Here is a 124,315-nt window from a genome sequence, read left to right as displayed (position 1 = left end):
ATCATGAAGCTCTGAATGCAATTTTTTTCACCTTTAAGCTGATGACACAGTGATATATTGCTCTGCGTCTACACCAAATCAGGCTCTTTGTCGGCTCCAAACTGCTTTGTATGTGCCATTTTTTGAGCCTTTTTATTAGATAGGACAGACAAGAAAGGGCCGCAGGTCGGAATCGAACCCGCGGCCGCTGCCTCGAGGACCTTCAGTCTCTTTACATGGGGCGACGGCTTAACAATGTGCAACGTAACCTGTGTGATTTAAAACTTGTTTTAAATGCTGAAAAGACAAAGCTCATGCTGTTCACTAAAGCTAAATCAAAGCCTTCGGACCTCCCTCCTATAACCCCTCTCCACGGCTCAGTGATTGAATCTGTGTCTCAATATAAATATCTGGGAATTATAATTAACGATTCTCTTTCTTTTAAGCCTCAGATCCAGCAACTTGTTTAAAAACTAAAGATACAATTAGGTTTTTACTTTAGAAACAAATCTTGTCTTTCCTTTGAAGCCAAAAAGAGACGTGTGGCTGCAACGTCTATGTCTGTGTCAGACTACGGTGATGTTTTATATATGAATGCATCTTCAAAGTGCCTACAGTCTTTGGACACGGTCGACCACGGAGCACTGAGGTTTGTCACTAATTTAAAGACTCCCACACAGCACTGCTCCTTGTATGCTCGAGTTGGAGGGTTTGCCCTGCTCAGACTCCATCATTGGCACGTCCTTATTCATAAGACTATCCTCATCAAATATGTCATTGGAACAAGCACAGGAACCTGTCAGCTCCGCTCTGAGGATCTGATCTTCCTAACTGGGCCTAGAGTCCGTACTGAACTGGGGGAAAAGACTTTTAGCTCTGCTGTGCCCTCTGCATGGAACCAGCTGCAGAATGAAGTGAAACTGAAGGAGCTGGTTTCTCTAAACAGCTTTATAATGTTGAAGCAGACTCTTCTGTCTGTACATGCTTCATTTAAGGATGTTCTGATTGGGACTCTATTTATATGTTCTCTGTTGTTTCTAAACTTTTGTCTGTAATTGTGGAACTGTGTTGGACAGGACTCTCTTGTCAAAATAATTATCAATTATTAAAAATCTCAATGAGACTTTTTCCTTGTTAAATAAAGGTTAAATAAAATAAAACTGAAAATAAGTGAATGGTGTGTATAAACTCCCAATGTGAAGCATCAAGTGGGGGACAGCCTTCATCTCGTACAGCGATTGTTTTCCACAGATCTATGTTTAAAGGGGGGTTGTGGTTGTCAGCAGTAACAAATGCACTGGCAATAACACATATGCATGCTCAAAAGGAACTTTTTTGTCATTTGATCGTTTTATTATATTTAATTGTTATTTCATCCTTGTAGTAATTTTTCATGCAAAAATGTTGTTTCATCCTCAGGTGAGGATATTCCCTGACTTCTTCTGTTTTGTATCATATTAAACTGAATATCTTTGGACAAAACAAATTGATGCATGTTCAAGGATCTTCATCATTGTTCTTCTTTTGCAAGCACCTTAAATCAAATAACTAATAAGTAAATATGGAACTAGGATTTTTTGTAATGTTTTTTTTATTGTTTAAATGTGCATATTTTGATTTGTATACAGTCCCTATAGAAATTAATTTTAAAATGTAGTGATTTTGAGATAGACCCTTTTTTTTGTTTTAAAGCCTGAAATGATAATACATAAAAAGATGTTTTTTTTGTTCCACCAGCTTTTGCACCTAGATTCTTCCTGCAGAACTGTTGGAGTTCAGTCAAATTCTGTTTTTCATTTTTTTTTTATTAATTATTAATCATTGTTCATTTTTAGAAATTTTGAACAAAACTTTCACTTGAATGTTGTAAGGCAAAATGTGTAAATCGTGTTGGAAAATATATATGTATAATCATTTCAGACTGTAAAAGGGACTATTTCAAAAGGGCATCATGACTTTCTATAGGGACTGTATGTCAAAGCACTTGGTAAACTGCTGTTTTTGGTGCTATGCAAATAAAGATATTATCATTATTAATATTATTATGATTATTTATGAACATGCATCAGGCCCTTGACAGCATCAGTCAGAGGAATAAGAAAGTCGTGAATATTCGGATCTGTTCTCATTCTATAATGTTAAAAGAGAACAACAGGTGTTGCAGCGCCTCTTGTGACCAATCAGTGCTGCTTTCAAAGAGCCGGAAAAGGAGCAGCTGATGAGGTCAATCACTTCCACCTGGGTGGAGACGCTGCTGCGCCCCCCTGTGGAAAAACACGACACCCACACATGCTTTTATTTCAACATCAAAATAGATATTAAGAAGAAAGAAGAAGAAAATACAACACTGTTTTCACTCTCTAGAATATTATTATAACAGATAATAAATGATAATAATATTGTCTTTTGAGTTATTTGGAAACAGTCTCTGGGATGTGATTTTCTGGAGTTTGAGTGTTTTATTCTTGTGTTAAATATCCGAGTATCTTAGATGGGACCTGCTCCTCCTGTCACTGTTGTAGTTAGTGATGGAGCAGGCCTGATCCTGATCCTGCAGCTCGGTGCTCCACACTCACTGCGGCGGGCTGACAATGACTTGAATGCTGATTATTGTGAAGATCGACAAAGGACACGAAGGAAAAGGAGGAGATGAACCGTTTCCTGAGAGCTGCTGGGGAGAATGGAGGGCTGCTGACGGACTGCAGGGAACTGTCACCCAACCACCACACCGCCTCCTCCTACTCCCCCTCTTCCTCCTCCTCCTCCTCTTCCATCTCCATCTCCATCACCTCCTCCTCCTCCTCCTCCAGCGCGGCTGGCTCAGCCGACAGACACGCGGCCCTGCCCTCGCTCCAGACCCGGGGACCTGTCAGCGGCGGGTCGGAGCCGAGGAGATCCGCGCTTAAACGCAGCCGAGCCGGCCGGGAGGGACGAGAGGAACCGGAGGCGGCGGCGGATCGGTCGGCTGCTGTTGTCGCGGTGCACGGCGGCAGCGGGGTGTGCGTCGGGGTTGGTAAGCAGCAGCAGCATCCGCATCAGCAACAGCAGCGTCGGGAGGCTCAAGGACGCAGCGTCGGTGCAGGTGGAGAAGGTGTGGAGATGATTTCAGCGGTGAGCAGAGACGCGGAAGGCGGCGGCGGCAGCTGCGGGAGCGGCAACAACAACAACGGTGTCTCCGAGGTGACCACGGCCTCTCCTGCGCCATGCGCCAAAGGCAAGGAGGAGAGGAAGGGAAAGAACGTGATCCGGGGCTGGAAGAGGGACAGGGACAGAGACCGGGACAGCAGGGACGCCGCCGCTCCTCCTCCTCCTCCTGTTGCCCGGACGAGAAAGGAGAAGCCCGGCGATGGCTCGTCTCCTCCTCCCTCCGTCTTCCTCCCGTCGTCCGCCCTGCCCGAGCATCATCATCACCCGTGCCGCGACGGCCCCGGACACTTCCACTGCGCCGCGCCACCGGACTCCAGCAGGATCACGGGAGACAACGGCTGCATTAACAACGTAAACAATAACAATAATAACGGGAGTAACGCTGCCAATAAAAGCGCGCTGGACTGTGGGGTTAAAGGCGGCGGCGGCGGCGCTATTGTTGTCAGGCGGCAGCATGACGACACGCCGGCGGCCAAGAAGAACAGAGGACCGGAGAAGGTAAGAAGCTTTTATTGTCTGGAGGCCAATAATGAAAGAGCTACACAGACACAAACAGCACATCCACACCTTCACACCTGCGGCGGGGTCCGTTTGTTTGTATGAAACACGTTTAAAAAGGTGGAAAACATTCAAACAAAAGGAGAATATCTTTGATATTCAGAGCACACAGGCAGATGCAGGTGTGAAGGCCACAAAGGAGCCCGCACAGCAGCACACACACAGCAGGAATGTTTAAACGGATGGAGATGGAGATGGAGATGGAGATGGAGATGGAGGGATGAGCGCCTGCCTGCCACATTATATTTATTTCCTATTGTTGTTGACCAGCTGGTGTCATTGTTCCCAGGCTCCCCTGTCTGCCTGCTCATATTTACCATGCTGATGTACAGAGATGAGATTTTTTTTTCCTTTTGGAGGGGGAGATGAAGAGAGGAGGGAGGCATCAGCAATGTCCTCCATTCCCATCCTCCTCCTTCTCCTCTTCCTCCTCCTCCTCCTTTCAGTACCATTTAATCCGGTCCTCCTTGTTTCTGATGGAGATTAAAGAGACTGTTCACATGTGCAGCAGCAACACAGCAAAGGGGATGAATCTGCTTCTTTTTGTTGCATCTACACCAGAGAATCAATTTGGGTAAAACACAGAGGATGTCAAAAAGAATCATGTGTGTGTGTGTGTGTGTGTGTGTGTGAACGTGCAGTCAAAAAGTGTTAAATTAGACGTAAATACTGCGGGTCGACAGGTCTCTGCAGCACCATTTTCTGCTCATTTTGTCACCTAGGAAAATCCTTTATTTTTTTAGGTTTAACTAAGTCATCCGCATGACAGACAAAGATGGAGGAAGATGGTTGGAGAGGTGAAGTGGAGGAAAGAGATGTTTGATAGAGAGGGAGGGATGGGACGTGACAGCAGAGGACACAGACAGAGGAAAGAAAAAAGACACTGATGGAGGACGTCCAGAAGGAGTTTTTTCAGGGTTTTTCTTTGTGGATGATTCAAGGATTAGACCGAAGCGCTCTCCTCCCTGCTGCTGCCGGCAGATGCTGCTGACAGGAGGAACGCTGGCCTGGCCCGGCTGCTTTGTTTATTTGTTGATCTGAAGGATTCCCATTCAGCTATGAAACACACACACACACACACACACACACACACACACACACACACACACACACACACACACACACACACACACACACACACACACACACACACACACACACACACACCCCTAGCTCTGTAGTGACTGTAATTCATTCCCTGTCAACAGTCATCTTGGCTGCATTGTTTTAGTGTCCTGTGATGGTTGCAGTGGAGCTACACATGCGTTTCTGCTTTAAAACACTAAAAACTGAGGCCTTAGGATAAGTCAAATGCTAAGTCGGGCGAGTGAATCAACTCAAAAAAGACCTAAACACTCGTTTGATGATAAACCGTGGTCAAATTTCCAGACGGTTAGTATGAGCATTCCATATTTAAGACATTGAAACCCTGTCTGTTCCACCTTCCTGCCTGTTTTCGTTGATGTGGGCAAAATATTGCTATATGTAGTATATATATATTGTATATGGTTGCTGCTCATGGGGGAATTGTTTGTTCTCTGTAAATCATAAATAAGTCATACAGTGTGCTCTAGACCTTCCCTATATGTGTGTATAAAGTGTCTTGAGATTACTTTTGTTAGGATTTGGCACTTTAAATAAAAATTGAATTGAATGCAGAATAGTTTTGTAGGAGTGCAAAGTGTGGTCGTATTTTGGGTTTTTACGAGGAAACGAAGACGGTCACCCCCAACACGCAGAAAGAAAATTGCAGTGAACATTATTATTTTAATGTTTATGCAAACCAAAAAGCGCTGCTAATTTTATTTGTGGTTTTCTATACATAACTTCTATATGTAAGCGATACAATCTCTCCAGACACCGTGACTGGAGAGATTTGAATTTGATGAATTTAGTTGAAGCACTTTGAAAACGTTTCAAGGCGGATGTCCTTCCACCGTAGCTAGGTCTGTTTCACCTCCCTGTCTGTTTTTGTTGCCCATGTGCGCAAAAATATTGCTGGATATATATTTATAGATTATTATATTGCTGCTGCTCATGGGGGAATTGTTGGGTCTCTGTAAATCATCAGTAAGTAAGTGTCTTGAGATAACTTTTGTTATGATCTGACACTGTAAATAAAATTGAATTGAAGAAAACAAACTCAAAAGAAAGTACTTCAGAATCAACTTAAGTTAGCAACAGTTTTGAAGAAGTGTGAAGTGTAAGGTGTGGTCGTGTTTTGGGTTTTACGAGGAAATGACGAAGGTTAATGTTCATGCAAACAAAATTATTTTTATTTGTGTTTTTTAAAGATGATGTTTCTGCAGTTCTTCAAGCCTTTTTATTAGATCGGACAGACAGGAAATGTGGTGAGAGAGAGAGGGGGAGACAAGCAGCAAAGGGCCACAGGTCGGAGTCAAACATGCAGCTGCTGCCCCGAGGACCTTCAGCCTCTTTACATGGGGCGACTGCTCTAACTACTCAGCCACCTGCCGCCCCTATTTGTTTTTTTTAAATATAACTTCTATATATAAACGATGATATCTCTCCAGACACCGTGACTGGAGAGATTTTAATCTGATGATTTTAGTTGCAGCCCTACTTATAGACATTTTAAACTAATGATGGACCATAACATAATGCATTAATAATGTTATTGGTTACACCTGCGTTTAACAAGTTGAAATGTCAGTGTTTAAATGCTTGGGAAAGGTCAACTGTCTGATCAGTGATTGGCAGTTCTCTCCGTCACCCAGACATCAACATGAACACTTCCTACAGCTGATTGCTTGAACGCACCGCTCACTCTGCTGCATCATCACGCTCTTTTGCTTCTGATTATAAAACAGCAGAAGTGTTTGACAGCTGAAATGTCAACTTTGTTTTTTCACTTGAACTCAATCCAGACTGCCGTCCTTTAGCTCTGACACGCTCATCTTCCCTCCACATGCAGACTTGCAGAGTCAATTGAAGCTGAAGTTCGGCTCTCAATAATCTCTGTAAACGCCACTCCTCACCTTGCATCTTTTGTGCGCGTGTGGGGCTGGATGTGTGTAATTAATCCTGAATCGCACACTTCAATTTCCATTCGTACAGTGTGAGAGCCGTTACGCCACTTTGGAAGATTGAATTGAATCAACTCAAAAACCACGAGCACGGATGTGAGATTATTTGATGTGTTTCATTTAAATGGAATCAGAATTGGATTAAATAGTTACACCCCTGCTGACAGGAACACACGTGAATGCACTGAATAAAGTTGTACAAGGCCTGGATATGACACAAAGCTTCAAAATGACCTTTGAATTAAAGAGAATCCTGCATTAAAGGTTGAACATGGAGAATGAGCAGAACACCGCCATCTAGTGTCTCAAGATCGTAGTCGCAACAACAAAAAGTAATTCCGGCAGTCGGGTTGCCAGGTTCGTTGCCGAGTGTGTCAGTGAGGAGACAGGAGACCGGAGTCTGATTGAGTCTGTTTGAACCCACCCCCTCCTGCAAATCACACCACAAAAACAAGGATTAGAGGAGTTTGACTGACAGTTAGCGTTAGCTGTAAGCATTAAGTAAAGATGAAAGTGATGTTAGCGATCAAGGAGAAACGTAGCCATTTGGGCCTGCGTTTCAATGGCGTTTCTCTCCTTTCTCTCAGTCCATGGAGTGAATGCTTGGCCTATATTGAATGTGTTTTTTTGTAAAATAAAAAAAGTAAAATATTAATTCAGACTAAATATATTTTTTTATGGAAAAGCAATACTTTCTTTCTGTACCCCTCAAAATGCCCCGTGGGTGCAATATTTAAAAAAAAAAAAAGATTCTACATATTCAACCTGGAGTTCAAAATTGGAAAACAAATTATAAATACTCAAATATTTACTCTGAAATTATTGCTCAGAATTTGATAGAAATCAGCTGTGGCTATACCACTGCTGTACTAGCATGTTTTTTTTAATTAAAAAAAACAGAATTAGAGAACACTTTCACATTGCAAGAGACTTGGGCGTTTCAAGTCTGTGATTTCAAGAAGATTGAAACTTTACAAGGACACAGATTCATTTAAGTCCCTCAAAAAGGCCGGGCGTCCACGTAAAACAAGTGCACGAGAGGACAGGATTATGAGAAGACTCTTAATGGGGAATCAGTTCAAAACTGCAGCTGGAGTTGCTTGCCAGTTCAGTGCTGAACAGGGCAAAGATCTGTCTCAGCACACAGTGTCTCATCATTTAAGACTTTTTGGACTGAAAGCCCACTCTGCAGTGACCAAACCTCTCATCAGCAGAAAGAATGAAAAGGCTTAACTTGCCTTTGCTGAGGAACATGTTGTTTGGACATAGGAGAACTTGTTCAGAGTGACTTCAGTGACGAGAGTATGTTCAATTTATGTTCAATTTACCATGACATGACATAGTTAAAGTTCAGTTTATTTGTGTCTGATGGAAACATTATGCTGGGCGTCAGACTGGGGAAAGACTGAACCCAAAGTGTGTAAAGAAGTCAGTTCCATTTGGAGGAGTCCAGATCTAAACCCCATAGAGAATCTCTTGAAAATCCTCAGCAACAAAGTAATGTGTAAGAAACCCACGCCAGTTAGTGAACTGTGGAAGAGAGTGAGTCATAATGGACCAAGATCAAACCAGATCAGTGTGGGAAACTAGTGATGTCCTGTGGGCGCAGATGTGCTGAAGTCATTCAAAGCTGTGGCCTCTGCACTTCCTGTTCATTTTTGAATCCTACAGAAGAAAACATTGTTGAAATCTTCTCTTCTGACACAATGGTTACTGTTCTTTAATTTTGATCACTGTTTTTTCTTCTTCACAAAATGGCGTTTCTGCCGCCCCTCTGTGTGAAGTGTTGAATTCTTTCCTGCAGACTTTGCAAAACACTTTGTTTGTATCTCGTACGGCAGCAGGGACACCCTCCACACTCCTTCGGTTAGCTGCATCATAACTTTTCTTGCTTTTTGGTTGGGTGTTCACCAGATGTTGGGACACTGGGCACCATATTAGTGATGGATGGTTAAATTTTCCATAATAAATGTTTTAATTCAGCATCGTCATGGCTTTGCTTTGTGTACTTGTTTTATCAATTCATGGCATTACAGTATACGGTTAAACAGCTATAACTCATGAAAGTTAATGTAAGAACCAAAATAATGGTTCACAACAATGCTTATTTAATTTTTTATCAGGCTATAATTATTCAAAATCTCTTGGTAGTCTGGACTGCTAATTTAAGGCGGTCACACATTTTTTGGTACATCTGGTCACCTTACACATGCACACGCATGCTAACGTGTTGATGTTTAGCAATGTTTATGATGTTCACCATCTTAGTTTAGCTTGTTAGCATGCTAACAAAATGCTTCAAAATTGTGTGAGGCTGATGAGAACGTCATCAGTTCTGCAGCTATTTGGTCAAAAACCAAGGTATTGGACACATTAAAATGTTGAGCTGATGATGGCGCTGGATGAAAAGTCAGAGGATCACTGAAGTTATTACAACGCTAGCACGCTGACTGCCGATGGTTAGCCACCATGCTAACAGCATTAATAACATAAACGAGTGCTGTGACTTGTTTAGAGGTTTAATAAACAAGGTAATCCATCCACTAGTTGTTGAGATATTTCAGATCAGACCAAAGTTGTGGACCAACTAAACAAAGAAAACATGTAAAGAACTCGAAAGTCATTAAGTGGCCAACCAATGGAGCTAACGTTAGCGTACTGCAGCTTAGTTGTAGTTGTTAGCGTCCTGATGCAGGAACACTCGACACAGTCAGACCCAGAATCAGATGAGGGGTCTGTTGGATTAGCAGACGTATCAGAATGGTAAAAGTGCACATAACAACAACAGTGCTGCTGCGTGAGAGGAGAGAGACGGACCCATAAACTGTTTACTGAACTTTTCTGAACGTTTCTGATCGTGTGGACGTACCCTCAGACAGTGATTGATTTATGGATTACTGATGTACCAACTAAAGCTGCCCGGGATACGTTTAAATGTTAAATGTTCAGAGAAGTGCACAGACATATCCTCCTTCAGGAGAGGAATGTGAAAACACCAAACTAGTGACAAACTGTGATAGATACAAGTCACTATAGTCAGTGTCAGACATTTGAGAGGACAGAAACAGAAGAAAAACACATTTCTGACTTTAATAACAGCTGAAATGATCAAGCTCCCATTTAAAATCTGATCCATCCTCGCTGACAGAAATAAAAAGCAGTTGTGCGGCTGCAGAAGCTCAGACTGTCATCTGCATGACAATACGATGCACTCGGGTTGCTCTGTGAATGACAGTGGCTGCTCCGCTATCACTTCCTGTCTGTCAGCCTGGATCCCTGCAGTCTGGGCCTAGATGAGTCAACAAACATAACTGCTTCTGTTGGATTTTATTCGTCTATCTTGAATTCTGATCCCCTCACAGAAGCGTTAACATGCACGTCAATATCCCCTTATTTCTTCTGTTTTTTTAACATTAACCCGTTATTGTAATCGCTGACGGCTGGCTGAGCTGAGATGTTGTGAAACCACCACCTTTGTGAGTGGACCCTTTTTTTTTAAAACCTTCTGGGGTTTTTAACAGGTTTGCACATGCAGCTTGGTTTCCACGGCAATGGTGACAGTGTTTAGTTTATTCAGGGAGAGCTGTGATCAGGGCTGGATGTCGCATGTAAACAGCTGATCCCAAGCGAGAATCAGGACGGAGGGTGAAAGAAAAAATATTTTACTTCAGCAGAAAGTATACCCAAGAGACCCAGAGAATCCATTTACATTAGCACATCTGGACCCAGAGAATCTGTTTACATTAGCACATCTGGACCCAGAGACCAGTTTACATTAGAACATCTGGACCCAGAGAACCCATTTACATTAGCAAATCTGGACCTAGAGAACCCATTTACATTAGCACATCTGGACCCAGAGAACCCATTCATATTCACACATCTGGACCCAGAGAACCTGTTTACATTCACACATCTGGATCCAGAGAAACCGTTTACATTCACACATCTGGACCCAGAGAACTTGTTCGCATTAGCACATCTGAACCCAGAGAACCTGTTTACATTCACACAACTGAGCCCAGAGAACCCGTTTACATTCACACACCTGGAGGTCAGAGGTCAATAGAGCCCTTTACAGGAGATTTACAGGACCGTTTTTCCCTTGCCAATATTTAGCCTCCTTCATAATTACAATGGCTGCTGTTCTCACAAGTATTTTTCTTTCCAAAATGGCAGACTGCAGAAAACTTTGTTTGTACACATCTGGACCCAGATATTTAGCCTCCTTCATGGAAAGCTAGCATGACGTGTTGGTACCAGTATTGTCACTCTAGCTTTAAAACCCAGCCTGCTACAGCCTCTTAGAGAGAGTGATGTGGGCAGGTCTGCAGTTAAACTGCACAGATATTGTAGCAGAGGTACAGACTCTGCTCCTTGTTAAACGGTGGATAAAACTCACAGTTCAACAGCTGTGAATAGAAGTCTTTGCACATGTCAGACCTGACGTCTCAGCAGACATGACTCAGGTCCCCGGCTGGTTTTGTCTCCATTAGAAGTCAGGCGAGTCAGACATTTTGTTCCTTCAGAAAATGTGTCGCTTGTTCCTGGAAACATGTCTTGTCTGTTAGACAAACCGTCTGTCTGATGTTTCGCTGCGGCCGAGATATTCTTTGAAAAATGAAACCGATAAACAAGTGCAGATGATTATCAGTTTCCATCTCCATCTCTGATGGAAACATTATGCTGGGCGTCAGACTGGGGAAAGACTGAACCCAAAGTGTGTAAAGACGTCAGTTACATTTGGAGGAGGGAGTGTCAGAGTCCAGAGTCCAGATCTTAACCCCATAGAGAATCCCTGTAAAATCCTTGGCAACAAAGTAATGTGTAAGAAACCCACTCTAGTTAGTGAACTGTGTTAGAGACTGAGTCAGAATGGACCAAGATCAAACCAGAGCAGAGTGAGAAACTAGTGATGTCCTGTGGGAGCAGATGTGCTGAAGTCATTCAAAGCTGTGGCCTCTACACTTCCTGTTCATTTTTGAATCCTAGAGAAGAAAACATTGTTGAAATCTTCTCTTCTGACACAATCAAACACATGTCTTTGCACATGTCAGACCTGACGTCTCAGCAGACATGACTCAGGTCCCCGGCTGGTTTTGTCTCCATTAGAAGTCAGGCGAGTCAGACATTTTGTTCCTTCAGAAAATGTGTCGCTTGTTCCTGGAAACATGTCTTGTCTGTTAGACAAACCGTCTGTCTGACGTTTCGCTGCGGCCGAGATATTCTTTGAAAAATGAAACCGATAAACAAGTGCAGATGATTATCAGCTGCAGACTGAACACGTGATGTGAGATTGAATCCTGCTGAGGATCTCTGACCTTTCCTTTGATGATAACACACTGGATAAAAAGGACAGTCCGCTATCAACTCCTGGAGATTTTATAATAATAATAAAAATTAATTTAGGAATAAAGAATGTTTTCTGTCTTTGTCACACTAATAATCCATGTTGACTTGGAGGCATCATTAACACGTTTTCTCGTCTTTTTTAGCATCATTAACATGTTGTCAGCGTAGAGTTGTGAATGAAACAGTTTCTTCAGTTACACACACTAATACTCAAACTGATGTTGAAAGCATCACCTGAAGGCTCTGGTGAGGCTCCACTTTAAGTGGGATGCACCGATCCAATATATTGGTCCCAATATTGACACATTAGCTGGATTGGGTATCGTATTATTATCATTATCATTATCATTATCATTTTTTTTTTTTTTATCCATGGACCGAACCATTAAATTTGTTTGCTACGTCACTCGCGAATGGCGCATGTGCAGCATGCTGGTTGTCTGTCAGCCAACACCAATTTTAAGAAGTTTAAACCGCTGCACAATTCTTTATTTTAATAACAAATGAATAAATAGATACAGTTCAATACATTTGTATCTATGTTTTACAAAGTTAGGGGTGGGAAGTGATAAGGTCTTATTGATACCAATTAGGGGTTGGGATCTCTAGGCACTTCACGATTCGATTACGATTCAGAGGGCTGTGATGGGATTAATAAATGATCATCGATGCATCTTTTTTTCTATACAGAACTGTGACCACTTAGTACATTTTTAGCAAAGTATTAGTAATGATCCAAAATGAATTCACTTCCAAATACATATATAAATATATATATATATATATATATTCACAGCTGTTGAACTGTGAGTCTTATCCACTGTGAGTTTTATCCACCGTTTAACAAGGAGCAGAGTCTGTACCTCTGCTACAATATCTGTGCAGTTTAACTGCAGACCTGCCCACATCACTCTTTCTAAGAGGCTGTAGCAGGCTGGGTTTTAAAGCTAGAGTGACAATACTGGTACCAACACGTCATGCTAGCTTTCCATGAAGGAGGCTAAATATCTGGGTCCAGATGTGTACAAACAAAGTTTTCTGCAGTCTGCAGGAAAGAATTCAACATTTCACACAGAGTGGAGGCAGAAATGCCATTTTGGAAAGAAAAATAGTTGTGAGAACAGCAGCCATTGTAATTATGAAGGAGGCTAAATATTGGCAAGGGAAAAACGGTCCTGTAAACCTCCTGTAAAGGGGTCTATTGACCTCTGACCTCCAGATGTGTGAATGTAAACAGGTTCTCTGGGTCCAGATGTGTGAATGTAAACAGGTTCTCTGGGTCCAGATGTGCGAATGTAAACGGGTTCTCTGGGTTCAGATGTGCGAATGTAAACGCGTTCTCTGTGTCCAGATGTGTGAATGTAAATGGGTTCTCTGGGTTCAAATGTGCTAATGCGAACAAGTTCTCTGGGTCCAGATGTGTGAATGTAAAGAATGTAAACATGTTCTCTGGGTCCAGATCTGTGAATATGAATGGGTTCTCTGGGTCCAGATGTGCTAATGTAAATGGGTTCTCTGGGTCCAGATGTTCTAATGTAAACTGGTCTCTGGGTCCAGATGTGCTAATGTAAACAGATTCTCTGGGTCCAGATGTGCTAATGTAAATGGATTCTGCCCACATCACTCTCTCTAAGAGGCTGCAGCAGGCTGGGTTTTAAAGCTAGAGTGACAATACTGGTACCAACATGTCATGCTAGCTTTCCATGAATATATATATATATTTATATGAAAAACTTTCCTGCATGTCTCACAGCGCTTCTCTCCAAAGTCCCACCCTCTTCCCCCTGCCTGACCTCGGACGCTCCCTCCTTACCCGACACGTGCGCTGAGAGAGAAATGCTGCGATCAGGTCCCATGGGAAGTCCAAGGTTTTCGGACCTCCAACAAGGCCAAGTGCACTGGGATGTCTGTCAACGTGAACCTCCTACTAGCGAATTCGAGGCAGAGCGACCTAGTCCGAATTCGCCGCTGATTATTCAAACTAATCAGCAACTATTTTGCCAACTGATTAATCCTTTAAGTCATTTGTGATGCAAACATGTCAGAAAAGATTTCTCTGTTTTACATGAATCAGCAATGTTTGGGGTTTGGAACAAAACACACAAGACATTTAAAAACATTTTCCACTATTTTTGTGTCATTTTATAAACCAAACAATTATATGATTAATCACAAAAATAATCAGCAGATCGAATGAAAATGAAAATAATTGCGCTTCAATTTGAATCGATTAAATTTAGACGTTAACAACTCATCGACTAATCTTTGCAGCTAAGGTGTTAAATGATTATTTCCGCGGTAAATATCCGATCATCATCTGCATTGTCAAAAATCCCCTCTTAAATCTTTCTGTTATATGAAAGCGTCGATGAATATTTACATGTTTGCTGGGTTTTATAATCCCTGCTCTGCCATTATATATATATATATATATATATATATATATATATTTTATATATATACATTTATTTTACTTTATTTAATCCTCTATGTTTACGTTTTTATATGAATTTGATGATTTATGTTTTTTTTGTTGTTGTTTGTCTTTCTGAAAAGTACCTTGTAACTTTAAGAAAAGCACTATAGAAATCAAGATAAAAAAATTGCTTTTTTGCATTGAAAAAAGATTTTCCATTTGACGTGGCAGTTACACAGAAGGTCAAATACAAGAGAAGAAGAAGAGCATGAGGTGTATGTGTCAGCACTGACGGTGTTGTTCACCACTCGAGGTGCACAAGTGTTTTCAGAGGCTTCTGCAGCTCATGTGGAGGCTGAGAGTCTATTAGATATCAAAGTATCAATGCCAGCCGGTGTGAAAGGGCTTCATGGTACGATGGCACGCCCACACGCTCGGCTCTGCATTCATACAGCACGTCCTCCACTGCAGAAGGAAACTGTCTCTGTCCTTCTAAGACTCACCTCGTACGCTCCTTTCATATTTAATTTAACTGCAGCTTTCCCTAACATCTCCTTCCTTTCTGCACACGGGGGGGGGGGGGGGGGGGGGGGTTCTGCTTCTCTCATCTCAAATCAGATTAAAGCCTCTTTCGACTCGAAAAAAAACAGGAAAATGTGCTCCAGTTGTGGTTGAAAAGCTGCAAGTGTGTGTTGTTAAATCTTCACAGCATAAAAGAGAGTTTAGTAGATAAAACCCTCTAATTGTTTTTCAGGTGTGATTTAAAGTCCCACTTCAGGCACGGTTAAAGGTACGATTCTGCTGTGAGTCATATTTGTTTTGTGAGGTATTTCCTCATAGAAAATAAAAAAAAGTGTCCGGAAGCACATCTGCTGCTCGCGTCCATGCAGGCGCTAGATTATTCGCTGACTGCATTCTATGTTTTAATTGTTTTTTATTGCAGTCTAACCCTTCATGAGCAGATCTGCTATCAACGCCTCCTTTCAGACATTTTTTCTACCTTCTCGGCTGTCTGACATTATCAAGCCTTCATGGATTTTTAATGGAAGGTCATCTGCTCCAGGAAAGCACGCCCACGAAGTACAGCGATGCACAGCTCCTTTAGAGTGTGCTGCTGTTTACTTCATGTAGCTACATGCTAACGGCAGACAAAGCTGGAATATTTGTTGCTTGTGTTGTTCCCTAACTTAGTGTCACAGTCCTACTGCAACATGTCCGGCTGTGTTGTGTTTGGTTTATAAAGCGTTACTTGCATCATTTTTGATGAAATACTGTTCATTTTTATTGTCCAGAATTGTATAGAATATCCTCTGTGTCTATACCACTGCTGTCCTAGCATGTTTTTTTAGATAACCAAGGCACTTCAACAAAAACCTTTATTTTGTGGAAAAAAAGCAGTAACCATTGTGTCAGAAGAGAATATTTCAACAATGCTTTCTTCAGGCTATAGGATTAAAAAATAAATAGGAAGTTAATGGTCTTGTACTTCTGTAGTGCCTTTCTAGTCTTCTGACTGCTCAAGGCGCTTTCACAGTGTTTGTCACATTCACCCATTCACACAGACATTCACACTGATGGCAGTGGACATCTACAGACCATCTAATCTAACCATTCACACCACATTTACACACCCTTGAGCAGCACGGGGAGCAATTTGGGGTTTGGGGTCTTGCCCAAGGACACTTTAACATGCGGACCAGAGGAGCTGGGGATCAAAACGCCAATCTCTCGAATGGAGGACGACCCACTCTCCCACTGAGCCACAGCCGCCCCGTGTTGAAGTGTTGGAAGTGTTTCTTAGACATTACTTTGTTGCCTAGGATTTTCCAGAGATTCTCTATGGGGTTTAGATCTGGACTCTGGGCTGGAGATTTCATTGTTTCAATATTCTGAGCTTCAGTGAACTGCTGTTCACCTGTTTCGCAGTGTGACAGGGGACATTGTCCTGCATTAAAATTGCAGCTGATTGGGAGACAGTTGCAGTGAAGGTATTGCATGTTGCTGAAGGAGGTTCACATAAACATTTGCATTCACTCTGCCATGGAGCTGTACAAGAGGCCCAACTCTTGCTGTAGAAAACATCCCCAAACCAGGACACTTCCGATATGGGATTTTTGAGGCCGATACCGATTTTAGACGGAAAAATTCAGTGATTGCCAGTATGGCGGCTGATATAGTACATTTTTGAACTGTAATGAAAGTAGACCTTTACTATTGGATTGTGCACCAATATAACTAGATAGATACTCAGATACTTATATGTTTCTGCTGCAGAAAACATCCCCAAACCATGACATGACATTAAAGTTAATCTATTTGGGTCTGATGGAAACATTATGCTGGGCGTCAGACTGGGGAATGACTGAACCCAAAGTGTGTAAAGACGTCAGTTACATTTGGAGGAGGGAGTGTCAGAGTCCAGAGTCCAGATCTTAACCCCATAGAGAATCCCTGTAAAATCCTTGGCAACAAAGTAATGTGTAAGAAACCCACTCTAGTTAGTGAACTGTGTTAGAGACTGAGTCAGAATGGACCAAGATCAAACCAGAGCAGAGTGAGAAACTAGTGATGTCCTGTGGGAGCAGATGTGCTGAAGTCATTCAAAGCTGTGGCCTCTACACTTCCTGTTCATTTTTGAATCCTAGAGAAGAAAACATTGTTGAAATCTTCTCTTCTGACACAATCAACACTGTTCTCTAAGTTTGATCACTGTTTTTTTTTCACAAAATAAAGTTTTTTGTTGACGTGCGAATAAAAAAATGACACTATTTCAGAATTAATCAAAAATTAATACTTGGATCTCCAGTGTTCACTCAGTTGCAGTCAGTCTTCTGCAGTAGTATGGAGACAGAATAGCGCAGCGGAGACCAGGAAGGGCTGACCAAAGAGACAGGCACTGCGGGAGTCATCCCAAAGGATCAATAAAGAGAAGTCTAAGTCTAAGTCTTAGTCTAAGTCTCAGACAGAGGGTGAATACAGGTGCAGCAGCCATGAGCAGTATGAGAAAAATAAAGTGTTATTTGAACATTAAAGCATTTAAACATGTTCTAGTAGAAACACAAAATACACAATTGAGCATGAAAAAGAGGACAATAGGTCACCTTTAACAGTGACATCTTGCATTCAGACTTTCTATTTAAAGTGAATAAAATAGCACAGGCCAAACAATCAACCAGCACTAGTATGATTAAATTATGATGTAGAAAAATTGTATGCCCTTTTGAAAGGAGGAAAGAAAGAGAAGCAAATGTTCACCTTTCAGTTTCATTATGTGCTCTGCCACTGAAAGTGCTATTTATATAAAAAAAAGAAAATCAAGGTTATCGTTACGGTTTGATCAAATAAAGCGTTTTTTTTTTCACAAGTGTCAATATCTCATCTGTTGCCATGGTAGTTATGTCTGCAGTCCCGACACATTTTCCTCGATATTACCTTTTTATATACTTGCCAAATATGTTCTGAGGTGAAATGTAATTGCTGTTCCCTCTGGCAACTGTTTTTTTTTCTGCTGCGGGAAGTACAACAGTTTCATACTGCTGATGGCGGCGTACAAAGAGGACACCGGGGTTTAGGTTTAAGGCTGTGTCCACACTTATAGGTTGTAGTTTCAAGACACAGCTTTTGCTAAATTTACACCTGGCGAAAACGGAAACATTTGGAGTTTTGTTGTACTTTAGTCTCGTCGAGCAGAAGCATTCGATGCGTTTACAGTCACAGCGGTAACCCACATAAGGTCTTTCCCCGGTTAAGGGAAAAATCAGATTATTGAAGTTCCCCCTGTTTACATGAGCGGGAAAGAATGGGAAAATGACGAGGGTAACTCTTCCTACAGCTGGTTGGAATATGGCTTTTTCTTCACGTTAACCTTTTGTCAAATCACAACAACTCTGAAAGCAACTTTTGGTCAGAATTACGACAGAAACGGGTCTTTTTGGTAGTGATGTTAGTCGCCATCATGAAGTCCTCCGTCGGTTTAAAGGTAAAGCTTGTATTGTTGTTTTTTTCACGTTTCGGCGTCGTTGCTTCCTGGATTATACTATTTCCAGGTCAAAAGCCACTGCTGTGGAGGGGACATAGACTGTAAAATAAATGGACGTAGCGTCTCCGTCGGGTCCGTTCTCTCAACTTGATCCAATCGTATTCACCTCTGGGAGCCGCCATCTTTTCAGACTTTGACTCTTCCTAATTTCCTCTTACCAAAAAAGGGCATTGTTGAGACGTTGGGGGGAGGGAGATACGGCCCGGGAGTGGGAGTCAGTGTTGAGATTTTTTTTCCGGGGCCGGGAGAGAATGGGAGTGATTTCCTTTTTTTATTTCCTGTGTCTGTAGCAGAGATCAAGTCAAGTGCAGACAGGCAGTGTTTATGATCTATGATTTAAATTGATATTCAACACAGTCCCGTGCTCATAGACTGTAAAACACCGACCCTCGCGGCCCGAATCCTCCCGCTGCTCCAGATTATTATCTAGTGTATGTGTCATAGATAGCAGGCTATATTGCAAGTCATGGTGCAAGTGTTGCTGTTTAATTAGCATAACGAAGCTAATCCTCACAAGGTGTGTTCCTAAACCATCTGTTGGTTCAGTTGATCGAAGAGCAAACCATTTTGTCGCTTATAGTAACATCACCACACGAATAACCGCAGTCCAGGTCGCGATAACGGAATTAGCATGCTAATGATGTTAATCCTGACAACTAGCCTCCGAGGAGAAGTGAGGGCTAGAGGCTAACTGTCACTCAAGAGACCACGCCCCTAATTATTAACCTCCAATAAAATAACAACTAGCCTGTGACAAAAAAAATTCACCCCCTCAGTGTTGTCATGGAGATATGACATAAACATACAGACAAGAATGTTTTTTTGTCCCAGGCCTTAAACAGGTTTAATGATGCTGTGAAAACGGCCTGTTTAACATGGGGTCAATGAGGAACTGCTCTATTGTGCAAACTACTCCTACTGGACACTCGGAGAGCTGCAGTTTTTTGCACTTCTGTATTGAATCAACCAGGAAGTTGCTGTGGTGGGGGCTTGGGAGGGGAGGGTGAGTTATAACCCACGGAGCATGTTCAGACGCGTTACTCTATCATAATCCGAGAATGCTGTTTATATGCATAAGAACTCAGATTACTGAAGGAGTTATCAAGGTCTGTTAACAGGGGTATGAAAACTCAAATTTACTTGGGCAACACAATTCAACATAATTAATAACCATTATTTAAAGTGTGCATAGCCGCATGCTATAAGTCTACCGCCTGTTAATGACACCAGCAAATTATCAGCAAGGAGAATGTTGGAACCATAGGTTGGAGCATATTCAGGTAGCTAGGCTAACGTCGTTTGTATGTATAAGGTCATGTTCATCGTGGATGAGTGGAATTTTGGTCTGCTAATGATTTTTTGGTCCACCAGTGCTTGGTTGGCTATTTTGGAGGAAGCCCTAGATTTTACCCTGGGTACGGTGTTTACATGGCGTTTGAGAAAATGGAATTATTGCCTTAATCCGAATATAATCAGGTTTTTAAACTGCATATAAACGCACTGAGTGATGCAAACACCCAGATTTGGCTCCTGCTCTGCTGCAGGGGTTTGCCTGTAGCCTAACCGCCTGGCACTTCTGCTGTGTTTACATTTACACATACACATCCTCTCACGTCTCACACGTCACGTCTCTGTTCAGGTGGCAGCATTACCCCTTTGACAGTCGTTGACACATTTATTATCAGTGTCTAAAAGAGTCGACGACAAACGCATAACAAATACTGATAGTTTAGCCTTCTGCTGACCTTAGCCATTTGCTCACGGCGGCAGGAAAACAGGACAGTTAATTTGAGCGTGTCCTCACGTTGATTGAAAACATAACCTGAGGGGCATTACTTTAGTTATATATAAATTAATTCAACATTTGTAGGAGGGGCACATCTGGGAACTAACTGTCACACTGGTTGCAGTGTTATTACAGATAAAAGGTCCCAAGCGTTGGCTCTTTCCGTGTCCTGTTGGTTGTGAGTAACATGTCAGCGGCTGTGACGGTTATTGGACTGTCTTCTCTATTGAAAGTGCCTCCAGTCTTACATCAGCTGCCAGATAGTGAGCCTGCGATGTCTGTCTCACTTCAGATGCTTTATAATGATGTCATTATGAAAACGCTGCTTGCAAACACTCACAACTCTGGGAGATGAATTTGCGTAGAAGGTAATTATTGTTAACGGTTGATTGTGCGGCGCTGGTGTTTGTTGACGGAGAGAAAGCGGTTGTTAGTTTTCAGATGTTTCCCAGCAGCAGGAGTTATTATGGCAGTGAGTAATGTCATGCCATTAGAGCTTGTCATGCAGTGTGTGTGTGTGTGTGTGTGTGTGTGTGTGTGTGTTTGCGTGCTCTCATAGTCATCCTGCAGGAGGGAAAAAGAGCAGAGAGATTCGAGAGGCTGGAGAGACAAAATAGGAAAAAAAGATGGCTACCATCTGCAAAGACACAAAAATCACCTGCAACGCAAACACACAGTCGCTCACATGCAAACACACACGCGCACGCACACACACACACACACACACACACACCCACACACACACACACACTGCATCCTCTTTCAGCCGCCTGACAATAAAACAGGGATGATTTCTGCCTGTGGAAAAAAGCGTCAGTGTGGCTGCTCACTGGGGGATTTAAGAAGAGAGGAGAGGAGGAGGACATGAGGACACGAAGAGGGACAAAAGAGGAGTGAAAAGGAAAAGGAGGCACGGGGAAAGGGAGATGGGAGAAAGGGGGGACAGGAACTAAGGACAAAGGGGAAGGGAGAGGAAGAAAATGAGAGGAAATAGGAAGAGAAGAGGATAAGAAGAAATAAAGAAATGAATAAGCACAAAGGAAGAGCGAAGGGAAGAAGAAGAGGAAAGGAAGGAAAAGATGGGGACAAGAATAAAAGAAAAGATGGATGATGGACGGATGGATAAATGAAAAGATGGATGGATGGATGGATAAATAAAAAGATGGATGGATGGATGGATGGATGGATAAATGAAAATATGGATGGATGGATAAATGAAAAGATGGATGAATGAAAAGATGGATAAATGAAAAGGTGGATGATGGATGGATGGATAAATGAAAAGATGGATGGAGGGATAGATAATTAAAAATATGAAAAGATGGATGGATAAATGAAAAGATGGATGGACGAATGGATAAATGAAAAGATGGATGGATAAATGAAAAGATGGATGGATAAATGAAAGATGAAAAGATAGATGGATGGATGGGTAATTGAAAAGATGAAAGGATGGATGAATAAATGAAAAGATGGATGGATAAATGAAAAGCTGGATGGATAAATGAAAAGCTGGATGGATGGATGGATAATCGAAAAGATGAAAGGATGGATGGATAAAGGAAAAGATGGATCGTTAATCAAAAGATGGATGGATAAATTTAAGATGAAAGGATGGATGATAAATTAAACGATGGATGGATACATGAAAGATGCGAGAATGGATGGATAAATGAAAGATGAAAGGATGGATGGATAAATGAAAGATGAAAGGATGGATGGATAAATGAAAGATGGATAAATGAAAGGATGGATAAATGAAAGATGAAAGTATGGATGGAGAAATGAAAGATGAAAGGATGGATGATAAATGAAAGATGAAAGGATGGATGATAAATGAAAAGATGGATAAATGAAAGATGAAACGATGGATGGATAAATGAACAGATGGATAAATGAAAGATGAAAGGATGGATGGATAAATGAACAGATGGAAAAATGAAAGATGAAAGGATGGATGATAAATAAAAGATGAAAGGAAGGATGGATACATGAACAGATGAAAGGATGGATGGATACATGAACAGATGAAAGGATGGATGGATAAATGAACAGATGGATAAATACACAGATGGATAAATGAAAGTTGAAAGGATGGATGGATAAATGAACAGATGAAAGGATGGATGGATAAATGAACAGATCGATAAATGAACAGATGGATAAATGAAAGATGAAAGGATGGATGGATAAATGAACAGATGGATAAATGAACAGATGATAAATGAAAGATGAAAGGATGGATCATAAATGAGAAGATGGATGGATAAATGAAAGATGAAAGAATGATGGATAAATGAACAGATGGATAAATAAAAGATGAAAGGAGGGATGAATAAATGAAAGATGAAAGGATGAATGAGAAATGACCAGATGGATGAATGAAAGATGATGGGAAAGATGGATAAATGAAAGATGAAAGGATGGATGGATAAATTAAAAGATGGATGGATGAAAGATGAAAGGATGGATGGATAAATGAACAGATGAAAGGAGGGATGGAAAAATGAAAGATGAAAGGATGGATGGATAAATGAACAGATGGATAAATGAAAGATGAAAGGATGGCTGGATAAATGAACAGATGGATAAATGAAAGATGAAAGGATTGGATGGATAAATGAACAGATGGATAAATGAAAGATGAAAGGATGGATGGATAAATGAACAGATGAAAGGATGGATGGATAAATGAAAGATGAAAGGATGGATGGATAAATGAAAGATGAAAGGATGGATGGATAATTGAACAGATGGATAAATGAAAGATGAAAGGATGATGGATAAATGAAAGATGAAAGGATGGATGGATAAATTAACAGATGGATAAATGAAAGATGAAAGGAAGGATGGATAAATGAACAGATGAAAGGATGGATGGATAAATGAAAGATGAAAGGATATATGGATAAATGAAAGATGAAAGGATGGATGGATAAATGAACAGATGGATAAATGAAAGATGAAAGGATGGATGGATAAATGAAAGATGAAAGGATGGATGGATAAATGAACAGATGGATAAATGAAATATGAAAGGATGGATGGATAAATGAACAGATGAAAGGATGGATGGATAAATGAACAGATGAAAGAATGGATGGATAAATGAAATATGAAAGGATGGATGGATAAATGAACAGATGGATAAATGAACAGATGAAAGGAAGGATGGATAAATGAACAGATGAAACGATGGATGGATAAATGAACAGATCGATAAATGAACAGAGGATAAATGAACAGATGAAAGGATGGATGGATAAATGAAAGATGAAAGATGTATGGATAAATGAAAGATGAAAGGAGGGATGGATAAATGAACAGAGGATAAATGAAAGATTAAAGGATGGATGGATAAATGAAAGATGAAAGGAGGGATGGATAAATGAACAGAGGATAAATGAAAGATGAAAGGATGGATGGATAAATGAAAAGATGGATGGAGGGATAGATAATTAAAAATATGAAAAGATGGATGGATAAATGAAAAGATGGATGGACGAATGGATAAATGAAAAGATGGATGGATAAATGAAAAGATGGATGGATAAATGAAAGATGAAAAGATAGATGGATGGATGGGTAATTGAAAAGATGAAAGGATGGATGAATAAATGAAAAGCTGGATGGATAAATGAAAAGCTGGATGGATAAATGAAAAGCTGGATGGATGGATGGATAATCGAAAAGATGAAAGGATGGATGGATAAAGGAAAAGATGGATCGTTAATCAAAAGATGGATGGATAAATTTAAGATGAAAGGATGGATGATAAATTAAACGATGGATGGATACATGAAAGATGCGAGAATGGATGGATAAATGAAAGATGAAAGGATGGATGGATAAATGAAAGATGAAAGGATGGATGGATAAATGAAAGATGGATAAATGAAAGGATGGATAAATGAAAGATGAAAGTATGGATGGAGAAATGAAAGATGAAAGGATGGATGATAAATGAAAGATGAAAGGATGGATGATAAATGAAAAGATGGATAAATGAAAGATGAAACGATGGATGGATAAATGAACAGATGGATAAATGAAAGATGAAAGGATGGATGGATAAATGAACAGATGGAAAAATGAAAGATGAAAGGATGGATGATAAATAAAAGATGAAAGGAAGGATGGATACATGAACAGATGAAAGGATGGATGGATACATGAACAGATGAAAGGATGGATGGATAAATGAACAGATGGATAAATACACAGATGGATAAATGAAAGTTGAAAGGATGGATGGATAAATGAACAGATGAAAGGATGGATGGATAAATGAACAGATCGATAAATGAACAGATGGATAAATGAAAGATGAAAGGATGGATGGATAAATGAACAGATGGATAAATGAACAGATGATAAATGAAAGATGAAAGGATGGATCATAAATGAGAAGATGGATGGATAAATGAAAGATGAAAGAATGATGGATAAATGAACAGATGGATAAATAAAAGATGAAAGGAGGGATGAATAAATGAAAGATGAAAGGATGAATGAGAAATGACCAGATGGATGAATGAAAGATGAAGGGAAAGATGGATAAATGAAAGATGAAAGGATGGATGGATAAATTAAAAGATGGATGGATGAAAGATGAAAGGATGGATGGATAAATGAAAAGATGGATGGAGGGATAGATAATTAAAAATATGAAAAGATGGATGGATAAATGAAAAGATGGATGGACGAATGGATAAATGAAAAGATGGATGGATAAATGAAAAGATGGATGGATAAATGAAAGATGAAAAGATAGATGGATGGATGGGTAATTGAAAAGATGAAAGGATGGATGAATAAATGAAAAGATGGATGGATAAATGAAAAGCTGGATGGATAAATGAAAAGCTGGATGGATGGATGGATAATCGAAAAGATGAAAGGATGGATGGATAAAGGAAAAGATGGATCGTTAATCAAAAGATGGATGGATAAATTTAAGATGAAAGGATGGATGATAAATTAAACGATGGATGGATACATGAAAGATGCGAGAATGGATGGATAAATGAAAGATGAAAGGATGGATGGATAAATGAAAGATGAAAGGATGGATGGATAAATGAAAGATGGATAAATGAAAGGATGGATAATTGAAAGATGAAAGTATGGATGGAGAAATGAAAGATGAAAGGATGGATGATAAATGAAAGATGAAAGGATGGATGATAAATGAAAAGATGGATAAATGAAAGATGAAACGATGGATGGATAAATGAACAGATGGATAAATGAAAGATGAAAGGATGGATGGATAAATGAACAGATGGAAAAATGAAAGATGAAAGGATGGATGATAAATAAAAGATGAAAGGAAGGATGGATACATGAACAGATGAAAGGATGGATGGATACATGAACAGATGAAAGGATGGATGGATAAATGAACAGATGGATAAATACACAGATGGATAAATGAAAGTTGAAAGGATGGATGGATAAATGAACAGATGAAAGGATGGATGGATAAATGAACAGATCGATAAATGAACAGATGGATAAATGAAAGATGAAAGGATGGATGGATAAATGAACAGATGGATAAATGAACAGATGATAAATGAAAGATGAAAGGATGGATCATAAATGAGAAGATGGATGGATAAATGAAAGATGAAAGAATGATGGATAAATGAACAGATGGATAAATAAAAGATGAAAGGAGGGATGAATAAATGAAAGATGAAAGGATGAATGAGAAATGACCAGATGGATGAATGAAAGATGAAGGGAAAGATGGATAAATGAAAGATGAAAGGATGGATGGATAAATTAAAAGATGGATGGATGAAAGATGAAAGGATGGATGGATAAATGAACAGATGAAAGGAGGGATGGAAAAATGAAAGATGAAAGGATGGATGGATAAATGAACAGATGGATAAATGAAAGATGAAAGGATGGCTGGATAAATGAACAGATGGATAAATGAAAGATGAAAGGATTGGATGGATAAATGAACAGATGGATAAATGAAAGATGAAAGGATGGATGGATAAATGAACAGATGAAAGGATGGATGGATAAATGAAAGATGAAAGGATGGATGGATAAATGAAAGATGAAAGGATGGATGGATAATTGAACAGATGGATAAATGAAAGATGAAAGGATGATGGATAAATGAAAGATGAAAGGATGGATGGATAAATTAACAGATGGATAAATGAAAGATGAAAGGAAGGATGGATAAATGAAAAGATGAAAGGATGGATGGATAAATGAAAGATGAAAGGATATATGGATAAATGAAAGATGAAAGGATGGATGGATAAATGAACAGATGGATAAATGAAAGATGAAAGGATGTATGGATAAATGAAAGATGAAAGGATGGATGGATAAATGAACAGATGGATAAATGAAAGATGAAAGGATGGATGGATAAATGAACAGATGGATAAATGAAATATGAAAGGATGGATGGATAAATGAACAGATGGATAAATGAAAGATGAAAGGATGGATGGATCAATGAAAGATGAAAGGACGGATGGATAAATGAAAGATGAAAGGATGGATGGATAAATGAACAGATGGATAAATGAACAGATGAAAGGAAGGATGGATAAATGAACAGATGAAACGATGGATGGATAAATGAACAGATCGATAAATGAACAAAGGATAAATGAACAGATGAAAGGATGGATGGATAAATGAAAGATGAAAGATGTATGGATAAATGAAAGATGAAAGGAGGGATGGATAAATGAACAGAGGATAAATAAAAGATGAAAGGATGGATGGATAAATGAAAGATGAAAGGATGGATGGATAAATGAAAGATGAAAGGATGGATGGATAAATGAACAGATGGATAAATGAAAGATGAAAGGATGGATGGATAAATGAAAGATGTAAGGGTGGATGGATAAATGAACTGATGGATAAATGAACAGATGAAAGGAAGGATGGATAAATGAACAGATGAAAGGATGGATGGATAAATGAACAGATGAAAGAATGGATGGATAAATGAAATATGAAAGGATGGATGGATAAATGAACAGATGGATAAATGAACAGATGAAAGGAAGGATGGATAAATGAACAGATGAAACGATGGATGGATAAATGAACAGATCGATAAATGAACAGAGGATAAATGAACAGATGAAAGGATGGATGGATAAATGAAAGACGAAAGATGTATGGATAAATGAAAGATGAAAGGAGGGATGGATAAATGAACAGAGGATAAATGAAAGATGAAAGGATGGATGGATAAATGAAAGATGAAAGGAGGGATGGATAAATGAACAGAGGATAAATGAAAGATGAAAGGATGGATGGATAAATGAAAGATGAAAGGAGGGATGGATAAATGAACATATGGATAAATGATTTCTCTGCAGTCAGACGCATTGAAGGGATTTTTATGAAGGGGATAAAAAGTCTCTTTGTTTCCTTTCTGATGTCAGAGGCAGAGTTAATAGAAGAGTCCGCCGCTCCCCTGGTCCACCACTCTCCTCCTCACTCGTTTGGGGAAACCCATCTCTGTATCTGCCTGAGGGGGATTTTAAACACACATCTTAGTTAGTGGTGTAACAGTCCATCCATCTGCATCAATATATCCACTCAATGATCAACCATCCAGTACCACCGATGCCTTCTAGAAGATGTGCCTTTGTTTTGAAATTCCCACTTTATATTTAACCTTTCTAATAAAAATGTGTCGTGTTTTACGAACTGCAGTGTTTTAAATCATCATTTGGATTAAAAAAGAGATTAATCTTTCAGCCCTCGTTAACTCTTGACCCTGGAAGAAGCACTGACGTCAGTTGGCTGCTGTCTGTAATACGCCAGGTTTGTGGCTAATTAACGGCTTCACATTGTGCCGAGATCATTTCCCTGATCTCTGGGTCACAGTGCGGGTTTCTCCTGGTTAATTATCTTCAGAAAGTATAAATATCTTGTTCTCACATAAAGACAAAAGGTAGATTTGTTAACGGATAACAATATTAGTGTTTTTCTGAGATAATTACCTTGCCATTGTGAGAAACTTGAGATCCCGTTATCACGACATATAATGACATAATGAACTATCTGTAATTACCTATTCTGTTATCTTTAGAAGACAGGGTAAAATAATTTGATCTTGTAGAGTGCTATTTTTTGGAAGGGACAAGTGGAAATAAGAACAATGTTTTTTGTGGAGTAACATGGTTTGGTAGTTGGTGGAGGATTGTGTCTGAAATAAAGTGAGGAAGACAGATTCTGTGTTTGCGCACCGCTCCGGGGTCTGTGTATATTTTCCTGTTCTTTGGCTCTTTGTGTATTTTGTGCTCTGTGTGCTTTAGTGAAAGCAGTAATATAGTTGTTCTGGTCTTTGTTGCCCAACCCCAGATACTAACAACACAATATACTGGAGACTCGGTGAAAGAAGACACAGCGGCTTAAATCGATGATTGCAGAAGCCTGAAGGCGAGAACGGTGATGCACAGTTTTAATCAGTTCCTGGGAGGAGAGAGAAAAACATGGAACAAAAAGTGAAAGAATGATGTTGTTAATAACTCTGAATTCACCAGATGAACTCATCATACCCAAATAACAAAATAAGCCAAATTCCCCACAAGCTTTTTTTCTGATCAATCCGAAGTTCAGGCAAGTGATTGTTCGAGAAGATCGTCTTTAAAATTCAAAGAAACCACCATTTTTGTCAACCTTGCTCCTAAAAATTATGTTCCCAACTCCCTATATGACTAAACCAGCTTCCCCTAAAATGTCCCCGAAAAAAAAAGTCGTGAAATATGAACTGCTGTGTACATTTCATTGACTCGATACGAGCTAGAAAGCCTTCATCTTTTGTTCAGAATCAGCTCCTTACCACAGGGAACCGGAGCAACTTCCTTCTCTTCTGAAGTTGTGGATCTCTTCTGGATAAATGCTGGGCTTTGTCCCGCCCATCGGACACTCAGCGTCTCTGGGGGTCTATGGGGCAGTGGGTTGGCCCGGACGCTCGGCTTCTGCATGATGATTGGATGAGCTGTCTGAGGCGGAATCCTTTTTTGATTGACAGCTAAATGAGCGAATCAGTGATCTTGAAAAATAAACATCCAGCGGAGCATTTTCCAAGTTTTTCATTCCGTTGTTCTGAACTGATCCGGAGACTTTACCGATCTCCAGCGACTTTGACTTTGTTAAAACCGACTAGCGTTATGTTTGGTAACTCTGTTATGTCACTCTTCGGTTTCTTTCCCCAACGAGCAGCAGCAGCTGCGGAGCTTCTCCCCCGTCACGATCACTCACACTCACAGGCGGTCACACTTCACAGTAGCCTGGCGCAGCAGCTCCAGCCAAGGCCGTTGAAGCAGCCTAGCTCTGCTGGCCATTGAGAGGACACTGGTTAAGTCCCTGGAAAAGACGCCCAGTTGGTATGACAAGGTCACAGATCATTTTCTTGAAAAGGAAAGAAGGGTAGAATTTACATATAAATAAACAAACACATTTATGATGTAGGCAGGAAAAACAAGCTTCCCGTCCTTGAATTCAATTCAATTCAATTAAATTTTATTTATAGTGTCAAATCATAACAAAAGTTATCTCAGGACACTTTACAGAGTAGGTAAAGACCACACTCAATGACTTATTTATGATTTACATAGACCCAACAATTCCTCTGTAGAGTACAGTGGCAACGAAAACCTTCCCTATAACAGGCAGGAACGTCAGACAGACCCAGCTCTGTGGAGGACGGACATCTGTCTTGACCGGTTGGGGAGGAAGAAAAGGAGAGAGAAAGAGAGAAAAGACACGCAGATGGACAGAGAGAGACAGACACACTTCCAGAGATGCAAGCAAAGCCTAACAGTAACTATAATATTTATAGTAATGTGAATATAACGTATATGTTAAGGCAGTTAATACAACAGAATAGTAGAAACAAGCACAGCTAAGGTGACAGAATATGAAAATGATAATAATTATGGTGGCAAACATGATCAATGATGAGTAGTGGCAATAGCAGCTACGATACAGCTACAAATTTTATAGTTTATTAAACTAGTGATAGTATATATGAGTAACAGTGACAATAGCAGCAGGAAGCGTCATGTAGGACCACGGCAGCAAGCACCACCACGATCAGCAGAGACCTGCGAGACGACAAAGCACAAACAGCTCCGGGGAAGAAGCTGAATCAGTAATATGCATTGATGGGACATGAATGATACAGACAGAGAGGAGAGAAGCTCAGAGTATCAGGAAAAGTATTATCCCCCGGCAGACTAGGCCTATAGCAGCAGAATTAAGCAGAATAAAGTCTCATCGTAAGCCCTAGCTGTAAGCTTTATCAAAAAGGAAAGTTTTAAGTTTACTTTTAAATAAGGGGAAAGTGTCTGCCTCCCGAATAACATTTGGGAGTTTGTTCCACAGGAGAGGAACTTGGTAGCTGAAGGCTCTGCCTCCCATTCTACTTTTGGAGACTCTAGGAACGACGAGTAGCCCTGCATTCTCAGAGCGCAGAGATCTAGTTGGGTGATACGGTACTATGAGCTCTTTAAGATACGACGGAGCCTGATCAATAAGAGCTTTGTACGTAAGGAGAAGGATTTTAAATTCTATTCTAGATTTTACAGGTAGCCAGTGCAGAGAAGCTAATACAGGAGAAATATGTTCTCTTCTATTTGTTTTAGTTAGTACACGAGCTGCAGCATTTTGGACCAACTGGAGACTCTTAACAGACTTATTGGAGCAGCCTGATAATAAGGAGTTGCAATAGTCCAGCCTAGAAGTAACAAATGCATGAACAAGTTTCTCTGCATCTTTCTGAGACACAATGTTCCTCATTTTTGCAATATTACGCAGGTGAAAATATGCAGTCCTTGTTGTTAGTTTTATGTGAGAATCGAAGGACATATCCTGATCAAAAATAACACCCAGATTCCTTACTGTGGTGCTGGAGGACAACACAACATCATCATGAATGACCAGCAGCTGCCACTGGACTAAACTGACTAAACCAACTTAACCCTTCGCTGAGGCTAACAGCAACTGTCCAATCCCACGTTAGCAACCGTAACTAGGTAGAAGAGGCCTGTCGAGTTTTCAGAGCGAATGATGGGTTGTTTCTCCCTCGTCCCGGTGATCGCCACATCAGGTGACAGTGTCGAATGTTATGTTAGCATGTTGGATGAAACGTCTCACCAGTCGGACACCGTTCGCTGTAGCTTCCTTATCCGGACACATCCCGTTTGACGCGGTTTCCGGTCACAAACAAAGCTCCTCATAATACCTTCAGTATAGATGCTGTTAGAGTAGGAAGTGCTGGTGACCAGAGGAGGGAATTGTGTTTGTTCTGCAAGTCACACACACACACACACACACACACACACACACACACACACACACTGTAGATGTAACTTTAAAGGGACACGGGGAAATACCACACCGAATCATTTCACACAAATCACTCGTCTTCCTAAATGAACTCTACCCACAATCACGTTTTACTTCATTAACATTTCCTTATTCGGACACATCCCATTTGACGCGGTTTCCGGTCTATTCGTGGTGCTTTTATTGAGTGATCGCCACCAAAGTGCAAGTAGAATTCATTTACACACTTCTAAGAATCAAGAAGTGAAATTTCATATTCGTACATCAACATTTATAGGTGACGATAAAGCTGTGTTTTCAGATGGGACTTCATGGTGCATTCAGGTGCAGCTTGTAAATACTCAAATTATTGTTTTATTGTCCTCTTTACTCTGAATTACCATGCAGGCCTTTTGTAAATATATTGGACATTGAAGGATTTCATCGAAAAGATCTAAATGTTATTCTGTGTATGGCACAGGTGCGTTGAGGGCGTAGGCATGTTAGACAGCGTATAGTCTGGGAGCAAAGTAAGGCGCACGGGGCAAAGGCTTTCTGTTTAGTCTCTTTTTTTTCCATCGTAAATTTTTTTAGAGTTTCCTTTTGAAACAGGGATGAATCAAATTATAATAACCAGCACTGTGTACATCTGATGTCATAACAAAATTCAATGGACGTAACAAGGGTCTGTGTATCTTTTGGTCATTGGATTTTATAGTCACTAACGAATACTAAAAAACAAAAGAGTTTGAGAGTGGTTATTCTATTTTCGTTTTAAAATACTAAAATCAAAATTGAATTGGCTTGAATTGATTAGATTTTCGTTTTCTAGTTATGATTATAAAAATTAAAATCCCTCGAAGACAAAAAACGAAAAAAATACTTTTTTTTCATATTCTCCCACTGGAAGTTTACATTTATTTGATGGTGTTAAACTAAAATCTAACTTCTTACTTTTGTAACCATACATTGTTTTAACGGCCCGATTTAGCTTTGTGTTTACAGCAGATGTTCAAAAGGACGCTAACACCGGGGAATTAACGTTAGCCGCGTGCTACCCTTGGCCCCCTTGGCTAAAAAATGCTGGATTTCATGGCTTATTGTTGTTTGGAAGATTAAAGCTAAGCTAATATAAGCTAACACAATGATACAGTTTCTGTGGCCTTATATCTAACGTTAATTATAGCTCTTAGTATATCAATAAAGTATTATGGGCTGTCATTCTGTATTATATCCATATAATAATAATGGTACTCTGTCACTAACCTAACCTGAACATTTACCGTAGCTATGGCAACAAGCTAGCGTTTCAACAACAATAAGTCATAAAGATAGATATGGCACTTTTGAAAGAACCAGTCCCAACTCCCAACAGTCAAAGCCCTCAGGACCTGAACCATGTGTAGTCACAAGTTCAAATATCAAAGAAGAAGCATGAATCCCTCTCTGACACAGCAGCATCCTCACAGCTGCTTTACTGGGGAAATGGAAACTTCCGGTCAGAGAATTTTTGAATTTTTTGATCATAATACACGGACCCAAAAGATACACGGGCCGTAAAGAAAAATCAAACACACTTTCTCTGACTTTGAATTGATTACATTGTTTACTTTTTTCTAGTCCTCACAGCTGCTTTACTGGGGAAATGGAAACTTCCAGTCAGAGAATATGAAAAAAAAACAGTTGTTTTCTAGTGATTTTAGTTTTTGTTATCATAACTACAAAACGAAAATCAATCAATTCAATTTTGATTTTGGTATAAAAAATAGATCAATGAATAAGAAATACACACATAAACATAAATATGCATACACACTAATCTACATGTATATAGAATACTCAAATGAATAAATGAAATAAAATAAAGATAAGTAAATGGATAGAGAAAAAAATATATTTAGTCTCTTCATTAATCACGGGTGTTTTTGGTGTAACATGAGAAGCGAAGCAGTTTTCTGCCTGAGCACAGCCCTCTCTCCCATTAACATTATTGTGAATTTATATAAATATATATTTTACTGTTTGCACACCTTTTTGTGTGTGCAGGACTCTGTCATACCGACACTGGAGAGTGGCACAGATTGCCTCATCTAATGCTCGGCAAGAAAACAAATAAGCGTGTTTCCCCTCAAACTGTCAAAGTATTCCCTTGAGCGTAAACATGAGCGTATTAAGACAGGCGCTCATCTCCCATGACGTTCACACGCCTGCGTCTTTAATGCCGGAGCTGTTGTGTTGCTGTGATTTCTTTGTGTGTGTTGTAGGATTTTTTTTTAATTAAGAAACAGTGTGAGAAAGATGATTTGTTTGAAGCATTTAACACACGAGGGAGCGGGGCTTGGGTTTTTATTCTTGTTTTGCTGTGTGACTATAGCTGCTGTGTGAATTGCGATGGAGTTTGTTATTCTGGGTGTCTGAGGGAGGAAAAGGCGTTAAAAGCAGAAACAGAAATCACCGGGGAATAAGGGTACTTCTTTTATAGCTAATTTGCTTTGTGATTTGGTAGAAGTCCTGGGTGGTCTTTGTCAGCAGCTGTGTGGGAGTTAACAGACGGTTTCAGGCAGCTCAGAGGATCCTCTGTCTTTTGTTTTATTGCTATTTTGCATAATAAATTTGCATTGTTTATCAGGGTTTTAACATAAATGCAGTGCAGCTGAAACAAAGCTCCTCATAATACCTTCAGCACAGATGCTGTTAGAGTAGGAAGTGCTGGTGACCAGAGGAGGGAATAGTGTTTGTTCTGCAAGTCACACACACACACACACACACACACACACACACACACACACACACACACACACACAAACACACACACACACACACACACACACACACACACACACACACACACACACACACACTGTAGGTGTAACTTTATAGGGACACGGGGAAATACCACACCGAATCATTTCACACAAATCAATCGTCTTCCTAAATGAACTCTACCCACAATCACGTTTTACTTCGTTTAACATTTCGACAGTCACACAGAAGATCAACAAGATAATAATGAAAGATATTACAGTTTTTCTCGATTGCTAAGACACATTTCTTGAAAGCTTCTCTCCTTTTCTCTAAACTTTGAACACAAACCCCAATTTTCAAGCTACATTCACAAAACCTCAGACTCTTCTTGCAAAACCAAACTTTCACCTCAAAACAGTTCAATCTGTGCCCAAAACTGAACTTTGTTGTCAAATCGTGCCCCAAGTCAATCAAAATTAAAAACACTACTGAGCCACCACTAAACACTACATAGAAAAATAGGAAACACAACGCTCAGGACATGAAGGTGAATGCATTTTGCAAAACAAAACACCTGTGCATTTAGCACTTTACACAAAGACAAAAAACAGAAATTTTGTTCATTTACACGCAGCACTTGTACAAAACAAACAGAAATTGTATGCATTTGCCACTTGTGTACATGTGCCACCTGTCCTTCCGGCCCCATGTGGCAGTCTTTCAATTCTACAAAAAGAGAACATGCAGATACAAAACATATACATGGAATACTAGGCCTACAGACAGTTAGACTAACCCTCCATTACAATACTACAGTACATTGGCACAGTGATGTACTGAAACATATATTTACTTACAGTATACTGTGGTACAGTATATACTGTAATATGTCAAACAGTAATTTGCTCTCAACATTTACATACTGTACTATAATGTCAAAAAAGATAATTACCTGTTCTCTTCTCTAAATCTTCGGATTATGGTGGACACAGTGAATCTACCCATGTTTGGTTGTACCCTTTGTCTGGCCTCCCGCATGCTCATACCATGGACAAGAACATGGTCAATCACAGTAGCTCTGATGTCATCAGATATTACTGTTCTTTGTCTTCACGTACCACCTTGACCACCTCGACCACCTCGACCTCCTTTCACACGAACTCTTCCTCTCAGATTTCTATCCATTGTAGTGCCTCACAAATCAGTGCTCTCTGAACTGACTTTATATATTCCCTCACATCATTAGCCACAAGTGTGATCAATTTTGAGGTGTTGTGTTCAAGTAGTGACAACTGTGCTTTAATTATGTTTGACTTTTGCTACCTGTGCTTACCATTATGCAGCACAGGTGCATCACAATGAAAATGTGTTGGGAAGTTGTGTCTAAACAGGTGAAAAGTGCTCATGGTTTTGCCAAAAGAGTGATTGATTCAATCAGTGGGTTAAGGCAACAGAGAAATTGGTTCAGACAACAGGGTTTAGTGTTTTAGCTATCGAGAAAAACTGTAAATTCCCCTTGCACTCATAAAAGTGTTTTTCTTCTGTTTTTGTCCTCTTAAATGTCTCTCACTGACTGTAGTGACTTGTATCTGATCAAAGTTTGTCACTAGAGAGGTGTTTCCGTGTTGCACTTCTCTGAAATCTTTAAACATATCCCGAGCAAGCTATCTGGTCTGTAGGTCTGACGTAACACCCTTTTAAGACACTATTTCTGTTTCCAAATGCTCACTTTTTTCTTCAGTGAGACCAGTGGCGTGTCTAGCCCGTTTTTAGGGTGCTCATCCCTAAAGCATCCCTAAATTGAGTCTCAGCACCCCTCAAAAGTAAGAGTTATATTTATTTATTTTAAACGCAAGCCCCTGTTCGACCTGCTTAAAAATGGTCAAAACCATAGACAGCATGTGGCTGAAACTCAATATTTTAACCACCAAAATACAACAGACAACCCCACCCTGTCATGGTACGATCCACTTTCTCTTACCCAGATCTGTTCAAACAACGTGGAATTGTAGTGATACGAGAACTGGACCAGCAATAGTACTTTAAAAGGGCGTTACGTCACGACTTAAAGACTGGAGAGTCACAACTTCGAAAGCCAATCAAAAGCCGTCAAAGAAACCCAAAGCTCCGGAGCACGTGAGCAGTGAAAATTTCCGCTTCACGCTCATCTAGCTGTTCATTCTCTCCTCTCCCCCACTCAATATTGCTTGATGCTCGCTCCAGAAATAAAGCTATCAGATAAAAGGCGCCCACCAGTGCACAGACCACCACAGGCAAAATGTCCATCTGCGCTGCAGAAAAACTAGCCTGATACAAGAAACTGTGCCCCCTCAGTGTTGTCATGGAGATATGACCTCAACATATAGACTTGAATGTTTTTTTGTCCCAGGCCTTAAACGGTTTAATTATGCTGTGAAAACGGCCTGTAGAGAAACTGCTCTATTATGAATCCTGCTCCTAGTGGACACTCAGAGAACTGCAGTTTTTGACACTTCCTTATCGGATCAACCTGGAAGTCGCTGTGGTGGGGGCTTGGTAATTAAGCAGCTACGGGTTTACGTAGGCAATCTGAGTATGGGCTGAATCCAGGAAATGTATATATTATTTCCAGTATATTTACCATCATTTCCAGGTGTTCCTATCTGAGATACTAGTTTGTGAGAGCGTCGCCAGAGCGAAACCGGAGTGGGAGGCTTTTAGAAAAGCTCTACCCAAATGCTCACGTGGTAGAGAAACACTCTGTGACATCGTAACAGACGTTATTTCATGGATGTGGATGTTTTTACAAATGTCAATTACAAGCTAACAAGCTAAAACGTTGCTACCTGAACTCACCGATACGTGTGCTACTGGCTGCTTTTGGTGGAGTGAGAGTGGGAGAGTGATCCTCTCATCTTGAGTCCGGAGGCTCAAACATGTGCGGCTTAATCTCTCAGATGTTTTTCTTTCTGTCATGGCGAGGCCAGAGCCAGAATTCCTCAACGAGGGAGAAAGAGTAGATTTGCTTCCAGTCTGTTTTCAGAGTTAGAAAAAAACAACAAAATCGTTTCATGTTGGAAAACGGTGTTAAACAAAATATTAATCACAGCAGAATAGTTTTACATACTGGTGAAACGTGTCTGGAGGGGGACTTCAAGCATCGGTGCAGCATCACAGTTAATTAGGGAGGTTCAGACTGAATATGTGCTGATATCCAGTCCACAGAGCTGCAGCTGTAACTGTAACCTTGGCAGTAACCTCTGCCGCCCAAGCTGCTGTAGAAGAAAAAACAGCAGAGCACAGCTGAGTCTTTTGTTTTTTTTTCTGACATTTTCTTGTCAGATTTGAGAGAAACCTTTTGTGAGTAACTGATTGATCTTCATAATAACACAACAGAAGCTCGACTTCTTTATCTGGGACACCAAAACGCCACAGAAGAGCTCTGTGGTCGGACCTGACAAATCGCTGCTGTTGTCTCAAGTATTTACAGACCTTAACTGAGAAATCACTCAAGTATATCGTGCGGCGAGATATCTGTCAAGTCTTTATTGAGTCACAATGACGAGAAAAAATCCCTCATGGCTGATTGAGGCTGATTTCTCTCTCTGCAGAATTATTTCCCAGCGTCGTTGTAATTTGGAGCATAATAATAAGAATAAGTGGTGGAGATAAGAGCGAGGCTCTTATGGGCGACTTAGTATTTCATTACGTGTAACCATGGTGACCACAGTGGTTAAGATCACTTGCACGCTTTGAAAAAACTGAGAAGGGAGCTTTTATGAACCACTGCTGCAGACTCGACACAGAGTAGAAATGTGATAGGAGTCTTTTTACCCGTCTGCAGTGAGCGTCACTTCGATATCAGCAGGAGTTTGTCACAATATGTTAATATTCAGCCCCATTGCTCTGATAGTGTAACTAGTTGCCACAGTGTTCAATAAATGTTGCAAGTTCTCACTCTAAAGGGCATTCCTGGTGTTTGTCAAAGTAGACTACTTTCTGTTTTCTAACTTTTGTTATGACTAACAAGAAACAAGATTGTGATAAGGAGCACAAGCTTCCAACTAGGGTTGTCCTGATACTAGAATTTCAAAGTCGATTCCAATACCAAGGAAAATACTCAATACCATTTTCAATACCACAAAATGAAGACAGGATTTTTAAAATAAAGATTAGAACAACACAACAACATCAATAAGAACACTTTTAAAAAGTTGCCTGATGTACCAAGCCTGTGAATGTTCTCATTTGTCCAGGTCATCGTTATCCCCAAAGCAATTTCAGTCAAAAGCAACTGAACTTGGTCAGGTAGTTGTACCAGTCCCAGTCTGGTCAGATGCGTACATGAACTGATGAAGCCTCTTGGATGAGAGGTGAAACGTCTTCCTAGACAAATAACCAAGTCCAGTTGCTTTTGACTGAAATTGCTTTGGGGGTCTGATGTAGTGAAAATAGGAAAGGAAACATAACTGGAGGGTGAATATAGATGTGACAAATGTTTGTTGTATTGTGTTGTATAGCTCATTTCTGTGGACATTAACTGATTCCATGAAGGAGGTTAAACCTTGGGTTCAGTTGGTGAATCAGTGGTTGTTGTTAGTCAGGTTTCTCCACAGTGTAAACAGGGATCTGCTCCATGCTAATGTATTCAGCTACAGTCCTGTTTATCTGCTGTGTTTCTGCTGACTCTGCTCCATATTATCTCTGCTCATTCAATATAGTCGGTAAAGCAGCTGACACTGTTTCTGTCTCGCTGCTGGTTGACTTTTCAGACACTTTATTGTGTCGTCCTGATAAATCAACGTCTCTTAACGTTAGACGGACAAGACTGTTGACATGAGCTGCTTAGCTACGCTGCTAACGTTACTTTTGATTATTAGATGCTAGCTTAATTGAGCAATAAGCTCTGAAAGGTCGTGATTTGTTGTCATTTAATGGTAAATAGGTAAATAGATTCCTCCTCCAGACTTCAGTTAGCATAATGATAACAATGTTTGGTGGACCACCCGTTTGTAATGAAAACTTAACAGACATAACTTTTTAATACTTCAATGTTGTCAAAACAGGAACTTCACTGACTCCAAATCCACTTTATTTAAGACACTTTGACAGCTTGTCTACATCGTTAGCCTTTCCCTGGTCGTTAGCCTCATATGCTAAGTACTTCCCAATGACACTTTTGCTTTCTTCAACTGGTGTGAAGGTCCTCTAGCAGCAGCAGCTGTTCAGTCAGCTCAGTGTTGTTAACGTGATGAACCAGCGTTCATGTGCTCAGATACGAGCTGGAGCTGCTGGGGGACGTTACACTTCAACTGGAGGAGACAGGGGCTGCACGGTTGACGGCAAATGTATTGATACTTTTGCAAGTTAGTATCTAAATCTGATACAAATTTTTCTATTGATTATTTTTTGAGTATCGATTTTTTTGACAACCGTCCTTCCTCCAGCTTCAAAACTTCAGTGGAACAGAAATGATCTTGAACTCTTTTAGTCCAAACATAAACACTGGAAATACTTGTAGCTGTTGTACGAGATGATTTCTGTCGCATTAAAGTTTTATAAAAAGAAAATCTGCATGAGGCTTCCCTCCAAACAGAGGTGGCGAGCACAATGTTTGATAATTAACACAAACACAAAGGACACAAATATGAGAATAACACCCAGGTTTCCCTTTAATGTCTTGTTAAATCTTTAGACCACAAGAATCTAGAAATAATCTGCATATCCCGACAGAAGAGTTCAACAGCATGCTAATTTAATTAGCCGTGTCAACAGAGAAAGCATTTTTGTGTTAGAGCCCTATTATACTGCTGCAGAGTCACTGTGTGCAGAAGGGGTGGCTCATTATAATGTGCAGCTTCTGTGTGTATGTGTTGGCTGGAAAACGGCTCGTCCCAACAGGGTGAAATCTTTCCAGATGAAGGGAAATAGATGGGGTGAAAAAAAAATATATTTTCTGAGTCTGGATATAGTTAAGAGATGATTAGCTGCCACTCAGTATTAGGAAGTTGGTGACTGCAGACTGCAGATAGAATAATGAATGTTGTGACATTTGGAGAAAATGTCTCCTTTTAAAACGTCCTTCCATTATAAAGTGGGATCCAACATTAAAATGATCATGTGCCACAGTTGGATTCACGTCAGTAATACAAGAATAATAATGTTTTTAAGTTTTCACAATCCCTCACTTTTTTTTCTGGAGTAATATTCAGAACAACCCTGAATGAACCTTTCCTTAATGTTATCTTCATTGTTATTATCATATCCTCGTTGTACTTTTTGTTGTTATTATCATATCTACGTTATCTTTTCATGGTTGGTATCAGACTGTTGTTTCTCACTTGTTTCCATTTCATTATTTTTAGTTTGTGTGTCTGAAACTGTGTTATTTCCCTGTACTTGCTGCTGCCTGTCTTGGCCAGGACACTCTTGGAAATTTGTATTATTTTTTTCTTAAATCTCAATGAGTCTTTTTTTTTCTTTTTTAAAAATCTTGTCTTAATTGTTATTACCTTATCTTTGTTTTACTCTTATCTTCATAATTTTTTTGGCCTTTTCATGCCTTTATTTGATAGTGACAGCTTTTGACAGGAAACAGGAGAGAGAGAGGGGGTGACATGCAGCAAAGGGCCACAGGTTTTTAGCCTCTGTATATGGGGCGCCCGCTCTAACGACTGAGCCACCAGGCGCCCCGTTATTCCCTTAGCTTTGTCGTCATTACCTATTACCTATTACCTATTCTTTGTCGTTATTACCTTATCTTTGATGGTATTACCCTAACTTTGTCGTTTTTGCCTTATCTTTGTCATTATTACCTTATCTTTGTTGTTATTACCTATTACCTATTTTTTGTCATCATAGTGTCTGCGTGGGTTTTCTCCGGGTACTCCGGTTTCCTCCCGCAATCCAAAGACATGCACGTGTTAGGTTAATAGATGACTCTAAAAATTGCCCTTAGGTGTGAATGGTTGTCCGTCTCTGTTCCTCCTATGTGCCCTGTGATAGACTGGCGTCCTGTCCAGGGTGTACCCCGCCTCACGCTTGATGTCAGCTGGGATCGGCTCCAGCCCCCCGCGACCCCGACCCCGGGATAAGCGGTTGAAGATGAATGAATGAATGATTTACCTTATCTTTGTTGTTTTTACCTATTCATTGTCGTCATTACCTTATCTTTCTCATTATTACCTTACCTTTGTCGTGATTACCTTATCTTTGTCGTTTTTACCTATTCTTTGTCGTCATTACCTTATCTTTGTCGTTATTACCTTATCTTTGTTGTGATTACCTTATCTTTGTCGTTATTACCTTATCTTTGTTGTTATTACCTTATCTTCGTCGTTATTAACTATTTTTTGTCGTTATTGCCTATTCTTTGTCGTTATCACCCTAATTTTGTTGTTTTTACCTTATCTTTGTTGTTATTACCTTATCTTTGTCGTTTTTACCTTATCTTTGTTGTTATTACCTTATCTTTGTCGTTATTACCTTATCTTTTACGTTTTTACCTTGTCTTTGTCGTCATTACCCTATCTTTTTCGTTTTTACCTTATCTTTGTCATTATTACCTTATCTTTGTCGTTATTACCTTATCTTCATCATTGTTATAACCTTATCTTTTTTGTTATTACCTTATCTTTGTCGTTATTACCTTATCTTTGTCGTTATTACCTTATCTTTGTTGTTATTACCTTATCTTTGTCGTTATTACCTTATCTTTGTCATTATTACCTTATCTTTGTCGTTATTACCCTATTTTTTGTCGTTATTACTTTTTTATTTTAAGCACAGAGTGGTATCCGAGAATTTCACTGCACAGTGTAGAGCTGTAAGCTTTGTTTAGTATGTGACAAATAAAGCTTGAAACAAAAATTAATCCCAAAGCTACTAAATTGAATTGAAGTAAAAATGTCCATGATTTTAAATGAATCTACTCCGTTCCCCTCCAGGTGGACCCCATGTTCACGGTGCCAGCTCCCCCTGCTGCGGGCAACCCCGGGGCCCCTGGATCCTCTCTGCCATTGGCCCCTTCATTCTCCCCTCCGGTCCTGCCCACCTCCAACCCCAAGCAGCTGTTGGTGAGGACGAGGTCTGTAGGCACCAACACCCAGGATGGAGGCGTCTCAGGAGCACTGGAGGGTGACTCTGCTTGTCTGGGACCCTGCCAGCCCGGGACCAGCGTCAACCTGGAGGGCATCGTCTGGCACGAGACTGAGGAGGGTAAGGAGTGTTTCTCTCTCATTAGTGAATGCTATGGTAGCACTTTTACAGGGCTGGTTCCCCCAAATGACAAAGAAGAGGTCTGGTTTCTGTGTCTAGTCTGAGTTATTATTCACCAATCATGTCTGAGCAGAGTTCTGTTAAACAGTCTGTGGGGAGAATTGGTGGAATGAAGGTGAAGGTGGAATTGTCGACCATCATGCAATAACGGAAACTATCCGCTTTCATCAGAAGATGATTTAACTTTTGTTATTATTTATCTGCATTCATATGCAGATGTCTCTACACGACATCTCCCACTTCCAACTTCTTTGTCTCAAGTTGCTCATCAAGATGTAAAATCACTGAACTCTGCAAGAACTCATAAAGAGGAAGTCTTGATCCTGATATGTGCTGAAATGTTAGCCGTTACCCCCTATAGGTTTATCTGTGTTTAGACGGGAAGTCGATGGGTTCTAAGACGGTTTCTGCGTAAACACCTGGCAGCAAGCCAAATGATGTCCGAGTGACGTTCCGGACTAGGCCAAGTTAGCGATGTTTTAGACATCATTTCCAGGACGTCCTCATCAAGACATCACCTCGACGGCTTTTTAATGACCCTGACCGATCACATACCGGCCAATTTATGTTGTCAAGAGGACGTCCTGGTGACCACGTCCTGGAAATGACGTCCAAATGACCCCCTATTCAGCTGTGATCCGGCCCATGAATTAGTTACTAAGCGTTTAACGTTGGCATCATATTAAAACATCCAGAGCGAGAGAAAAGTGCCAAATTTTTCCTTTTGTAAAGACTATCATTATCCAATTTAAGGCAATATGCAATAGGCTACGTGATCACAAATGGACAATAGACATTGTCTCTTACAAAATGTAGCATTTCATTAATTTCAGTACCACACTATTGAAGACACAAATGATACACAAAACTTTAATTGAAATTAGACTGATCTATTTATTTTTAAACAAATGAACAAAATTCAACTAAGAATACTAAAAATTATTTTAAAAACACTTCTTTCACTGCAGCATGGGGAGAGGAGAGGGTTGAAAATAACACCATTTTAGGGGTATCAAACGCCATCTTGTTTACAGGGTTTTGTTTATTGTACCCCCCTCCACCAGACCTTCCTTGGGCTTGTTTCAAATAGTCTGCCACAAAAGTATTTATGCTGCTGTCATCAGCTGATTTGTCCCAGCGTTTGGTGGCATCTGTAATACACAATCACTGCAGACACTGCAGAGTCGGAAAACTTTTCTTAACTTTCCTGAAAAACCTTAACGTTGAACTGCAGCAAACGCTGAAATGCTGTTAGCATCTAGCAGCAAGCCAACGCGACCTAGTCGACGAGCTAGTTTCCAAGCAGCAAGAAAATAATGAAATTGTTTGTTATTATGGTGTGTACCTTCTTAGCTGCTATTTGGCTTAATTCAACATAAAAATAAGTATAATTTAAGAATTTTCTCAGCCTCCCTGTGTTGGACTGAGTGCGGTCACATGTAGCTAGCAGCAGACCTTTGTGGCCTGGTTTTTTGGTATGTGTGTGGGGCCTGGTTGACGAGTTACTCTGATTAATTCAGCTACCACTTTCGACAGTATTATTTTATTTCAATCTAACGGTTTACTCTCCCTGAGTTGCTGAGTTGCTGAGTTGCTGTTGAACGACGTGAACGTGCAGCACTGCAGGTGCGCGTTGGGGCATGCAATGGGTGGAAAACCTTCCCTGTTACAGGCTGGAACGTCGGAGAGACCCAGCTCTGTGGATAGGGAGGAAGAAAAGGAGAGAGAAAGATAGAAAAGATGCACAGATGGACAGAGAGAGACAGACAGACACACTTCCTGAGATGCAAGCAACCAAAGCCTAACAGTAACTATAATAATATCTATAGTAATGTGAATATGACTTATATGTTATGGCAGTTAATATAGCAGAACAGCAAGAAACAAGCACAGCTAAGGGGATAGATTATGAAAATGATAACAATTATGTCAAACATGATCAATGATGAGTAGTGGCAATAGCAGCTACAATACAGCGAGACATACCACTGATGGTGTTTTTTTAGCTACAAATGTTATAAATGATAAACTAATGATAGTTTATATGAGTAACAGCGATAATAGCAGCAAGAAGCGTCATGCAGGACCACAGCAGCAGGCACCACTACGTTCAGCAAAGACCGGCGAGACGACAAAGCACAAACAACTCCGGGGAAGAAGTTGAATTAGTAACATGCATTGATGAGACATAAATGATACAGACAGAGAGGAGAGAAGCTCAGAGTATCAGGAAAAGTATTGTCCCCCGGCAGACTAGGCCTATAGCAGCATCATTAAGCAGAACAAACTCAGTTTTAGAAATAACACCATACCTAAGGGCCTCATAAGCCCTAGCTGTAAGCTTTATCAAAAGGGAAAGTTTTAAGTTTACTCTCAAATATGGGGACAGTGTCTGCCCCCGAATAACACTTGGGAGTTTGTTCCACAGGAGAGAAGCTTGCTAGCTGAAGGCTCTGCCTCCCATTCTATTTTTGGAGACTCTAGGAACGACGAGTAGCCCTGCATTCTCAGAGAGCAGCGATCTAGTCGGGTGATACGGTACTATGAGCTCTTTAAGATACGACGGAGCCTGACCAATAAGAGCTTTATAGGTAAGGAGAAGGATTTTAAATTCTATTCTAGATTTTACAGGTAGCCAATGCAAAGAGGCTAATACAGGAGAAATATGTTCTCTTCGGTTTGTTTTAGTTAGTACACGAGCTTCAGCATTTTGGACCAACCTGAGACTCTTAACAGACGGAGGACAACATAACATCATCCAGAGTAACAATATCTTTAGCTGTTGAGTTTTGAAGGTTTTTGGGGCCAAGTACAATGACTTCAGTTTTATCTGAGTTTAATATCTGAAAATTGCAGGTCATCCAGCTTTTTATTTCCTTAATGCACATTTTATCTAACTGATCGGTTTCTTCTGGTTTGATCAACAAATATAATTGTGTATCATCAGCATAACAATGAAAGTTTAAGGAGTGCTTCCTCATAATATTTCCTAAGGGAAGCATTTATAAGGTGAAAAGAATTGGTCCAAGGACAGAACCCTGTGGAACTCCGTGACTAGCTTTAGTGTGCATGGAGGATTTGTCATTAACATGTAAAAACTGAGATCTATCTGATAAATATGACTTAAACCAGCTTAATGCGGTTCCTTTAATGCCAATTAGATGCTCCAGTCTCTGTAGCAGGATGTGATGGTCAATAGTGTCGAAGGCAGCACTAAGATCTAGAAAAACAAGTACAAAGACAAGTCCTTTGTCTGAAGCTATTAGAAGGTCGTTAGTCATTTTTACCAGTGCTGTCTCAGTGCTATGATTCATTCTAAATCCTGACTGGAAGTCCTCAAATAACTCATTATTATGTAAAAAGTCACACAGCTAATTGGCGTCTAATTTCTCAACAGAGAAAAGGAAGGTTAGATATAGGTCTATAGTTGGCTAGAACCTCTGGACCAAGACTGGGCTTTTTGAGAAGAGGTTTAATTACAGCTACTTTAAAAGCCTGTGGTACATAACCTGCTGATAAAGACATGTTAATCATATCTAATACAGGAGTGCTAACTAAAGGTAACACTTCTTTAAGTAACCTAGTTGGAATAGAGTCTTGGAGACAAGTAGAAGGCTTTGATGCTGAAATAGTAGAGGTTAATTTGTGGGTTGATTCCTGGGTTTGAAGAAAAATTGGTGCAAAGCGAGTTGATTTTGTCTCTTATAGTTATAATTTTATCAGAAGGTCATGGTCTCGTTACTACTGAGGGTTATAGGAATACATGGCTCAATAGAGCTGTGGCTCTCTGTCAGCCTGGCTACAGTGCTGAAAAGAAATCTAGGATTGTTCTTATTCTCCTCTATTAAAGATGAGTAATAGGCTGCTCTGGCATTACGGAGGGCCTTCCTATAAGTTTTTAGACTTTCTTGCAAAACTAAGCGAGATTCCCCCAATTTAGTAGAACGCCACTTACTTTCCAATTTTCGCGATATTTGTTTTAGTTCACGGGTTTGATAGTTATACTACGGAGCTAACTTCCTCTGTTTCATTATCTTCTTTTTTAAAAGAGCAACAGAGTCGAGTGTTGTTCGTAGTGAGCCTGCAACACTGTCAATAAGATGATCAATTTCAGAGAAACTAACATTAGTACAGGAATCTGGAATATTAGGATAAGGCATTCAATTAAATGCAGATGGAATCGATTCCTTAAATTTAGTTACAGCACTATCAGATAAACATCTAGTTTAGAAACTTTTGCCCAGAGGTGAGTAGTCCTGTAATACGAATTCAAATGTTATTAAATAATGGTTTGATAAAATAGGATTCTGTGGAAAGACTATTAAGTCATTGATTTCCACACCATAAGCCAAAACAAGGTGGAGGGTGTGATTAAAACAGTGAGTAGGTTTATGTACACTCTGACTAAAACCAATCAAATCTAATAGAGAGATAAACGCAGTACTAAGGCTATTATTATCAATGTCCACGTGAATATTAAAATCACCTACAATGATTACTTTGTCAGATTTAAGGACTAAATTTGACAGAAGAGTACGGACCAGGAGCACAATACACTATAACAAGTATAATTGGCTGCACAGTTTTCCAGGTGAAATGTGAAAGACAAAGAACAAGACTTTCAAATGAATTATAATTTAGTTTAGGGTTGATTAATAGGCCTGAGTCATAAATAGCTGCAACGCCTCCTCCTCGACCACTGCCTCAAGGAATATGAGTATTAATATGACTGGGAGGAGTGGATTCATTTAGGCTAACATATTCTTCAGGACACAGCCATGTTTCAGTCAGACAGAGTAAATCAATATGGTTATCTGATATCAAATCATTTACTAATACAGCTTTAGATGACATGATCATGTCATGTTTGTTTATGTTAATAAAGTTTGATTGAAAAAAACAGGTTGCGATCATAAACTGTACGTCGCAATCTAAAAGTTTTTCACCACATCACATGAATAAATAAATACATTCAGCTAATATATAATAGAGATAGTCTCTGATGTGACTGCTCATTATATGACTCAGGACCCCACTCTCTCAGATTTAGCCCATCCGTGCTTAAGTAATTGGTTGTGATAGGGTCATACACTGGGCCTGATCGAACTAGTTGTGATTTGACGTGATAACGACCCAATCAGGCTTTCTTGAACAGGTCCAGGGGTGTCCGTGTTTGCTGGGCTGGCAGTTATTTTACATTGTGGTGAAACTGCATGTCAAATCTGCAAACTTGTTCATTTCTTTTGTAATTTTCTGACAAACAGTCGAACTAACCGCTAGTTTTGGTTGGTGTCATTATCTTCAGTCTGTGATCCAACAGGTAATCGCGGTCTCCAACATCACGCTAGTAAGTGTTGCTATGACACGTGAAAGCATTGAGCCTGCGCATTGTTCGGTCTTGGCCCGATTTCAATCCGACAATTTTTTAAATGAATGGGCTGAAATATCTGAATTCACAAATAAAATTCGGAGTTGTTTGAACTACAGAATGGAAGTGATCAAAAAAGGATCTGAATGAAGAAACGTGTACTTTAATGCACTAGACAAAGCCAACACATACGTTGTCACTGCTCACGACGTGTTTGAAATGCTTCCAGACCTCAGACTTTCCTCCAGACTTGATCAAAGTTCATTCTCCTGTTTTTATCTGTTCCTTTACATCTCCAAGCTCCGTGTTGCTCTTTAGCTGCACAGCACCGCAGCAGGCCCGTGGGCAACATATGGCGTTTTTTTAGTTTGTTTTTTTTAGTTTTTTTGAGTTTGTGCAACTTTGTACACATTTGTTACTTAGGCCTATAGCTAAATATATATAGGCCTATAATATTACTGTTTATGGTATAGCTTTCTCTTCAGATTAGGCCAATAAAGCAATGATTTAAAAAAACAACAACAAAAAAAACACAAGCGCTGATCAAAGGCCCGGCTGGAGGATGGTGGTGGGAAATACAGGCCCAGGCTCGGGATCGGGCAGAGAATCTAAACTCTAGTCCAGTTATGGTTGACGACACGCGCCCACGTCCTAATCATCCTAAATCCACAACGCAAATGTCTTGGCTGACTACCTTCAATGTCTTTCTTTTTTATATATATTTTTTGTCAGTTTTCAAGCCTTTTATTATAAAGGACAGACAGGAAATGGGGTGAGAAAGAGAGGGGGAGACATGCAGCAAAGGGTCGCAGGTGTGAGTCGAGCCTGTGGCCGCCGCCTCGAGGACCTTCAGCCTCTCTACAAGGGGGGCTGCTCTAACCACTGTGCCATCGGCCGCCCCTACCTTCAATGTCTTTAAAACCAAATAATAATGATAAAAACTGACAGGATGCACTTTGATGAATTTCACCTCCTTAAAAAAATTTTTTTCTAAGAGTGGATTTTCATTCTGAAAGTCTGTTTTATTTTATTATGTTTTTGTGTAAGGTGCCATATAGATAAAGTTATAAAAATCAGTGGAGCAGTGTTTGCCTCGAAGGTCATAAAACATTACGGTGACAGTGGCTGACATTTATTTGTAATTTATGGCTGCCTATGGGCTGAAATACGCAAGAACACTGTCAATCTCCTTGTTTCAACCTTTTCACTTTACAAAATAAATGAGCAGAGATGCGAACAAAGTATAAATCCTGCAGCAGAAAGTAAGTGAACATGAGCGTCTGAGTGCTCCCAGTGTGTGCTGGTGACATTGTGGAGTCTTCTGTGTGGAACATGAGTAAATGAAACACTTTTGTCGAGCCTCAGTGGAAGCTGAGATGGTGGTGCATCAGCAGCTTTTCTGATCCGCAGGCTTTGACCAAACACTGTTTTTTGCCTCAGTGTGTGGGAAAGCCCAGATCTACCGTTCACTGTACTCCTCCTGTTGTTTTCACATCGGAGGATTGGTGGTTGTCATTTAATCTGTGACTCTAAGAAGACTGATGATCGCAAACTATTCCTACTGAAGTGGAAACGAGGTATGAAAATTCAGGTGCAAGTTCCCAGCAAATGCTTTGTTTTGCTCCTCATTAAAACTGAGGAATGCGTTGTGTTGCAGGATCAATTCAACGAGGGAGGCTGTATTTTGAGACTCTTCATTTTTAGAAGCTGTAGAATGACGGCGTCCAAATTTGTGATAGCTCCAAGGGAACAAATAAATGTTTCTGTTTTCATACAGAAGGGTTTTTAAGCTTTACTGCACTGACTCACCAGAAAAATAACAGCAGTAAATAAATACTAAAGAAGTTAGGTTTAGTTAGTCAACTAAAGGTGACAGTTAAGTTTAGACGACAAAAGGTGACGGTTAAGTTAAGACGGCCAAAAGGTGATGGTTAAGTTTAGACGACAAAAGACAACAGTTAAGTTTAGACAACAAAAGGTGACTGTTAAGTTTAGTCACTAAAGGTAACGGTTAAGTTTAGTAACTAAAGGTGACGGTTAAGTTTAGTAACTAAAGGTGACGGTTAAGTTTAGTCTCTAAAGGACTTGGTTCAGATCAGATAAAGGTGGTGATTTGTCTTGGTTCTTCCACCCCCCCCCCCCCCCCCCACCCTCCTCCCTACCGTGGTGTTGCCGTTTTTATTCTACGTCAGCTGATTCCCTTCTTTGCTCTGGATGTAATTTCTACAGTAATAAATATGTGGATTAAATATGAATTACAGTGCGTTACTTTTTGTACTTACGTAGTAAAAGCAAATGAGGACAGCCTGAGTTGGTTCAGTTATCATAGGACTTAATGGGGAAGCTGGAGGCGGTTGTGATCTTCCTCTGTCCATCCAAAGACTCCTTTTCAATTTTGACTCTTTCCCAGTTAATATTTTTGTGCCTGATGTTTGCAGGTTGCACTGTTTGCTCGCCGAGAATCCTCTTGTATGCAAATTATGTCTCTTTTGTGTCAGAAGCAACAGAGGAGGAAGTGAGATGTTTGACGTGCCTCAAGAAAACCTTGAACCCTGTCAAAACATCGGTTCTCTGCTCTCTGTCCTATTTCTGCTGTTGGAGATGAGCCAAGCAGTAAAAGTGGTGCGCAGCTGTGGTACAGATGGTGGCTCTATAGTAAAATACTTTTAATAGTCAGCACTTTTAAAAAATATCTGGATATTCCATCGGTCTAAAAAGATCATGCATTCAGCTGGTTTGGCCAAATGAACCGGTGTGGGTTTGAAAAACATATGCTACAAGAACAATTCAAATTATTTTATCTTTTTTGTTCCAGACACATTTTACAAACTAAAAATAAACTCTGATACGTTCAGTATTTTAAACTTGACTGGATATCCTCAGAAGATCAGGTTTGGCGTTGAGCTGCACATAATCACGAGTCCAAAAGAAGAACAAAAGTAGAACCAGAAATCTGTCCAACACTACAGAATGATAATGTGGGAGCACTGGGCAGCGGATGAATCGGCCTCACGATTCACCCTCCATTTTCGTACTTTGATAAGCTGTTAACGAGGACAGCGCTCAGCACTGCGGCCTCTCAGCGGAGGTGTAATACCTTACTGTAGGCAGCCAATGAATAATCCCATCTCTTGGTGCCCATCTCACTCTGCCAGCCGCGGGGCTCTGAAGTGGAGTGTTGAGTTTGGCGGAGAGGCGTTTCTATCAGGGCCCAGTATTAATTAACTGCTCACTACGCCCAGGCCAAAATAAAGAGAGGAGAAAAAGAATAAAAAAACAGACAGCTCAGGGGAGTTTATCCTGAGTGGAGAGTCCTCCTACACAGGCCAGAGAGATGGAGAGAGGAGAGAGGAAAGAAGCAAAGTCAGGCAGTGAATAATACATCTCTCTCCTGGTGCAGACTGTGTTTGTACAGAGAAAAACCAGACGCCTGATAAAACTTCAGTCTGCGGACTGAAAAAACTGAAATCAAATGGAATTAAAATGGTTCCTTGCAGACCTTGACAAGCTTAAATGGGTAAAAAGAAAAAAAAGATATACAAAAAACAACAAAATGGAGATAACAACACCGAAATTATTAAAAAGAAGCCTTAATATTCAAGAAAAAAACATTTAAACTAAGAAACCGAAGCACAAACATCCTCCAAGGCTGCACTACTCTCTGAATTTAATCATCTTAGAAATAGTTGCAAAACCACCACAAAAAGATGCAAAATTATTAAAAAATAGATGCAAAACTACCTCAGAAAGATGCAAAATGACTAAAAATAGATGCAAAGCAACCACAAAAAGATGCAAAATGACTAAAAATAGATGCAAAATCACCACAAAAAGATGCAAAATGACTAAAAATAGATGCAAAACCACCACAAAAAGATGCAAAATTATTAAAAAATAGATGCAAAACTACCTCAGAAAGATGCAAAATGACTAAAAATAGATGCAAAGCCACCACAAAAAGATGCAAAATGACTAAAAATAGATGCAAAATCACCACAAAAAGATGCAAAATGAAAAAAAATAGATGCAAAACCACCACAAAAAGATGCAAAATGACTAAAAATAGACGCAAAACCACCCCAAAAAGATGCAAAATGACTAAAAATAGATGCAAAATCACCACAAAAAGATGCAAAAGGACTAAAAATAGATGCAAAACCACCACAAAAAGATGCAAAATTACTAAAAATAGATGCAAAACCACCTCAGAAAGATGCAAAATGACTAAAAATAGATGCAAAGCCACCACAAAAAGATGCAAAATTACTAAAAATAAATGCAAAACCACCACAAAAAGATGCAAAATGACTAAAAATAGATGCAAAACCACTTAAAGCGAAAAATGTCATGCAAAACAATCACAGAGATACAAACCAATGGAAAAACAAACAAAACAACTTCCATTCATTTAAATGTTTAAATGTATGTATATTGATTGTGAATTGAATTTATCATTGTGTGTACAATGTAATGAACAGGCATTTTCATGAAAGGAACAAATAAATACAAAAAAAACTTAAAACGGATATGAATAAAATGTAAGAATTTTGAAAACAGGCTTAGTTCTCCTTTAAGAACAGCAGTTAATGAGAATATAGTTGCTGAACTTTCCTACACATTTCACTCAAATCTGTGATCGTGTTTGAAAATGTCCTCCTGTGGAACAGACGGACACGTTGGTGGAGGAAACACACGCAAACATCAAAGCTTCCTGTTTGAGGGTTGTGAGCGTTAACAAGCTGCAGCAGCATCAGTGAAGCGAAGCAGAGGAACACCACACATAAATAATGTGACGATACGTCTGTAATATGCAGATATACAGTTGATTTTGTATACAGGGAGGGTGGGGAAGGACAAGAACGAAGATGGAGGGACAGAAGAGGGATGAAGGAGCGAGAGAAAAAATGGATTCAGTGCTCTGTCTGACAGGACGGATGGATAGATGAGGAGAGAGAGAGAGAAGTGAGGAGATGGACAGAATGGCAACACAGGTTTCTGTCTGTATTTTTAAACCACTGGAGGGATGGAGAGACGGGGAGGAATGCAAAGAAGGAGACAGAAAAAACAGAAGGATCATTTTTCGATGGACAGTGTCAGAGTCAAAGAGAGGCAGAGAGAGAGAGAGAGAGAGAGTTAGAGAAAGAGAGAGAGAGAGAGAGACAGAGAGAGAGAGAGACAGAGAGAGAGAGACGTGAGAGTATTTTTTTCTGGCTCAGGGACTACGGTTCAGCCCCGTCCTCATGACGGCAGAGGGATACGAGGGGGCGATGCCGGATGCATGTTAATTAAGCAGAATACTAATTGGAAAGACAGAAAGGAGGAGAAGGAGACCAGACCACCATTCAGACCCCCTCCTCCTCTCCTCCTCCTCTCTGCAGGAGACCGGAGTCTGATGAGCGCTAATCAGATTGTGATTGGCTCAAGTCTTAGCTGAGCTCTACTGTCTGTCTGTCTGTCTGTCTGTCTGTCTGTCTGTCTGTCTGGATGCCAGAAATACGAGAATTATAAATAATGACATCTTGTAAACACACGTTAAAGTGAAATTCTGGTGTAAAATCATCTCATGGTCTTTTTCAGCACTCACGTTCATCAAATAAGCCATCGGGACAGTTCTTTTCATTTAACAACTATTAACGGAGAAATCCGGTAGAGTTGCTAACAGCCGGACGTAGCTAACACTGATTAGCTCAGGGCAGTACAGTGAAGGCATTCAAAGGTCTTTTTTAACCACTAACACTGCTGAAAATAACAGCAAACCTCTGCAGCAGCATGAGAAGAGTCCCTACACAGAAAACAAAGCAGCAACAATGTAGTTAGTGAACCCAGAGTTTATTAAAAGAGTGTTTTAAAGACTTACTTACTGGCCCCTGTACCAGCTCCTCTCATAGTTAAGTCCATTCAAGTGGATTACCAAAGTCAATCCAAAAGGAAGGAGCCCATTGGTGCTTTGTTTTCTGTTTAGGGACTCTTCTCATGCTGCTGCAGATGTCTCTAGACTACATCTCTCAATTCCACCTCCATTGTCGCCTCTCATCCAGGCCCCCACCACAGCGACTTCCTGGTTGATCCAATCAGGAAGCTCCAAAAACTGCAGTTCTCTGAGTGTGCACCAGGGGCAGGTTTCATAACAGAGCAGTTTCTCATTGACCTCCATGTTAAACAGGCCGTTTACACAGCATCATTAAACCTGTTTAAGGCCTGGGACAAAAAACATTCTAGTCTGTATGTTAAGGTCTTATCTCCATGACAACATTGAGGGGGAGTTTTTTATTTTATTGGAGATTAAAGTTTATGAATAATTAGGGGCGTGGTCTCTTGAGTGACAGTTAGCCTCTGGCCCTCACTTCTCCTCGGAGGTAAATGTCAACCAGATGGAAGTATGCCCTTCCCCCAACGTCACATACATGCCCTTTGTTGGTAAGAGGAGGCGGAGTCAAAGATGGTGACTCCCGTAGGCGAGAACGATTGGATCAAGTTGAGAGAACGGACCTCGAGAGATAGGCTTTGTCCATTTTTTATACAGTCTATGGTCACACCTCATATTTAATGCAGTGATAACAGCTGATGACGCAATCGAATCAGCTAAGTTTACCTACATGCACACTGGTTATACTGGTTTTGATTGGTGATATGAAGTTTAAACATGGTCATGCATCTTTTTTTATATGATTCTAAGATGATCTAGGTTTTTGATAAATTGGAGTCAGCGCAGAAACAATCTGACATACAGTTTCTTTGGCGGTGTTCATCAGGAAATGTTGTCTGGTTTAGAACCAGTAACTCTACCACCTGAATCTGCAGAATATATCGATAGATAGATAGACAGATAGATAGATATAAAGATAGATAGATAGATAGATAGATAGATAGATAGATAGATAGATAGATAGATAGATAGATAGATAGATAGATAGATAGATAGATAGATAGATAGATAGATAGATAGATAGATAGATATTTATTCGGTAATAACTTCTTAGTATCATTGTTCCATTGATGTAAACAGTGTTATTAATGCTGCTGTCTGTCTCAGCCAGGACACGTCTTTCACTGCTGGTTAAATAAAGGTTAAATAAACACAGTGTGTCCTCTGTAGGGGACATTCAGTCAGTCATGGTGGGAGGCCAACTCACTTACTCACAGTACCGTGCAGATGGCAGACATTAAGCAAAAACCTGGGTGTTTACATGCTGCAGTTTTTTTTTTTTTTTTTTTTAATCAAGCATATTTATCCAGGATGTGATGTTGCAGCCATAAAAACATGTCACCTTGGGTTTAGATATTGTTGTACATATTACTGCAAAAAGTACAACTTATATGTAATCCACTTATTTATTACTGGAGAAATCATGTCCAGAGCAAAGAAGGAATTCAGGTGACGTAGTATAACAGGGTCCGAACAGGTGCTTGAAATCCTGGAAAAGGCTAGAATTTTAATGTTGTGTTTTCAAGGTTTTAAAAGTGCTTGAATTTTGGATGAAATGCTTGAAATTGTATCCGCATTTCTTTCACAATAAACAGCTATAGAACAGAAAAATAATTACATTTTTATTCCCTCTGGTATAATGAAACAATTTTAGCTGTTTATAGTATAATACTGTCTCTTTTAACGTGATTTTAATGAAAAAACAACAACTAAGTGAAGTACTAATTGACATTATTTATGTATTCCTAGGAATATGTAATTTACCACATTTGTAAGGTGCTGGAAAAGCTTGAAAATGGACCTTGAAAGGGCTTGAATTTGACCTCAGAAAAGGTGTAAAAGAGCGCCAAAATCCACGTAGAGAGGTCGTTTTGATGCCTGTCCCTAACAACAACAAAACTTTGTCATATTTCCTCAGATATCGCAGAAACCTGTTGATGACAGTACGTTCAATCAGGCTCATTAATTATAGATTTCAGAGCCTGGCGCTGAAACAAAAACCTGCCTGATCACATCCACCTTCTGTGAGCTTCTGCTCTCATTTATCTGTGATGGCGGCGGCAGCCTTCAGGCTTAATTAAAGAGCGAGGAGTCGTGTGTCGCAGTCGAAGCTCGTTTTTAAAGCTGTAATGCGTCCAGGATTTGATTTGCTCTGTGTTGCCGCTGGCACATCACAAAACGGAGGTTAATGGTTTTTCAAATGTCAGTGTGAGAGTGTGAGAAAGAGGAACAGGATGAAGGGAGAGACATTCATTTCTCGTGGCTGAAGGGTCGTCACTTCTCTGATTTGAGTTTAAACATTTTAGACAGAATGTTTCCTTCCAACCAGAAGCCCGACAGGAAGGGGAGACTGTATCTTCCTCCTGCGATGCTGCTGACTGACATCAGCTCTTCACAGAGGCTGTAACCAACGCTTTGGAAAACCATTTGAGCCTCCTAAAAACTGTGAACTTAGTCCTCGGCTGTGCCAGCTGCTGCTCTCAGACGTCTGCTCCTCACATTGATTTTCTTCTTCTGAGGCGCAGTGTGCTCTCTTTTTATTTCTGCACATTTGTCTTTTATCAGAGAGTCATTATTTTTCCTCATTAGATACGAGAGAGAGAACAAAGGAGTGAGTGTTTCTGCAGAGCTACAAAGGGGCACGATTAATGCAGCAAAAGCAGAGAGTCTGAGGAAAGGTGAACAGGAGGTGAAACGCTGCTTTCAGACAGTTTGATTTGTTGTCTTTTGTTTCTGCAAACCAATCATACCTTTGAGCAAACCGTTTGATTGTGTGGGAGTCACTTCTGCTTTTTATTGTTACGAAAACATTTTGAGACCTGATTTCCTTTAAAAAAAACACATTGAATTCTTCTGACCTGTTTTATTTCTGACACATTCATCTCATGTGACATCTGTTCCCGAAGGATATACATGTTGAAATACTTTCAATGTCACAAAAGATCATTTTTAGCGGTGTGCATATCTCCCTCATAGACGATTATTATTACATTTGAATGTATAAGGATTCAGCAGCGCTGGAAGGAGTACTCAAAGCTTTTACTTAAGTAGTAAAACCACACTGTAAGTGAAGGTCCTGCATTCAAATGTTACTGAAGGAAAAGGACAAAAGTGTTTAAAATGTTAAAATAAATAAATTTTATAATTCAATTTAAAAAAAAAAATTTTTTACCTTTCTGGCATGTCTCACAGCACTTAGTAAAAATATGAACATGACCAACTCCGCCTCCCTCCAAAGTCCTACCCTCTCTCACTGCTTGACCTCTGACACTCCCTCCTCCCCCGACTTGTGCGCTGAGAAAGTGAACAGCTCAAGTGAAACGGCTGGTTTGTTTACACTACCGCTGAAGTTAGCACTGACGCTAATGCTAAAATATATAATACCACAGTATTACAGAACTATAGTAAGTGATAACTGATAGCATCTGGATAGCATCCGTTCCGGTCGGCGGCCCGTCGACACCCGTTCCAGTCGGCGGCCCGGTCGACACCTTTAACCAGTCCTTCCGTGTTCCAGGAGGCGCTCGTTGGGGGGGGTAATGATTAAATCAGGACAGTCCTCCTCTCCTTTTTAGTCTTTGTTTTTGTCTTCCTCTGTCTGTGTTTTTCTGTATGTGCTCCCCTTTCTGTTTCCCTGTTGTGAGCTCGTTTTCTTGGCAGGTGTTTCTCGTTGGCACTGATCACCTGCCACTCTGTATATTAAGCCGTTAAGGTACATTCTGACATCCATGTTTCTGATTTGTATCTGTTGATCATTGTACCCTTAATAACTGTGTCATTGTTGGCTCTTTATAATCTAAATCAAAGTGCCCACTTTTTCTTTAAGTCCTGAATACTGTGCTGCTCTAGGACCTCTTCACCCTGATGCCCAGTTGATCTGGTACTAACCTTTTTTGCCTCTGTCCCGTGTGATTGACAGGTGTGCTGGTGGTGAACGTGACGTGGAGGAAGAGAACCTACGTGGGAACTCTGTTAGACTGCACCAAACACGACTGGGCTCCTCCAAGGTGACACTGCACTCTGCTGAACTCTTAATGCCTCCATGTTTCTTTGTAGAGAACTGAAAGCACACAACATGCTCTACTAAGATTTATGGCATTCCCAAAAAAGTTCCCTGGTGCAAGAGATCCAGTTATGTGCCATTATGTGTGTTACTACGTGACTTGTGAGTAGTTCGTTTCAGTTGACTTTGCTGCCGGATTTCTACAGCAAAGGATAGAAATGGGCAGCTATGACTCAGTGTTAGCGTGGGTCGTCCTCCATTCGAGAGATCGGTGGTTCGATCCCAGGCTCCTCCAGTCCACATGTTGAAGTGTCCTTGCGCAAGACTCTGAACCCGGAACTGCTCCCCTTGCTGTAAATGTGTTGTGAATGGTTAGATTAGATTAGATGGTAAGTAGATCCACTGCCATCAGTGTGAATGTCTGTGTGAATGGGTGAATTTGACAAGTAGTGTGAAAGAGCCTTGAGTAGTCAGAAGACTAGAAAGGCGCTATAGAAGTATAAAAGTACAAGTCCATTACCATTTACCAAATGCCCTCTCGTGGTTGTATGCAACTCCGAAACTTTAAATTAATGTGAACATGTTTCATATGGGTGTGTACTGAATCACGGTATTAAACAAGTCCCGGAGATTAATGATTAAAGTTTTTAACGTGAAAGATAAATGCAGACGTGACGCTCCAGAATCTCCCCTGCTTTCTCTGTGTCGATATCTTCAAACTCTACACTCGTTCATCATACGCCTGTTCAACATGCACAGACATGTAAACACATAGAAAAGCTCTATTTCTGAACTGTTACAAGCTGAAACCAGAGCTGTCTGTATGCAGTCATAACTGTGGATATTATTCTAACACAGATCTTGATATGAAACTAATCAAACTGGTCGTAGAATGGTATCGGGTTACCATGGTTACTGTTCGCTGCACGACTGCAATTCTCATTTACGCATCGTCGAGCCAGCCTTGTCATGGGTCGATGCAACTTTTCCAAGGGCTGGCTTCATGAAGAAAAATATAAAAGATGATTGATAAACGATACCAAGTGAGAAAATAAAGATGCAAACAATGTTTGAAATCTTTCGACATCTCCAATTTTAAGCCATATGGAGCGGCAAAAGCAGAAACATATATATTATATGTTGTTGGAGAAGTTCGGAGAAGTCATGGAAAAGGACTTTCGGGCAGCACCAAGGTGCTTCTGGTAAGCCATTCGGTACCTCAGGAGGGGGAAACGGGGAACCGTCCAAGCTGTTTATAGTAAGGACGAGACACTGGTGACCTCAGCTGATGAGGTAATCTGGCGGTGGAAGGAGCACTTTAAGAAACTCCTTAATCCAACTAACAAGCTTCTGCAGAAGCGGAGCTGGAGGCTGATAGGGGATCATCGTCAATATCTCTGGCTGAAGTCACTGAGGTAGTCAAATAACTCCACAGTGGCAAAGCCCCAGGGATTGATGCGATTCATCCTGAAATGCTGAAAGCTTTGCATAGGGAGGGGCTGTCTTGGTTGACACGTCTCTCCAAAATTGCATGGAAGTCTGGGAGAGAGGGACCAGAGAGTGTGTGCCAATTACAAGGGTATCACACTGCTCAGCCTCCCTGGTAAAGTCTACTCCAAGGGGCTGGAAAGGAGGGTTCGTCCTATAGTCGAACCTCAGATTGAAGAGAAACAATGCGGATTCCGTCCTGGACGTGGAACAACTGACCAGCTCTTCACTCTCACAAGGATCCTGGAGGGGGCCTGGGAGTATGCCCATCCAGTCTACATGTGATTTGTGGATCTGTAGAAGGCATATGATCAGGTCCCCCGGAATATACTATGGGAGGTGCTGCGTGAGTATGGGGTGAGGGGGTCACTTCTGTGGGCCATCCAATCTCTGTACACTCAAAGCGAGAGCTCTGTCCGGATCCTCAGCAATAAGTCGGATTCGTTCCCGGTGGGGGTTGGCCTCCACCAGGGGTGCACTTTGTCACCAATCCTGTTTGTGATTTTCGTGGACAGGATATCGAGGCGTAGTCGTGGTGGGGAGGGGTTGCAGTTCGGTGGGCTGAGGATCTCATCCCTGCTTTTTGCAGATGATGTGGTCCTGATGGCATCGTCAATCAGAGGATCAGCACCTCTAAATCTGCGGACATGGCTGGCAGCAGGAAACTGGTGGATTGCTTAATCCGGGTAGGGAATGAGTCCTTACCCCAAGTGAAGGAGTTCAAGTACCTCGGGATCTTGTTCATGAGTGAGGGGACGATGGAGCGTGAGTTTGGCCGGAGAATCGGAGCAGCGGGAGCGGTGTTGCAGTTGCTGACAGCTGAGCCGGAAGGCAAAGCTCTCGACCTACCGGTCAATCTTCGTTCCTACCCTCACCTCCCTCACCTATGGTCATGAAAGCTGGGTCATGACCGAAAGAACGAGGTCGCAGGTACAAGCGGCTGAAATGGGTTTTCTCAGGAGGGTGGAAGAGTTACTTTCAAAGAAAGGTCTTATTTTTTCAATAATTGCATGTAGTTTTTTATTGAATTTGGCTGAAGAAAACAGCTGTAAGCCTAACACAAGTGACCAAAAGGCAACAACAAAGATGTTAAATGATATTTTAAATTAGTTGTTATTCTAATTGTAAACACAGACCTCATGTTGTTGGTGCATTCCCCCGTTTGATGTGTTTTATTGTTGCTCTTATTGGCTTTATTTACTGCTGATTGTTTATTTGATGAAGTGAATAGAGCACTTATTTTTGTGAAAGTGCTTTGATGTTGCTGAAATGATAAAAAAAGAAAAACTAACCTGTCAGCTGCTGTTCCATGATGAGCTTTAACAGAAGCACTCTACACCCTGACTGGCTCACAAATGGAGAGTGTTTTTTGTAATTGCTGAGTGGAAAATGTGACAGTACCTCCTCGAAGGGCTCAGACCTCACAATTATTGCTCCTGTATGTAAATGATTGTTGTCATGGCAATTACAGCTTAATCTCAGAAACCGGGGGACTACATATCTTTTTTTCATTTGGATTCTGAGTATACTGTTATTCAATGGAATAAAACGCATCCTCTTTGTTTGATTTTATTATCGGTCTGTGAATGAAACTTCAGCCAGAAAATATCATAATGAAATGATCGAATTAAAAGCTCAAAATATGACAAAAAGCTTGATGTTATAAACTACTGTTGAATGGCGCTTAGAGAGCTCAGACCTCCGCCGAAGACAACGGTGCGTTCATGTGCTCCATGTGGTTAAATTTCCACGGTTATAGTAACTTAAAATTAAAGCAAAGTTACTGAATAAACAGGAGTAGGAGGCCTGGGTCTCTGGCAGAGATTACACCGGCTCCAGGAGTGACGTGCAGGCAGCATTTATGATTTATGATTTAAAATGGTTTTCAACACAGTACCATGCTCAAGGACTGTAAAACACCGACCCTCACAGCCTGAATCCTCCCACTGCTCTAGATTAGCATTTAGTGTATGTGTCATAGATAGCAGGCTGAATTGAAAGGCATGGTGCAAGTGCGGCTATTTAATTAGCATAACAGAGCTAATGTTAACACGGTGTGTTCCTAAACCATCTGTTAGTACAGTTGATCGAGAGCAAACCATCTTGTCACTTATAGTAACATCACCACACGAATGACCAGAGCCCAGGTCGAGATGATGGAGTTAGCATGCTAATGATGCTAATCCTGACAACTAGCCTCCGAGGAGAAGTGAGGCCTAGAGGCTAACTGTCACTCAAAAGACCACGCCCCTAATTGTTCATGAACTTTAACCTCCAATAAAATCAAAACTAGCCTGGTACAAAAAAAATTCACCCCCCTCAGTGTTGTCATGGAGATATGACTTAAACATACAAACTAGAATGTTTTTTGTACCAGGCCTTAAACAGGTTTAATGATGCTGTGAAATGGCCTGTTTAACATGGGGGTCAATGAGAAACTGCTCTACTGTGCAAACTTCTCCTACTGGACACACTGGTCACTTCCGTATTGGATCAACCAGGAAGTCGCTGTGGTGGGGGCATGGCTATTTCGTCTCCATCTAAACAGAACGTAAGGTTTATAAAACGATACAATCTCCATTGAATTATACATTCGATATTATCGAAAGTATAAAAAGTATTGAGGCTATAAAAAAATAATACAGACGACACAGCGTAGCATAGCTTACTTGTGGTAGCATGTGGCTAACGTTAGCTTGGCACTAGCCTGCAGTCATCATCAGCGTTCTAAGCTGTATGGATGCTGTTCAACTGGACCACCATTTTATACTTAGTGCTGCAGTGGGAAATTGACTAACTATGCTGAAAATAGGTGGGACTACAAATGCATACACTCTGTGGCCAAAAGTAGACTCTAATATCCACACACGTTTGTGTACTCAGGCCGTCAATTACTTTCACTGCCACGTAAAACAACTCATTAATAGCTGTTTAACAGTTATTTGTGTGACAAACAAGAGCAATTGATTCTTCATTGGTTCATGCAACACCAAGTTTTATACAAGTCCAACCAGAAGTTTTACTGTAAATCTGCTGCTGACAAACAAACAAACAAACAGACAAACTGAACCGAAAACATGACCATCCTTGGCGGAAGGTAAAAACAAACAGCCATGGATGAGCTTCAGCTTTTCCGTTTTTTTGGGAAGTCATCTGGACAAGATCACTCAATCGATCCAAATTTTTAAATTGAGGCATGACAGCAACAAATGACCTTGAAATGTCAAAAGAATTTCAGTCGGACGTTCTGGCAGCTTCAGTGAAATTCAGGGACACACTGATGTAAAAAAGCAATTACGAACATCATAAGAAATGTGAGATATGATCGCTTTGGAATCACAGAGGGGGACCAGAAAGTCTCGTCCCAACGTGCTTTGCAGTCTCTTCCGTTAATAACACCAAAAACAGTCTCTCCAAGGTCAGAATATATTCAAGCAGTGTCATAATTAATGCACTAAAAGGTTTAGGGTCCGGCTTGGAAGATTGACTCTGTCCATAAATATAAAGTGATGCATTTTCCTTGTCCCAGCAGACAGGTTTTTGATATAAATAACAATGTGTGAGTGTAGAGAAGCATCTTCCTTGTTAAGATGTGAGGCGCTCTGGTAAACAACATCAAAAGACTTCAAAGTAGAAGAAGACGGCGTGTGAATACAAAATGCCTCCATCTCAAATCAAGACAGAACTGTGGATTGTACACAGTTATGTTATGTTATCAGAAGAGGAGCTGGCTTTTATAGGAAACAAAAAGTCAATTTCTATCCTTGACATCTGGATAAAGCGGTCCACATGAGCCTTGAATGATGAACCTTTATCTTCTGTGTTTTATTGTCGAAAGGAACAAGAGTTCAAACCTTCTCAGGTTCAAACCTTTCAAGAACAACAGCGTCAACAAGAAGAATAGTTTTAAGATAATGATTTTGGATTCAGACACTGGTGGAACAAGGGAATCACAGCAGTATGTACATTCCTTCATAGGCCCTTTTTAAAGTTTTTAAGAAATACAAAAGGAATTTGATCCAGAAAATAAAGACTTTTTAGGTACCTACAAATAAGGAATTACTATGATAAAAGAATAATGCCAAGGCCCCCAGGTCCTTCATAAACAGAATGGGAATAACGGGTATAACACGTATTGCTGTTCTATGTGGAAGGCACAGCATTTATCCACAAGCTCCAAGAAGCCGAGGAATTTGATTTGTTTCTTTATAACATCACATATCAAAAGGAAACAGTGGAGGAGGCAGTGCAGAGGCATACACGCCAATCACGCTCATACCCAAAAATTCTAATATTTTGGTAAAAAATATGTCTTACTCCGTGATTCGGTTCTGCCCCAAATTATAATGGGTTCTTCTCTGGCAACTCTGCAACACTCTCCCACCAAGTTTCATGAAATTTGGGCCAGGACTTTTTCTAAAATACTGCTGACAAACCAACCAACAAACCCAACCGAAAAAAATGACCTCCTTGGTGGAGCTAAGTGATAAGAATATGGAGTGATATGATGCAATGCCAGTGACCTCTACTGTTCTGTCACATTCGTCGCCTGCTGAGAGTCTGTACAGGACTGCTGTGTAGAGGAGGGCAGTGTGCATGGGAATGAATTAGGCCGGCCATAAATTTCTCCCTTTTCCCTAATGGTCTGACTAAGTCGCAAATTTGTCGCCAGTTGCTTTTTATAAATAAAGTTGCTAAGAAGGTGTGAAAAGTGTGACAGTAACTGCAGAGTGATACATTCTTTAACATCATAGTCATCAAAATACCACAAAAGTCTCCAATAACACCAGAAACAAAAAAAAAATGTCGTCAGGAGGATTTGGAAAGTCGCCAGATTTAGCAAGAAAGCCGCCGGTGTTGGTATACAGCGTCTCTCAGTTTCTTCTTCTCCGTTGGTGGATTTGGCAGAAATACAGCGCGCCATACAGGCCTGGCAGATGAACTACAGTGTTTTGAGTCAGTTTCACTGGTTTGGTGTGGACACAGATATTTCTTGAGCCGAGGCTATGGGGAGAGAAAACTTTTTAAGAACAAAAAGATTGTTTTCTATCGTGTGGACGTACCCTAAGTTGGAATTAAAACGACAACAATGTGTTTGTTATTAAGAGGAATTGTCTTCTAAATCCATTGTTTTTGTCTCCTTCTTCTTCTTCTTTTTCTTCTTCTTCTTCTTCTTCTTCTTCTTCTTCTTCTTCTTCTGTCCAGGTTTTGCGAGTCTCCCTCCAGTGACCCTGAGTTGCCCGGTGGGCGCGGTCGGGGGAAACGGATGCGAATGGCCATGGCCGAGCGGCCCTGCGTTGAGCCGGCCCCTGCCGCCAAAGTCAGGGGTCTGTCACAGCACAGGAGTCGTGGAGGTGGTGTGGCTGGTACCGCTTCACCCATCCACAGCAAGGGGCGGAGAGGGAGCCTGAACCTCATTAACAGCAACTGCCGAACACCTGCTTCTTTCTTCACTGTGGAAGAGGTGAAACCTGCCAACAGCACCTCCTCTCTCTCCTCCGGGAAGCGAAAGAACAAACCACCGGCTGACCTGGACCTCAGCATGGTCTCCTCTGAGGACATTAAAAATGGGAATGGGAAGAGGATCCGAGCCAAATCCCGCAGCGCCCCATCCACGCCGCAGGGCAAATCAGACCCCTCGTTTATGGACCCTGGGGGAGGTTGTGCCTCCTCACCGCCTCCCCCACCCATCCTTATTGACTGCCCCCACCCAAACTGCACAAAACGCTACAAGCACATCAACGGCCTGCGCTACCACCAGACACATGCACACCTGGAGGCTGAGGAGCAGAGGAAGCCGGAGCTGGAGCCCATGAAGGACGGGGAGAGTGAGGAACGACTGTCAGACTGTGAGGATGCCATCAGCAACATGACCTATGACCTCTCAGAGACAAACAGCACTAATTCCAACAGCTCCTCTAAGAAACCAGCTCCTCTGTACAAGGTGACCACGGTGGGGTCTCCTAAGAACAGACGGCTACTCCTCAGTACTGACCACAGTCCCTCAGCCAACCCCAAGAGCAGAAGAACCTCACTGCTGAAAGATGGGCTGATTGATGACCTTAGCAATCTGCCCATCATCTCCAACATGACCGTGGTTCTGGAGAACTGCATGGTCCCAGACAGGAACTCCACGGTCGAGATGCCCAAGCTGGAGGCCGAAGGTTTGATCGACAAAAAGGGCGGTGGATGTGACAAGGGCAAGAAGGCCAATGGGAAGGTAGACAAGCTGTCCAAGTCACGGACCAATCGGCCGATCGCTCCGGCTCCTGCTCCCCCCAAGCTGATCGCCATACCCAACACAGGGTATCCGACTGGCACAGCAGATACTGCAACCTCACAGCAGCCCTCGCCCCTGGCAGCCATAGGCCTCACCAGTAAAAACCTCCCCCTGAAACCCATCAAACCAAAGCTGAGCATCGTTGTGGAGCCGAGCCTTGTCAAAGCCACCTTGGTTACCTGCAGCAAAGAGACCAGAAAGAAAGAGAAACGGAGGCTGAAGGACAAACATAGCAAAGATGCACAAGCCAGAACGCCAAATGGCGATAGCAGTGCAATCAAAATGGAAGATGGTGGTGGCTCCAAAGTGGGTGTCAAGGAAATAGCTGGAAGTCTTCTGAAGGAACACCTCAGTAAGCAGGATGTCATGAACGGGCTCACAGAGAGCCAGGAGAGCAGGATGGCCAGTATCCGAGCCGAGGCTGACAAGGTGTACACCTTCACCGACAATGCCCCCAGTCCCTCCATCGGCAGCTCATCGCGGCTTGACTCCAGCGGCATGGCAACAGACAGCAAGAACAACAGCCCCGCCTACTCTGACATCTCAGACGCCGGGGACGACGGGGGATCTTCCGAATGTCGCTCGGATGGTATCAGATCAAAGTCTGCCTGCTCAGCCTCTTCAGAGGTGAGCTCTAACAGCAACCACGGTAACTCCGGTAAAACCCCACCCACGGCTTCTGCCCCACCATCAAAAGACCCCCAATCCCCATACTACCACAGCTACGAGCCCTACTACCTGCAGGGGTACATGCAGTCGGACAGACAGAACAGCAGCAGCGCAGCTTTTCACAAAAGCTCCGGCCTCGACGGAAAAGGTAAAGACAGAAAGGAAGAAGTGAAAGAGGATGACAAAAGCTCCTCCCATGAGTTCTCAGACTCAAAGAAAGGGGACGGTCCCCCTCAGTCTCAGCTCCAGCTGGCTATGAGTCAGACCCAGACTGCCTTGGCCCAGTCGCTGTACTACGGCCAGTACTCCAGAGGACTTTACATGGACCAGAAACTGTTACTGGCCTCCAAATGCTGTGACCAGACGCACAGTGCCAAGCAGCGGGGCGAAAGGGGACAGGGGGTGAGAGACAGTGATGACGATAAACATATGGTTGTGGGTTCAGCTGGTGGACCCATGCTGATTAAAGGTCCAGATGGCGCTAAAGGTTGCTGTCCCAAACCTGTCCTGTCCTACGTGGAGATGAGTGAGAGAGGAGAAAGGGGACAGAGTCTGGGCATAAAGACGGTACACGGTGGCATGGTTGATCAGCACCAGGTCTCGATGAAAGACTGCGATGACATCAAGTCACCTTCCTCTTCCTCTTCTTCATCACTCCACAACCCAAACAGTCAGACAGATCTGGACTCAAATGTTTCCTATTCCAGTGTAAGTTTCTCCCTCTGTCTATAACCGCCGCCGCCGCTGATGGTGTTGTTGGTGTGCTTTAATGACTGCTGTTGAGTGTCACAAAGAGATTAATCACAGTGTACAGCTAAACCAATAGGTGCTAATAACAAAGACCGTGTGGCTTATGTGGTGCTGTAGCTGTACTCTGACATTTGTCTGAAATCAAATGGTTTGATTTGATGGATGCAAATGTTTTTAATGTTTAGATAACGGGGGAAACGTGTAATTTCAACTTTAGCTGTAAATGTAAACATGCACACATAAAGGAACAAAAAAAAGCATTTCTAATACACAAATGTTTTTTTTTTTTACATGAGCTGCTTTTTCAGAAAGCTTGTACAGATTTTTAACCATCAAGCTGCATTTAACCGCCAACTCTAGCCATACTGGGTCATGTCAAAAAAAGGTTGTTTGAAGTGAATGAAAGCCGTGTCTGGGAGGTTGTTTTTTCCTTCAGTTTAGCCTAAATTCTGCAGTTGATCATGAGTGAGAGATGTCTTGATTCGTGTCATTGAGAGGGACGCCACACTCGCCACATCCCACGTCTGAATGGCCGCCTGCTGTCGAAACGTCATCATCCTTCATCAACATCACACCCAGAGCCAGTGATAGATGGTCTGTCTATGGTTCTGTTCACTCCACTGCACAGTGTTTCCTCTATAGTCATTCAGCAGCGGTGGGCCACCGCAGCAAGAAATTCTCCACCCCTAAAAAAGAAAACGTACCAATGAAAGTTATAAATTGCCTCCCCCCAATAAAAGCACACACAAAAGAGACAAAAGGCTAAAGGGCTAACATTTAGACTTTTAGTTTTAGCTCTGCAACTGGCCATATAAACAAAAACTGGGACAGAGACGTGGACTGAAGTTGAACTGACCCCAAAATGACTCCCACCCACCACTGTTAACAAAGCATTATAGGGGAAACACTGCAACTAGCACCAACTCTTGTCCCCATCGATCTAGCCCTCAGACGGCCCGGCCTGGGCTCACTGCCTCGCTCACAGCAAATACTCAGATCTACAACATGGGGAGGAGGCCGAGGAGGGTGAAGCAGACAGGGGTAAAGAATGGGGATCCACTGTGGAGCCTACCGGGGCCAAGATGACTTCAGGAGGAGGAGGAGGAGGTGTGGGTGGAGATGCTAAAAAAGCCAGGGTCCACGATCTCCCACCCGCCATCGACCTGGAGGATTCAGACAGGCTGGACAGGCTGGACGATCAAAGCCAGGAGCCAATGGGAGGTTTGGCTGAGGAGTCCCAGAGTGCCCGGGCGGCGGTGTCTCCTCCCATGACCCCCCAGCAGCCCTACATCCAGTACCAGCACTCCTCCTACCCTCCCTACCTGGCAATGTGTGAGAGCGGCGGGGGCTCCTACAGAGGGGTGTCCCCAACCCTGGTTCACAATTACCCAGGTAAGAGTCTGAGTAAAGGTTTGGGTCAAAGAGCGCCAAAATCCCTGTAAGGAGGAGGGTGGGGGTGATGGATGGGCCCCAAAACACAGGACGTTCCCCTGGAGGACCGGCGTTCATGTCCTGGGATAACTAAGACAAACCACCACATTTTTATGATCTGAATCAAGTCCTTTAGTGACTAAACTTTACCGTCACCTTTAGTGACTTAACTTAACCGACACCTTTAGTTACTAAACTTAACCGTCACCTTTTGTCGCCTAAACTAAACAGTTACCTTTTGTCGCCTAAACTACACGGTGACCTTTGTTCGTCTTAACTTAACAGTCGCCTTTTATCGTCTAAACTTAACCGTTGCTATTTGTTGTCTAAACTTAACCATCATCTTTTTTGTCTAAACTAAACCGTTACCTTTGGCATCTAAACTTAAACGTCACCTTTTGTTGTGTAAACTTAACATTGCATTTTGTCGTCTAAACTTAAATGTCATCTATTGTCGTCTAAACTTAACCGCCACCTTTTGTAGTGTAAACTTAACCGTCACCTTTTGTTGTGTAAACTTAACCGTCATCTTTCGTCGTCTAAACGTAACCATCGCCTTTTGTCGTCTAAACTTACCGCCATCTTTTGTTGTGTAAACTTAACCGTCATCCTCAGCTCTGGAGAGTTTTTTATGTTGTTTTAGCTCCTTGTGTGACCCTCGTTTCAGCCAAAAAAGCTGTGAATAGAAAAGTAGACTAAAAAAACCATCCAGGTCTGGATGTTTGTTATGCTTTATGGTATTTCAAAATCAGCTGTCAGAGAGAGAGCAGCCTCGATTGGTGATAAGAAGAACATGTTCTCTAGTGTAGGGCATGAGGAGAAAAAAACATTTCTCTGTAACATTATAAGACGGGCTTTTTCAGGAGGAGGTCTTAAAGAGACAGGCGCTAAAACAGAACCTTTCAGACAGGGGGTGAATTCAGGCATATTCAGACAGACAGTATGAGAAAAATAATTTGGTTTTTGAACATTATAGCATGTATACATGTAAGTATGAACCTCAAAATTAGCAAAATTCGGGACCTTTAAGATTTGTACTATATTAAGGTATTTGTAATGGGGAAGCTGCTTTGTTTAAGTGCAGGTGTAATAGTTATTTTAAATGTACCAAATAGCATTAAAGTCATCATTCATTTAGTGTATACTCTAGTACAAATGTAGGAGTTTTCACCCCTTTAAACCCCTTTAATTCATTCACAAACCTTTTTTTTAAAAACTCCTTAATATATTGCATGAATCTATGAGGAAATTAAATTAACCCTAAATGTGGGATGGACCTCATAATAAAGCTTATCAGGTATCTTTAGCTGTCCCTGAATTTGTACCTGTAATGAAATTAACCCCTTTAAGGGTCAAGTCCAGGGATTTTATTGCAACAATTTTCAAGCATAAAAGGTACAGAGAACAAGTGGCATGTAGCACTTATTGTACCTTAAAAGTCACTTTATTTATGTATAAAGTACATGTATCTTTAAATATAACAACTACAGGCCTCAAATTGTACAATTTTGTGCACCAGGTTTCCACTACCCTCTGTACGGTAAGACGGCAGGCAGGGAGGAGTCGGAGGTGACTCCACCCGGCAGAGGGGGAGCGGTGAGCAGCAAGCAGAGCGGCGACTCGACGTCATCCGCTGCCATGGAGCTGCTGCAGCAGCAGAGCCATCAGTACCATGGAAAATCCCCCGCTGTGAGACACCGCTCACTTTACCGCCACACACACACACACACACACACACACACACTGCGGCTCACACTCTCACACCTTTCATTCACACAACACAGATGGCAGGTTTCCACATGAACACAGAAATAGATCTAAATTAAAGAAGGTTAAAAGCTCTGCTGAATGGTTCTAACTGTTGTAATTGCACTTGTTTTCTCTGAACAAGTACATTTCTATTGAATATGGTTAATTAGTTTTAGTTGACACACATCACATACTGTACATGTAAATGAACACATCAGTAAATAACTGATACAAACTAATCAACTCATCACAAACAGAAATAGAGGGACTCAAGTTATTTATTTGTCATATTCACAACAATGACAGAGAAGCCATTGTTGGAAATTAAAGTCTTAGATCTCTGGCTCCTTTTAACAATTCTGATACAAATACAGATTAAAAAGGAAAAAACAAAACAAAGGAAAATGAGAATAATAATAAATAAGATAGTGCAGAAGTTACAATATAGGGATAAAAGATACATATATAATAAACCTGTATATTTATAGTAGAAAGTAATTGCAAACTAAATCAACTGTAACATAAAAAGGAAAATGTGTAATGAAATGTAATTACACAGTATGATAAGAAATAATATAATTATATATTATAACATTTATTAGGTTATAAAGGCCCTATACACCCTTATAAGATGCTTATTAACATTATTATATGCTAATAAGACTATATAAATGTTATTAATAGCTTTAGGAATATGTTTATTGTAGATTATAACACATTTATTAGAGGTATTATTATGCATTTATTAACAGTTAACAATACTTTAAAAAGCAAAATTAATAAGTGCACAATAAAGTATTTATTAACCCTAACAAGGCATTTTTCTTACTTTAGTTTTGGTAGCTGCAAAAAGCAAATGAACTGTACTATACGTGGGTAATAATGTGTTTCTCGTAAATGTCTTCTAATCTTACAGCACACATGTTTATGGTCCTATTATTAACACTTAATAAGCCTCTTATACCTTGTGTGTGATGACACTACAGCGCTGAGGACGTTTCATTTCATTGTGTGTGTTCGAACAGCCCGGCGAGAAGGGTTCCCCCGAGGGAGAGAGAGAGACAGAGCGAGAGAGGAACCACTTGTCGTTCGCCCGACACCTCCACACACACCATCACACACACCTGGGCATGAGCTACAACCTGATGTCAGGACAGTACGACATCTACCAAGGTATGAGACTGAGAGCCACTGCTCATTTATCAGCGAGCTGCTGGAGGCTCAGCCTTCTGTGATTTGCAGACATTTTATTTTGAAATGTTTCACTGCTAATTTCCTCTCTATGTTGAAGGCTTGAGCTCCAGGTCGCTGGTCTCCAGTCAGCAGGTGTCAGGACACTCCTCCGCTGGTGAGTTTGTGTCGGTGAAGCCACACTGTGCTCTTGTGACGTACGACAACTTAAAGCTGGAGAAGGCGGTTTATTTTTGGCAAAAATCCATAATAGTCTTTCATTGTATTGTAATCCAAGTGATGTGAAAGAAAACTAGACTCCTTCACCTCCTCTGGGCTCTGTTTAGAGGCTTTAGAAAATCTAGCAGTGTGGAGCAGAGCTGCAGTCCGCTGCTGCATCAGACAGCTGATCAGGTTTCATGAGGCCCGTGTGTCCTGACCCCTTTACAAGACACACTGTGTGCACATTTATGCAGCGGGGACAGCATCTTCGGGTGATTATTTCTGAAGCTTAATGCTTGGTTCTACATATTTTACACTTCACAGAGCTCTGGTGACCGTTCATGTGAACAGTGTCTGGCTTCCTTTAGTGGCTCCAGTAAACAGAGCAGAAAACACTTACAGGGACTGGGAGAGGGGGAGTCAAATGGTGCAGGTCTCTAGAGCAGATGTAGGAAATATTGACCTATATGTCGTCCTCAAAGTAAGTAAGTGATGACACCCCGAAATGCCAGTCTGATATATCAGAGACCTCTCATGCCAACTAGGAAACTGGGCCAAAGTTGAAAAATACCGGAATTCCCCTTTTAAAATTGGTTATAATTAATCATTAATAATAATTGCTTAGCTCCCCTAACATGCATAGCACTGATAAAACCATGACACACACACACACACACACACACGCACACATGCACACACGCACGCACACACACAAACACACAATTACACACTGCTTAAGTGGTCAATTGTTGGTTAATCTTTCAAACTCTTTTCTCGTTTTCCTCCTGAATATCTCCATTATCCACTGTATTTGCATCTTCTGAACTGAATTGTGTGAATGTTTTCTTTGATAAAATGTAAACTGGGATCAGAAGGTGAGGTGGGGTGATACATCAGCTATGTAAAACCTTCTCTCATGAAGATAACAGCTCTCTGAGATCATTACCCACTGTATGCGGTGTTTTTTATCTATTCTCAGAGACCATTATATATCACTGCCTTTGTTTGAATGTGTGAAATAATGCAGAGGGAACCCGTCAGGTCATTAAACAGCATAATGTGATGATTACCTTACTGCTGCAGAGGCTGCACTTACGTATCTATAAATGGTAATTGCTGTAAAATAGAGGAGATTAACAGGAGTGGCGCTGGCAGTTAAACACTCACAGCAGCACAGAGAGGAAGAAGAACAGAAGTTTGATATCTGAAGAAGACTTTTTAATAGCAAGAGCAACATTTGTGTATTTATTTTAACAGTATGTTGTTAATGTGAGAAAAAAAATCCCGACTTCTTCAGATGGGTGTCCATGCATTGTTTTCTTTTTAACTTAGATGTTGTATTGAGGAAAAGATAGTTAAAAGGTGCAATCATTAATGATAAAAAGTAATGGACGTAGTGTCTGCATTCTCTCTAATGTCCAGCAGGGGGAGACTCCACCTAAAGCTGCATTCTCTCTAATGTCCAGCAGGGGGAGAATCCACTTAAAGCTGCATTCTCTCTAATGTCCAGCAGAGGAGACTCCACTTAAAACTGCATTCTCTCTAATGTCCAGCAGGGGGAGACTCCACTTAAAGCTGCATTCTCTCTAATGTCCAGCAGGAGGAGATTCCACTTAAAACTGCATTCTCTCTAATGTCCAGCAGGGGGAGACTGCACTTAAAGCTGCATTCTCTCTAATGTCCAGCAGGAGGAGATTCCACTTAAAGCTGCATTCTCTCTAATGTCCAGCAGGAGGAGACTCCACTTAAAGCTGCATTCTCTCCAATGTCCAGCAGGGGGAGACTCCACTTAAAGCTGCATTCTCTCTAATGTCCAGCAGGGGGAGACTCCACTTAAAGCTGCATTCTCTCCAATGTCCAGCAGGGGGAGACTCCACTTAAAGCTGCATTCTCTCTAATGTCCAGCAGGAACTCCACTTAAAGCTGCATTATCTCTAATGTCCAGCAGGGGGAGACTCCACTTAAAGCTGCATTCTCTCTAATGTCCAGTTTCAAGCCTTCTTCAATACAGCATGATGCTCCTTATTAAATCATGGTTCCATTTAGAGTCAAATAGACCTTGAAGCAGGGGATGCTTTAGGGCGGGGCTCAAGAGAAACTGCCCATTTTCATCCGGCTCTGTGTCACTGCACTACCTGCTGATTAACGCCACCAGCATCCCCTAAGTCCACTGGAGGATTCACTTCAGCTGGTTGAAAAGCCGGTAAAGGTTTCAATCTTGAGCCCCGGCCAGTAGCTCACCTGGTAGAGTGGGCACCCAATATACATGCAGAGATGCTGAGTCCTCGCTGCAGCTGCCCAGGTTCGACTCTGACCTGTGGCTCTTTGCTGCACGTTGCCCCCTCTTTGTTTCCCGTTTCCCTCCAATGTCAAACATAATTAAAAAAAACATCTATAAATAAAAAAGTATCCCTCTTTATTGTTAACTTAGGGCAGCACCTTTGAAATTACACTTGCATAGTGCCCCCCCCCCCCCCCCCCCAGTAACTGTTCAGTATTAGTAGATATCTCTGTAACATTACACGTCTTTCATATCATAACTCTAACTTGATATATGTTAGTTCATTTTTAAATGTTTTAAACTAAAAATCTTCCCATATGTGAAGATTGACCTTTTTTTGTCTGTATTTGCATGTTCCAAATCATTATTTTTATTAAAGGCAACTCAAACTTTTAGTTCATTTCAGATCACTATTAAAAGTAGTGTGCAGGGATTCAGACCTGATGCAATCATTTGTTTGCGGCCTTCATTTATTTCATCAAAGTTGCATCATAAATCTTGTGAACTTTTCTGCTTTAGAGGCCTGGATGAGGTTTTTGCTCAGACAGTTTGTACAGAAACCATCAGCTCTTCTGCGTTTTTGTTGGTTTTTATGAGCAGTCACACCACTTCTGGTCTAAACACACCTGGAGCAGCTGACAGGGGCATGTTATGTGACTGAAAGCCTGTGTTTTTGTCTCTACAGAGAGTGAAGGAAAGAAGTAGGACCATGTGAGAGACCACGTCTCACATGCGGAATGGCAGATTTATCAGACATCAATTCCATGGTGTTTAATAAGCTTCGCCTCGCTGAGAGGCAGAGAACTTAGATTTAAAAAAAAAAAACCTCTTTCATTTCTTACTAATGAAAACCACCTGTTTTATAACACGTCATCGAGGAGCAGACGGAGGGATGGGAAGCAGGATCGAGAGGAATCCAGATGGCTGACTTTTGAAACTTTCAGTTTTGCAGGATTTTGACCGGACCAGGTGAAACATTGCAGAACGCCGTGCATCAGCCCAGCTGCAACTTTTAAATGCACATTCATTGTAGTGTATTATGATATGACTGAATGTACTGAAGATGACCTGCACTATCCCGATAGTGTTGATAGTTTGTTTTTTTAAACTCCTATTGGGAAACAGCATTAGGAAGCTAAAAAGTCTATTATTATCCTTATTATTCTCATTCTGATTATTGAAGTGGTCCTCCTCCCTCCATAGTGCTGACGCTACATTTGTATTACTAACCTGTACTTGAGCGTAACCATGTTGATTGTATTGTCTTTATGTGAGAGTAAACCTTCACATCGACCTGCCCAGTGCCATGTAGGAACCCAGTGGTGTATATATTCTGTACAGATTCATGGCGGAGCACTAACATGCTTTATCATACTCTATGTTGATCTCCATTGTCCACGCAGGGCAGCAGCGGGCGAAGCGGGGGGAAAAAACAGCAGGAACAGAACCAGCCGAGTTCAGTTCATCTGTTGCACAAATCCCACTTGGTTAGAGCTGAGGATGAGTGCCCTTTACTGAATGTGAAAGCCCCAGTTTGTGCCTCCTGGAATCAGTTTTCTCAGTTGACCCATATGACTTCATGTCTCCACGTGTCACACAGCTTTGGTTAAGGGTTGGTTAGGTTTAGGCACAAAAATACTTATTTGGTAAGATCAAGGGTTGGATGAAGAAATAACTACTTGGCAAAGCAATTTCACCAGAAGGACCATTCAGTAGCTATTCTGGAGCTTTCAGTCGTATCATATAATGCTAAGACATTGGAAGAATCAACTTTCACGCTGATGCAAACACGACCAAGAAGTCCTTAAAGTGCTCAAAGCAAACCCCTAGGAGGTGCGCCGGGCTTTGGAGCCAATTTGACATAGTGGAATTACAACTTCTGGGTCGGTCACGTGGTGACCAAAAATACTTTTTTACAGTGACTTACAGTCGGTCCGATAACATTTGGAAGTCTAAAAGAGCTGCTCGACCAACAATCTGAGCATGAGGTCTATTCAGTGGCTGTTCTGGAGCTTTCAATCATATCACACCATCTTCCTCAGCAGAGGAGAAGATGGCCCATGGCACTTTAATAATAATAACAAGAACAATGGATTGGATTTATATAGAGCCTTTCCCAGTACTCAATGCGCTTTACAGGTCCAGGTTCCATTCATTCACACAGACATACATGGTGGTGGTAAACTACAATTACTATGTTAGGGGCTAATAATCAGCACCTACAGCCCCTTTGACCACCTCCTCAAACATACAGCAGTCTTACACATTCACACGAGGCAAGGTGTGTGACCAGGAGACAAGTAGAGCAGGGCATCAAACCACCGACCATTCAGACATTGTCCTACCCGCTCTACCAACTGAGCCACTTATCCATGTTTATCATTAGCATGGCAAGAGAGTGATGGTGAGGTACGACTGAAAGCTCCAGAACAGCTACTAAATGGACCTTACGGTGAGATTAGTTTGCCAAATAGAGGAAAAAGGTTTTCTAACATTAACCACATAGTTAATTTTCAGCCAACCCTGCATCTTTCCAACACGGACCACATAGTTTTTGTGCCTAAATCTAATTAAACCTTAACCATAGCTGTGGACATGGTCAACAGTGATTTGCATTGGTTTTGGAAGGTTTTGACAAACCACGTGTTATGATGTTTAGTTTAGACCACTTGTTGGACTTTTGCATTGATCATTACAGTCAACTCTACACTGATATGAGCCACCTTTTGGGTGCATAATATAATATTTCACCCACTCCTTTTCCTTTGCCCCAAACACAGATGGTAACTTCGATAGACTCGATTAAACCAGCTACTGTTCCCAGTTTCCATCTTTGTTTAGGTCCAGGAAATGGAGACTTACTTTGTGTCAAATTCAGTGTACCCCAGAGGAGTGTGGCTTGAGTTTGGATATCAGGAAGTGCTGTTGGGTTTTCACTGAAACATTGACTTAATTCTTATTATTTGAGTTTGAATATAATTAACAACCATCAGCAGAGATTCCTAATGTAAAACTGACGTTTATCTCAGAGGTACAACCCCGGGTGAACGAATACTGATGTTGGATGTCAGTGTGTGCAAGCTATTGAACATGACCCTCTGAAGGGCAATTCCAGTGTTAAAACTGAGTTTTTGTTCATTTTCTACATCAGCCTCTTCATTATTTCCTTTACAGTCGCCGCTGTATTCAAAACTAAATGGGATTCGGTATGTTTGCTCAGGTACAATAGTGAGTTTATGACCAAAAATAAGCTTCAGTGTAAGCCAGTTTTTTTTTTAAATAACTGTGTGTTTATGTCTTGTTTTTAGGAACTTTACAAGTTGTGTATAAAAGCATTTGCTTGCAGTGCCATACTCAACAGCAGTTTGAGAAGATGCTGAATTAAATGCAGTTTTAAGTACAGAGCAATGACTAAGATAACGGAAAAATGTATTTTATAACATATAAACGCTGGGAAACCATCCACAGTATAGAGTTAGAAATCACTGGAACTGTCCTTTAAGTAAAATTAGATGCCAGTAGGGATGCACCCTTTGTCAGGAGTCTCACAATCCTTTGCTCCGCCCCTGCTGCCATGCCTTTTACAAGCTAACTAGCTCACTGCAGAGCCTCCGATAGACAGACTGGTCCGGTTTTAACTAAATGTCAAGCTCCGGAGCTGAAAAATGAAACGTGGAAGTTGGTGAATGGGCTGAAGGAGCCTAGGATAGAACTGCCGATCTTGTCAATGGGCGACCACCCACTACCTCTGAGCCACAGCCGTCCTGACCAAGTTTAGAGCAATTCCTCGAATGGCCATACTCGCCCAAGTTAAAATGCCTTTACAGCAGAAATAAACATGTTTATAGCCTGCTACAAAAAACTCTTGGTCTAGAGCGAATTTCCCCGTTCATGAAAACTGAATTTTTATACAACTCACTTGTTTGAATTATATTAAGGCTTAAAGTTCTGTATAATTAAGGGTGTGGCCACCTTAAGTGGCAGGCATCCGCTCCATCCACGCTCCACCTCTTTGCACAATTTTGGATTAGCCGGGAGTTAGACGACGTAAGACCCCCCTTGATTTTAACAGATGTGACACGGGCCAAACTAAAAACACCAAAGATGTTTTCTGTCCATGTAGGTAGTGTTTATTACGTGTACCACTACGTTTCATTTTAACTGGTTGTTTGATGCGATTTATTTAGTGCAATAACATATTTGAAAGTCTACAAGAGCCGCACGGTCACATGTCACATGAAAATCCATCTTGTCAGATGGTTCATCCAATCAGTCAGGTATGTTCTGAAAACGCCCGCCCTACTCTCTGATTGGCCTACCCTGATATTTAACCCTAACCCTAACCAGTCTCACTCCTCATGTCTAATCCTAACCAATCCAACCAACAAAGCCAACGAGTACTAGCCAATCTGAAGCAGAGTAGGGTAGGACATGCCTTTGCCATAGTGGGATTTGTAATTTAGCGTGCAGACGCAGTGCCAATCATCCGGGTATTTTTTAGCTTTGATACATTTCACAGGAAGGAACGAAGCTCCGCCTCCAACGCTGTGTCCAGTTCTTTAATACATCCGTGCTCAGACCTCGTCTATCCGCGGCTCTGCCTCACTTACACAACACCTTACCTGCATAGTATCAGTGATCATTCTATTACTTGAATATAGTGCTATGAACTCTGTTTACAAAATGCTGTCATCTTTTGGGAGACACAGTGTTGTCTTATAAAGGCTGCTTGGTAAATGTTCAGTTCATCCACCCGGTGTATCCAGTTAATAACACTCTGAAATCGTATAAACATGGAACCTGCTGTTGCTTTTTTATACTGTATATGCCTTAATTCATATGTTTGGCAATCATGATTAAAGGATGTTTATATATATTCATCTGTCTGTTGAGTTTTCTCTTTAGAAGTGACACTAAAAATATTTGGCTTTTGCTGCAATAACATAGCCTTGTGAGACCATCCTGACCTTGTGAGCTCTATTGATCGGTCTGGTAACGTGCGGCGGAGAAAATTTGCAGAAGTTAGCCAAGCGACTGAACCAATCAGATTTAAATGTGACGAAATGAGAAGCTACTGTTCAGTGTAAACAACATGGAGGCTTCCACAGATGAGATGAGCAGCTATCCAGCAAGCCGCTCACTAACTCTTTTCTCTCTGGATCCTTCTGTTGAATATGGACCAGGCTCCTGAAATTGTGCCTTTGATCTGTAAATTAATGTTACACAAACAGCAAATATCCTTTACCCTTATGTTGTTTACTTCCTGAGCTTTGCCTCCACACTGTTCGTACGTCATTGATCTGATTGGTTGATTTGGCCTCTATGTTGGTGTTGGACAGATGGTTTATCCAATCAGCAACCAGTATTTTCGCCCCTTCCCAAAAGATTTCCAAAGGAGATCCCAGATGGATATGCTGAGACAATGACGCAGTCAGGTAAGCGATAACCAGCTTTTGCAATGTAAAACTACACTGCGAAATCCATAACCTGCTGCTGATTGACAGGAGAAAATTACCTCGAAGCCTGTTGCACATCGTTTCAAAGCAACACCTCGCTCAACCCGAAAACCGTAGCAGATAGAACGGGTCCAGAGTTTTTTGTAAAGACAAATGTAACAACCTAGTCCATGCAAAATGATATTTGTATTTAGTTTTGTTCCTGTCTTGTCTTGTTTGAGTCTGAAAAGAAAAAGAGTGACATTTTTAAGCGCATCAAAAGGGCAGGGAAAGACAGACAGACAAACACAAAACAACAACAACACACACACACATCTACGTATGTTAAAAAGTAATTTAATTGTTGAATAAAAAGCTTTCAATACCTCTATTTTTTTCATAGCCTTCTATTTCATAATGTTACATTTCACCCCAAACTGTTACAACCTAACTCAGACTATGAGATGAATAGTTCACTCCTAGGAGTTTCTGTTTTTGTTAAAGATGTTTTTATTTATTTTAGTTTTTTAATTTTTTAATTTAGTTTTGTCTAATATATTTTTCTATTATATATTTGTTATTGGTCACCCGCTTGGTTGTTTATACTGTATATAACTTGTATTATCTTGAATATTCTCACCTCCAGAAGTAATTTGGCCAAAGTCACGAGGCATGTTCATAAATTAAAGAGTCATCTTATCCTCTTATGTTACATAATTGCTGGGGTATAATCCTGTTCCTGATCCTCTGAGCTTCTCTCCTCTCTGTTTGTATCATTCATGTCTCATCAATGCATGTGTAGGTACTTTGGGTTTAATTGGATCAATAGTGTGAGTATCAAATGAAATATTTGATAAGGAAAATTAATAAAGAAAAATTACAAAAAATTAATAACTTTGATTTATTAAAAACGTCACACGGAGAACCAATCAAATATAGTGCCTTGACTCACGTTCAGATTATGAGATTGAGTATTCACAGTAAACTTATCGTTAATCAAGTAAATATTAGTTATCACCAATAATTATCAAAGATAATAATAAAAATGACGCTAGTCAAACCAGAGTTCCTAGGGGCACCACCGTCATAGACGGAGTGATAACTAATATTAAAGTCTCATTAAATATATTAAACTACTAATTAAGGGTTGAACACCGATAAATGTAGTAGTTTAATTAGTTGAAGGATTTAAAAGTTATTTTCTTAATAGAAGCTGGCTCATTCATCTTTGTGTAATATTAAATAATCAGACATAAGGTAAACACAAACATTTATTAACAGGTTAATAAATGCAACAAACAAGACACAATAAACTAACTAAAGTTAACAGCAAACGTATGTTTGTGTCTATGTGTGTGTGTGTGTGTGTGTGTGTGTGTGTGTGTGTGTGTGTGTGTGTGAGAGAGAGAGAGAGAGACAAAGAGAAGAGGTGGGGCTCGGACCCCTGCAGAGAAGGTGTGAACAATCAAGTTACATGAAGCACCAAAAGCCTGATCTCTCGGTTCTTATGACAAAGTTACAATTGTTTCTAGCCGTTCATAAAGTCCTATAACATGTAGTAATGCCCAGTTGGTGATTAGTTACCAGTCCATGAGATGGGAGATGTTGCGTTGCTTGATGCCAGTGGCTGGTTGAAGAGGAAGCTTCGTGGTGAAGAGGTTCTTGTCTTATTTGTGGCTCTTAGGCAAAAGAGGAAACAGATCGCTCTGTGCTGTGCTCAGTTAAGGATAACTGGTTGGTTAACCTTTGTGGTGATCCTACGCCATAGGCCAGGTCCACGGCCGAGGGGACAGCTGGAAGCTGGTCTCCTGGAGTTGAGTGATCCGGGAGAGAGAGCGGGAGGAAGATCCGGGAGCAAGAGAGAGTGCAAGTTGTGTGCTTCACTTTATATAGGCTCAGGTGATGTCATAGTCAGTGGTCAATTCAGCCAATGAACAGTTTGGGTGCCTTGGAGAATTCACACCTGGGTGTGACCTGTTGTGGGGGAGAAGGCATGGCAGCCAGGCTTTTCGGGCCTAGTCTTTGTTTCAGCAGGCAGTGGGCCTACTTTTAATCAAACTGACAGTTCGAGTTAATCCAGAAAATGAACAATCATCTTTGGATGCCGGTTGCACCTACACATGTTACTAATTCACTTCTTCCATGGAGTTGTTTGTGCTTTGTCGTCTCTCAGGTCGCTACTGATTGTGGTGGTGCCTGCTGCCGTGGTCCTGCATGATGCTTCCTGCTGCTGCTATCGTAATGATAATGATAACATTTGTAGCCATATAAACATCATCAGTAATATGTTTCATTGTATCACAGCTGTTATTATCCCTACTCATGATTGATCATATTTACCACCATAATTACTATCATTGTCATATTCTATCCCCTTAGCTGTGCTTGTTTCTACTATTCTACTGTATTAACTGCCATAACATATAAGTCATAAATTCACAATAATATAGATATTATTATAGTTACTGTTACTTTTTGGTTGCTTGCATCTCTGGAAGTGTGTCTGTCTCTTTGTCTTTGTGTCTGTTTGTCTCTCTCTGTCCATCTGTCTGTCTTTTCTCTCTTTCTCTCTTTTTCTTCCTCCCCAACCAGTGCAGACAGATGTCCGTCCTCCACAGAGCTGGGTCTGTCTGACGTTCCTGTCTGTTAAAGGGAAGGTTTTTGTTGCCACCGTACTCTACGGGGGAATTGTTGGGTCTATGTTTATCATAAATAAGTCATAGAGTGTGGTCTTTAGCTACTCTGTAAAGTGTCCTGAGATAACTTTTGTTATGATTTGGCACTATAAATAAAATTGAATTGAATTGAATAATTGACTGACAGCATTATTTGTATGTGGATGTAAGCACAAGTGATAGTACTTGCTGGGCATTTCAGCCTGCCGCACCTCCGACGGTGCCATGGTGCCGGCTGCAGGGTCATCAGCCGGGAGCCACCCTTCGCAGATGTTTCGCTCCTTTAATCCCGGAACATCTCTGGGTGGAGGAGCAGCGAACAGGGACGTCTCCCTGACGCCCCCTGCAGCCAGCGGAAAGATCCTTGTTCACCCCACACTCTGTCCCCTATGTTATTGCTGTTGTGGTTATGGAATGAAACCCAAGGGACTATGCATGGCAGGGACGTCCATCTCCCTGAGTCAGACGTGGGCTGACCGCATACCACAGCATCTCAGGGTGATGGAATGTAGCAGCAGGAAAGCTTCCCTACTGCCCCCTGTCTAAGCTCCCTGTTTTCCCCACGCCTTATCATTCCTCCTGAGCCACAACCAGAAACTCCCTTGTTCTGCCTCCTCTGCCAGGACTTTGAGGGCAGTCTTCAGCTTGGAGCCTTTGATCCCAAGGGACTTTAGTAGCCGCTGGGTGGATGCTCCAGTGTAGCCTCTACACCCGACTTCCACTGGGTATGTGAAGGCTCTCCACCCTGCTTGTGAGCACTCACTTGCCAGCTCAGAGTATTTGTCCCTCTTTCTCTCAAAGGCAGCCTCCATTCCCTCCTCCCAAGGAACCGTCAGCTCTACCATGATGACTGTCTTGGTAGAGGTGGACCACAGCACAATGTCTGGACGTAGAGAGGTTGTGGTGATCTCTTGCGGGAACTTCAACTGCCGGTCCAGATCAGCTCTCATGTTCCACTCGCTTCCAGCCGACAGGAGGGACTGTGGGCTCTTAGTGATGCTCTGTGGCTTGCCCCCTTGCTTGACAAACTGGATCGACCGCTCTGCTGTTCTTGAGCTGGCGCCATTCGCTTCCATTCTGCGTACTTCCAGGATTTCTGCTAGTTTCCGCAGAACGCGGTCGTGGCGCCATCCATATCGTCCCTGTGTCAAAGCCACTTTACAGCCAGAAAGAATGTGCTGCAAACTTGCGTTCTGGGAGTCACAGAGGTTGCAGGTCGCCTCTGACCCGTACCACACATGCAGATTCCAGGGACTCGGAAGGGTGTCATATGTGGCCCTGATGAGGAAACTCAGCCTCGCTTGGGGCATTCTCCACATATCTGCCCATGTAATGACCCTGTTGACTACGGCCTCCCAATTGGTCCATCTCCCTTGTTGCTGTTGGGCCACAGCCTTGATCACATATGTCTCCTCTTCCATCTTCACCACTTCTGAGACCACAAGGTCTTTCCTCTCCTTCTTTGAGGCTTTAGACCACACTGTGGGAGCTGTTCCCCATCCAAAACCAGCCCTGCCAGACTGCACTTGTCCTACCATCTCCTGATGTTTCAGTCGGATGATGGCTTGGTCTACTGTCTGACAAGCGTTCCATTTACGTCCTGTACGAACTTGGGCCTTGGTGTTACGGACTGATGGATCAGGTGAGTCTCTCAGCTCGAACACAAGCCTCACCTTCTCCTGTTTGTAGCCCAAGCTAATGGATTTCAGTGGCAGCTTCAGGGTGGTTCTTCCAAACAGAGCTGTGTTGGAAAGACATCTGGGAAGGCCCAGCCATTTACGGATGTAATTGTTGGCTTTTGAATCCATCTTGAGGACAGTTGTGGAGGTGATATCACACAATTTCAGGGGCCACATCAGACGATGGAATAGGGTGAACTGGTAACACCAGACCTTGAATTTCCCTGGGAGATAGCTTTGGTCGATTTTGTTCAGGCCATCCAAGAGCTGAGATGTGACTGAGCCAGCCATGTGCTTGTCAGACAGGTCGGCAGTGTAAAGTCTTCCAAGGCTCCGCACGGGTTCATCCACCACGCGTGGGATTTCCTCACCATCCACTGAGAATGAGATGTTGTCATTCCTGACCCCTTTCCGGATGGAAAGACTGCGTGACTTGGTAGACTTTATTTTCATCCGGGCCCATGTTAGAAGCTCCCCGAGTCTTTTCAAGAGTCTGGAGGTACACGCTGCTGTCTGGACGAGGGTGGTGACGTCATCCATGTAGCTTCGTAGGGCCGGGAGTCGCTGACCTGTTTGGGATCGGACTCCTCTGACCATCAGTCTTCCACCTATCAGGATGATCTCAAAGGCTATTGTGAAGAGGATTGGAGAAATTGAGCAACCCATTGCTATCCCCTTCTCTAGCTGGTGCCAACCAGTAGAGACCTCTTGAGTTGTGTAGCAGACTTGAAAGTTGTTAAAATAGTTCACTACAAGGCTTTGGATGCAGGGTGGGATATGAAAAAAGTTGAGTGCGAAGCTGATAAGTTGGTGGGGAACCGATCCATAGGCATTTGCCAGATCCAACCAAACAACGTGTAGATCTGCTTTGTTGCGCTTGGCTGTCTGGATTTGCTCCCAGATCATAGCCGAGTGCTCCACACAGCCAGGGAAACCTGGGACACCTGCCTTCTGACAACTGATGTCGATGTAATGGTTTGCCAGAAGGTAGTTGGACATGCGCTTTGCCACCACAGTGAAGAAAATCTTACCTTCCACGTTGAGCAGGGCTATGCCTCTGAACTGGTTGATCTTATGAGAGTCTTTTTCCTTTGGGATAAAGGTTGTGATTGCCCGGCTCCATGCTGATGGCATGGCTTGGCTTTTCCAGGCAAAACCCATCAGCTTCCATAACAGCTTCATAGTAGTCATCTAGTCATCTATTGTCATAACCTTTTTGTGTGGAATGATTCATAAATACCATTTACTCTATATTTGGTTCTTTTTGTTTGAAAAACTTGAAAATATGAGTTAGGCCATTATTTCCAACAGCCTGTTTCCAACACTGAAAGAAAGAAGTCATAATTATGAGCTAAAAAAGTCATAATAATGAGATAAAACGTTGAGCAGTGACTGACAGAAACAGTTTGACCGTTACTACAGTTATTAGATATATAACTGCTTCTCTGTCAGTCCAACATTTTTGGTGCATCCATCTGTAACCATGGCCCTCACCAGATGTCTCATGTTGCTGTTCAATGAAGGGTGTCACTTCAGCCACATTGGTTAGAGTCTTTCGATGCCAGAGTCTCTTCTTGTTTCAATTCATTTCAAGGGTGCGTTTGCTTAATACAATCCCATGTGAATTTGCAAGCAAACAAGTATTTCATCTGTTGTAAAGCCACGTTTAAAGTAGTCCTCTTTGTACTCACGATCCATCTCAGTGTCAAGTAGAATAGGAGAGCTCCTGTCAAGGAGCTGCTACTGTCACTGTTGACAAAAGGTGGTTAAAAAAAGTTTGACAAAAAAACTAAGAAAATAATGTTGCATGGAATTATTATTTTGTATTTTCCTCATTATTTGACTTTTTATCTCATTATTTCAAGTTTCTATCTCATTTTTATGACTTTTTATCTAATAATTTTGACTTTTTATCTCATTATTTCAGGTTTCTATCTCATTTTTATGACTTTTTATCTAATCATTTTGCCTTTTTATCTCATTATTTTGACTTTTTATCTCATTATTATGACTTTTTATCTCATTATTATGACTTTTTATCTCGTAATTTGGACTTTTTATCTTATTATTATGACTTTTTATCTCATAATTTTGACTTTTTATCTCGATATTTTGACTTTTTATCTTATTATTATGACTTTTTATCTCATAATTTGGACTTTTTATCTTATTATTAGGCCTGTGACTTTTTATCACATAACTTCGACTTTCTATCTCGCAATTTTGACTTTTTATCAAAACTTCGACTTTTTATCTCATTATTTCGACTTTTAATCTTATTGTTATGACTTTTTATCTCTTAATTATGACTTTTTATCTCATAATTTAGACTTTTTTATCTTATTGTTATGACTTTTTATCTCATAATTTTGACTTTTTATCTTATTATTATGACTTTTTATCTCATAATTTTAACTTTTAATATATATTTTTCCTTTCAGTGGGCGGGAACGGGCTCCATTATGTATGCCTTTTTGGTTGCAGTTCCGCCTCCATCCGACAGGGGGCGCGCTACACGCGAGCGTCGCAGTCATCACTTCCGGTTTTAAAACAAAATGGGTGGCGCCAAAGCTTGACAACAGAGCGGCTTCCTTCCTTCAACGGACGCTCAGCGGCGGAGTAAACAAACGGCTGACTTTAAATAGCTCCAGTCTGCTTAAATGAATGAATGTTTCTGAACTCAACTACAGTGCGAAGATACGTTTGGATTTAAAGTAGCACAAATGTCATCATGCAAGACCGACCAACTTCTCATCGTTGTGTCCATCCTCGAAGGTAAACAGTAATCTCCTTTTGAATTAAATTACACCATAAGTATTATCTGAGACAAAACTCCGTGTTTTAATACTTTATACAGACACACGACTGCCGTTTGTATTCAGCGGACTAATGAGTGGTCTGCTGATGCTGGTTATGCTAGTTAGCTTTAGCAGTTAAATCCACCCTGAAGTTTCATCAACTGTGTGTCACAGTAATGTGGTTAAGTGCTCAGATTTACCGCAGTAAAAGAACAAATACTACACTGTGAAAATACTCTGTTACAAGCCAACAGGGTTCTCATGGGTGCTGGAAATCAACATATTAAGATTCAAGAGTTTTCAAGGTGTGAAACGGGCTTGGGTTTGGGATATAGTGCCTGAAACTGCCTGACATTTTGACTGAACTCTCCTGCCCCACAAAGTCCAGTAACTCAAGATTTAAGATTCAGGAAGCTTTATCTATCCCGAGGGAAATTATTGTGCAACAGTTTTAATACAAAGATGGGAAATGATCAGAGTAACAATAAGCATAAAACATAAATCAAATCAAAATAAGCTAACGTAAAATAAATCAAACAATTTAACTAAGTGTGACAGAGTGCAACAGACATTGTGGTTAAACGTAGGTTTATACAATATGCAACAATATGCAGCGTGCAGTTTAGCCGCATGTTGAAATAAAATAAATACAAACTAAATAAGTGATAAGGAGCGATAAGTGTTAACAGTGTTAAAAATGTAGCAGCATTTCTTACTGAACTAAGTTACAGTACAACTAAATAAAGTGATGCAGCGATGAAATAAAGCGATATAAAGTGACATCTCACAACAACTCACTAATAATAGGATTTCTGCACAATGTTGAGGCTGAAAATGTGGATGTTAGGATTGATAAGGATACTTATTCAATGGTAAACTAATAAATAAAAATCCAACCTCAATGTGCCAATTAGTCATTTGTTGGGACAGTAAACGAACTTTGAAAGCGTAAATCATGCACTCTGGTTTTGTAGTGTAGACTAGGATGCTACTTACCAACAGGTGACACTAATCTTTGTTGTGTTTTCCTATTTTAATATGTAATTAAAGAAAAACATAGTTTTGGTTGTTTATAGCACAATAACATCTAATTTAATGTGATGAAGTCCAATAATCAGTATACTGTAGAAACTGTATGTTATAACTGATATGTAATTTAAAGCTCGAAAATCTACCTTGAAATGCTTGAATTTTACTTTGGAAAAGTGTAGGATCCCACTTTATAAAGGGTCTTGATATTGTCAGAATGGTGTAAATTGAGTTATATGTTTATTATTGAGGTGGTAATTGCAGGGGTTTTGTACTAGACTACATTATATTGATTCCATTAACCGCCAACTATTTTGATTATCAATTAATCATTTTTTAAGAAGAGAAAAGTCAAAAATCCTCTGATTCCAGCATCTGGTTTCTTTCCTGCTCTGTGACAGTAAACTGAACATCTTTTAGACATTTGAGGACGTCATACAGGGCTTTTCAATATTTTGTCACATTTTATACACCAAGCAACTGATCGAGAAAATTATAACAACAACAACAATTTAACAGGTTAAATAATAATGAAAATACTAGTTATTCGCGGCCTTATTTATATAAATGAGTTTTGTGGAAACACCACCAGTAACTATGACCTCAAAGCTAAACATATAATTGAATTAATACCTCTCTGACAGTGTGAAACTGACTTTATAGACATCATAAAAGTAAAAAGTAAGGTACTTTATGTCTGAGCAGACTGTTCAATTTTATTTATAGTGCCAAATCATAACAAAAGTTATCTCAGGACACTTTACAGAGTAGGTAAAGACCACACTCTATGACTTATTTATGATTTACAGAGACCCAACAATTCCCCCGTAGAGTACGGTGGTACAGGTGTGCCTTTTATAAAGTGGATACTAAATGTATTCACTGTGTGTTATTCACACCTCTACGGTGCTAGAAAAGCTTGAAAAGTGCTTGGATTTGACTCTGGGAAAGGTTGTAGGAACACTGCTAATGGGTGGGAGAATCCTTTTCCCGTCTATCCTTCCCCAGGTCGTCACTTCCCGAAGAGTCCCCGGCTCAGTCTGGTGGTCCAGGCGAGCTTCGATGGTGAGCAGCTGTCCACGGACCCAGTAGAGCACCGAGACCAGCCGCACTTCAGCACTGAGCTGGCCTGGGAGCTCGACCGCAGGACGCTGCACCAGCACAGGTCTGCACCTCTTACATGTTGGCAGTTCACAACAACGACATTACAAAGACATACGAGAAAGGCCGAGATTCAGTTCACTGAGAAGTTTTTCAATAATCAAATTTTTGTTTCAACACAGCTGATCAGAAAAATACAGCTGTTGTTGGCACAGATGAGTATTTTTGTTGTCAGGTGACTTGTAAAGGTCCCAGCGTTGACTGTAACGCTCTACACTTACCAAGTAGCTCCCCATCACTGATGAGAAGCAACATGGCAGCGTGGTTAACTTTATGTTTGTTTTTATCAAACCGTTTTGAACGTGCTTACACCGGCGTGGGCCTACCAAATAGCATGAGTTTAAAAAAAGGCATAAGATTAAAGTTTGAAGAAGAGATTTCAAAGAGGACACATGCTGACCGTCTCTTTCCCTCTCTAGTAAAAATTCATGAACACTAAGCTGTGATACGGACGCATCTTCTGTTCTCCAGACTGCAGAGAACTCCCATCAAGCTTCAATGTTTTGCCGTTGACTCTGTAAGTAAGAAGAAGGAGAGCGTCGGCTACATCGTCCTGGACCTGCGCTCTGTACAGGAGGTTAAACAGGTGACCCTCTTCTCCTTCTGTCTCAGGGACATGTTGAAGTGTTGGGATCACAGGGACCAGTAATGAGACATGTTTTGTCCCCGTCAGGAGCCTCGCTGGTATCCACTGCTGAGCAGTAAATACACCAAACAGAGACCAGCCCTCCTGCTCAGCATGACGCTGGAGAACGACACCAAGCCCTCCCAGCCCTCTCCTGATAGGTTCAAAGCCAAGAAGGCCCCGCCCCGACAAGGTCAGCCTGTTCATTTACAGGGTTTGCTGAGTTTGCTCTGTTTTCACTTCATTGTTATCTGTTATTTATGCAGAATAATTAATTCATATCCTATCATTTCATGTATCTGCTGACACCGCTGCAGCTGCATCCAGGTTTCCAGCCTGTTGTAACATTAATCAGTGTTTTCTGTAGTTGTGTTAGGGCCAAGTTCACTTCAGGTTGATGCATAAATAAACTCATCTATTGTAGATGAAGTAGAGGACGGCAGATGCCGGAGTTTTGACACTGATATTGAACTCTGGTATTCATTATTTTAACATAAATACACAACAGACGCACTTTTGAGTAGATCATTTGTTTTTTTAAAGAAAGAAAGAAAAGAACAACATCAAACATCGTTTCAGTCACAGTTCGGTCAATTAATTATACGCATGTGATAAGATGAGAAACCTACTTTGAAATATATAGAAGATAGATAAAAACATTTTTCTAAAGTTGAATAATGCAAACAACAAGAAAATGTTTGTGTTATTGCAAAAACACCCTTTTTTTCTGGTTTGACCCCCTCTCCTTCCGGTGTCAATTATGGATCGTCTTATATTCTCTTTTGTCGTTTTTGTGATGATGCAGCTGGTTCTGCAGGTTTGGAAGGGCAGACTCTATTAACTGTTACTGAATGAATGAACTTTAAGGATTTGATTGATTTATTTATTTAACGTTTATTATTGAACGTTAAATAGTTAATTAAAACAAGAGTTAAGAGCATAAATTACCTCCACGGAGGCAGGTAGACAAACTTTAACAAACGAATGAATCTTTTTCGTGTTGTAGCTGACAGAGAACCTGCAGGCAAACAGACAGGAAAGCTTACGGGCAGAACTTGTGCTTGTGAACTTTGGTTTCACGTTGCATGCATCTATCTAATAATTTAGAGCCATCCTGAATGACCCGCGGGTGGGAACTTCTTCACTGTATTTTGGCTTTAACTCTTGTTCTGCTGTGTTTGTAGGCTCTCCTGCAGTAACTGACCTGCTGCCAGAACAGCTGGAGGCATCACTGATCCCAGACCAGGGTTACCATCAAGTGGGACCTGCAGATCGCTGCTCTGACATGTTCATCCTGTCCGTCACCGTGGCTTTTGCGACCAAACTAGAACAGGTGAGGATGCCGCTTTGACATCTGATAACTTGTTGTTGTTTCCTCAGGTGAGATTAGATAATGTAATATAAATGACAGATAATACATCGGATAAACAATATTAAACTTGAATTAAACCCAAATAAACATTTTTTTCAGCACTAAACTGACACCACATTAATATTCAAAGTATACATTTTTCTCTCTTGTTCCTCCCAGTTGATCCCCAGCACTATGAAACTAGCGGAGGGCTCGGGATTCTTCTTCTATTACTCTTTACTGGGGAACGACATCACCAGCGAGCCTTTCCTCAACCTGCTGAGCCCCGACTTTGAGCCGGAGCGCGCCTCTGTGCGCATCCGCAGCAGCAAACAGATCCTGCAGAGCTTCCTTTCGCAGCAGCCCAGTTTACAGGTGAGTCAGGCCCAGTCCCAGCACCTACACACTTTTACTCTGTTTGCACTTGGACATCAGTGTCATTCCAAATCAGTTTGCGGGGAGAAGAAATGTCTTAGAAAGTCTGCATCTATGCAGGCTACAAACCACGCTCCTCTCACATGCGGTTATTTCCAAAGGATAATAAGTTGCCTTACCTCAAACAGACATTTGATAGGTTATTGTTGTGCAGACATGACATAAATAGAGCAGCTTAAACCCTTATGTAGTCTAGGAAGTGGTTCATTTGGATGTTAAGTGTTGCAAAAACCAAGCAGCTCATAAACATCAGAATAAAAAAATGTCAAAAAGAAAGAAAAGCAAAGCAACCAAAGAAGCTTTGACGTAAGTTTTCATTTATTTTAGTTACTCTGTGAATTGCATATTCTTGCTGTTTGTTATTATTATTATTATTGGGTTAAAACAGTTCCTGTTTCTTTCGGAGTTAGGGAAGTTGGTCCTGAAGCTTGCCGCTGTATTTCTACCCTCCACGTTAATGAAGGCTGCTTCATTCAGCTCCACACAGAGTCACACTCACACTCACAGAGTAGAAGGGAGTCGAGTCCACATCAGAACTGGGCCTCAGAGAGTCTTATGAGCAGCTCATCACTGGCTGTCAATCTCCATGTTTCATCACATGTCCCCGTCTGTCCTCAGGTCCACCTGTGCTGTGGGAATCACTCTCTGGGCAGCACAGACGTCTCTCTGTCAGCTCTGGCTGCTGCGTCTGTGGATCTGGAGAACAAGGCAGCAACGGTGGAGGGAGCGTTCATACTCCAACCTCCGAAACGCAGCAAGCGGGTGCTGCCGTCTTTGCCCGCCGACTTGCAGCCAACTGTGGGAGTGGCTGTTACGCTGAGGAGGGAGGAGGTCGCGCCACAGGTAGGAAATCTGGACTCAAAACAAAGAACCAAAGTGTTGAAGAGCTAATTTGTGATTAAATGTGGTGGCAGCAGCAGAGAAGACGGATTTGATGTCAAAGTATAAAGCAAAAGTGCAAAATCCGATAATCTATATGATATATAGTATATATTTATATCATTTGTAATAGATTATCAGTGTTCTTTCTTGACAGATTCACTGGCGGTTAGCTCCCAATCTAGTTTCTGGTCTATTTTCTCTGCGAGCCGACCGCAGAGTGCTATACTGCTACGGTCTGAACAGCACAACATCATTTATATACAGTCTTGTTAACGCAGGCAGATCTTTGGGTTATTAAGCGACACTTCCACCACAGCTTAATCAAGCCCCCACCACAGCGACTTACTGGTTAATCCAATACAGAAGTGCCCGAAACTGCAGTTCTCCGAGTGTCCAGTAGGAGTAGTTTGCACAATAGAGCAGTTTCTCATTGACCCCATGTTAAACAGGCTGTTTTCACAGCATCATTAAACCTATTTTGTGCAAAAAAAACATTCTAGTCTGTATGTTTAGTTCATATCTCCATGACAAAAATGAGGGTGGGGAATTTTTTTGTGGCAGGCTAGTTTTTATTTTATTGGAGGTTAAAGTTTATGAATAATTAGGGGCGTGGCCTCTTGAGTGACAGTTGGCCGCTGGCCCTCACTTCTCCTCGGAGGCTAGTTGTCAGGATTAGCATCATTAGCATGCTAACTCCGTCATCTCAACCTGGACTGTGGTCATTCGTGTGGTGATGTTACTATAAGTGACAAGATGGTTTGCTGTTCGATCAACTGTACAAACAGATGGTTTAGGAACACACCGTGTTAGTGTTAGCTTTGTTATGCTGCACTTGCACCATGACTTGCAGTACAGCCTGCTATTTATGACACATACACTAGATGCTTATCTAGAGCACTGTGTCTAATATCAGTTTAAATCATAGATCAGAAACGCTGCCTGCACTTCACTCCTCGAGCCGGTGTAATCTCAGCTAGAGACACCGTCAGTCTCTGCCCTTAAAAAAATCTGTTACAAAATTTAAAAAAAAATGACTCCCATTCCCTCCTTGTTCCGGAAAAAATCGCAACATTGACTCCCACTCCTGTTTATCTAGTAAGATGCTCTGTTAGCCTAGCTTCTGGGCGGTGAAGCTAATGTGAGCTAATGTGGTTAATTCTGTAAACATCACCCAGACGGACGTATCTCCCTCCCCCAACGTCACATCAATGTCCTTTTTTTGGTAAGAGGAAATGTGGAGGAGTCAAAGTCTGACAAGATGGTGGCTCCCAGAGGCGAGTATGATTGTTAGTCACCTCCCTGGTGACAAGGGATGAGCTCCTGGAATCAAGACACCTTTTATTCTCAGATTATGTTGTGTAGTTTGTGCACCCTCAACAGTCTGGGACAGAAAATATCTAGTCGTGTGAGCAGCAGGTTTTACTGGGTATCATCTCCAGTCTTTAGGGAATAAAGAAGGAAGTGGAGCTCAGACCCACTCCAACGCACCTGATGTGCAGAGACCTCGAAGCTCCTCTCCGGTCCGAAAACCTCCGGACTCTTCTCCTCCTGGTCCTCCTCTTCCTCCTCCCTCCTTTCATACAGAGAGCGAAGCCGAGAGTCTGCTGGAGGAGCTTCAGCGTAGTAGAGAGCAGGCAGGACTGCTAGCAGGTGAGGCTGCAAACACCACACGTCTCATGTTGACCAGATTCAGTGAACCAAAGAGGAGCAACATGGTGTGTACTTGTGCGTCCAGCTGCAGATTTGGAGGTTCCTGTGCAGCAACAGGAGCAGCCGAGTGAGACTGAAGCTGCAGCAGAAGGTGGAGCATCATCCGTCAGTGTCTCTGCTCCCAAAGTGTCCATCCCCTCCTCGGCCCACCACTACTGCTTCTCTCTGGACCTCTGCAGCCTGGGAAACCTCAGCCTGACGCACCCCATCGCCGCTACACTCAGGTGAAACACTTACATCCTAATCTCACCTTTCTCCAGAATATCCTGTTCCTCATGATAACCTTTCCCTCACAAACTTCACTGTGAGGCTGCAGTTGTTTTAGTGGGCGAGTATTCTACCAATTATTCCATTGATTTATTATCTGTAAACCCGCTAAGTGCATTTAAAGTGAAATTCTGGCGTAAAATCATCCCACGGTCTTTTTCGGCACTTACATACATCAAATAAGCCATCAGGACAGTTTTTTTGTGTATGAACTATTAACGGCGAAATCTGGGAGAGTCGCTAACAGCCGGCAATGGCTAACACTGATTAGCTCGGGGCAGTACGAAGGCATTAAAACGTCTACCAATAACACCAAGACTCTGCAGTAGCATGAGAAGAGTCCCTACAAAGAGAATAAGTAGTACAGTCAGTAAAGGCTTAAATTGTAAATCCGGCGCAACATCATCCCATGGTCTTTTTTGGCACTCGCATACATCAAATAAACCATCAAGACTGTTTTTTTCGTTAACAACTATTAACAGAGAAATCCGGGAAAGTTGCTGAATTTTGCTAACACTGATTACCTCGGGTCAGTAGGGTGAAGACATTAAAACATCTTTTTTAACCACTAATACTGCTCAAAATACCACCAAACCTCTACAATAGCATGAAAAGAGAAAACGAAGCACCAATGGGCTCCTTCCTTTGGGATTGACTTTGGTAATCCACTTGAATGGACTTTACTATGAGAGGAGCTGGTACAGGGGCCAGTAGGTAAGTCTTTAAAACACTCTTTTAATGAACTCTGGGTTCACTAACTACGTTGTTGGTGCTTTGTTTTCTGTGTAGGGACTCTTCTCATGCTGCTGCAGAGGTTTTCTGTTATTTTCAGCAGTATTAGTGGTTAAAAAAGACGTTTTAATGCCTTCACCATACTGACCCGAGCTAATCAGTATTAGCCACGTCCAGCTGTTAGCGACTCTCCGGGATATCTCTGTTAATAGTTCATACATGAAAAAAAGCTGTCTCAATGGCTTATGTGATGTGTGAAATTTTCACAAAATACCATGGGATGATTTTACTCCGGAATTTCACTTTAAGTGCCATATTACATTCTGGTTGTAGAGAAAACATTTGTGTCTTAGTGGTGCTGCAGGGTGCGAGCAAATTCTGGTCTCAAATAATAATCGATGCAACACAGTGTGCTGTATATACTTTAGTTATAAAACTATGCTTTGATACAAAGAATTTGCATCGATCATTTTTAAAAATTGAGTTTCTGGAGGAATCATAAAGACAGGGACACATTTATATTAAACATTCTGGGTGTGTTTGCCTTTGTTTTCATGTGTAATGAAGCCTTTAAATTCATATTATCACGGCAGATAAAACTGAAAGGCAAAACCATCTTATTTCATCTTATAACTCCTTATAACAAAGTGTTTTTTGAAAGTTTGCAGGCATTTCTCCCTTTTTTATTTTATTTTTTACTTTTCGGCCCCTAAAACCGCCCCACGACCACCGCCTCAGCGCAGTACAGAGGTCTTAATCGTGTGTTTGTTGTATTTCAGGTATTCATATCCATTCTTTGGCAGTGCAGCTCCCATCATGACCAGCCCTCCTGTGGAGCTGCAGAGGAACACGGAGGCGGCTCTGCCTCAGTCTTACTGCGCCTTCGACTTCGCCGCTCTGCCTCAACAACTGCAGGACACCTTCCTCCGGTAGGAAAGCACAACAATACTTTACATACTTAATGCTGAAATGATATACAGTCGAGCACATGGTGTACTGAGCCGTTGTCCAGCAGGTGGTGCAGCAGGACCGTGTTTGTGTGTGCAGATAAATAGTGGAGCCCTGCAGTGTAATGTAATGTAATGTAATGTGTGTGTCTGTGTGTGTGTGTCTGTCTGTGTGTGTGTGTGTGCTGTAGAGTCCCTCTGGTGGTGGAGGTTTGGCACAGAGACTCCACCAGCAGAGACCAGCTGTTAGGACGAGCCTCCGTCCAGCTCTCTCACCTGCTGAGCTCTGAAAGGAGGAGCCTGCTGGCACCGTCAGGAGAGCCCAGCTGGAGACAAACTCACCGGGACCGGATCCCCGTGCTCCCAACACACCGGTAGGACACAAACCCTGACTGACAGACTGACGACACAGTGGCCTAGCTGTTTAACTGTTTACCACCAGTGTTTCTTTTTCCAGTCCCAGTGAGAAGGTGGCAGAGTTGAGCTATGAGGCGACACTGGAGGACCTGGGGCTGGTGAAGGCCAGGGAGGTCATCGTGTCTGATTCTTCAAAGGTGAGACAAGTGTGTTTGTGTGTGTGTGTGCGTGTGAGGTAATTGGTATTTATGTACATACATTTTATTATTATAGGTCACATATTTATTACTTGGGCTGGTGTTAGTGTTGTTGTATTGGACTGCATTATGTTGAAATGTTTTTAAATGGGTCAAAATATTAGAAACCATGTCAATATGATGCAAACGACACACATCTAACTGAATAACGCTCTGACAGTCAATCAACACTGAACTTTATTATCTTTGGCGCAATTTAGGGAGAGAGAGAGAGAAATTACCATGAATAAGTGAATGATTTACTATTTTAAAAAATTCAAAGTGGTGCATAAAATTCTACGTGACGCACATGTTTACTGGAACAGGTTTCAAAGACAAATAGATTTATTTCAAAAATGAATTAGATATTATCAGGAAGAGCAACTCGCTCTCTGCCTGTTTACCATAAAACAACAACTGACACATTCCCTCAAACAAATCTATAAAGACGGATCAGTTAGGTAACGTTATGTTTAACATTGTCATGAAAAACTAAACATAGAGGCATTCACGAGGACAGCTACGTGTTCTCTTAGGATGGAGGATTTCTTCTTGATTAATTGTTTGAGCCCTAGTACATAATGCAGTGGCCACTGAAAGTGTTGACAGACATGTGTTGTTGTGTTGTCTCATCAGAGTGAACCTGCAGTCCCCACACAGCCGTCCTGCCCCCCTGCAGCACCCAGACCCGCTGCTCCCAACCTAAACGTGGCCTCACAGGACCCCACGGCCCCGAGAGACACCCTGGAGTACCGCACGGCCCTGGAGCTGGAGCTGTGGAAGGAGGAGCAGGAGGATCTGTTCGATGATCAGGTAAACACAGTGAAAGGAACAGCACAAATTGTTTTTGGTTAAAAAAAAATGCAAGAGTCAAATACAAGTATTCAAATATCTATAATGTGTGTGTGTGTGTTTGTTCCAGTTGAGGAAGAAGGAGCTGAGCCACATGCAGGCTCTGGCAGAGGAGTGGAGAAAGAGAGACCGAGAGAGAGAAGCTCTGGTCCAGAAGAAGGTGGGGAGTCCACACCTGCCTCCTATTAAAAACACACAATACTTACACTTTACCGTATATTTGCTGCAGGATTGACAGACGTTGTGTGTCTGCAGGAGGTGGAGTATAATGTATTGGAGGAGAAGCTGCAGAAGACTCTGTTGGATCTGGAGAGAAGAGAGAAACTGCTGTCTGAGGCCGAGCTGGAGGTCTGACTCCCTCTCACTCTTATCTACACACTTTTTATGATACTATAACAATGACAAGAGTGTTTAATCAGTGTTGTGGTCCATGTTTGCATTATTAAGATTGATTATGGACCTAATTCTAGCATGTTTTTGAATTTAATGGTAATAACGACACTCTAGGAATGTAACGATACTCCACGAGACAGTAAATCTGTGATGCAAATATGCGACAAATACACACATATCGACACTGATCCCATTCTGAGTGATACGTGACCCCCGGAGTCTTGTAAATCCCTCTGTGGCCTTTTTTTTGTACTGGAAACATGATGAGTAAGACGATTTTTGAGAGGGCTTGCCCTGCAACTTTCCCAGCGCCCTATTTTACCCCAATGTAAAAGCGCCTACTGTGTAATCATGTAATCCCACTCCTTGTTTCCCTGTAGTGTGTGTGATCCTATTTTATTTGTGTCTTGCGTGTTTGCTGTATTCATTCTGCTTTTGTGCCGCCATCTTGTCCATGTCACTCTTGGAAAAGCGGTTTTAAATCTCGATTAGTTTTTTTTTTTTTATCCGGTTAAACAAAGGATATTGATTGATGTTGGCGGATTGTGTATAAAAAGCAGGACAGTTTTACCGTAAGTCTGTTTATGTGCTCAGACTCAGAGGCTGCAGAGGGAGCTGAGAGCTGAACACAATCTGACCCAGAGAGAGCTGCAGGAGAGCAGCAGGAGGCTACAGCAGGACTGTGACCACCGCGTCGTGCTGGAGAGAGACAAAGTCCGACTGATGGAGGAGGAGAGAGGCCGGCTGCTGCAGCAGGTGCAGACACACAGGGACACAAAAAACTCAAATCTCTTTAATAGAGATTCTATAGAAGTCAATGAGAAAATGAGCCTAAACTTCTCACTTTATTTATTCCCTCCTAATAAGTTTTTTTTTTAGTTTCAAGTCTTCTTCAATACAGCATGAGGTTCATTCAGTAAATTATGGTTCCATTCAAAGTCAAAGAGACCAGAAAGCAGGGATGCTTTAGGGCGGGGCTACACGGCCACCTGTCAATCAGGATAAAGGTTTAGTAATGTGTATCCGACAGCCAAAATGACGCCTGGCTTCAAAACAGTCATCCATAAACCAACGGTTGATGTCAAAAATAATGCGTTGTTTTTCTGTTTGTGTCCAGATTGCAGACGGGGACAGTCGGTACAAACAGCTGGAGAAAGAGTTCCAGCTCTACAGAGAACAGCAGAACATCAGGCCAGAGTTCAGGCTGCAGTCAGAGGTCAACCTGCTGACTCTAGAGAAGGTAATTTAATCGTTTTTACACGTTCTAACCACCAAGATTAGTAGTGCTTATTATATCAGAGAAGAACCTACTGAAGGAGGTATAACCTGTCCCTTACAAGTGAGCAGAAAAAAAATCAACACAAATGAAAAAACAAGCAACATCGGGCGCGAGGCGGGGTCCACCCTGGACAGGACGCCAGTCTATCACAGGGCACATAGAGAGAAACAGAGACAGACAACCATTCACACTCACATTCACACCTACGGGCAATTTAGAGTCATCAATGAACCATTGATGACTCTAAATTGCCCGTAGGTGTGAATGTGACACCTGCACGTCTTTGGACTCTGGGAGGAAGCTGGAGAACCCGGAGAAAACCCATGCAGACACTGGGAGAACATGCAAACTCCGCACAGAAGGGCTCCGGTCGGGATTTCGAACCAGGAACCCTCTTGCGGTGAGGCGACAGTGCTAACTGTGCTAACACCGTGCTGCCCTGCATTACGCCATCATTTTCTTTTATCCAATTCATTTAACACACACACGCACACACACAGGGCTTTTACATATAAATACACTGATAATATCAACTGTATGAAAACATTTTTGTTTACTTGTATTTTAACAAAGTGGTTAATATTTGTCTGTGTTTTAAACGGCAACTTATTTCTTTTTCAAAAAAGAAAAACAATATTTTTTTATGGTAAATGGACTTGTTCTTATAAAGCGCCTTTCTATTCTTCTGACTACTAAAGGCACATTCACCCATTCACACAGAAATTCACACTGATGGCAGTGGACATCTACATACCATCTAATCTAATCACTCACACCACATTTACACACCCATGCGCAGCACAGGGAGCATTCAGGGTTCAGTGTCTTGCCCAAGGACATGTGGACCGGGGGAGGTGGGGATCGAACTGCCAAATCTCTCGAATGGTGAACAGCCCACTCTGTCACTGAGCCACAGTCGCCCCATATTTGGACCTTTTAGTTGTTACTCTTAGTGTCCCACAGACTCAAAGGCGGTGGTAATGAAAGAAATAAGAAGAATGTAAACAATACAGGATTGAAAATGTTCAAAACAAAAACTTCATAGGGTACCTTTTACTTTTAATGCCAAAGAACTGTTTTTGTGCAACAAAAATTGGATAATTGTTCTTTCAATATTGTTACTGTGATTTTAATTGTATCCATGACCATTTAGTTTTACTAAGGGAGAAGCAGTGATTCAATTTTTTTCTCACGCTTGTATGCAATTTCATGCACTCAGTGCCTCGTTCTACAGTGGCAGAATTTAAAATGTCCAGAACTTCTCAGACGTGTGTGTGACTGATGTTTGGTTGCTCTGTGATTGTTAAGGTGGAGCTGGAGAGGAAGCTGGAGTCCACCACTAAGTCCAAGTTGCACTACAAGCAGCAGTGGGGGCGCGCCTTAAAAGAGCTGGCCAGATTCAAACAGGTACTGTTCCTCTGTAAATTGCCTATTTTTAACCAAGCCCTCACCACGGCGACTTCCTGGTTGATCCAATTAGAAAGTGCAGTTCTGTGAGTGTCCACTAGGGGCAGGTTTCATAATAGAGCAGTTTCTCATTGACCTTCATGTTAAACAGGTCGATTTCACAGCATCATTAAACCTGTTAAAGGCCTGGGACAAAAAACAATTTAGTCTGTATGTTTAGGTCATATCTCCATGACAACACTGAGGTGAGTGAATTTTTTTGGACCAGGCTAGTTTTTATTTTATTGGAGGTTAAAGGTTATGAATAATTAGGGGCGTGGCCTCTTGAGTGCCCGCTAGCCTCTGGCCCTCACTTCTCAGCCAGATGGACGTATCTCCCTCCCCCCAACGTCACATACATGTCCTTTTTTGGTAAGAGGAAATGAGGCGGAGTCAAAGTCTGTCAAGATGGAGGCGAGGATGATTGGATCAAGTTGAGAGAACGGACACCGGCGGGTATGCCAAGTCCATTTTTTATACAATCTATGGTTTTAGCCCAAAGTGTATCCAAAAGGCCGTTACTTACCAAGTAAAGAAGCATTGTTTTAGCTACAGAAAGCTGTAAATAGATACTTTGGATGCTTGGTTTGAAAAGAATTTGATTCAGTTTTATATACCCAAAAAAATGAAACCAATAAAAAATAAATCCTCCAAAATTAGCGTGTATAACCTGCTAAAGTAGGTGATGGTCTCCTTTCCCGTTGACAGTAAATGTGTTAGTAAACAGTGCACAATTTCTAACTTGTAGAAAGTCAATAACACATGACAGAAATGGGTTAATGCATGGACAACAGGAAAACTGAAGTCAAAAACCGAAATAAAAAGCGAAACTGACCCTCCAGACTGCAGAGGTGTTGGAGAGCCGCCGCCGCGCTGAGGCCTCTCTTCCTGACAGCGCTCATATTTCACAGCAGATAATAGTAGTTTTTCTGTGTTAGGACCCTGCAGTTTTTTAAATCTGCTGCTGGAGACGAGCTGACAGTGTTTAGGACATTTAACAGCTCTGTTTAAAGACACAGAGCGAGCAGAGGAAACTGAGCTCAGCCCGACCACCATCAGTCAGCCGCCATCACACCGAGTACACCAAGACAGTACGTTTGTGGTCGATGTAAAGGCAGGACCGACCCTGAAGAGTTTGGCTTGATTAAAAGTTATTTTAGCTAAGAGACAGCATCAAATACTCACATACATGTAAAACTCAAAGGCAGTGACTTTCTCTGTGAAGACTTTTAGAACTTTGTGTAGAAGTGTGAAGAAAATGAGCCTAAACTTCTCACTTGATTTATTCCCCCAGTAAACCTTTTCCTAATGAGTTTATGTCTCAATCTCTAGTTTCAAGTCTTCTTCAATACAACATGATGTTCATTTAGTAAATTATGGTCCATTTAAAGTCAAATAGACCATGAAGTGATGAAAAATAAACCAGATAAAAATACAAATAAGATGAGGTAAAGGGAAATGAAAAAGAGTTGAAAGATTATGACAAAAAAGTTGGAATACTTGGTGTGTGTGCGTGTGCGTGTGCGTGTGCGTGTGCGTGTGTGTGTTTCCTCACACATTTCATTGTCTACTTCAGCTCAGCTAAATATTTGGCTCTGGTGTAAAAACACACCTCTCTTTTTCTTTCTCGCTCACTTTTTCCTTTTTCCTACACACACACACACACACACACACACACACACACACACACACACACACACACACACACACACACACACACACACACACACACACACACACACTAAGTGGGCCTAAGACTAATGTAAACACACACAGACTTTATCTGACAAACTAATAACTGTTACTGACATTTAACAGCTGGAAAACTGGACACACATTTTTCCTCTCTTTTCTTTTTGCATCACTCTCCTCCCCCTCTTTCTCCTCTTTCTCTTTCCTCCCCCATCTCCCCCCTTTTCTCTCCCTCTGTCACCCTCTTCCCCCTTCACTCTTTATCGCTCTCAGCCACTCTTTTTCCTCTTTATATCTTATTTCCATTTAATCCTTTCTTTTTTTGACCCTGTTTTCCTCCTTTCTTTCTGTCTTGGTAACTTTCATTTTCTGTATTTATCTCTTTTGACCACTTTTGTTTCACCTCTCCCTATTCTTTCTTCCTCCACCTCTCATTTACCCTTCTTTATCTTCCTCTTTTCCTCTCTTGTCTTTTTGCAGCAATCTCGCCCTCTTTTTTTCTTTCTTTCCCTTTATTCTTCTTTTTTCTTTCTCTTCTTTCCCTCCTCCATTTTGCATCGATCTCTCTCTACCTTCAGCCACTTCTCTTTCTCTTTACCGTCTTGATATTGTCCTCTCTTCTTTTATTTCTTTTCCTCCTCTTTGTCTCTCATCCCTGTATTCACCTCTTTCTGTCCCTTTATCTCCCCTTGCTCTTTCTTTCCTTTAATCCTTCTATTTTATGCACCTTTTCTTCTCCTCTTCTTTTTTCCACCTTTCATTTCTTTCAGTCTTTTCTTTTCTCCCTGTCTTCTTCTTTCTTTTTGCATCAATGTCTCTCTTTATCTCCCTCCTCTCCCTTTCTTTCTCTCTCTCTTATTCCCACCTCTTCTTTCTTTGTCTTTCTTTTTCTAGCGTTTTCTTTGTAAAGCAGTCCTTGTTTTTCCTCCCTTCTTTCTTTTTTGATGTTTGTTTTTAGTCTATTTTCCTTTTGCATCATCTCTTTTCTTCCTCTTCATCGTCTTCATCCTGTTCTCTCTTCCTTTCTTTGTTGACCTCCTTTTTCCTCCTCTCTTCATCTCATATCCCTGTATTCACCTTTCTTTTGTCCACTCCTTTCTCTTTCTTTCCATTTATTTTTTTCTATTTTTAAAGACCTTTTTTCAGTCCTCTCTTTTTTTTCCATCTCATTTCTTTCAGTTCCTCTCAGATTTTTAGTCTCTCTTTTACTATTCTTTTTAAATGAATCTCTCCCCTCCTTTCTCTTTTCATTTATGTTTCTCTTATATCCATCTCTTCCTCTCTTTCTTTACCTACTGTTTTCTCCTCTCTTCGTCTCTCTCTTTTCTAGCTTTCACTTCATCTAATATTTCCTTTTCTTATCCCTGTATCCATTTCACGATTTCTCACCCCCTCTCTTCTTCTTCTTTTTTTTCAGCTCACACTTCATTTCTCTTAGTTCATACCTCCCTTTCTCTTCCCCTCCTTTCTTTTCTTTTACTCGTTCTCTCTCTCTAAGTGCCACATCATTGTAAAGAAAACACAGTGTGATTTATGCAGCTCTAAGGGGGTTCGGTGCCGAGTGTCACCCCCTGCCTATTAATCATCCCTGGGATTGCGTTAGCCCGGCACTAACTATTCAGATGTCACACTCTCGCTTTTTACAAAATATCAGCCGTGTGTTTACACGACCATCCGTCTTGGCGCTCTGCGGTTTTTTAAGGCCGGCTCTTGTTTGGTTTTTCTCGGCCTCTCCTCGCCTATTTATTCTCTCCTCTCAGCGCCTCGCATGGCGTGCTGTTTAGCTCTAGTCGGATCATAAAAATTCTTGTCCGAGGAATAATGTGCTTTTCAACCCAGGAGGTGCGGAGCGAGAATTAATGTGCAGACGGCTCCGAGGTATTAGATCAGAGACTTTTTAAATCCAAAATATTGGGACAAGGAGCTTAAGTTGCTCTTTCCAAAGCAAAAATATTGAAACAAAGAGATTAAAGTTCTGTGCCTGGAAGCTAAATTTGGTATTTTCCAGCCCAAGTGGAAAGTCAGGCAACTAAATATGGCTTTTTTAAAAAGCTGCTGGTATCAGGAGAAACAACTAAACTTGGTCATTTTTACAGGCTGCAAAGAAAAAAGCACATATTTATATCCTCACTCACACGCAGCCCCAGTGAAATCCACTTCGCCTTGTGCATGTTGACTTTCTCACAGTGAGGATGCAGAAATGTCGGCTGTATTAACTGAAAATTAATTAAACTGAATGGTTTTAACTGCAGGATCATGGAAACATAAGGGGCCTCATGATGAAGTCGTATGAACAGATTTGTTCTTAAGTTTCTTGTACTAGCGATTATGGAAAAGTCATCGCACTCCTCAATTTTCTTGTATTTTGAGTCCAGACCTGTCATAATTAGTCTGCTGTTAGTTTTTCAGATTGTATAGTTCATTACTTTGAAACCTACAGTAATTCAATTTTATAATTATGTTGACATTATCTTGTTAATATAATTCTAAATGTATTCATGTTGCGATAACTATATCATAATTCTTTTTAAATTGACTATTAATGATATTGTATAAAACTACAATATCAAGATGAACATCTCAAACCAAAAAAAGAAATAATACCAGTTATCCACAATTAGCGATTAAAGTATTTTTAATGATTAATCGATTAATTGTCTTATTATTTCCACCCTAAAGCAGCACCTAAATACAGTCCAAAGGTCTGGAGGGCAAAAATGTTCTTTGGTAGTAACATATATTAAGATTTATTGTGTTTGTTGTGGTTTTTTTTGGTTGATAAGTAGATATGACAAAAAAAACAACATATATATGTATTTAATTTTTATCACTTGCTCAATAATCTGAAAAGAGGAGAATGATGACCGATGTTACATATTATTAAGAAGATACATTTGCATATTAAGATTGTCACACATTGTCGGAAATTTTTAAGGAAAAAAGTCAAAAGATTGTGACAAAAGTCGTAATATTTTGAGGTAAAAAAGTTGGAAACTTGTGACAAAAAAGTTGTTATATTAGGAGAACAAATGTCGGAAGATTTGTTGGAGATAATCGTCCAGCCCTCTCTGCTCAAGTCTGTGTGAAAAAAGTGAACTAGTGAATGTAACGTTACTAAGGTGGACCAAACCAGTTTAAACTGGGCTGGAGGACCAAACCAGTTTAAACTGGGCTGGAGGACCAAACCAGTTTAAACTGGGCTGGAGGGCCAAACCAGTTTAAACTGGGCTTGAGGGCCAAACCAGTTTAAACTGGGCTGGAGGACCAAACCAGTTTAAACTGGGCTTGAGGGCCAAACCAGTTTAAACTGGGCTGGAGGACCAAACCAGTTTAAACTGGGCTGGAGGGCCAAACCAATTTAAACTGGGCTGGAGGACCAAACCAGTTTAAACTGGGCTGGAGGGCCAAACCAGTTTAAACTGGACTGGAGGGCCAAACCAGTTTAAACTGGACTGGAGGGCCAAACCAGTTTAAACTGGACTGGAGGGCCAAACCAATTTAAACTGGGCTGGAGGGCCAAACCAGTTTAAACTGGGCTGGAGGGCCAAACCAGTTTAAACTGGACTGGAGGGCCAAACCAGTTTAAACTGGACTGGAGGGCCAAACCAGTTTAAACTGGACTGGAGGGCCAAACCAGTTTAAACTGGACTGGAGGGCCAAACCAGTTTAAACTGGACTGGAGGGCCAAACCATTTTAAACTGGGCTGGAGGACCAAACCAGTTTAAACTGGGCTGGAGGACCAAACCAGTTTAAACTGGGCTGGAGGGCCAAACCAATTTAAACTGGGCTGGAGGACCAAACCAGTTTAAACTGGGCTGGAGGGCCAAACCAGTTTAAACTGGACTGGAGGGCCAAACCAGTTTAAACTGAACTGGAGGGCCAAACCAGTTTAAACTGGACTGGAGGGCCAAACCAATTTAAACTGGGCTGGAGGACCAACCAGTTTAAACTGGGCTGGAGGGCCAAACCAGTTTAAACTGGACTGGAGGGCCAAACCAGTTTAAACTGGACTGGAGGGCCAAACCAGTTTAAACTGGACTGGAGGGCCAAACCAGTTTAAACTGGGCTGGAGGACCAAACCAGTTTAAACTGGGCTGGAGGACCAAACCAGTTTAAACTGGGCTGGAGGACCAAACCAATTTAAACTGGGCTGGAGGACCAAACAATGTTCACAATGTGTCCAGAAATTCACTCATTAATATTCGTGGAACTGTGATATTTCATCTGACTTTAATCCTCAGATCTAAATGTGACATTGTGACATCTCTAATGAGGAAACAGAAGTCCACGTGTTCGATGTTTCATCATGTCTTGGTTTCAGTCTGTCACTCACGCTGTCAGAGTTCAGGGTTCACTAAAACAAAAACGTCCTCTCTCATGAGTCTGTCTGTATAAAACTGTCTGTCAAACAGCAGATGCAAAATGTCGTCTGAGGGAATTTCTGGGTGACTGGTCTCAGTGGAGAGACACTGATGTTTCCCACTACAGCTAATTCCTGGATTATTATGGAGCTCCAGGGTGAGAGGCTTCCAAGACCAGGGAAGGTCACGGAGGGCAAGGCATTTTCATATTAACACGAGTATATCCTCAAAGCAATTTCAGTCAAAAACAACTGGACTGGTTATTTGTCTAGGAAAACGTTTCACCTCTCATCCAAGAGGCTTCATCAGTTCATGTACGCATCTGACCAGGCTGGGACTGATCGGACCAGTCCCAGCCTAGTCAGATGCGTACATGAACTGATGAAGCCTCTTGGATGAGAGGTGAAACGTTTTCCTAGACAAATAACCAGTCCAGTTGTTTTTGACTGAAATTGCTTTGAGGATAACGATGACCTGGACGAATGAGAACATTCACAGGCTTAACACGAGTATAACTTATTGTTTTTCAGAGGGTTTTAAGCACTCCACAAAATTAACAAATTTAAGATCAGAAGTTGTATTAGAGACATGAAATTATTAGAAAGCAACACTCAACGCCACTTTAACGTTATTCTTGCAAATGCGATTCTCTAGTCTAGTGTTGACCTTTTTACGAGAGTGGAGACGCTGTGCAGAAGCAGCAAAACTTCATTCAGCCGGTTCATAACTTCATATTCAGGCCATCGACCAGTTCATGGGACATTTTGACCAGACCACAGGTTCACATATCCACATAGTTGCAGCTTCAACGTTAAAAATCTCTCCCCCCGCCTGACCTCTGACGCTCCCTCCTCCCCCGACACGTGCGCTGCTAACGGCTGGTCTGTTTACACTACCGGTGAAGTTAGCACTGACGCTAACGCTAATGTTCCTTACACAAAAACCACCGTATTACAGAACTATAGGAAGTGATAACCGATAGCATCTGGATTCTACATTATCTCCTGTAATGCTGCGTTCTAGAATCAAACTAAAAGGACCTGTCCAGCAGAAACTCCTCCCCCATCTCATCTCTTTTTAGCTCTCGATGAAGCTGCATCAGCCTCCACCATCTCTGGAAATTAGAGCACATGTTGACTGGCCTCTCCCTCTGGACACATCAGTCCTTTGCCGTTCCTCGCTCTCTCACAGGTCGCTCTGTCGCTCTGCAGAGAGGCGCATGACTCAAGCAGTGACAGCGGGAGGAAACTGGAAGAGACACTGAGACGATGACAGGCAGGAAGCTCAGCCAATCATTTTATTAGGACAGAATAAAATTGATTGGTCAGACATTTATCAGAAATATATGAGAACTGAATATTGATGAGTTTTATACGGAAGCCCTAAAAGGTCATACATTACATACACTTTATTTCCTCTTTTTTCCTGTGATAAGACCATTCTCCTCCATCGTTTTCTCGTTATAATCACATCTCTCATCAATCGAGGCCGGACACAGGCTGAAATAACTTTATGCCTTTTTATTACAGATAATGTTCACAATAGTGTGCATAATCTAAGAAGACGTTAGTAAGGCTTCAGCTTTAGCAGAGGAGCAGGCTAAGTGAGCCTGATGTCCTCATTAACTACAGTTTTGTGTTTTTTAACAAACTTTATTGTGAACAATATTCTATTACAACAACATAAATACCAGTACAGGGAGGAGTTTTACAATGTGCACATACATATACAGATTAAGTAACAGTATAACCAACTGAAATCATCTGTCAGTGTTGTCTATAGTGTTCAAGATATGAGAAGTCTTTACAAGGCATGGCATGTCAGGTGTGACAGAAATCTCAGGCCTGTCACGTTTCATTCATTTCCAAATTAATTATCTCCTTATTACGAGAAAACCGAGGAAAATGATCTCGTAACCACAAGAAAACTTAATTCGTTATCAAGGGAAAACGGAAAATAAAATGTTCATTCATTCATTCATTCATTCATCTTCAAACGCTTGTCCCTGTCGGGGTCACGGGGGGCTGGAGCCGATCCAAGCTGACATCGGGCGTGAGGCGGGGTACACCCTGGACAGGACGCCAGTCTATCACGGGCACATAGAGACAAACAGAGACAGACAACCATTCACACCTACGGGCAATTTTAGAGTCATTAATGTATGCAATGTTTTTTTAATTTTTTTTTTTACAGCTATTCGTGTTCAGACAATGTTCTGCATTTGATAACTTTGGTTGGCTTTGTTTTGCTGAATGAAGAAAGTAGACAGTTTGTAGTACGACACTTGAAGTGAAATTCCGGTGTAAAATCATCCCAGGGTCTTTTTCGGCAAATTGGGTCATCAAATAAGCCATCAAGACATTTTTTTTTGTATAACAACTATTAACATAGATTTTTCTGGAGAGTCTCGAACAGCCTGCCTCGGCTAACACAGATTAGCTCGGGGCTGCGGTTTGGATGCATTAAAATGTCTTTTTTAACCACTAATACTGCTCCACATAAAGCAAAACCTCGTGAACCTTAGTTTTTAAAGACTTACCTACTGGCCCCAGTACCAGCTACTCCATTCAAGTCGATTACCAAAGTCAATCTAAAAGGAAGGAGCCCAATGATGATTTATTCCAGCAAAACACATAAACGTTGTGGTTGTTAGCGACTCTCCAGAAAATCTACGTTAATAGTTGTTACACGAAAAAAAATGGCCTATTTGATGACCCAATTTGCCTAAAAAGACCCTGGGATGATTTTACACCAGAATTTCACTTTAATAAAGAGCTGTAGTAAAAGAAGACTTCAGGAAGACATCGCCTGCTCTTGTGGTTTTTAATCTTCATATTAAAGTTGTTTGGAGCCGACCGTCAGCTTCTATCGCACACAAACACACCACATTCTCCAACTCTGCTCTGGTGTCTCGTTCTTATCGCTCTAGCAGCCTGAAAACACTGATCTTGACCCTTCATACATCTGAACAACTTTTGGTTTGTTTTCATAAAAATAGTCTTGAGAGCAAAAAGACTGAGAACTCACGGCAAAGTTCTGTTCTTCTTTCTCTTATCTGATCGTGTTTTGTGTCGGGTTTTGGTCCGTTGGTCAGATAAAACCAGACATATGAAAGACATCTGTATGAGCTCTCCAAGCTTTTTTTTAAGGTATATTTCACTAGAAAATAACATTTGATCAAGTGATGTAAGATTTAGATCTGTAGGATGAAGTTGTAAGAGTCATAACATTTGTCTTGGTCTTCCTTTCCTCTTACATGTTAATATTTGACTTTTTTGAAGAATGAAAACGCCACCTCAGCTTTAGTCTGTCAGCTTCTCAACACAAAACAGACATTTTAAATTTATCCAGATTTTTCGGCAATTTCAGCTGCAGAAACTAATTTGTCTGTAATGTGAGTCCCAGTCGTCCCCTTTTGTGTTTTATCCATCACATTCCTAAAAAAAACCTCAGTGAAAAACTCCCACTGATCTCCCACAGATGGAGAGCTGCTCAGAAAACTACATCTGAGCCGTCTAGCTGCTCGCCACTGTTGCCCTCTCAAAGTGGAGTAACGGAGGCGGGAGACGGAGGGGAGACATGGGGAGGAAAAGTCATTCTCTGGTCATCCGACCCAAAAAAACCCAAATGTCTGAAACGTCGATCCTGGACTTCCTCTGCGTCCCTCTGCTGCTCACAGCTTTTCTAAACTTTTACATCAGTTTGACATTCAAAAATATTTACATTTTTAACAACTGAACCACGTTTCCCTCCGAGGTTCATTTTTCCACACTTTTAGTCCATATAATAACTCGATTCAGATTTTCCTTTGGATCGATGTTGCAGTAAATGTTTGGGTCTGAGACGATTGGGACAAAAACTGGCATGATATTTTAAGGGAAAAAGGTCGGAAGATTGTGAAAAAAAGTCGGCATATTTGGAAAAGTCGGAAGATTGTGACAAAAAGGGTCGAAACATTTAGAGAAGTTGGAAGATTTTGACAAAAAAGTCGGAATGTTTAGAGAAGTGGGAAGATTGTGACAAAAAAGTCGGAATATTTTGGGGGAAAAAGTCAAAAAACTCAATTCAGATTATTTTTTGGGCTCATTTCCCGTTTATGTTGCAGCAAATGTTCGTGTCTCAAAGCTGGGTGTTACTTCATAAGATCCTTTATCATCATTTAATTTAACCGTAGAGCGATAAAAATCATATATCGGGATATCTCGATGCACAATGACGTCTACAAAACAACTAACTGAACTTTCTCTGAAAATCTATGGTGAAATATTGGGATATCATTCATTATTATTATCATAAAATGTCAGTAGTGTCTCCTGAGAGTTGGCAGGCCTGAAAAGTTCTGAGCATCAATGAATGTGGAGCTGAGAATCTTCTGCGCAGCTCCAATTTTTACGCTCATGATATTTCGAGTCGTGCACACGTGCCCACATTCTCCGCATGAAGAAAAATCAAAACACTGGAGCATCTGGTGCTGACGATGTACCTCCCTCTCTGTTTGGGTTTATTCTGTTCCACCACAACCTGGACCCTGAGGTGACAGCCACACTACTGCGTGTTGCTTTTAAGAAAAACCCATCTCTTTCTCCACGTTCACGCCTGGCGTCCACTCTACTGCAGCGTTTTTGAGCTCCTAAAGCGTGTCCGTTTGTGAACGCCGCGGAGGCCATTTCCCTGTTAAAGCCCAGGTTGTGTTTGAGTGTCTTGTTTGTAACCGTAGACATTTGTAAAGGAGGATGCAGAAACTCTCATCAGTTAGGTCGGCTGAGAGACCTGACTGTGTGGCTGCTCCTTTCCCTTTTTATTTTTTTATTTAATCATCAACAGTTCACTCGTACTGAACATACAGTACTATTTAGCTATTTACTTTTTTAAATGTATTCTTTATTTAAATGGTCAACAATTGACTGATAGACTATGTTTATTTTGCAATTTACCTTTTTATATTTCAATTCAATTTAATTCAATTTTACAGGTAGTGTCAAATCAAAAGTTATCTCAGGACACTTTACAGACTAGGTGTAGACCACACTCATTTACTTATTTATGATTTACATAGACCCAATTTATTAATTTATTTCTACAGTCATCAATTTCCCGATATTAAACATGATGTATATCTAGCTATTTAATCTATTTTTATTTTTTTATTTAAAAAGTTGACAAACGACTGATACTGAATGTGTTTTATTTATTTATATGTAATAATCAACACTTTACTAATACTGAATATACAGTCTTATTTAGCCATTTACTTTAATTTTATTCATTCTTTATTTAAATAGGTCAACAATTAACTGATAGTGGTAGATTTTTAACTAATTATTATTTTTTATTTGTTTTAAAAAGTTAACAAATATTAAAACTGGCTCCCTCCATACACCTCTAATATGTCCACTCCCTCTCCCAATCTGTGTTTTCCATCACCGTTACCGCCTTACACCCGTGTGCATCTGCAGCCTGCAGACTTGTACCGGTCACACACACACACACACACACACACACACACACACACACACACACACACACGCGCGCGCACGCTGTCTGTCAGTCTGGCGTCGTATTTTTTCCGATCCATCCTAGATGGTGGCGGTCCTTGCCGTATTCTTTGTGTTCCTCTAAATGGCGCTGGGTTTCCTCCTTTATCACTCTGAGCTCTGAGTCTTTGGACTTTATAAAGTTCTGCCTTTACTGTCCTCATCCCACATTTTTACTTCTCTCACGCATTTAAGAAAGAGCTTTGGTGGATGGAGATCGTTTTAGTTTTTCAACCCCGTTTTAAAATGAAAACGTAGCATTGTGGACAGAGCCAGAGCGTTCTCTGGTTGTAGTAGTTGCTGCTTTCTTGCTGGACGACAAACTCTTGTTGTTTTTCTGTCAGTCTCTGTGACACAGCTGCGGGAAGGAATCATGATGTAATAAGAGTTTTAGTAGCTTTTCTCCCTCACCCCTCCTCTCTCTTCCCCCGGCGAGGCCTCAGTATCACCTCGTTGTCTAATTGTTTCAGGACTCGGCCCCAGATTGTCCTTGGCAGCGGGCACTAGAGAAAATGTTTAGCATGTTTGTTTTTGTAGTAATTAGCCTTAAAACGTCTTATAATATAGACGGCTAATGGTCCACAGAGAGCTGGGCCTGTGTCAACACACACCGCGCGTGTGTGTGCGTGTGTGCGTGTGTGCGTGTGTGCGTGTGCGCGTGTGCGTGTGTGTGTGCGTGTGCGTGTGTGTGTGTGTGTGTGTGAATGATGTGTTCATGAGAGATTGTGTGTGTGTTTTTTCTGTTGGGGGGGTGAGGTGATCAGGCGTGTGAAAAGCGTTCTGCGGGGCAGTAATGTGGAAATGTTAGTTTTCCCATCCAGAATCAGCCGGCTGCTCGTTCTGCTCTGCATCACCACAACACACCGACAGATTCCAGCCTCTCCAGCATGTTTTCAGTGTTTTTCTGCCCCGTTAGCGGTGCGGCATGAGATGGTATTAAAATAACTGCTGAAGAGGTTAAAATAATATTTATAGAGGATAATTTAGTGTTTCACAGCAGGTTGTTGGATGTCAATTAGAGCCAGACCCATGTATCGTTCAGCCGATATTTATCGGTAATGATCGGTGTTTATGTTTTTTGATATGTGTTGATATAAAAACCTTTTTTACAGAACATAATGCAGAAAAGATACAGTACTATTTTGCTGATAACTTAACAATTTTATTTTTAAATATTTATTTAAATAGTCAGCAATTGACTGATACTGTACATGATGTTTATTAAGCAAATTCATTTTTGTATTATATATTTGAACAGTTAACAATTGGTGGTTCGATCCCCGACCTGCCTTACTTGTGTCATAGTCGTCGTGTCCTGGAGCAAGGTAAGGTGCCGTGGCCAAGCTTCCGTCAGTCGGCCCCAGGGCAGCTGTGACTACTATGGTATTTTACCACCACCATGTATGTCTGTGTGAATGAATGGAACCTGGACTCTGTAAAGTGCCTTGAATACTGAGAAAAGCGCTAGATAACTCCAATCCATTATTATTATTAACACTGAACATGATGTTTATTTAGCTAATTTATTTTTTATTTTCTTCATTATTTATTTAAACAGTTAATAGCTGCCTGATATTGAACATGTTTATTTAGCTTTATTTTTTATTTTATTTTATGTATAATATTGTCAAATATTAATGTTAAATAAGCTTTATTAAAGCATATTTCAAAAATCAACATATTTCATTACAGCTCAAAGCGCCTGTATCGGTCAGGCTGTAATGGAAACCTCCAAACTTTAAATTTTGAAGGATTTATTACTGAAGCTCGGACACCATATTAGTGTTTTTGTTTTCCCTGCTCAGACCGTTTCCTTGATTTATGAACGTCCAGCTGAACGCCAGTAGACGGAGCCCAGAATGGTATTATGGGTCATTTTGGGAAGTCTGAGCTGAGAGAAATACGACTTTTTATAAAGTTTTCTCCCTGTTCTCATCGTGTTCGTGTGAATTTCTCAGGAAGGTTTTTTAGAAAATGTGAAAGCAGACACATTTATCACCAAACTGTGTAATTATGAAAAACAGTTCCTTGGCATCTAAACGCCCATGTGTCAGCAGTGAGGTCACAGCTTTATGTTGAAATGTTTCTCAGCTCAGATGCAGGATGTCAAACTCACGCTGAGAAAGTGGAACATGTTTTCATCACTACAATCACTGTTTTCAGTTCCAAATGAAAGTGACTTTTATATATATTTGTCAGGGCTCCCGCGGATCCTTAAAAGGTATTAATTGCCTTAATTGTTATTAAATGAAACTTCTTAAGGTCTTAAAAATGTTAAATCTTTGGAAACGGGATAAGACTATTTTTTTACTGACGTAATTAAGCTCAAATCTCAAAATAATTGGTGACATTTAGTTTTTTTCAATTTTTTAATGAATGCCTCTCGCCGTAACATCAGTCACAGGGCTCCAGACTAACGTTTTTCACCAGGACTACTGTGGCCCCCAGCTGAAAACTTTAGGGGCACACACTGTAAATCAACATGCGGACCAAATATTCACATTTCTACTAATGTTCACTGTATTACTAATGCATACTTTGATAATAAATGCAGAAATGACAATGTGCTGTTTTCAAATTCTTGAAAAAATATACCATACATTCAGAATTAGTGACTGGAAACAGGTTTTTAATATAATGTTTAGTTTTTAGCGTACAGGAAATTTACAAGGGCATTTTGTTCTGAAATTCCACAGTGAAAAGTTCTGTACGTTTGTGAAAAGATACCTGTGTCATCTAGAATGCACCTGAAGTGAACTCAGTCACTAAAAACAGACAGTTTCATTTTAATTCATATTTAATATTGCATATTTTACTGTACAGTGCAATTGATCCTATTTTCATATGTATCCTGTATATGTGCCTGGTTGTGTAACATTTTATTCTAAAAAAAATGAAAACCGGACGTGGGCACAACGAATACATTTTTGACGCAGTTTGATTATTTCACGTGGTGTGTTCATGTAAAGTTAATACTTCACATCCTCTCCATCATCTATACTGCAGAGTGTTTCCCTTCATGTCAGAGTTTTATACTGCAGAGTAAGACAGAATGACAGCAAAGTGTTTACCTTCATGTCAGAGTTTTAGACTGCAGAGTGAGACAGAATGACAGTAAAGTGTTTACCTTCATGTCAGAGTTTTAGACTGCAGAGTGAGACAGAATGACAGTAAAGTGTTTACCTTCATGTCAGAGTTTTATACTGCAGAGTGAGACAGAATGACAGTAAAGTGTTTACCTTCATGTCAGAGTTTTAGACTGCAGAGTGAGACAGAATGACAGTAAAGTGTTTACCTTCATGTCAGAGTTTTAGACTGCAGAGTGAGACAGAATGACAGTAAAGTGTTTACCTTCATGTCAGAGTTTTAGACTGCAGAGTGAGACAGAATGACAGTAAAGTGTTAACCTTCATGTCAGAGTTTTAGACTGCAGAGTGAGACAGAATGACAGTAAAGAGTTTACCTTCATGTCAGAGTTTTATACTGCAGAGTGAGACAGAATGACAGTAAAGTGTTAACCTTCATGTCAGAGTTTTAGACTGCAGAGTGAGACAGAATGACAGTAAAGTGTTTACCTTCATGTCAGAGTTTTAGACTGCAGAGTGAGACAGAATGACAGTAAAGTGTTAACCTTCATGTCAGAGTTTTAGACTGCAGAGTGAGACAGAATGACAGTAAAGAGTTTACCTTCATGTCAGAGTTTTATACTGCAGAGTGAGACAGAATGACAGTAAAGAGTTTACCTTCATGTCAGAGTTTTATACTGCAGAGTGAGACAGAATGACAGTAAAGTGTTTATCTTCATGTCAGAGTTTTAGACTGCAGAGTGAGACAGAATGACAGTAAAGTGTTTACCTTCATGTCAGAGTTTTATACTGCAGAGTGAGACAGAATGACAGTAAAGTGTTAACCTTCATGTCAGAGTTTTAGACTGCAGAGTGAGACAGAATGACAGCAAAGTGTTTACCTTCATGTCAGAGTTTTAGACTGCAGAGTGAGACAGAATGACAGTAAAGTGTTTTATCTTCATGTCAGAGTTTTAGACTGCAGAGTGAGACAGAATGACAGTAAGGTGTTAACCTTCATGTCAGAGTTTTAGACTGCAGAGTGAGACAGAATGACAGTAAAGTGTTTACCTTCATGTCAGAGTTTTAGACTGCAGAGTGAGACAGAATGACAGTAAAGTGTTTACCTTCATGTCAGAGTTTTAGACTGCAGAGTGAGACAGAATGACAGTAAAGTGTTTACCTTCATGTCAGAGTTTTATACTGCAGAGTGAGACAGAATGACAGTATAATGTTTCACCTTCACGTCAGAGTTTTATACTGCAGAGAGAGACAGAATGACAGTAAAGTGTTTACCTTCGTGTCAGAGTTTTATACTGCAGAGAGAGACAGAATGACAGTAAAGTGTTTACCTTCGTGTCAGAGTTTTATACTGCAGAGAGAGACAGAATGACAGTAAAGTGTTTACCTTCATGTCAGCTCCCCTGTGTGGTTTCAACGAATTTACCATAAATATCACAATACAGGCGCACTTCTCTCTCTGAAGCCTTGAGTCATGTTGTCGTGTCTGGGACGCGCAAAGCAAATGTACGCTTTTTTATATTTTTTGTGAAATTGGTCTTAAATTTCATTCCAGGTGGCATTAAATAAAGTTGTAAAAAGTCTTTAACTTGTAGGAACCGGTTTGTGTTTGTAGCGGGAGCAGGAGAACGCTATGACGCGCCTGAAGAAGCAGCAGGCGGAGCTGGAGGCCATGCGGCTGCGTTACCTAGCAACGGAGCAGAAGGAGGCGGTCCACCAGGACCGACAGGAGCTGGACGACATCAGGAATGAACTCAACAGGTCAGATCATCGTGTTTTTACGATTAAACGCTGCATCATTTTCATTTAATACCGTCAACATATTCAGGATCTTTATGAAACAATTACAACAAAACTCATACTAATAAGTATTAAAATATTAATTATTAGAATCTAAGACACAAAATAGTCCAGCAGCTAAAATATAGGAATATCATACAATTTATAAAATCAAATAAAATACTGTGTTGGACTTATGAGATACAGCAGAGACGTGAAAATTTTTGGAGGGGTCTGAGCCTGTCCACCATGTTGGAATCACACGCTATTGGTTGCCAGGGCAACACTGCACCAGAGATTGCTACAGTACGGAGTTATAATCACAACTTGAAGCACATAGAGAAGGAATCACTGCGTTTAAAACTGAGGGTGCACTCACACTGTCCATTCGTACTATGCCCTGTGCTTTAGGGTAATTGCCCCCCCCTCTCCCCCCGCAAATGTGTATTGCTTATACGTCATCACTCCTCTGAGATTTAGTTTTGTCTGACTGTCTTTGAACGTTTCATCTGTCCAAATCTGCAGTAAACACTCCACCTTGTATCAAATAACCGCAAACCGTTCAGCTGCATCTTTTTAAATGTCCGTCACAGAGAACAGTTGCATTTAAACAGACATCAGGACCGCTGTCAATGCTCGTGATCATACTCATACACATGCCCGTACATGTGCATCTGTGCTTTACTAAAGTCCACCTCTCTCAACCGGGCCACCAAGCGCGTCGTGCCACCAAGCGCGTCGTGCCACCAAGCGCGTCGTGCCACCAAGCGCGTCGTGCCTGGGCGCGGTACGGTTGCACTCACACTGGTCAAAGGAACTAGACTTTAGCCGTGAAGTGTGCTTGGATATATATAGATATATTTACATATATATAAAGCCTTTTTTTGTGTAACTAATAGTGAACTAAATACTAAAGAAAAATATGTACATACTCTATACAAATTTTAAATGTTTTTGCCGATATGTCGTCACATTGTTTACTTATTATATGATCACGTAGTTCATGATTTAAAAACACGTTTTGACAATTTTTTTGGCAGCTTAATGTACAAGTGGCTATATGTATAAACAGGCTATATAAGAAATACATTTATACTTAAATAGAGTTGAGAATAAATATAAATGTGAACAGGGAATTTAAAAAAAAGGTATTTATATATAAATCCGTCTGAGGATTTCCCAATAAAAGCAGCTCCTACATCTGTGAAAAGTTTGAGGTAGTCAAGAGGACCCAACAGTTTTACAATCCACCTCGACATTTTCAAAAGCTTTAATTATAATGAGCTTCTTTTCTCTTTGGCAGTTATCCTGACTCTGAATTCTCCTTTAATAACGTCCTACCTTTCATGCACAAGTTGTTTTTGCACCTCTCTCTATCACCATGGTACTGTAGTGTGATCATCCCGAGGCTGCTTACATGGATACCTGCTGGTTTTTAACGAGCTGCACTTAACTGCACAGATATGCTTTAATCAATTCATTTTAAACTCTTTCATTGGATACGGAAACAAACCTCCTTCAGTGTTTCTATCAAGAATTCATGGACCCAAGAGAATCAATCCCAGCCTCGTGAAATATGACATCATCCACCGCTCTAAAAGAGAAACTTGCTGATCCCTTTTCATATTCTCTTTGACAGATTAAAGCAGCAGGAGGACAGGTTAGGTCCCACCTCATCCCTGAGCGGCCCCGCCCCCGCTCAGGGCGTCAACGAGAGCGCCGACGAACACCTGAGCCGCCTGCTGGAGGAGAGAGACACTCTGCTGAGGACCGGCGTTTACACACACGAAGACCGGATCATCGCCGAGCTCAACAGACAGATCCAGGACGCCATGAGGGGCCGAGGTAATCTCTGAAAGCCAATCAGAGACAAGCTGTGAGGCCGCTGACGCTCTGTTGTGACTGCACTCTTTTTTTTTTATCATTGTGTGATCGATTACAGCGATCAATAACTTCAGATGGACTTGGACATGTCGTTTAAAGGATCATTCCACTACTTTAACATGTGTGAAGCTTTAATGAACGTTTGAGATTTTCTACTTTTTTCAGGCAGGAAACACTTTCAGTTCATTTTGCGATGTGTTCAGGGACGCTCCAACTGCTCGGAATCCACATGACCTTTTCCCAGTGTTCACTGGAGATAAAAGGATTTAGTCAATTTATCAATTTGTTGGTTGTCAGACACAATAAATAGGGCTGCAACTGACTATTATTTTCATTAAACATTAATCGTTTGGTTTATAAATGATAGAAAAATACTGAAACATGTCCATCGAATGTTTCTCAAAGTCCAAGTGCGCGATGTCTTTAGTTGTCTTTTTTTGTCCAAAACTCAAAGATACTCAGTTTAATATGATAAAAACAAGATATTTTACAGGCTGAAAGCGACATTTTTGCATCAAAAATTACAAAATGATTTAATTAATTAGTCAAATATTTGTGTTTAACTCATTGATTTTTTTGGCATTATCGCCTTATCAGGTGATTCATTAACTAACCATTCAGAAAAAGATATATTTAAATATAAAAAATATATTATTTATTATTAACAAAAATGCTCCGAATTCCCTTTAACGTTTAAATATGTTCGTTTTCTTTAAAATCTTTGATGATTAATTAATTATATTTAGGTTTTTTTAACTAAAGACATTGTTTAGGGCTCTGAGAACTTTTGATGGATATTTTATGACATTTTATAAATGTATCAAAAAATAATTGAGATTAATTCTCATTTCCACAGAAATGAACTGAAACTGGTAACTACCTGAATTAAAAAAAACTTAAAAAAAAAACTAAGATAAATGTAATTTCTAAATGATTATCAGTTAAAGGACTGAAACTTGCCAAACCAGCGGTCTGTTCTTTCTGAATATGATGGAGTGAGAGTCCGAGGGTTCAAATCTGAAGCATTATTGACCCCGAAATAAAATGTTAAGTTATTAGAGAAGGATGAGTTTGTGTAAAGTGTGTAAAGTATAAATGTTTGTTCTGATGATGTTTTAATGTGACAGCAGGTGGCGCTACAGCATCAGAAACAAAGGCTCCTGTGAGCCACACAAGCTGTGAAACATTCATTTCTTTTTTTATTATCAGGGCAGAGAAGTCTCCGACTTCTGTGTTTTCTGCAATAAATTATTTTGGGATAAAGTCTGCTGTGCAAATGTGTTTTTATTATTAACTAATGAAGAATTCTAATATATTTCTGTTTTATTAAGCGCACAGAGCCACTGGAGAGACACTGACACAATTGTTTTTGTATTTTTAGTTCGCTTCTAACAAACTGAATTTTAAGTTTTTCTTTTCCTTTTTTTATGATTTAAAAAAAAAAAAAAGCACACTGAAGGAATCTTTATCTGACTACGGTGAAGACAACAACTCCCACTGTTTCCCCATGTCACTAAACGGACTCTGCTGTTTGGATCGAGAGCCAGAAAGTTAAAGATCGTTTGCACAGGTCTTGACACTGACGGTTAAACATGTAAAACAACAAAAAACACAACAGAGATCATAAAACCACAAACACGTCTCCTGCATCATGAGGCCTGACAGCACGAGGACACACACACTCAGAAACAGGACGTCTCACTCAGACGTGTTTGATGCTGTGGTCACATTAACAGCAGACAGATTTTCTCACAGTGAAACTTTCCAACATGTTTCCAATTTAAAGGGAAAAAACTCCACTGCTTCATGTCTAATTGGTTTGGAAAGTGCGACCTTTCGTCTGCTTAATATTTTCTCCCTGACAGGAAATTCCTCACAAAAGCAAACCATCACACACACGCACGCACACACACACACGACACATCACTTTCACCTAAATCTCAAGTTTTGTCTCCAAATGTTCTTGTGTGTTTGTATTTTTTATTATACTATTATTTTAGTTTTAAGAACCTCTTATTATTAATTTTACTTTCTGTTTATCTGTACAACTACTACTTTTTATTTTTTTTATTTAAATGTAATATAACGTAAAAAAAGTTTTTAATTTGTATTGTGTTATTTGAAGACGTTTTTATTCTTCAGCATTTCTATTTTCCCTGCATCACATTCCGTTTGAAATCAGCAATTTCCTTTAAGTTACCAACGAACGCTAACGCTAGCTAGCTGATCATTGACTTCAATACAATCACACTTCTTTATGGAGCCAGTGGAGTATCCCCCTGCTGGACATTAGAGAGAATGCAGCTTTAAGTGGAGTCTCCTCCTGCTGGACATTAGAGAGAATGCAGCTTTAAGTGGAGTCTCCCCCTGCTGGACATTAGAGAGAATGCAGCTTTAAGTGGAGTCTCCTCCTGCTGGACATTAGAGGGAATGCAGCTTTAATTGGAGTCTCCTCCTGCTGGACATTAGAGGGAATGCAGCTTTAAGTGGAGTCTCCTCCTGCTAGACATTAGAGGGAATGCAGCTTTAAGTGGAGTCTCCTCCTGCTGGACATTAGAGGGAATGCAGCTTTAAGTGGAGTCTCCCCCTGCTGGACATTAGAGAGAATGCAGCTTTAAGTGGAGTCTCCTCCTGCTGGACATTAGAGAGAATGCAGCTTTAAGTGGAGTCTCCAGCTGCTGGACATTAGAGAGAATGCAGCTTTAAGTGGAGTCTCCTCCTGCTGGACATTAGAGAGAATGCAGCTTTAAGTGGAGTCTCCTCCTGCTGGACATTAGAGAGAATGCAGCTTTAAGTGGAGTCTCCAGCTGCTGGACATTAGAGGGAATGCAGCTTTAAGTGGAGTCTCCCCCTGCTGGACATTAGAGAGAATGCAGCTTTAAGTGGAGTCTCCTCCTGCTGGACATTAGAGAGAATGCAGCTTTAAGTGGAGTCTCCAGCTGCTGGACATTAGAGAGAATGCAGCTTTAAGTGGAGTCTCCTCCTGCTGGACATTAGAGAGAATGCAGCTTTAAGTGGAGTCTCCTCCTGCTGGACATTAGAGAGAATGCAGCTTTAAGTGGAGTCTCCAGCTGCTGGACATTAGAGAGAATGCAGCTTTAAGTGGAGTCTCCTCCTGCTGGACATTAGAGAGAATGCAGCTTTAAGTGGAGTCTCCAGCTGCTGGACATTAGAGAGAATGCAGACTTTAAGCTCATCACCATTGAAGCTACTTCATCTTAATAATACACTGTGATTTTTATTATTATGTCTAATTTTGCTGACTTCTCTTTACATTAGACATGAGAACTGATGATTTACTTACACTTTATTTACATATGCACAGTTTTTAAAGTAACGTTTCCCTAAATTATGATTGAAACCTTCTCTAGTTATGTTTATTAATAATCTGATGACATTCAGTCAGATGTTGGTTCTCTTTCTACAACTATTATCATTTCTTTGTTCTGCTCCAACCTGTTTCCAGTTGTTTTCTCTGTGACATCATGTGAATATATGTGTCACATTGTGAATAAGTTTGATATTATTTCGGTGGAGGTTATGAATCAGCCCTTCTCAGCGGAGTTTCCCTCTCCATGCACATTTATTTGAACTTGTTTAAATAAATAAAACCCCAAACCATCTTTTTCTCAGTCAGCAGTTTTTCTCAGTTTGTTTTTCTTCTTTCACACTAACTGCTTCTAATTAAAACTACTACTTCCATAATCTCATTACATGTAATCTAATCTGGACTCATTACGTCTGTCAGAAAAAAAGAAAAGACATGAAACTTTTTGGTTGTGTGATCATTTGTTTGGTCTCGGGGTTTGGATCCGGTTCCCACGGTGGAAAAAAAATGAGCAGTGAGTGATGTTTGAAAGCTCTGACTGTGTTTGTTTTGGTGAATTTGCCGAATCCTCGCAGGAATAATCTCTGAAATCAGACTGGAAACTGGAACGTTTGTTTGCAGACTGACAGAGCTGAGGTCAAGGCTGTGTGTGTGTGTGTGTGTGTGTGTGTGTGTGTGTGTGTGTGTGTGTGTGTGTGTGTGTGTGTGTGTGTGTGTGTGTGTGTGTGTGTGTGTGTGTGTGTGTGTGTGTGTGTGTGTGTGTGTGTGTGTGTGTGTGTGTGTGTGTGTGTGTGTGTGTGTGTGTGTGTGTGTGTGTGTGTGTGTGTGTGTGTGTGTGTGTGTGTGTGTGTGTGTGTGTGTGTGTTTGTGTGTTTTTGTGTGTTTCCTATGATTATTAGTATCAGGGCCTCAGCGAGGGGGAAAAATCGGAGACTTTGAGAATTAAGTTAAAATAAAAAGAACTGTTGTAATTGTAATTTTGAGAAAAAAGTTGTAATATTACTTGAATCACAAGTCATAATTATGATAATAAAGCTGTAATTATGAGACAAATAGTCGCAATATTAAAAGAATAAAGTTATAATTTCAAGAAAAAAGTTGTAATTTTGAGAATTAAACTGTTATTTTGATTTTGAAAAGTTGTAATATTACAAATTATTACAAATAAACTTACTTTGTGAATAAAGTTGTTATTTAATTTCTTTGTTATATTTTACAAATGTATTTATTTATTGAGAATAATAATTTATTTTTTTAATGAGAATAAAGTAGGACCATTTGAAGATTGTTTTATATCATGAGAAAAAAAGATGCAATATTGCCAGAATAAAGTTGTAATTGCAAGAAACAGTAATGTTGTGAGAATGAAGTCTTAATTATGAGAATAGATTCTTAATTTTAAAAAAAAGTTGTAAATTTGAGAATGAAGTTGAGAAAAAAAGTTGTAATATCGCAAGAATAAAGTCCTAATTTTGGGAATAAAGTCATAATTTAAAAACAGAAGCTGAAATTTAATGAGAATAAAGTCGTTATACTTCAAGAAAAATGACCTGAAATTATAGATTTGACCAATAAGCACCTGATCTTATTATCAGGGGAAATGAAACCAGTTACTCAGTGTTTGGGTCAAAATCCAACTTTTCTCAAAAACATTTGTCGACTAAACCCTCAAAATCAGTGGCCCTAATATTTCAAAATAATTCCACTCCTCACTTCATATATATTTTTCTTTTCATCAAACAATGTCAATGTCATTGTTGTTAAAGGTTGATTTTCTCTGCACGACACAGTCCAATCATTTCTAAAGAAGAGTGAAGTTGCATTTGTTAAACGTTAGAGGATCATCTTCCGTAAAGTGTCAACAATAAAACCACAGAGAGAATAACTGATAAGAATCAAAACTGGATATCAGCTTTATTTCCTACGGAATAACATCTTTTTGGTTTTTTGATCTCATTTTGCCATTCATTTATAAAAGGGGGGGGGGGGGGGGGGGGCTCAGATAAATCATGCAAACAAGATCGAGTCAAAATGGATTCATAAGAGTCTTTCTGTTTGGCACGACTGCTTCCATCAGATTACAGAAGAAATGATTATCACCGTCAGAGCTCAGAGCAAACTTCAGTTGTGGTTCTGCCGAGACAACAGGTTGATATCATACAAAGAGTTGATGTGTTTTTTCACAATTAAAAGCCTTCAAAAAATGCTGAGACGTTGCATTTGGGTTTAGGATTCAAACCTAAATGCAGGATTTAGGATTTAGGATTTAATCTTTACATTTTTGAAAAACAGTCAAGAAAGAATAAGTTTGGTCCTCAATGAACGATTGGAGTTCCAAGTACCTCCTGGAATATGGACCTTC

The 124,315-nt window shown here is 40.9% G+C and overlaps 2 protein-coding genes across 2 annotated transcripts; both read left to right on the top strand.

Annotated features, from left to right (window-relative positions):
- Positions 1-2,622: 2,622 nt before the first annotated feature.
- On the top strand, positions 2,623-82,655 carry znf608 (zinc finger protein 608; the record flags this gene model as incomplete). Its single annotated transcript, XM_083912147.1, has 9 exons — positions 2,623-3,624; positions 42,332-42,602; positions 57,876-57,963; positions 64,653-67,104; positions 68,091-68,538; positions 70,097-70,266; positions 71,352-71,499; positions 71,618-71,674; positions 82,312-82,655. Exons 1-9 carry the CDS (start codon positions 2,629-2,631, stop codon positions 82,653-82,655), a joined length of 4,974 nt encoding a protein of 1,657 aa, XP_083768273.1. The 5' UTR covers positions 2,623-2,628.
- A 3,839-nt stretch (positions 82,656-86,494) lies between these two features.
- cep120 (centrosomal protein 120) lies at positions 86,495-119,021 on the top strand. Its single transcript, XM_083911740.1, has 20 exons — positions 86,495-86,563; positions 88,624-88,780; positions 89,248-89,362; positions 89,450-89,594; positions 90,586-90,734; positions 90,933-91,127; positions 91,806-92,030; positions 93,509-93,719; positions 93,805-94,003; positions 95,558-95,707; positions 95,917-96,099; positions 96,183-96,279; positions 96,955-97,131; positions 97,241-97,330; positions 97,426-97,518; positions 98,158-98,319; positions 98,681-98,803; positions 100,151-100,249; positions 116,578-116,723; positions 118,381-119,021. The coding sequence occupies exons 1-20, from the start codon at positions 86,512-86,514 to the stop codon at positions 118,595-118,597; spliced, it is 2,985 nt and encodes a 994-aa protein (XP_083767866.1). The 5' UTR covers positions 86,495-86,511; the 3' UTR covers positions 118,598-119,021.
- The last annotated feature ends 5,294 nt before the right edge of the window (positions 119,022-124,315 follow it).

Source organism: Echiichthys vipera (genome assembly GCF_963691815.1).
Source record: "Echiichthys vipera genome assembly, chromosome: 4".
Classification (NCBI taxonomy): Eukaryota; Metazoa; Chordata; class Actinopteri; order Perciformes; family Trachinidae; genus Echiichthys; species Echiichthys vipera.
Note: the sequence above shows the minus strand (reverse complement) of the source record. Positions and strands in the feature narration are given on the sequence as shown.

Bases quoted from the DNA above. Each gene is read 5' to 3' on its own strand.
- cep120 (XM_083911740.1), top strand. From the start codon at position 86,512: ATGTCATCATGCAAGACCGACCAACTTCTCATCGTTGTGTCCATCCTC. The intron at 91,128-91,805 runs GTGAGTCAGGCC...GTCTGTCCTCAG, and splicing joins CGCAGCAGCCCAGTTTACAG to GTCCACCTGTGCTGTGGGAA. The intron at 96,100-96,182 runs GTAGGACACAAA...TTCTTTTTCCAG, and splicing joins CCCGTGCTCCCAACACACCG to TCCCAGTGAGAAGGTGGCAG.